At 34.7% G+C, this 102,366-nt stretch overlaps 1 protein-coding gene across 8 annotated transcripts; it reads left to right on the forward strand.

The window, feature by feature from the left end:
- Nucleotides 1-5,249: 5,249 nt before the first annotated feature.
- On the forward strand, nucleotides 5,250-63,346 carry LOC145685819 (leukocyte elastase inhibitor-like). 8 transcript variants are annotated; one of them, XM_081758395.1, is made up of 10 exons: nucleotides 5,250-5,394; nucleotides 12,555-12,635; nucleotides 13,602-13,717; nucleotides 15,162-15,344; nucleotides 16,439-16,652; nucleotides 17,181-17,401; nucleotides 19,213-19,392; nucleotides 32,432-32,570; nucleotides 41,209-41,376; nucleotides 47,026-47,132. In XM_081758395.1, the coding sequence occupies exons 2-9, from the start codon at nucleotides 12,614-12,616 to the stop codon at nucleotides 41,337-41,339; spliced, it is 1,206 nt and encodes a 401-aa protein (XP_081614521.1). In that variant the 5' UTR covers nucleotides 5,250-5,394; nucleotides 12,555-12,613; the 3' UTR covers nucleotides 41,340-41,376; nucleotides 47,026-47,132. The 8 variants fall into 8 exon arrangements, 6 of the variants coding, with proteins under 6 accessions (XP_081614521.1, XP_081614520.1, XP_081614522.1 ...); XR_014131488.1 differs by lacking the exons at nucleotides 41,209-41,376; nucleotides 47,026-47,132 and adding exons at nucleotides 43,555-43,748; nucleotides 49,726-49,836 and having other exon boundaries at nucleotides 5,251-5,394; XR_014131487.1 differs by lacking the exon at nucleotides 41,209-41,376 and adding an exon at nucleotides 43,555-43,748 and having other exon boundaries at nucleotides 5,251-5,394; nucleotides 47,026-47,160.
- The last annotated feature ends 39,020 nt before the right edge of the window (nucleotides 63,347-102,366 follow it).

Raw genomic sequence — 102,366 nt, forward strand, 5'->3', positions numbered from 1 at the left:
ACTTCCTGTAACGGTAAAACCTCCTGCAGCACTTGTGATTAATCTTGATACATCTGATTCTGCTGGTTCCCACTGGGTTGCAGTGTACATCAATAAGAAAAAACATGGATACTACTTTGATAGTCTTGCTATGGACATTCCCAAGGAAATAAAAAACTTTTTGTCGAAAAATACTAAAATGTACTTTACAAATATTCAACAATATCAACATGATAATTCTGTGTTATGTGGTTATTTTGTCTTATATTTTCTGCATCATATTATTCGCACTCAATCATTTGAAAAGTGTTTAAAATTGTTTAACAAGAAAATTTTGAAAAAGAATGATGCTATTGTTTATAAACATGTAAACAAATTTTTAAAAAGAAAACACAAATAATTTTTTTATTTTTTTTTATTATTTTTTTTTAATTTACATTTTTAATTTACAATAAATTTTTTAAACTTACACCCATGCATTTTATTTACAATTCCTCATTACAATCTTGATAATGCATTAGTTAATGCTGTTGATCTTTCATATTTCCACCAATAATTCAACTGTTGTGCATTACGATATGCACATCCTGATTTCTTTACAATACTTGTGTGAAAAGAACAATATTCATTAAATGTATTTCCACATAATTCATTTAATGAAGGACAATGTTTTGTTTCTAAATCAATGACATTATCTAATGCAAATATTCTTTTAATCCAAAGAGATTTCTCTAAACCTTTACAATAAAAGGTTGAATTCTTTGCGCATAATTGATATACAAGGTTTCGTATGCATGATACAGTATATCCAGTTTTGCTATTCCATTTCAATCCATGCAAATTTAATGTTAACCAGTCAATTTGTTTTTGACATCCTAGTGATAATAAATTATATTCAACTGGTGATTTTACCAAGCAATGGAAATTTACTGTATCATCGCATGCAGTTAAACAAAACTCACGAATAATAAATTCGTTATCAGACATTTTAAAACCTTGAATATCAATAATATACTGATTTACACATGGTGAAATTTCATTTGAATGAAAAATAAAAAATGGAATTATCTGTCCAACAAATTCTGTATTTTGTAAAAGATCACACGTTTTATGCATAAAGCATCGAAATGAGATTTCACTATGTTCTTGTTCAAACACTTCAAAGAGTTCACTAAGAGTTTTGTCAAGAGATAAATACTTCACTGCAAATGATCCAGTATTATGAAAATGTCTACATTCATGAGGAAGATGTAACTTGCATTCCACGCATTCCAATGGATTATTGTTGTGTAAGTATACTTTTATAGTTTTTAATACACAGTTCACATTAATGTTTTCACCATTACATAACACACATAAAACACTAGCACTATTTGAAGACATTTTTTCAATCTGAAATATTCGCTTTCCGTTTGTCTTTTCTTATGAAGATCTCTAGTAATTCCGGTAAATAGTCTGTATCACTTAATAAATCCACATAGGCGTCATAAAATTTTTCTCTTGTTAATAGTCCGATAATATGCGTGTTTGCGTACAAATAAAACACATCATCTTCAACACTAGGACTTGCTATAATACTCCAAGCGCGGGTTTCCAATAATTCTGGACGCGTCGTCATACAATCATGATCAAAATCATGATTAGATCCTGTCGTACAACCCTCACATATTAGTGTTTCATTAAAATTCCATTTTTCAATAGCCTTCTTTATACATTCGCGATCCACTTTTTCACTATTACAACAACAATCTAAAGCCCAAAATCGTGATGTTCTTGATAATACAATTGGAGATGCTGGCGGTGTTGGTGAAACTGTTAGCGCTGGTGAATCTATTGCATCAAAATCAAATTCTTCATCTGACGATGATTCGTATATTTCTGTTTCAGCATCAGATATTGCTTCAATATTGCTATTGCAAAGATCCTTCTTCTCATACGACTGCATGATGTATCTTTATATATTTTGTCTCTTATAACCTGTATTTAAAGTATTTTCATAACCGCAAGGTAATCACGTGTTCGGCATTCCCAACATTAAAGTTATTTTTATTAGTTTGTCCCCAATTTGTGATGTATATTTCCCACGTCCGCAATCTTCCTTTTGTTCACCTACCGCGGCGCCAAAGTTATTTCTATCAGTCTGGCGGTATTCTGTAATGTTTACCAAACGTGTCAACGGTCTTCCTTTGTATTTGAATTCAAGTTTTAGCAAGGCTCTGCAAGCACACATCATCACTCCTACCCAACCGGGTTTCAAAAAGCGCGGGAAAAGTTCAGTTCATGTCTTAAGTTCATCAGCAACAGACGTACGGAAACCACGCTTTGTATATGCACCATCATAGTGTATCATACCGTACACAAAGTTTTGCCACGTTCACAACATAGTTGCTTTTAGGAGTATGCTCTGGCATACGAACCATTAAAATAATTACGAAAAAATAAAAAATACGATCCAACAAATTGAAAAGTCACGCATGAATAAATATTTCCCTCCCATCATACAGTATTCAACTCCAATGATAAGGGTCCCGGGTTCGATTCCAGTGCGTATCACACATTATAAGTGTTCTCACCTTCTTATTTTTAACAATCATCATCTCCTTTAGCCTAACAGGTGGGACTCAAATATTTCATTTTCTTTTTTATTCTATCACATATTGTTCAACATGTTATACATGTGAACGAATAAAATATTCTCTCAAAATGACGTAATACAAAATGACGTATCAACAGATTTAATTCAAATTTCCATTATTTTTAAAAATACCCAGTATAAAGTCTCTAAAAAGAGGACACGACCTTTTACATGTCAGCACAACTAAAAACAGAAATATAACAACTTTCCAAATCCATGTCATCAACCCCTAATGACCTACCAATCCGTTTGACAACATCCATTAAGGAAACATGTTAGAACATCATTATTACGTAAAGTACCGCTAACATTTTTGCTTTTCGGGTGTAGAAGTTCGTCTCCAACTACTGGTGGCCATTACAGTTTCCGTGGTGGCCAAGTTTTTATCATATTTTTAATAATTTTTCGTGATAAAGATATATTAAATATCATGATATTTTAATGATTTTTTGTAAATATGTCGAAGTCCTAAAGGTTAATATTTGTGTGGAGTTTGGTGTCGGTGGCCATTATAGTTTCCGTGGTGGCCAATTTTTTATCATATTTTTAATAGTTTTTCGTGATAAAGATATATTAAATATCACGATATTTTAATGATTTTTTGTAAATATGCCGGCGTCCTGGAGGTTGATATTTGTGTGGAGTTTGGTGTCGGTGGTCATTATAGTTTCCGTGGTGGCCAAGTTTTTATCATATTTTCAATAGTTTTTCGTGATAAAGATATATTAAATATCACGATATTTTAATGATTTTTTGTAAATATGTCGGGGTGCTGGACGTTGATATTTGTGTGGAGTTTGGTGTCGATAGCTGTTGTAGTTTTGCCGGTGGCCTGAGAAATGTGTTGGTCAGTAAATTAGACACACCCGAAGTTTTTGATTAACCATTCCTCTGTTAGGATACACCATCTCGCTAATATATGGAATAGAAACAACTGCTAAAAACAGACAAGCAATCATAATTGGAATGAACAAGTCTATAGTTGTTAAAATTATTTGAAAATTCGTTATTAAAATGTTTTTAAATTTAGAAACTATAAAAATTTATAGTTGTACTAGCACCAATTACCCGCTTCGCTGGGTTAAATTAAGAAAAAATAGTGATAGGTTTCGTTAGTCAGTCACTTTTTATTATTAATAAAGCCCTTTTTGATATTGGTCATTTTCGATTATTTTTATATACCGCCTCCCTTCCCCATGTTGCGGGCCACGGCATCAAAAATTTCATTGTTCATCTCAGTGACCCTGGAAATTGTGAATTTGACACTGATATTGGCCATTTCACTCACTTTTATATATATTCCCTCTCCCCAAGTTGTGAGGCGAAATTTGGATTTAAACGACATCAGAAGTGTCACTGTTCATCTCAACAACCCCAGAAACTATGAATTCAAAACTAATATAGGTGATTTTCGATCATATTTAAATGTATCTTCCCTGCCCCACCTTTAAGCTACAATGTCAAAATGATATGACAAAAACCATCTCAGGTTTAAACTTCATCTAGGTTACAAATTTGATAGAAATTGGTCGGGTGGTTCAAGAGTTATTAAGTTTTATTCATTTCCATATATTTCCCCTCCTCTCATCTCTCGCTCCTAATATCTACCGTCAAAGTGATATGATAAAAAAAAACACTCCAGGCACGAACCTCATCTATGTTGAAAATTTGATCGAGATTGGTCGTTAGGTTCAAGACATATTAAGTTTCATTTATATTTTTTTAATTCCCTTCTTCCCCCTCCTCTAAGTTCTACCGTCAAAAACACTCCCAGGCCACAATCGCTTCCATGTAAAAAATTTGATCAAGATCGGTCGGTCGGTTTAAGAGATTAAAGTCACTTTCAATTTTATAATATAGATTAAATATACCTAGTTACAATAATTCGCATATATCGTAACTATTATATATAGCATTAGATAGGACAAATAATGCATAAACGGTTGGACTGTTCTTTACTTTTGTAAAAATGATTGATTCGATTCTAACCTGGAGGTGATTTAAGAACTCTGGCTCAGAAGCAAGAAATCTTTGAAATGAAATGAAATCTTTCAGTTTAACATCCCACGATTATGGCCTTTTAGATTAAAGGAGACGATGATTAAGACAAGTGAATGATGATAATAAAATTGGTGGAATGAGAAAGTTGGAGGAAACGCAAGTTACCCAAGAAAACCCAGGAATACAATGTTGTTCACCGCAACCTTACTTGATAGGGGATCGAACCAGGGATCCAAGGCACCAGAGAAGCGCTCTACCACCGAGGCACCTTGTCTCCTTACTTTGACGCAAGAAAATTTAACAAATTCCAATTTGTAATTCTATAAGGAAAAATGATTTGTTAATACAATTATTAGTTATTTCCGGGTTCACAGTGTTTATGAGAAATTTATAGCTGTAGTTAAATACATCTGAAACATACCATATAATTTACGCACGAGTAAATACTTTAGAAAAGTGTTCTACAAATTTTCCTGAAATTACTGCAGGGAACAAAGCGGAGGGTGATGTAACATATTCGATTTTCTTCTTTTGGCAATGCAAATGTCAATCATAAAACACCGTAGGGATTTCCTTATTTATGATAAGCGTTAATGATCATTGGTTTTCTCTTTATTACTAGTAAATGGCTGGTCATCCATGGCCTTGCCTCAAGGCGTCACGAGGAAATACCACCGATATTGGTGGAGTGACGCACACTATTTACGTCCGTCAAGGTCATAAAAGAAGCCTTCGCTGAACCATTTGTTCATTCCAGCCTGGAGTGGAGTACGAAACAGGTAAGCACGTCAGTATTGCATTTGTGTTAGTTGACAGGGTACTGGAACTAAATTATTATCCATCTTCATGCTGTTTTTTTCTGCATTTCTAATTAGAATTAAAAGTTTTTAACTTGTTTATTTTAAATGGGTACGTTTAAGCAAAGATTTCAAGTCATCTCAATACATTTCTTCTTCTTCTTCTTATATTTTTTTAAAGAAAAGCAAATTAGTGTTTACAAGTAATTCTTTCACTTCAGGGGCGCCGCCAGTCTTCTCAATATGGGTGTTTTAGACCTTAAACACGTGACACCTGTGGACTCTTCGTGCTTTTTTGTTTTTCTCTTCTGTAGGGAGGGAGGGAAAGCAAGAAACAAAAAGGAGAATTCTCCCTTAAGAACATTTTAATACGATTATGGCTTCTAGAGGCTGCGGTGGCTCAGCCGTAGGTTGTTCACCTCTGGTACATGGATCCCTGGTTCGATGTCAGCTCGCTTCAAGTGAACTTTGTGGTGGACAAACACCATGCGCCTGGCTTTTCTCATTGTTTTCCCGTTTCCTCCTACTTTCTTCATTGTATCATTCCATTCATTTCTCATCATCACCGTCTCCTTTAGCCTAGCTGGCATAACTGTGGAACGTAAAGCTGAAAGATTTCATTTCAAAACTGGAGAATTATGGCTTTTAATCTAGTGAAGAGTAGGTTTTCACTGGGACACGAGCTGTGGTAACATTCAACAAAGCAACTGGAGGAGGGGCACGGTGGTTCAGTGGTTGAGTGCTTACCTCTGGTGCGTGGTTCGATTCCTGGGCAAGTAAACTGTGGTGGACAACATCGTGTGCATTGATTTTCTCGGGTTCTCCAGTTTTCTCCCATATTCTCATTCCACCAATTCTTCCATTGTCATACACTTGTCCCAATCATCCGTCCACTTAACCCAAAGGGTATGATCGTAGGACATTAAGCTGTATGATTTCTTTCAACAAAACAACTAATTAGATAAATCGATCTATGCCTTACTTTAAGGTGATGGTCTTATTTGTTTGAGTTTAGCATTGAAGCTATGAGACATTAACCTACTTAGTGAAGAATCACTGCGAATCAATCTTCTTCACTCAGAGGCGTACACAAAAGTTCGTCAAGGGGAGTTCAATTTCCTAAGTTCATATATTTTTTATATGTATCTTAATATAGCAAAAGTACACATCTTCCTCAAAGGATAGGTTAAAACTCCCTTGAGCACGCCACTGCTTCCACTACAACTAACTTGTAAGAGCATTTACTAGCATTATAATTAAAAGTATTAGCAGGAGTGCCCACAGGCGGGTTTTAGGGTGCAGGTTTTGCCCATGAGTGGTTTGGCGATGTGTGCTCAAACCCAAGGAAGATGTTCACCTTTGAGTATTAGTGTATATTATAAACATTGAATAAAATTATTTTAAAGTTGAGATTCTAAATTAAAACGTCTTAGATAATTTGTTTATAAAGAGTTATTGATTTGTGAAGAACGCTTAGCTTATTTGAAGTGTGTAATATAGGGCTACCCAAGTGAATGGAAAATGGAGAGGGGTCGAGGATAGCATTGAAGAGTCCTGATATTTGATTGGACAATTCTTTATTCAGCTGAATGTGTATTGTCCAAATGAATAATAGTGACGTAGGAGGAAATTAGTTTAAACCTATTGGGGTGACCGCAGGTGCGTCATTTGCGAGAGAGCAGGAGGGGCAATTGCCCCTCCCTAAATTTGAGAAATACATATCGTATAATCAATTGTAAAGTGATATACTATTAGAAAACGTAAAATTCTTATATGAGTGCAGTTAATTTGGTTATTTATTAATTCATAAGAGCTCACCAAAATACCACTGGGAGTTCTCTCTCCACCACTGCTGGGGCCGCGGTGACTCAGTGGTAAAGCGTTCACTTCTGGTGCTTGGGGTCCCGGGTTCGATCCCAGCTCCCGCCAAGTGAACTTTGTGGTGGTCAAACACCGTGTGCGTGGGTTTCCTCGGCGTTTTCCAGTTTCCTCCCACTTTCCTCATTCCACCAGTTCATTCTTTACTCATCATCACCGTCTCCTTTAGCCTAACCGGTATAAGCGTGGGACGTAAAACTCAGATTTAATTTTTTTCTCCACCACTGCTACTTTGGGTTTCCACCATGACTCCCTTGTGTATATGTCACTAACAAGAACTATTTTTCGTTGATTAGCAAGCAGTTTCAGTTCCGTAGAAACTGGTTCTTTACAATCAAATCTCTACATTCTCGTCTAGTGCTAGCGCGGACGCCTTTGGTGCACAGGGTCCCATGTTCGTTTCCTGGTGAAAGAGCCTTCAAATTTGAATGCATTATAATCAGTAGTCGAAGTGAGACGGTATGCGGTGGTATGCCATCCCGCCTCTGGTTTTTCATTAATGAGGACATTCCGTCTCTGGTTTTTCAGTGATCAAGACAATATTTAAATAGCCGGTATGTTAAGTCAAAATCATAATAAAACATACCGCCTCTGCTTTTTTTCCACTTCGAACACTGATTATAATGGTTCGGATTCCATCTTAAACTTTAGGTCCACTTCTTATATAGACACGGTGTTGAAAGGGGCGCTAAATTTTAATCTAACTAACCTTCATGGTAAAAAATACAAAGCAACTTGGCAATAGCTATGCAGAATAAATAAAAGAAGTTAAATTTTCATAGGTGTGCCATTGGCGCCAAAAACTAAAAATGATTTGAAAACTGTTCTAGAAGCAGTTTCCCTATAAAGGAGGGGGAAGAAGTCAGATAAATGACTTGAGAGCTAAGCCTTTGACTTTTTTTCTTTTCTTCATTCAATTTTAATTTTCTGAAGTTTGAAATTCCTCCCGTAAATTTGTCTGAGCACCCATGAAATCTTTGGGCGCCTTTGCTAGACCGTGATTATTTCAGATTTCTCCCGGGGGTGGGGGATTTCAACACACTGGGGGTTAAATGTACGAAATTAATGAAAATCTGTATTGAAGACAATATGAGATATTGTCACCACCTGAAATCATCAATCTTGCTAGAGCATAAAAATCTGTATATTTTCTTTTTGTTCTGTTCAATCTGCAATAGCGAAGTGGGTCTTGAAATAGTTCAAGGCATTGTTTCAACTTGACCTATTTGTTATTAAAATACGAGCGAAGATGGAACTTCCGATAGCCAGATAGGACCCTGATTTGACATCTTGATGTGTCTTAGTATATTAATAAAATGTCTAAAAATTAAACAATGACGGTATTTAATAATAATTCTGAACTCTCTCAAGACAAGTGTTTCCGCACTCTTAATGTAAGTGCAGGATGTGGGAATAAATTTCCTTTTATAAGAGGAACTATTTCCTGAATATATGAGAGAATTTGTTATTGAAGGTCTTCTACGGGAAATTTGACATGTCACTTCTCTATTTATAAGGAATACGACATCATTTTAAAATAATTGTGGTGAAAGCGAAGTTATATTTTGATTTGTGTCGAACATACAGAACATGAATATTATAAACTGATTAAATAATGTTTCAAGGAACCGATTAGCATGGGCATAATAATGAGAGGTAAGAATAATTACAGAAAATATCTAGTTGTAGTGATCAAGTTATAAGAAAAGGACATGTTTCTCACCCAAGGCGACCAGACATCCCATTCTAGCTGGGACAGTCCCTTTTTTTCATCCGTTGTCCCATTTTTTTCTGATCCTTAAACGGGACACCTAAATCTCTCGTTTTAAGCAAAAATGATCCAGTTGTCCCGTAATTACTATTCAAAATATAAAGGGTCAATGCAAATTCTATACTCTTCCGTACCAACATTCATTGGGAAGGTTCAGTCGTGTCTGGAACTTCTGAATGTTCAAGTGGAAATTGAGTGGGAGTTCTGAGTGTTCAAGTAGTTAATTACTTGTGTAGTATGTAAACTGAAAACACTGCTGAGTCCGAAAATTGAATCTGGAAGTCAGATATTAATCCCTCTCCCTCACCGATTCGTATGTGTCCCGTTTTTGCATGTAAAAATTATGGTCACCTTGTTCTCACCCCCGTTCATTTTCTTACGATTAGTAGGAGGGTCTTCGACATTGACGGAGGTTAAGGCCCAGGACCGGCTCTGCTATATGTGCAACACGTGCATTTGCAGGGAGCGGCAACTTCCGAGGGGCGGCAAAATTTGGTATAACTATATTATTTAAAATAAATATTTCTGGTTGGGAACAGACTTCATGATGATAGTAATTATATTTCTAAGCTGACCTATTTGAGCACTACATTCATAAGTCATGTTTAGGTCACATTAATTTAACGTCACATGGACAATGATAAAGCAAATGGTCAACAAATCCCAACATGAATTGCTTAATTGTTGTCAAATACAAGAACTCATTTCTCGAACAGTAGCGAATACCTGTTCCATTTAGTCATCACAGTTTTGATATGATAATAATCTTGTCCTTATCACAAACAAGTTCCTTACTATTGAAGGTAAAAACAAGATTTAAAAAAAATTAACAGATGTAGAAGAAAATCAAGAAATGAAGATAAAAGAGCTAGCTGCACTGGAATTGTAAACTGATATATTGAGATTGAAGCTCGCTATTGAATTCCAAAAGAAGGATTACAATCTTTCTTCAGATGTGTTTGCTTTATTTTTCACTAACATAATAGACTATTATTTAAAGGAAAAAACGCACAACCAGATTGTATTTGTAGTGCTTATGCCTTTCTGAGTGCGAGTGCCCCTTCCCTCTCCTTTGTTGTTTATGATAGGGCATCATTTTCAAAATCGTTGCTTTTAAGATTTGTTCTTTCTAGAGAAGAGGGGGAGGAAATTGTTTAGGGCCGGCAAATCGCCTACGGCTCTGTTAAGGTCTCACCTATCAATCTTATTCTTTTAAAATTCATATTACTATATAGATCCACATTACTATAAAGAATGTGTAATATTCTGAGGCTTTCTATTTTTTTTAAATAAATATTTATAATAGTTTCAGTAGTAAAGAAGCTACTCAGGTCTGGAGCTGACGCGGGTGCTTGGGAGATGGGGGACAGTTGCTCTAACCCTCCCCGCTGGTCTAGTTGTTAGCGCGTGCGTCTTTGATGTACGTCATCCCGGATTCACTTCCCGGTAGAAGAGCCTTTGGAATTTTAATTGTCCCTGGTTCGATTTATGGCCAAGTATGTTTGTGGTGGACAACATTGTCTCTGTAGGTTTTATTTGGTATTCCAATTTCCTCCCAGATTCTCATTCCACCAGTTTTTCCATCTTCACTCATTTGCCTAAATCATGTCTCCCTTAGCCTAACAGACATAATCATGGGATTTTAGACTGAAAGATTTGGAATTTTAACTGTATTCGATGTTTGTGTTTCTGTCCTTAAGTTAATGGATGAAATAAGAAAATAACGGTAATTAGGGAAATTAAGTTACTGAGGAACGATTGGTTAAAAAGTTAACTTTAAAAAAGTGGTTGAGTTCTCACTTCTGCTGCGAAAGGTCTTTAGTTCGATCCCGTTCGATGAGTTTGCGATGGACTAAAGTCTTCGTACATTTTTTTCGGGGTTCTCCCTTTTCCTCCCACAATCCAATTCCTTATTAGATTCCATCATTTTTTTCGAAAAGCATTCACTTTTATTATTGGTTATTCGTCTCCATCAGATTTCAGGACACAACATTGCGAATTTAAATTAAGGATTTCACTTAACTTTTCAATACCTGGAACCAATGGCGTATGAAGTTAGTCAATGGGGAGGTTCAAGCTCCCAAGCCCATATAATGTAACATGTTTGAATATGTATCGTAATATAAAATATTTTTTGTGTAATATCTTACTCAAAGAGGGGGTGCGGTGACTACTTAAACCTCCTTGCTTACGCCACTGCCTGGAACTATTGAATGCTTAACGTGCATTTCCTGGATTGTCATGCTGATATGGATCAGACATAAGGGCAATTATCCGTGTATTTTTTATTTTATTTTCTTTTTACAGTATAGTCATTTTTTGTCCACTTTTCGTATGGCAAAGCTTCTTTGTGTGGGAAGGGAAGGTGGAACCATTTTCTGGATCTATGTGTATTTTTAAAACACTATACAATTAGTGCTTTAGTTGGAAACAATTCGTCAACTGTTTGACGAAGGGTCGTATCTCAAAATCTCACTTTTTCAGACAGACATAAATAAATGATAATTACGTAGACAGGAAAGCAGTTGAATATGTAATAACTTGTCATCTGTTCCAGGTAATAATTATGTGGAATACATAACCAATTATTGCATATTTAACTTTTTTCTACTCTGTGGAATTGCATCTCTTTCTTTGTCTGAAAAAGTAAGATTTTGAGATACGACCCTTCGTCAAACAGTTGACGAATTGTTCCGCAAAATCAATTTTAATATTTTGGAGAGCTTATCATTGCCTATACCTTTTTGGTTCCAAGATCATCTTTTTTATTCTTGTTTTTTTTCTTTTTTCCTTCTTTTTCTTCTTCTTCTTCTTCTTCTTCTTCTTCTTCTTCTTATTATTATTATTATTATTATTATTATTATTATTATTATTATTATTATTATTATTATTATTATTATTAATCTCTCCGACTGGTTTAATGGCTAGCGGATGTACTTTGGTGTACGGGGTCCCACGTTCGATTCCCAATGGGAAATCACACAAAAATAATAATTTTACAATCCTTCACTTTCATTAGACCCTAATCATTCGTCTCATTCAACCCAAGGATCATAACCGTGGGACGTTACCCTACAAAAAGAGTAATTTTAATTATATTAGTATTATTAGTTTATGTTCAAGCTACTTCGTTGTTTTACTATTGAAAATATTATCACAGTTTATTCACCGATCAGCCTTACTTTACTATAAATCTGACTAAGATGATAGATTATCGAATTACTTTTGTGGTTTGATATTGATGCATCTTTTCTTTAACTACCACTTTATAGTAACTGTAAAGTTTCTTGAGAATTATATATTGAATTCCTATTTATGATTACAGTAAACTTTTGACCCTGACTGTATATTTTTGTTTCCTTCTTTTTCAATAAAAACTTAGTTCACTAATCACTATCAGCAAACTCAGTACTAATTTAAAAGAGAATGCGTATCTAGGTAATCAATTCTTTTACGGTGAGCGATTACTCATATTTTTCTGTTTTATTTTCAGGAATTTCTTTTCTTTAAATAAATTACTTTTATAATTACTTATCTGAAGTCAGTAGCAAGATGATCCGTATTCTGTTTCTAGGTAAGCTAGTTATTTTTTTTAATAATTAAGTTTATTTTTAAGATACAAAGTAAAACTTAATGCAAGATCTAACGTAAGAATGTTTTTTTTGAATGAAATAGCCTTTAACAAAGTTTGAACATGGAGGTACTAACTGTGATGTTTTAAAATTATTTCTGAGAATTGTTTCTGTTGAACATGGTTTCTCAACCTGGGGGTCGCGAAGATAAGCGAAAGACATAAATATAATTATAATCTAATACCGGATATTACTTAAAGTGACAGCCTCATAAAATTAAAATACTCAATAACTTTTTAAACAAGTGTCTGTTTTTTTTAAAAAAAAACAAAATTAAAAATTACTTTATTTTTTTTTTATCATACGACCCAACATTAGAGGAGTTATGAAGTTTTAAAATTTTTAAACGGTCTCCATTTTGAAACAGTATGACGGATCGGATTCGATATTTGTAATATGAATAAAAACTGACCAAATATGGTATTAATAAATTTACTTTTAGGGAAGTTACTGTATTCACTATATACAAGAAATGGATTCTACTATTATAGAAATAGATGGATATCGTGAGATCTCCTCAATAGGTATATTAAAAATCCCAGACAAGCTTATTACAAACCAGAAATTATAAAGGGCTAGCTGGCAAGAGGATGTGATGAAATGGGGTTCATGATAGGAATTAGATTGAGAACCACTGCTCTAGAACATAGAACATGCTAAAAAAATTTGCATTAACACATTTAGTGTCTAGTGTATGGACCTCAAACTATACCTGGTATAAGACAGTAGAAAATTAACATTAAAATGAAGTAGGTATTATATTGTTCTTAATATTCATAAAATCTTAATGATACATTCTGATACTTGTTTGCTTCAAACATGGGTTTCAGAGGTAATATCTTGTTATTCTAAATGTGGATCTTGATTTCTTTTGACAATATTTTAATTACTTATGTTCACTCTTTCAGCTCTTTCTGTACTCATAGCACAGACAACAGTTGAATGTATACCAATTGCTCCAGAAGAAGTGGCTGCAAGACAGTTACGCGATGGTGCTAACTCTTTCGCTATTAGTTTGTTAAAGGTGAGTGAAAATTTAAACTATATATGTATGTATAATATTGTGGGTATATATATCACCCACACTGGTCTGCCGTATTGACATACTTACAAGTAAGCTTTGGCTAGATGTAAAACTTGACCTATATTCGGCACAGTTGGACTTTTTGACATCGCAAGATTAACATAAATTCATCCTTTTTAAATAATTATGATTCGTAACATGATTTTAAATTTTTCAATATGGCAGAGTAGTTTTCCAAGCTACTTTACAATTACTACTATACTTTATTTTGATTATGTGTGTCCCATTTGTATCTTCCATTATGCTGTAACTTATTGCATCATTTTGAAATATATCGACTAAATTGTTGGATTGAAAAGCAGCAGGGGTGGTAATAATCATATTTTCGTTTTTGATCTGTAATTTGGTTTCCTGTGTTTAAATTACGAACATAGAATATGTGTTTATTTGCTACTTTAAAAGGGAATTGAGAAAGATATTTACTTAGACTTTCCGTAAGACCTTTTGGAAAACAAAAACCTTCAGAATTTTTCTCATAGCTTGGCTAGAATGTGACTAGTATAGTCCGGTATAGTTCTGTATCTATTGATGCTCTTATTGAGAAAAAAAAATAATCATAGCATTTACCCTTTAAAAATTAATTAATCTAAAAACGAGATATAGTCGAAATATTGTGATATTAAAACATATAAAAAGAACCGTTCCAAATATTTTATCAAAAGTCCTTAAAACCTTCATTCAACAGCTATTCAGCTTTCGCACATCTTCATGCTATCTATAATCTCCGATATCCCCAAAATATTCAAATTCGGCATCTGCCGCTACCTGATCCTATGTTTATTATCATTTTAGACTACCCTTTATTTTCCATTTGTTTATATCCTTATGATGTACATATCTTGTGTATTGTGTAAATAATTCTTATTATAATTCAGTTTTTGTTGTTCCAACTATATTTTTTATTCATTTCTAATTATTATTAAATGAGTGAATATGAATAACGCAAAATATTATGGACTCAATAGAAATTATTCATATGCATTTGAGAAGTAATTAAGGGAGCATAGTCTCTCCGTGGAGAGCTCATCTCTAGTGCAAGAGCTCTTTCACGTAATCCCAGGTCATGTGAGTTTGTGGTGAAAAACTATAATTTTCTCGGGGTTCTCTGGTTTACTCCAATTTCTTTATTCTGCAGATTCTTTCAAGAATCTTAGCTTTCGTTAACCACTCGTCTCCTGTAGCCTAAAGAGCATATCGTGGGATATTTAAGGATTCATTTAGAAGTAATTAAGACGAAATCTCACTATATCTATGTAATAAATGGTTATTTATTTATTCATGGAAGAAACTATCAACTTTAAGTATCAACCATTAGTTTAAAATTTCGTGTTTTAAAGAATATAGAATCATATTAATGGAGCAATTAATTTATTGTTGATTGTAGGAACTATCCTCAAAGGAAAAGGGAAATATGGTAGTCTCTCCATGGAGTTTGACAACTGCTTTGCTGATGTTGAATGAAGGTGCCAGAGGAAGTTCTAGAGCTGAACTAGAAAAAACTTTTTCACTTTCAAATGACATCCAAGCAACAAGATTAGGATACACCAAAGTTCTCTCTGACATTTTGGTAAGTACCTTTATATTTTCTAATATTATTTAATCTATATTGCAAACTTAGATGCTTAAGCTTAAACAGAAATTCAATATACAGTATTCTCTTTATAAGATTAATATGTTCTCAAAGTATTCCTTATCTTCTTACGTAGTAAATTTTCGAGTTAGTGACTTTCTCCAAGAATAAGTTTTTCACTTTGGTTTCAATAACAATATTCACAGTAGTGCTATTCAGCCGGTTCTAACCGGTTCGCTAGAACTGGTTGCTAAAAGATTTCGACTTCGCAGAACAGTTTGTTATACTCAGTCATAACAGTACATATTACTCAGTTATATCCAGGACAGTAAATTTTAGTATCACAATCTTTGTTTTTTAGAAATTCTTACAGCTACAGGGTTAAACATATGATTTCTCATAAAAAAGTATAAGTATTATTTCTTAATCTCAAATACTCAAAAATCAAGAATGTGAACTGGGTTCACATGAGTGTAGTGGTCAGGGTTATTTATATTTGAAACGCATACATACCATTATCAACAATTGTCGATCCGTTACTGGATTAATCTTTCCAATACTTGCTGACAACCATTTAATCTTGGATAATTCTTTTGTAATATATTTACAGTGCATACAGTAATTTCGTCACACCACTTATTATTAGGATGCTGTATAGGTATCCACTTGTCATTTGTAGTATTCAGTAAAAGATTTGCTTTCGTCTATCTTTTGTAGTTTATTTCCTAAGCGAATTATATCTACCTATACATTTACTCCCCCCCCCTCTCTCTCTCTCTCTATATATATATATATATATATATTATATATATATATATATATATTATATATATATATATATATATTATATAGATAGATAGATCCAGGGGGCAATCGCCCCCCTCCCTAGAAGAGGAAACTTTTTTATTTTATATATAAATAAAGCCCATTCCAGAGTTTGGAGCTCTTAAAAGTAGTTCTAAGTAGCAGTATTACAACCCCCCCCCCAGAAGTCCGTCCTGGATACGCCCCTATACGGAACAGATCGTTAAAAAGTTAGAATAATACCACTTATATTCATAATCTAAAACTTTTTTTTTTTTTAATTCCAGAATAATAATTCTACAAATGTTTTGGACATTGCAAATGCATTGTTTCCTGATGATGGCTTTCGTCCTTTGGAAGAATATGTTAATGTAATTACAAGGACCTATAATGGTACAGTACAAGAAGTTAACTACGCAAATATTAACCAAGCAGTAGACACAATAAACCACTGGGGAGAAGAAAATACAAAAGGTCTCATTAAGGAAGTAGTGTCCACAGGTAAGTTATTTGTCTCTATATTACACATTCACTCATTTACTTTCCTAGTATGAAAAATGAAATCTTTGAGTTTTACGTCCCACGATTATGCCGACTAGGCTAAAGGAGACGGTGATGATGAGAAATAAATGAAATGGTGGAATGAAGTGGGAGGAAACGGGAGAACCCCGAAAAAACCCATGCACCAGAGGTGGACGCTCTACGACTGAGCCACCGCAGCCCAGCCATTATTCTAGTTTTGTAACACACACATATATAAATAAATAATATAGCTTTAGTTCCAAGATTTCCATTTGAGTATAATTTATTACCATGTTCATGTTGTTAGCATATACCTAGGTATTTTTTCACTATTATTAGAAGCACTGGAAATCCATATGTATTGTTTGTATTTATGCAACTGTGCTTTATATATATATATATATATATATATATATATATATATATATATATATATATATATATATACTGTATATTTGTTACTAAAATAAAATGTGCTTACCGAAACAAAAATGTGCTTATTTTCAGATTCAGTGTCTCCAGACACTGCCCTAGTATTGGCTAATGCTGTATACTTTAAAGGTCAGTGGAGTCATCCATTTAATTCTAGCTTTACAACTGAAGAAAATTTCTATCCAAATGGCTATCAAGGAGAGCCAGTCAAAGTTAAAATGATGAAGCAAGAACGCAAATTGAAATATGCAGATATTCCTGAAATGGAATGTCAAGCTCTGATGCTTCCTTACAATGTAAGTTTGTGACTTCTTTCTTTTTTAAAACCTGTAAATACTACGCGGAGTCTGTTAAACTCTGCTTTTCGCCGTAACTTCCCGTTCGATCTCCTTTTCCGATTGTCGCTTCCTGTACCTTCTTGGTTATATTTACTGTGTATGCAAAAATTAACATCGCGTCGTTAGTTTGTCCGCAATCTATTGTTTGGAGTCTGACACTCTGTGTAGTACTAATGTGACAAACAAACATGCGTAATACTTAAGGGTTGAGTTTCTCTAAAGAACTGTGTTCCTTTATTGCAATATTCTATGCTATTTGTTATGGTCATAGTTACACACAAGAAATGGTGTTGAAACTCGAATATTATTCCTTTCGAGTCTTTGAAAAATTTTCTTTAGAATTAATAGGACTTTTACATAAACTTTTAATTAAAGGTAATACCCATACCTGTCACCGTCATAATAAATTTTAGTTACTAAACATTTTCGTTTCTTCTCTTTATTCTACATCTATTGGTACGTCGAACAGTTTGACAATAGGAAGGGATCAAATTTAATAACTTTGTAATGTGAATTATTAGATATGGTGCTTGGTTAGATTGCAACTACGTGAGGCAACGGTTATCTCCTTATATGCCTATGATCAGTAAATTAGTTTGTAGTTTTAACTTGTTTTTAAAGCTTCATAATTATATTAAATAAATTTACAATACCGATCAGAATGCAAATTACTTAGTTCATGTAATATAATAGTCTCATCGTATACAATCGTAGTAAACCTGGTAAAGGGGAAAATGAATAATTAACATATTTACAAAGTAATTTGATGATTTACTGTGTACAAAATGGCTAAAAAACCTGAGAAATTCATGTACTTAAAGAACTGAGTTGATGCTTTACACTTCCTCATATGCTTGCATATTTTACTAAAGATCTTGATCCTTTGTACAATAAAATTACAATTTGGAATAATTATTATATATATATATTTTGTATAGTAATGTGATTGTAGAAAAGACATTTCCTGCACCCGTGTACAGAAATTAGATAAAAATCAATACTGATCTATTTTACTAACGTTAGAACATTAAGAGTCTATTAATTATCGCTCTATAGTGATACAACTGCAAGGTCTTCATAGAACACTATTTGGCATCAAAAATCTATTCAAAATGACATACCATGAATAACTTCGGGAATCATAACTTTTACAGTTTCCAATGAAACTCTTCATTTCTATTCTTTTTTTAAAAAGAAATTATTAGTATTATTACTGTATTGGTATTTTTCTTTATTTTATTAGAGACAATGAGAATTTAATTTTATTCAGCAAACTAAATTCAGCCTTCATTTATTCTTCAATATAACGTTTCAAACAAAATAGGTTTGTAAAAAAAACCGCTATAAATACAAGAATGCTAACCACACTATCAAATACAGATATGATTTATTACGTGATATACAGTGATAACATTTTTACTTTTATATGCAGGTAATTTATAGAATTAAATAACGTTTGAAGGCCTTTCTTACTCAGTATTACTTTTTTTTAAAAAAGTACGAAATTGTTAATTCCAAATTTAAAGTAAGAAACTAAAAGTTTTATTTTTAATGTAAACAAAATAATAATAATATAGTAATTATATTTAAATTTTGTTTTCTTGGATTAAGAACTTCAGAAGCTTTTACCTTCGCTCACAAAACATGATCTCTTTATTTTTAATTTTCGAAACTTGTATCTCAATTGTAAGCAAGATTTTGTGATTACATGAAGAAATCAATTTTGAAATTCAAAATTTATTTATTACTTTAATTCTTTACTGTTTTAGAATGACAAATTCTACATGTTGGTGTTGCTGCCTTACGAAAATTCTACTGTTCAGAATGTGATCTCCAAATTTACAACTATTGACAACATCTTGAATAATATGTACGAAAGAAATGTAAGAGTTTCTTTACCTCGCTTTAAAATTGAAAGCAAATGGGATCTCGTAGAGCCACTTCAAGAGGTAAGTTGATAGATTTATAAGCAGTCACGTTGCAGTTTGTAAGAATCCAATACTTACATTCTACCATATACAGAATATCACTTGTAAGGGATTGGGGAACTAATAGTACATAATATTTTTATTTTAATTATGGATTTCTTGAAAGTGTTAAATGTACATGACTCTTCTGAAGATAATGACAGAATAAAATTTCAGTAACTAAAGAAAATTGTGACCAACATAAATTGTGACAATATGATAGAATGGATTTGGGAAGTAATAGAAAATACTAGAGGTTTACTTCTAGGTAATATGTATATAACTCATATTTCGCTATTTTTTTCTCTCTACATGGAATGTTATCCAGAATCGAGAGTATGGGAAAGTCCGGATCAAAGATAGGTCTGTACATAAACAAAAGAAACTTGAAGCGGGAAAGAAAAAAAAAAAGCATGTATTACCTAAAACTATTGAAAAGGAAGATGAAATTGAGGCAATGCGGATTAGTGGGGGATCAGAATGTCCACTTCATTAGTCTACGAGTGTGATTTATTTTATATATATATATATATATATATATATATATATATATATATATATATATATATATATATATATAATATTAGGGTGGTCCAAAAACATATGAAAAAACTAAAGTTTTGAATTCACTAATGGGTCACTTGTTATTTTATTTCTACCAGTCACATGCATTCATGAGGAAAAAATCCCCAATGTAGGACTATATTTAGAGGTCGCTCAATCTTGCACAATATTTAACCACTTAACTTAAAACCACGAATATATTCGTGCAAGGGAAAAGATCTGAATGTGATTACAAATTGAAACGACGATTCCTTACGTTGCGCTCTATGCATCTGAATACATGGGTGTCCGATAGATGTGGGTAACGTTCATTTAGATAGTTTTGGCTAGTATTTTGTGTTGGAGGCCATTACTTAATAACAAAGTGATGCTTTTTCTCTCTGAAATAATGGTATTTTTTTGCAAAAAAGAATACAATAATTCGCAATTGATTGAATGGAATATTTACTTATAATGTAAATTTTTGGTCTCGAAGGGGGGGGGGGTCCGGATCGCCGGACCCCTCTTCCTTGGCTACGTGCCTGATCATAACGAAAAATTTATGAATGCAGCATTTGCGGCGATGAAAAGGCATTTATGGTATCTGTCTGAATACCTAATTCCTCTTTCACTTTTTGATCCCCGCGTGTCAGATTCAACAAAGCAAGCGATAGCCAACAATATGGTAGTCAAACCTGAAAAGAAGGAAGATATGGGAAGAGCAGATGGGAACAATTTCACGACGGCAGCTCAGCTGGAATCCTATGCTACAAGGCGCTCCACCATATTCTTCAATGTACTTCTGAACGATGGTGAAGAACAGGCAAAATCTTTCCTTCAAAAAGATTCTTCGTCTTAGATAATAAATGAAGTATACCAAAAAAATGAATACAAGTGTTGGAAACCTGGCTGTTGTAAATGATTGTGCTGAAAGAGCTGTTGCCCTTATTCAAGCTTACAACAGTTCTATAACGAAAGATGAGGCCCAGAAACAATATTTGGTTCGTATTGTTGCTCTACACAGTAAGAAAATCAAAGACTTTAAGGAGGCTACACTAAAAAAAATATTAAATTATGAACAAAAACATTTTTAGATGTGATTTAATAACGAACAGATGCAGTATGAAAGTGAATATGGAATATGATATAATTTTATTACGTTGTAACGAATATTACCTAGGTACACCTTGTCTCAAAAAGGTTGAGCGCATTCTTTATTGGTGTTTTGAGGCAATAATTTTCTAAGTCCAGCTTCGGGTATCTTCGGGAAAAAGTAAGCCAGGTTCGAACCTCCAAGCCAGCCTTTGCAATCGGGAAAAAGTTTGCAGATGTGTTTTTCTTCTTTTCAATATAATAGGACTTGTTACCAAGTGTTTAAAAAAGCAACATTGATTGAAATACTTAATGATACAATATTTCGAAATTTTTTTTTTTTTAATGTCAGCACATGCTTGTTTGTCATTTAGCTCTCCATACGTAATGGAACATTTAAAGACGTTAAAGAATCTTTCCATACGTAAAAGAATGCTCAAAGTTAAGAAATATAACATAATTATCGCCTGAGTAGACCTACTAAAATAAAAGTCAAAGTAGAATAGAAACAGCGTTTGTAATGGATATGAATGTCATAATTATCTTGAGATCCATTATACATCGCTAGAAGCAGAGTTCTGGAAGTCCTTGTGCTAGCTCATTGGTAAGCTGTCGGATTTCAAATCATAAGGTTGTGAGTTCGAATCCCGTCTAAGTTAATCTTTTTTTTTAAATTATATTTTCCGCAATGCATGAAAAATTATATAAAATAATTACATTAGAATACATAAGTTGTGTATATATAACATAATCATTGCAGAACATAGTAATTATTATGTTTAAAATATAACATCTGAGATAATTTTCACAGTAGGTCGGTATTATATATGAGGATGTAAATACAAGTTAAGAAACTCGTTCAATAGCAATAAATAAATCATGTAGTGTATTTATTTGCAGCTATTTGTCATATAGAGGGTAATTCTCAACATTCATAATACAGAATGCCATTTATGTTCTTGAAAAGGTATTCGATGCATAAACAGAAGGTATAAACAGATAATCCAAAGTCGGAACGCTCGCAAAAAAAAATTCATGAACCCCAAAGGTCACGTGAGCAGACTGGAATTGTCCTTATGAAGCATGCCACAGCAGAAAGTCTTTACATAGATTTTCAATTCAATTCCTGATATATGCTTTTGCAATGTGGAAGTGCCTTGAGTCGCCCTCTCTCGCTCGCTCGCTCGCTCACTCTCTATTTATACAGAATATAAAAGTGGATTTATGTGTGCATTTCAACATAATTCTGATATATCTAGAGCAATTTTAACTATATTTCTTACAGTCTGGAAAAAGAGTACTGTCGGGATACATATCAAAAATGCTAGAAACGGGTCGATATTAGTATCGAATCCATAGTTTCGTGGTCGCTTAGGTGAATAGTTCTACTTTCAATTCAAGTCCAATTAAGCTCCCATTAGTACCCAGGGTGGTTACGTAGCGACATAAAGATATCGAAATCATTCGATATTAGAATCGAATCGTAAGTTTTCAGCGCCGCTAACAGTGCAGCATTTCCCATTAGTCCACATTAATCCACATTTCACATTGGTCCCATTGCCTAGAGGGCAACATATTTGCAGAGAGCAAAGTTTAAAACTTGAATAATATTTTATTTTTTTCCGTATGAAAAAGTTATAAATCAAGAGCAAATATACTATTTCACGAACAATCCTCTTTTACTATTCTAATATGTTTAATAATAGCGTAAGAAATCTAATAGTAATTCAGAACATGTTTCACAGTTGTTATTTTTTGTTACATAGTTGTAGCTGTAGCATGTAGTGAGTGGAATTTAACTGTAATAAATTCACTAATTAACCATATTCGAATTAAGTTTTATTTTTAAGTTCGGGATGAAGGGGCGGAGAAATATGTAGTTATTGGGGGCACCGAGCTTTTCTACATTTTACTTTCAAGATCTCCATTTTTCTTTTGTCATTTGTTCTTAATAAAAAAGTTCAGTCACTTTTGGATTGTCATAGGATAGTAGGAGTTGGATTTTGGGATGCAGCCTGTGAGATTCTAGAGGAGCTAACTGCTTGAAAAAATATTTTTGAATCATCTGTAACATATGAAATAAGGATATGCATCATAAAAAATTGAAAGTAACTATGTCTGCGTAATCATCACGGTCAAATTGCAAAGTCAAATGAATTGACGTTTGGTATATAATCAGGCTCCAATCCCAACTGGGAAGTTATCATACGCGTGTCACTTTCATTATAATACATATCCTTAGGGGGAGTAGAAGTCCGATTTTTTGCGAAAAATTTAGTATCTCACAAGCCGTTCAACTGAGAGCTGAAATTCAGCATATAACTCTTTATTTAAAATAAAGAGAATATGTTCTGGCATTTTTTAAAATTATCTTTTATGAGCGGGGGGACGGGGGTGCACTTTCTATATATTGGAAATTGGTAGTGGGTTGATTTGTAAAAATAATCGAAAACGATTGATATTAGTTGAGAAACAGATTGAGTAATGCAAACTAAAGTTCTTTTTGAATTTTATACCCACTGCTTTCTATTTATAATTGTTGAAGCTGGTGTTTAATATATGGAGCGTTCCGAGCATAAGGCAATCAAGCCATAAAGTTAGAGAAAAATGGCCATAAAATTTGTAGTCTAAACTTAATTACATGGGCATTTTCAATTAGTACGGCGTGCTTAATTATATAGAAAATTAGTTTCTCTCTCTCTCTCTCTCTTTTTTTTTTTTTTTTTTTTTTTTTTTTACGTTGGTCTACTTTTCCTTGATTTGAAACTTTCAAACTTCACCCTATTTTCTACTAAAATGTGTCTGTAAGGCAACAAAGAAATAATTATATATGATAAATTTAAATTCATTTTAATTTGGAAGATGAGAAACACTTTGCCATTATACAATATCGTAAAGGTCAGACCCACCAGTATTGTAACAGAGAGGTGCTTGAGCCATTAACGGTAGAAATTCAAACTCCGATAAGTGATAATTTCACAGTCTTGTTTTATTACAAGTGTAACCTCTTTATTTAATGGAGAGCAGGGGCGGATCCAGGACCGACTTCTGGGAGGGGCGGTGGGTTGTCATACTGCTACTTTTAAGGGCTTCAAACTTTGGGATGGGTTTTATTTATATATGTAAAATAAGAAAGTTTCCTCTTCTGGGGGGGGCGATCGCCCCCCCTGAATCCGCCCCTGATGGAGAGGAGGACGTGGGCCATCGGTCAGAGTTGATGTCGATGGATTTTGGTGGGTCGGAGTTGGTCACAATGGTTCAGAGTGGTTCATAGTTGGTGGTGGGTCAGAGTGGATCACGATGGTTGATGGATCAGAGTGGGCCAATGGGGCATTTGGGTGGTGGGTGATAGTGGGTCATGATGGGTCGTGGATCAAATTTTCATTGACCCACACCATCTCTGGTTAAAATTGTACTAAAGATAAGAGGCACCGAAGATGCATGTCGGCTATTATGCTCAAATTTTGCGCATGGATAGTACTCCACCAGAAAGCAATAAATCTGAAACGGTTCACGGTATGACCTCCTAGAATTCGAGATGTAGGGGTTTGTCTGATTGGCTAAATTAAGGCGTCAATGATTTATCCTTCAACAACCAAGCTTTTTATGATCGTTTCCGTGAGGAAGTCAGAAGAACACGTGCCTAGTAATCGTAATATTGATAGTTTGCGTCCACCCCGGGTATTTGTTTTGTGTGTTTTTTTTTTTTTTTTTTGATTCACCTAAATATAAACAAATCACACATATAGGCATTTTGACATATTTTGGGAGAGTAATTTTGTGGTTCGTTGGCGTTTCATCGCGTCTCTGCTGCTGGTAGTAAAGTTTTCAAAATGGAACTTGGGCCACCACGGATCGTCGCTGCGGGGCCACCAATTTCTGGCGAGAGGTCAATAGTTGATCATCTGTAGTCCACCGACGCTTACAGCTTAGAGTAATGAACGATGTCTTTGCCTTGTAGAGTTCATGACTACCGACGTCGGCAGTCAACTAGCTTTTAGTATTCCTTTACTAACCATCTATTGTTCATGTTTGTACACGGTGTTGTCATAATAATAATAATAATAATAATAATAATAATAATTATTATTATTATTATTATTATTATTATTATTATTATTATTATTTATAGTAATAGTAGTATAATTGATGATAGAATAATTATTGTCTATGTATTGTCTAGGTAGGACTACACACAGGATTTGGCTCGTTTTGGTTCGACTTGACTCTAATCCGAGTCGAGTTGGAAGACATTTTTCGCGCCGAGTCCAAGAGTAGACCTCAAAGATGTCTGTTTCGAGTCGAGTCTAGTTTCAAAGAAAAATCGTTCGTGCCCATCCCTACTAATGAGAGCTTAATCGGAGTTAAGCGAAATTGAAAGTCTCACTATTTATCTAAGCGACCCCGAAAACTATGAATCTAATATCGATCATTTTCTAGCAATCTTTTATATGTATCCCCCTCCCATTCACCATAGGTAACCCGACAGCACTCTTTTTGAAACCATAAGAAATGTGGTTAAAATTACTCTAGGCCAGTGGTTCTCAATCTAATTCCTATCACGATCCCCTTTTATCACACGCTCTTGCCAACGACCCTTTTATAATATGTTTTATAATAAGCTAGTGTGGGATTTTTAACATACCTATTTCTATAATAGTAGAATCCATTTTTTTGTTTATAGTGAACAGTGCCATGGGAAATCAGCGCCCGGGGCGAGAGTATAGTACGATGTCACCGTATATATGAGTGACGTCGACAGACTAGCTACGAAGCGCCACCATGGTTGGCACGAAGCTCAATAACATTTTCAAAATAAACCCTACCTTTCCTTAATTTTGAGCACATTTTATTACGTTTTTCCTTCTATTTTACACATGTGCACATGCACTTTCCTAACATGAGTAACACACTTCCTCCGAAATTTGTGGCCCCTTTTTTCGGCGCCCGGCACTGACAGTGGATACAGTAACTGTAATATCTATATTCCCAACGACGAAGGTGCTGGTTCAAGATGGATGTTAAACTCCTTCATTGAAGAGGCCATTAACGTATCCGATCTAAGCCCACAACTTCTTGACCAAATAATAGAATGATCATGCGACAAGTCTTTGCAACTGTTTTTTTGTAACGAAGACTTGGACAAGTTCTGCCTGATGAGGAGAGAAGAATATCCTGGTCTGGGCATTGCTGCTTTAAAAGTAATAATTCCATTTGCTATATCGTACTTGTGCGAAAGTGTTTTTTTTTTTTTTTATGGTAAACATTAAAACAAAGATAAGAAATCGCTTATCAGTTGAAAATGGCTTGATAATGTTCGTCATGAAGATTGAACCGGACATTGCTGCACTAGTGAAATTACACCAATCTTAGGTGTTTCATTAGGTTTTAATTTTAATTGTATTTCAATGTGCAGATTTTGTTGCATGTGTATTTTTCTAGTATTTCTATATACAGTTCTTATTAGTTTTATATCATACCTCTTTGATTTAAATTCATTTTTAAACAACTCTACTAACTAACTAACTCTATGGCCTATGGAACCCGGAGGTTTAATGCCGCGTTCACAAAAGCTCTACACTGACTTCTATCCTTAGCTAATTGGATCCAGTTTCTACTTTGTATTCTTATCTCAGCGAGATCCATCTTAATATTGTCCTCCCATCTGCGCCTAGGTCTTCCTAATGGTCGTTTTCCGATTGATCTTCCAGTCAAGATTTTGAAAGCATTTCTACTTGCTTCCATTCTAGCTACATGACCTGCCCACCTAAGCCTTCTAGACTTGACGACCCTAACAATGTTGAGTAAACCGTATAAATTATGTAGTTCCTCGTTATGAAGTTTCCGTTCCCCATTCCCGTTCCTCTTGGGTCCGAATATTCGTCTAAGGATCTTGTTCTCAAATACTTTCAGTCTATGTTCTTCCCTCAGATTAAGCGACCATGTTTCGCAACCATACAGAACAACAGGCATGATTATCGTTTTGTATATTTTAAGCTTCAAATTTCTCGACAGAATTCGCGACGACAAGATACTTTGAACCGAATAGTAACACGAATTCTACACCCTTTGATAATGTTCAGTATATCAGAACAAAATTAAAAGTAATATTTAAAAATAATTTCTGGTATTAGATTCTAACTATATTTATATCTTCCGCCTATCTTCGCGATCCCCTAGGGGCCGCGACTTCCAGGTTGAGAAACCCTGCTCTAGGCATACATGAGTTATGTTGGAACATACATACATACACTTTTATGTGTATAAATGCAGATAAGAAAGAGTTGAGAGAAAGCGATTAAGGAATTACCGCTCTCAATCTCTTCACTTTACTTTTGCGATTCGCGAATTTCTTACGTGACAGTTTGGGGCTAGCTAGTTTTTTTTGTCTTGGACCACGATCCGATTTTCGATATGCTCTACCTAAATGCTGTAATGCGAATATTGAGAAGTTATCTGCGATGAAAGTAGCTGCAAATAAATACATTACATAACTTATTTATTGCTATTACACGATTTTTTAAATTTGTATTCAATATTCACACATAACACACCGACGTTCTGTCAATACCTCAGATGTTATATTTTAAAGATAAGAATTACTTATGTCGTGAAATGATATGAATATATATATTCAACTGATATATACAACTGATGATATGAATATATATATTCAACTGATATATACAACTGATGAATTGTAATGTAACTATTTTACATAATTTTCATGCATTGAGGAAAGTAGAATATCATAAAAGAATTTCACCTGAACGGGTATCGAACTCACGATTTTAACGCTCGGTGGTGTACCACTGAGCTAACATGACCGCTTTTCGGAAGTTGCTTCTGAAATATAACTGAGCTCATACGTAAATGCTCTTTTCCGTATGGAAATCACAATGACGAAACGAGAGTGGGAATACATAGTCTCGAAATATTGTATCATTAAGTATTTCAATGTTACTTTTTTCTACACTTAATACCATTTCAACATGTCTTATTATATTTAACAGAAGGAAAAACATATCTGTACATCGTTTCCCGATTACTAAGGTTGGCTTTGGAGGTTCGAACCAGCAGCTTTAGTTTACTGTTTTCCGAAGATACCCGAAGTTGGACTTCGAAAGAGTTTGTCTCAAAACAGCTATTATCATATCGCTCAATCTGTTTGGTATATGGTATATGTTTTTATACGTGTAAAGTCAGTATAACAATTCATTCTTTAAACAGCTTTTCGTATGTATTAATATTCCTTTTTAAAAACTGTTTTTTATATCATTATTACGGCGCACCATTTTCAGATTTCTTTCGCGAGTCGTTGACCAAGTCGTTCCCCACTAGCGTTGCCAGACTCACAGCTCGGAATTATTCCAAAACCTGATCGAACTTATGCTAGATTCGGTCAAATTATGCTAGATCCTCATAATTACTAATTCAGGAGTTTAAAAAAAAACGAAGTTGAGATACGATAACGTAACTTAAAATACACAGAGAGCAAGACTGCATGGATAGAACTCAATACTTCACGCACCAAAATTTTAACTCAGCTAAATTAATGCAGTCGTTGCCAGACTCAATGGCGTATATATCGTATAAATGAATGCAAAGTTTTTGTTTGCATATTTTGAAAGAAAATTACTTCGCAGCATAAGCGGAGTTGGGAATCGTCTGCTGGGGGGGGGGGGGGCAGATTTTTGGTCGGTCTCGGAGCTGTCATTTCAGGAATAAATATGATCATGAAGTCAGAAATAAAGATAGTGAAGTTGTCAAAAAGTTGGGGGGAGAATGGCCCCCATAGCTCCGCCCATGCCTCGGAGTTAAAGGATTAGAAAACCCTGGGTGGAGCCACAAAATAGCCCAAAGACGTTTCGAACTTACTTCGGAAAATAAGACTGCCTGTATGGTTTACCGACTGTATGAATCAATGGAAGAGGATACATTTCTGCCGTTCTTTTTCTTACCACGACCAACTTCTTTCTCATCTCCAGGTTTTACGGCTTTTTGATAAACTTGCTGAAATTGTGCTAGATTTGGGCAGGATGCTAAAAGCAAGATGCTAGATGCTAGAGAAATGCAAATTATGCTAGATCTAGCATCATTATGCTAGATCTGGCAACGCTGTTCCCCACAATAGGCGTGTCGTGCAAGTAACCAATCACACGTCAGGTACTAGCTTTTACCTATTGCTTCCTTCTCACAGCTCAGAACATTGGTAACTATGGATAGACGTACAGCAGTAATTACTTTATGGGAGTTGGAAGGTTATTCTGCAACTGCAGCTAGCAGGCGAGTAGGTGTCCCGGCCTCTACAGGAAGGCTATGGATTCGGAAATATGGCGCTACAGGTCAGACTGATAATTTACGATCTCCTGGTCGTCCGCATGTGTCAACCGAAGCCCAAGATGCGAGATTAGTAAACGAAGCCCGGTTAGAACCACTAAGGACGTCTAGACAGCTAAGGGAAGTTTCTCTCTTTCCTGGTAGTAAGCATACAGCTCTGCGAAGACTTCGTCATGCTGGGTTACGTGGCCGTGTTGCTGCCGTGAAGGAAAAACTCTCAGACGACCACAAAATTAACCGTCTCGCGTTTGCACAGGCGAATGTGGGTCTCAATTGGGAAAACGTAGTTTTCTCAGATGAATCCATATTCACAACATCAAAGGAGGGACGCCGTTTTGTGTATCGTCCGAGAGGCACCCGATATGACCATGGATATGTGGCTGCTTGCAATCGCAGTGGCCATGTATCTATTTTATGTTGGGGTTGGATTTCCAGTCGCGGAGCAGGACAGCTTCATAGAATTGAAGGACATATGGACAATGCTCAGTACTTAGACATTATCAGTAATATCATGGTGCTATCTGTACGGGTATTTCAGCCTGATGGTGTAATTCAGTTCCAGCAATACCAGTCGCCAATACATACTTCCCGTGTGATTCAGGAATGGTTCGCAGGGCACCCTGAGATTGATTTAATCGACTGGCCGCTCGTGGAGCAGACCTCAATCTCATGGAAAATATGTGGGCAGAAGTGAAGCGTACTCTAAGGGAAAGTTGGCCTGAGGCAGATCCACCAAGAACTCAGGATGACCTGTGGCATCTTGTTTCCGAAGCATGGCTGGAGGTAGGGGAAGGAGATAGATTTGTCACCCATGTAATAGATTCCATGCCCAGAAGAATGGAGCGTGTAATAAATTCAGAAGGGTCTTGGACACAATATTAATGTCCCCGCCTTAACTCCCGAAAACAGCCCTTTTCAGGGCTACCTAAACGCTTCTGAAAATATTTCTAGAAGTAAACCACTCCTTGTATCCGATTTCTGTGCAATCCTACTAACAAAAGAATGATAATTAGCTGTAGGCTTTGAACTCAAGACCTCTTTATTGGCAAGTCAGTACTCTACCAGTGAGCTAACATGAACACGCAAACCCAACCTGAAGAAACACGACTTTCAATTTCTGGTATTCGATGACAATGATGCTCATATACTTGGCAAATGTTGTATTCAACTTGGGATATTCCGCAACACACACACACACACACATAAACAAAGCGAAAGAGAGAGAGAGAGAGAGAGAGATGAATATACAAAAGCATATTCAACGTATTGGAATGAGACTCTAAGTAACGACATTCCGTTCTAAAGAGAATTTGTGTTTCTTCCCGTGACGTTAAGGGGATCGGGAAAAGTTATGTGTCTTGAAGCAGGATACGACTTTGGATACTCTGTTTATACACTTTCTATATCCGTAGGAATATATTGTATTTCACGAATGTAAATGACATGCTGTAATGAGAATATTGAGAAGTTACATCTGTATGACAAATAGATGCAAATAAATACACTACATAACTTATTTATTGCTATTAAATGATTTTCCTAACTTGTATTTACATCCTCATATATAATACCGACCTACTGTGAAAATTATCTCAGATGTTATATTTTAAACATAATAATTACTATGTTCTGCAATGATTATGTTATATATACACAACTTATGTATTCTAATGTAATTATTTTATATAATTTTTCATGCATTGCGGAAAATATAATTTTAAAAAAAGGATTAACCTAGACGGGATTCGAACTCTTAACCTTATGATTTGAAATCCGACAGCTTACCAATGAGCTAACACAATGACTTCCAGAACTATGCTTCTAGCGATGTATAACGGATCTCAAGATAATTATGACATTCATATCCATTACAAACGCTGTTTCTATTCTACTTTGACTTTTATTTTAGTACTCAGGCGATAATTATATTCTATTTCTTAACTTTGAGCATTCTTTTACATATGGAAAGATTCTTTAACGTATTTAAATGTTCCATTACGTATGGAGAGCTAAATGACAAACAAGCATGTGCTGACATTAAAAAAAAAAATTTCGAAATATTGTATCATTAAGTATTTCAATCAATGTTGCTTTTTTAAACACTTGGTAACAAGTCCTATTATATTGAAAAGAAGAAAAACACATCTGCAAACTTTTTCCCGATTGCAAAGGCTGGCTTGGAGGTTCGAACCTGGCTTACTTTTTCCCGAAGATACCCGAAGCTGGACTTAGAAATTTTTTGCCTCAAAACACCAATAAAGAATGCGCTCAACCTTTTTGAGACAAGGTGTACATTAAAAACTGTCAACTTTGAGCGAGTACTTAAACATATGATAGAGCCTTAATATTTTGCAGTTTTGTTTGTTGACGTCATAGGAATAAAGGAAGGAATGACCCAGATTAAAATTCGTAAGTTGATTTTTTGGACCACCCTAATATATATATCTGTGCACGGAAATTAACAAATAATTGGAAGATACAAATATCAAATCAAACTTCTATATATTTTCTTATCTACCTATTTATTTATTTATTTATTTATTTAATCAAGAAGTGCGTAGTATTATTTTATAAATCGTTAAGATGTATGTGCAAAATATTACAGCAGATCCTAATCGTGTAATTTTTAAGTACACAAATGGCGGCTCTTGAGGAAAGATACACAAGTAAACATTTATAGTTTAAGCAAAGAAATCTAGTTCTTGCATACAAATATTAGTACATGAGGTCAATTTTCTTTCCTTCAATTGAAGCAGTAAGTTTAATTTTTACCAATGTGATTTCCTCAGGAATCAACACCGTTAATACATTGGTTTAAGTGGAACAATGCTAGGGATCACAGTGCATGTGAGCTTGTGGTGGACTTCTGTATGTGGGGTTTAGCTGTTTACTACGTTCTCCCTCATATCCTCATTCTTTTAATTTTTCCATAGTCTTTCAGTTGTTTTTATAATTAGTTTCCTTTAACCTACAGGACATTACCGCGAGATTTTAAACTAAGAATTCCATTGCATTTGCTTAACACTATTTATCCTTTCTGCTGCAGCTTGGCGTCCGAAACGTGTTCACTGGTGCTGCTGACTTAAGTGGAATTTCCGGAGTACCTAATTTAAAGGTGTCTGATGTTATTCAGAAGGCAGTGATTGATGTCAACGAAGAAGGAACAGAAGCTGCTGCTGTTACAGGTTGGTGCTTCATTTTAATTGAAAATAATAGAGGGTGAAGGATTTTTTTAAACAACAAATTCAGCTACAATGTTCTAATTCTATAATTACTAGGTATTTGAAATGCAAGATGATTTAGATAAATATGGTTACTACAGGCTGAAGAACCCAAAAATTCTTTTTCGGTCATACATCTACCAATGGGTGATTTAGAAGAAATATGAATCAAGAGATTTTTTTTTTATCTGAATGTAGATATTGTCTGGTGTTCTTACAGTAATATGAATATTTATTCAGGACTGAATTACTGAAACCTCTACATATCACTAAATACTAGATTTGAATTTCTACGTCTGGTCACGAAGGAAAATGTTGGCGTAGAATTTCCAGGAGTAGTTTTGTTTTGTTTTCTCTTCTTTCCCTAGCATTTATTTCCAGTTGCTGTTGTCTCTTTACAGCCGCGGTGGCGTAGTCATGTTTGCAGCATGAATTCGATCCCCGTTGAAAGCGCGAAATTTTACTCTTTCTACCCTTATTACAATGCAAGTTGGAGGCTCATTCAACCTCTGTTAAATGGATACCTGGGGAAAACCTGAGGGGTTAGGCGGTCGGAGCGTTATAGTAATGTAGTACATCACTTCCAATATGTGCCAAAGTCTCGTAAGTTTAAAGTCTAACCTCCACACAGTTTTTGTTTCCGAATGGAGGGCATAGCTTTTTTTTTTTTTTTTTTTTTTTCTATTTGAGTGTACAGAATATTTTAAAAATAAACGAATCTTTCTTGGATGTTCGATTTAACGTTAAGTTGACTGGTTTCAAATTTTATGTTGCAAATAACTATTTTCATGAAATAATATGCGAGAAAGCAATTGAGAAAACTCGACTTGTGAACACTCATTTAAAGTAATTTCCAGAAAATATTAAATAAAAGTTTTTCACTTTAATGAGCAAAGCTGTCTTGTAGACACTAAATACTAATCATTACTTAGAAATTTCATTCAATAATAATATGCATCCAATTAAACTTGATTTGTCTAATTAATCTCTAACATACATTTTAAACTAAGTATACTAGTAATCAAAATCAGATATTTTTTTAAAAAAAATAATCGTGATCTTAATGTAAAATTTGTTGATTTAATTCCATAAATCTCCTAAATAACATATTTGCACATAAAGTTTGTTCAGTTTACAACACATCGGTAGTTTTCCGAAAGCATGTTATGTTGTACTTGTCCGAGAGCAAATAGAATTATCTTTACTATTGTATTTCGTTAGAACTAAATTTTGATCAATGTTATAAATATTGGACGTGAGTTTTCAATCTAAATAAAATATAAAATACTTACATTCCTTATCTTGATAGACCATAGAGCTAGCTAGCTAGTTAGTTATGGAACATGGAGGTTCAATGCCGCGTTCACAAAAGCTCCACACTGACTTCTATCCTTAGCCAACTGGATCCAGTTTCTACTTTGTATTCCTATTTATGCGAGATTCATCTTAATATTGTCATCCCATCTGCGTCTAGGTCTTCCTAATTTTCGTTTTCCGATTAGTCTTCCAGTTAAGACTTTGAATGCGTTCTTACTTTCTTCCATCATGGCTACATGACCTGCCCACCTGAGCCATTTAGACAATGTTCGGTAAACCGTATAAATTATGTAGTTCCTCGTTATGAAGTTTCCGCCATTCACCATTCCCGTTCCTCTTGGGTCCGAATATTCGTCTCAGGATCTTATTCTCAAACACTTGCAGTCTACGTTCTTCCCTCAGAGTAAGTAATCATGTTTACAACCATATAGCTCAACAGGTATGATTATAGTTTTATATATACTTTAAGCTTCAAATTCCTCGACAGAATTCGCAACAACAAGAGATTTTGAACTGAATAATAACACGAATTCCCTGCTTTTAGCCGACATTTAATTTCTTCGTGAATATGGTTTTGGTCTGTTAATATTGATTCTATATATTTGAAAGTATCCACTTTATCAAAAGTATTATTTGATATTTTTACGCATCCTTATCTTGATAACTACATTAAAATATTTAGTCCTCAAGACTTTCGATTGTCTATAAATGACCATCAATTAAAAGAAGAAACTAAAATGATAAATATAATTTTTGATTTATTAATTTATTGTAGTTTAACGTCCTCTTTCAGCACCGAGGCAATGTCCGACTAAACGTCTTACTTAAAGTAGGATCCGAACTACTTATTGTACTCATCTTTCGTGTGGAAGACCAGGGTTCGATTCCCGGAGGGAGCTCATGTAGTTCGGATTCCACGTTAATCAGTAGGTCCCATTTCATATAGCCTCGTTGCTGAAAGGGATGTTAAACTAAAAATCAACTCAACTGAATCGACCCAACCACTGCTTGGTTTTGTATAAAGGACAAGCATCATACCGGAAATCGCGCGGGTTAGTAGCTTGTCAAGGTGTGCAACGTGTAAAGATGCGTAAAATGTGAAGAAGAAAAGTAGAAATGTATTACAGGTAATGATTTTTTTTTTGTCTTCTGGTATTTTCTACACATTATCTGATGATTAAATTCGTAGATTGACAAATACAAGAATCCAAAAATATTAAAAATATATATGAACACAGTTTTTGCAAGAATTTGAACAGTGCGAGATCGTCTTGAATTACTTGAGAGGGAATATTATTACTTCAGAATACATTACACGTTTGCAAAGTATGTGCACATTGCGGTTTTCGAAGTACCTTTCTAGTTATTGATGCTCCTTACGTGACTGTTTTGTTTTACTGCGTGGTTAAGGTGTACGTGGCTTTAGGTTCAGTAACGATTGAGCTTTTGAGTTATTATTGTGAGGCAATTGCGGAGTTGCTTGATTAAATGACTTAACAAGCCATCTGGTTGGTACACAAGGCTTATATTATGTCGTCTACATCATGTGGGAACATATTATAGTTTAAATTTCTCACACACTGATGTCTGCACCATGGTTGTAATTTAATTTTCGTATATTCTGATGTATGAACTATGATTTCGGTGTCTGCACCATGGGGAAAAAATTAATTTTTGCATATTCTTCATAAACATAATTTATAAGATTTCTCGTATTTTGACGTCTCTGTGTGTGAAAAGTTGTCTCACTCTGTTTAGAGTCAGCAACCTTAAGAGCAACAGAGTAGCCAGAAAGGGTACTTTTGATGTATTCAGTTTACTTTTTTAAAAAAGATTATTTAAATTTGATAAATTCCAGCAATTAGAGTTTAGAAAATGTAATAAAATATAACGGGATTGCTGAATACGTACAACAGTTTACCATCAATCTGTAGCAAGTTTCCACTCTATGGAATACAGCTAGACAGACAACCATCGATAAGTGAATCTTGAGTTTTCGACGAATATTATTTTAAATTTTTTGTAGTGCATAGTCTATTTTTCTGTTCATATATGTGTAATTTTGAAGAAATTAGTGCACGTAATTCTTACTTTAAACAATCTCGTACCAAGATTTATCTCTAACTGCAATCTTAATAAGGTATTTTAGAAATGTTATGCTTTTATGACCATGTATTGGAGGATATTTGCTTCCCAAGAAATTCTGGTTCTTACAATTTCAAGTGGAAAGCTCAAAAAGGGAGGTTGCGAAACATGGTTGCTTACTTTGAGGGGAGAACGCATATTGAAAGTACTTGGAACCTGAGGCGAATATGCGGACATAAGAGGGACGCAAATAGGGAATGGCGGAAACTTCATACCGAGTAACTGCATGATTTACACCTTCATCTAACATTGTTAGGGTCGTTAAGTTTAGGAGGCTCAGGTGGGCAGGTTATGTCCAAAATGGAAGAAAGGGGGGAACAGTTTGAAAATCTTGACTAGAAACCCAATAGGGAAAAGACTATTGGGAAGAGCTAGGCGCAGATGAGAGGATAATATTTAACATGGATCTCGGAGAAATAGAAAGGAATAAAAAAAAAAAAATGAATCCGTAGACTAAGGACAAAAGCCAATGCAGAACTTTTGCGGATATGGCATTGAACCTCCGAGTTCTGTGGGTCATAGTTATTTAAAATAGATATAGGAAAAAAAATTAGAAAAATTCTAGCCTTTACTCATTTTGTGTTGTTCTGTTTAAACTAGAATCTTATCTAATGCAGAACAAACTTTTGATTCTGTCACTCACGTCCTTGAGCAAAGGATGTTTTCATGACGAAGGAAGGGATAACGTTACAGAAATGTTATATAGTTCTAACCTTTATTTTGTGAATTGTTTATTTTTTATCAGCAAATGTCTAACTTCTGTGTTTCTAAATACAACACTGAAATTTATGTTTAGATGATACGCAATTAATCATCACATTCATCAGTATTTTGCCATTATTGACGAAACACTTGAATCCCAAATCGATCCGCTCAACCTTTTTGTATTGTTACAAATATTATCTACTTTTATGTCGTCTACCAAATTAAATATTTTCTAACTTTTAACTTTCCTCCACATCATCTTAATTTTCTTCAAGTACAGTTTCTTCTTAATGTTCTTACCAGTTTCTCTTCTTTCTAAGTATATCCTCTACTGTACTTTACTTGTATACTTTGTGCAATACTTGCTACTTTTCTGTTGAATGCAGTTAATTTTCTATTTTCTTTATATCTACTTATATCTACTAGTTTTCTCTCTAGTACAAGATAGCCAAAAGAGTTCTTGCCATTCTAGAGCAGTGATAAGCAAAGAGCAATACAGTGGACGGTCCGTTTTAGGTTTCGAAGTAATCTCTATTAACATCCAATGCCTTTTGCCAATGTTCCTGTAGCTGCACAATACCCCAGTGATAAAACTCGGCGGTTGTGGATCCAAAGAAGTCCATGAGTGTGTTCAGCAGGTCTTTCTCATTTGCAAAGGATCTCCCACGGAGGTAGTTGTCGAGGGAATTAAACAGAGTGGTAATCTGTTGGCGTAAGGTCCGGTGAATATGGTGTATAGAATACTCTCTCCCAGCCAAATTGATGAAAGGTCTCCCGGTTCCTCTTTGCCACATGTGGCTTGACAGTGTTAAGCAGGAACAGGAATTCACCAATGCTGGCTCCTTCTACGGCATTGCACAATGCACCCTTTGCAACTGCTGAGAGTAGAAGTTAGTAGTGCTCGTCTGACCAGGTGGAAGGAGTTCTTAATGTACCACTTGTCGACAATTCTACCACACACAGAGAGAATAACCTTTCGTCGATGCAGAGGTGGTCTTCAGATGTGATGAACACGGTCATGTGGTGACAACCAATGTTTGGTTCTCTTTCGGAGTGTCCTAAAGGGCCCACTTTTCATCACTAGTGAGCAAGAGATCAAAGATGTGTGTGTTCAGGTGTCCAATGAGCTAAGACAAACAGGTTGTAACTCGTTGTTCCTTGTTTGCTGCCTACGGAGCAAACAATAATGTGTGGGGTACCCACGTGGTTAACTTACACGACTTTCCCCATGACATGTAGGTGCAGTCTGACTGTTTCAGCGGAAATCTTGGAATCTTCCTGCAAATTCATCCCACGTTAGACCACTGTCCTCCTCGATGGGTGCTTTCAGGACCTCGTCATCCAACTCGTCGTCCAATGCGAGTTTATCTGAAACGTTTACGTACAGAATTTCTGGAACCAATGCCTGTCGTTCACGGCACTCTCCTAAAATACCTGTCATATGCGGCCACTTGACGCGGCGGCTGACAGGCCGACTTTAAAGTCATCCAACAAACACATGCAAACAAGATGCTTCGATACCTCCATTTCTCTTCGACGCTGGACGAGCTATGACTGTTGTATACGCAACGTACCTGTATTACTGTAGGTTGATGGTCAGACCAACTTCCGATCACTTGACAGGCATGTGGGTTATTTCGTCTGTGAGCGCATAATTAATGGGACGTCAGAAACGGCCAGAACTTTCTTGGCTTCCTTCTATGTTTTTTCGTACTAAGAATATAATATTCCACACAAGATGTCTGTAACACAATTATGTTATGTAAGACGCTTTATTAAGTTACATATTCTTATCAAATAATCCAAACTAGAATGTGTGTAATTTTGTAAATTACTGATATGAATACATATAGGATTCTACATAGAGTTGAAATTTGGCGCTGTTCTTATTACAGGACTACAAATGCTCTTACTCAGCTATGAATTTCCACAAATTTTCAGAACTGACAAACCATTCATCAATATTATAGCAGAGACATCTACCAATCTGGGACTATTTTATACCATTGCTGTTAATCCTTGAAACACATTTTTTTTTATTGTAAATTTCCAAAATTGTATATGTAGAAAATATCAACCCACATCAGGCATTACTGATTTTCTATTGATTCTAACATCAAAAACGTTAAATAAATTATTACTCTACAATATAGTATCCTTTTCCTTTATACTACAATCATCAGAAAGATATGCATACCAACCTTTCTATTTTTCGCTAACTTCAGAAATCAGAACAAAGAAAACTTCGAAACAAATGAAATAATTTGTGTGTTTTAGGTAGCTTACGTAAATTGGTTCTCTATTATTATAATTTATTCCATTTCTGTCCTTTAGCTCTTCGAATGTTATATATGACTTTGGGATATTGTTCGCAAAGTTTAATGCTTAAGTTGAATCGAACAAAGGGAGTTGAGATCAGTACCGAATTCATGTCTTGGATACATTTTTTTCTTTTAATGTTCATCAATTTGATAATATGCATATATGAGGACTGATTCATCAATCAATATTTTCTCGTGAAATGAAGACAGCATAAAAAAATCTAAGATATCTGAAAGTATTGTAGCATGCACTTCCAAATATTATTATTAGATTTGAGATCTGCGCATAGTGGTGGATGTGAGTAAACATCCAAATTCAGTTCATCAATGACAACATTTTGAAATGGAGGTGATGGATCGAACGTAATTCAATATAGAAATTATCCGCAACAGAAATAATAATGCTATGCAGAGCTACAAGAAACAGTGAGTATGCATGCTTGTCCCCTATCTGCATGCTTACTACCAAACAATGGCGACGCGAATGGAAGCTTCCAGACGGGACAATCAACATGTCAACTTCCGATCAGCTTCGCACTGGACGTCCTATGTCCAAAGACAAAGATGCATCTATGATGGTGATTGAACAGTATTTAAGTGAAGACAGACAGTGAACAATAATAGTGAAATTAACCTAGTACAGAAATTTCTACGCTGACTGTGCATCGCATGGAATTACAGAATACATTTACAAATGTATTTTAAAGCATAGTTACCATGACTTATGAGCCAATCCTCGAATATATTTCAAAATTTCATTGATTTTTTATCTATTGGTTTAAAAGTTGCATGGTCGTTTCAAGATAAATGACCCATACTGTATTATTTTTGGCAATCTCTATTCGTGTATAGCAATCTGTAGCCACGTTTTTCATACCTCCAGAACGGGTTGAATTATCAAACTCTTGTTAGCAGCATTATGAGCCTTACCTGTACTTCATTAAAAGCCATTTTTGTTATTGGATGTGATACTTATGAAAGTACTTTTCCAAAATAAAACCTTCTGAAGAAAGTCAAATTTTCATTCTCTTGTAACTTTGTTCCTACTTGTTAGAAATAAGTTATCTTGTGGTAATTTGCTATTCTACTCTAAAGTACTTCCGATGTGCATTGATTCGTCCTGCGTTATTACTGTCGTAGAGACAAAAATTTTGTTTCTCGGTATTTGTGATGATGTAGCATCCTTTAGTTTGAAACTCTAAATAATAATTATAATATTGTAAGTTCTGTTTCACATGGAGATTTGAAATGTGAAATAACCTGCTGTAGCGCTACTCTCTCTCTACTTATGTTGGGTTGGCAACACTGTCAATCTGGTGGTATTGTGTGAGGTATGTCAAACAATTTTCTCCTATCAATATGCATCGTACAAAATTTGTGTTTTTTAATCAACAAGCTTAAAAGTTACAAGATGGTATCACGATAAAGTTTTACACGGTAGAGCCTGTCTATCACAGGTGTGCTATCGAAAATATGTGAAATATATTTCGATCCTACCCCACAACCTCCTGACGGAGGAAACTTTCCCTTTGCTTACGGAAAAGAAGTGAATGACCTTAGCTGTGTTATCAATTTGTCATTCAGTCGCTTGATCTTGACGACTGAAGATCATAGGCTACTTAGAATGGCTAACAAGATAGAGGACAGCGAAGTCCGTGAAATAATTCATTCTGGCAACGCTGCCGCCTGAAACAATTGAAAGATCTCGGCCGCAGCAAACATACATCGACAGTAGCGCCAGAAGGGGCATAGTTCAAATAGAAAGGCTCTAACGACCTCTACTGGTTTTCATCATGGCACTCATCTGGACACACTAGTTTTTCATTGTTCTTTAATTTCTTGTTACTTTCCTCAGTACTTCAACCCCATGTTATCTGATGAAGACTTTGACGAAAGTGCCCATAATTTATATTGGAGCTATATTTCCCAACAATGGTTCTCACGGCATTTGTAACAAAGAAACTCAGAGTATGCTTTCAAATAAGAAATTCTTAGCTACTCAGATAGACTATTACATTATTTAACATTAGAAACATAAAATCAAAACTTGAAGACCAAAAACTTGAATTGTTAATATCTATTGATAATTTAATTGTGTAAAATTTTATTTGCAGGAATCGAAGTGGCATTCTTCAGTTATATCAGGCCGGAATATTTCACAGTTGATAAACCTTTTATCATTACTATCATAGAGAAATCCACAAACATACCACTGTTTTACAGCATTTTTGAAAATCCTCAATAACACTATTTTCCAGTTTTGTTTAAACTATTCAAACAACGTATGTATATTATATATTTTTTTTTTTCATTTCATATTATGCTACGAGCATGAATGACATTTGACATTCTTTTCTTTTGATTTTGTTTTTCTTTCTTCATTCAAATGATTCTCTTCTGATCTTTAGCTAAATGTTAAACATTTTTCTATTTTCTTATTAAAGGTGACAATTTCGGATCTGTATTCGATGTGCATCTTCTATAAGTCTACTAAACTGTATTGCATGTCATGGTACTCGCATGATTTTTTTTTTTTTTTCATATTTACTTTCTAACGAATTACTCCAACTTTTAGAACATTTATATATTCTATATTGCACTGAAACGATGTGTTTTTCATTGATGAGGATTTATATTTGCCGCTCTGTAAACTCTTATTGCACCGACCTGATATTTCGGACTCAGTACTAGTACTACTCCTTGGTCAAGAAAAGTAGAATCTGTTCTAAAGGCGATAATTCAGATTGTTACTACAGCAAAATAACAGAAGATTTTAGACCAGTAATGAAAAGTTGTCTTAAGTGTATTTGTATGTTTTTTTCATTCGCCTATTAGGTACGTTGTGGTATGTGGAACAGTGTATGAGTCACCCATATTCACCACTTTAATTCATTTTCTTCAAGTGAAACAAGGGTTGTATTCAATGGTTAATGTAAAGTTTCTAGATTAGTATTAATCAACTAAGTTGACATATATATTTCTATTCCTTTATGTTTTGCGGTAAAATACGTGGAATTATCATTAGAGAAAACTAACATTTCTTTTCTTCAAGCAATTAAATCGTTCAGTTCCTCGAACTGTTTAATTTACAACTACTTTCAATTTGAAGGTATATCAACAAGTGAAGAGTCTGTCCAATTGAAGAGTTACTCTTCGACAAGTGAAGAGTAATCTATAATCACTTGCTCTTTCGAATGAGTTAAAAAAAAATTTGAACACGAACTTTTTAAAGTATGTACGATACTTCTGCTCTCTAGATGACGTTTGTGTGTTAAAAAAACAATAAAAAAACAATTAAATAGTGACTTAATAAAATAGATTATGCAGAAAATGGTGTACTCGTATAGAAGCTTAAAAAGTTCATTTGTATCTTTCAAGTATTTTCCATAAATCTTAGTCTTTCAATGCGAAGAACAGAGGCTCTGGTAGTCCATACAAATATAAAACGAATAGGTACTTTCTTTCTTTCTTTCCTCATAGTGCAAACTAATATTTATGATGTAGATGGTTCTCAAACCGGTGTAAATTTTTATTACCCCACTTTAGTATATCTACCATGTTCATGATAATTGAATGTTAATTGAATTTTAGTGTAAAAAGGATTTGGCGTCTCTGGCTGATGCCATTAATTTTTTTCTATAATAATTTCCATTCTAATTATTAATATTGCTTTTACTTACATTTACTTTTGTAGGAAAAAGTACTCGCATGAAAGCTTCTTTCCCATACCCCCCTCAAAAAAGTCAACATTTATTTTATACTATTTTTTAACCTTTACTTATATAGTCAACTTAATTAAAAATGTTTTTTTTTTAATAAAAGTTATTTTGGTCACTCTAGATTCCTCGTTTAGCCATCTTAGGTAAATGGGCTAAAACCTACCTTCGATCAGATTACTTAGACACGAATTACAGAATCCTAACCTAAAATATTTTTAAAATATTTATTTAAAAAAAAAAGAAAGAAAGAAAGAAAGAATTTTAGGAATTATCCCAAAAAATGAATCAACAGAATGCGATTTTGGCCAAGAATTTTAGGAATGATCCAAACCAATGCATCAAAAGATTGCGCTCTTGGCCAATAATTAGTTTTGGATCAAAGGCCACAAAATTTTTGAACGGCCCCTAAATCGAGTTTTCTTATTTTTGACGGAATAATCACATCATGTTGAGTTAAGTGATAGTTTGGGTTTGGCTACATTATATGTAGTTTTCCATATATAAGACCTACAAGAAAATTTTTGAGAGAAATATATATTGGACCTTTTGATCAAAAAATAAAATAAAATAAAAATTAAAAAAGTAAAATATTCGTTAGAGAATTTTGAAAAACTGTGGAGATAGATAAGAGGACTGGAAGACGATATGGGTAAAAAAGTTCAGGGATGTCGAGCAACCTTACCATGCTCACATGCAGGCTAGAACAAACATTAAAGTTTTCTGATGTTTTTTTTATTTCAGCAATTCTATTCATCAGAAGACCAATGGCTCAGCTTATTCCACAGCAGTTTCAAGCTGATCGACCATTTATCAACATTATAGCGCATGAAGAAACCAATGTGATATTATTTTCAAGTATTACTATCTCTCCTCAATAACTGCGTTTATCCATAACTTTACAGCTCTTGATGGCACAAGATTGAACCTAACTAAAGGTTAATCAACAAAGTTATAATTGTTTACAAGAGACGCTATAGAATATTTTAATTGGTCTTTGGGTTGAAGTGAATTTAGTGCAAAATTACAAGTTTTGAGTATGTAATACCAGGGGAAGTCAGAGTAAAGGAACTTACATAGAAAAGGGGCATTTATTGTAATGATAGAAAACTGAAACACATTATTTTTCTACATAATCTTCCTGCACTTCAACATACTTTCCCCAACGTTTAAGTTTTTTGATTCAGTCTAAAAAAAAAGTTTTTCGGTTGCACCTGTAACCAATTTTGCACCGCATCAATGACTTCTGCATTGGTTGCAAATCTTCTTCCCCTGTCGTGTAAGATGGAATACGCTGAACCATGTCTGATATGTAAAGCATTGGCGATTTCGTCCACTGTAATTCGTCTGTTTTCCATCACCATACCCTCAACAATTTCAAATTGTCTTGTTGTTGACGTCGAAACCTGCCCGATCTTTCCTCGTCACATGAAATTCTTCCTTGTTTGAAACGCGCTAACCATTCCTAGATCTTGCTTCGCGATAAACAGCTGTCACCATACTGTGCTTGCATTCGACGAATAATTCCTGCAGGTTTAACATCTTCCGCAAACAAAAAGCGAATCACTGCTCTCATTTCCTCCTTGGTGCAGATCGACAATGGAGCTGCCATGTTTAACAGCCTGCTACACTCCAACGACTAACGAGGGAATAAGAGTGACACGTTACATAGAAGTGTTGCAGACAACACTAATTCACCACTGGGTACTAACAGTGTTACAAACTCTAGTGCGAGAAATTGCAGAAGTCTTTTTACTTCTTGACTTCTTCTCGTATTATTTCATAGTAATAAATTATGAAAGAAAGAAAAAAAAATATCGCATCAATCCATAATGATGAATAACAAGTCTGAAACGATGTTACCGAAGTATTTGTTTGTCAAGAAATGGAAGAGAAAGTTTTTCCGAAAACTATTTTAATTTGAGAGTAAACGATCCATGTTAATATCCGAGTTGTCATAACGCCTCAATGGAAGAACTTACAAGAAAAAAGAGTGGTAAAGAAAGTTTTTCTTCAGAATCAGCTACCATTTCGTTTGCCGAAAACAAGCGTCTGTATCTGAGTCCTTACTCTTTTAAGATGTATTCCCCTTTTGTCCAAAACCAAAGAACGGGCCAAAGAATAGAGCACTTAAGATTGCAATATTGAAACATACAGTGAAGCTGGCCAAAAACTATTTTGGGACCACGAAATGTGGTTCTACAGTTGCTGGTACAGGACATCTGATTGAGTAAACAATTGTGAAGAGAAATGTAATGAGTAAAGAGGAAAATTTTTGAATTTGAAATGATAAAAGATAATGTGATTTAATTTTTGTATCAATAATTCCTTTGTATTCATTTTCCCTTTCCAAAATTTATCATTCTAGTAGCTATACGGTTAGCGTACGCGCATTTGGCGTGGAAGAACCAGGTTCGATTCCTGGTGGGAGCTCATGTGGGTTTCACGTTAAACTAGGTTCACGTCTTCTATAGCCTCGATGAATTACAAATCAATCATTCAAATCTATCCATGCATGAAACAATCTATGTTGGCGCAGGAAGGAGGTAGCTCCAAATTTCATCCTGTTGTGTTTCGAAAATTATTGTTGTTTGTTATTAGTGCAGAATAAGTAATAACTCAAATATATTTTAACTCAAGACTGATTTTTTTTTTTTTTTTTAATTTTGACATTTTGCAACATTTGATTTTCTTCTTTTTGTATAAGTCCATAAATTATATCTGGTTTCTAATTTGGCAGTTTTCAGGAACCAGCAATGTTGCTAGTGGGATTAATGGATAGTCTATAAATCTTAAGTAGATTTTTTATTGTCTTTAAAAAATTTTAAAAAAAATATCTTATACCGTATTTAAAAAAATATTTATAACATGGTTCTGTAATAATTTGTGGTTGACATGATCACTATAGCTCCTGGTAGTTGAAGGTATTCTTGAATCAGAAATAATCCAAAAAGAGTCAATCCTTCTTAATACATAATGTTATGTAAACGTAATTATAGAATTACTAATAATTGAATACTCCATTGGCTTATTGAAAATATCGGCAAGTATCTAAAAAAATACACATTTTATAAAAATATTTAATTAGTTGTTCACAAACGATGTACAGAATGATAGTGGTTTCATTGTATGTATATATTACAGCTAGAAATAGTGGACCAACTTAATTTTTATTTGATGATGTTTCTTTTTCCGTAAAATAAATATTTTTAGAGGTATTCACCGCAAGTAAATCATCTTGTGCATGGAGATTTAATTGAATACAGAGGTTCACATACTTATTTTAGTTTTTTTTTTTTAAAGAAAAAATCAATTATAACCTATTACACATAGGTTATATTGGTATGAATTTTCTACGTATTGTAGCTTCCTTATAGTTATCTAAGTACCTGAAGTAGAGGAGTGAAATGTACGATTCCCAGAAAAAATGGAAAAGAATGGCCAACATATTTTTTTCTTAATTACTTGATAAAGAATCTATCAGTTTTAACGTAGCTTTCTTTGACGTAGAAAATTTATCTATACAGTACTCTAATTACCAGTTCATTCAAAAATTATTGACAAATGAAAATCCATTATATTTACCCATTTTGGTGGTAACTGTACAAGAATTACGAAAGCACCGTGTAGAAATATTTTTTTACTTCTTTTAGTTATATTACCTTTCAGGTAATCTATAGAATTATTTATCAGAAACAAACCCTTATTTGCTTTCAGAGGAATAAGGAAAAATGCCTGTATTACATATACAGAAATATGAGCAATTTCCATATAATATTGGTGTCCATGTTGTAAATTAGTTCAAAATTTTTCGATCTCATTAATTTTTAGGGTGGTCGACTATGCATCATTATAATATATCCTGATACCAATTTGACATTGTTTTGAAGTATAGGTAGTTATTTAATTTCTTTAATTATTCAGCAAAAGATGTTGAGTTCATACATCATTGAAAAAGCAGATAATAATTCAGAAGCAAAAAATATGGCAACTTTTTGTAAATATAAAATCTTAAAACAAACTTACTTTCAAGAGCTAGATTTGATTTTATTTTCTGTGACTGGTGCTGCTACTGTGACTAATATGCAAATGAAAACTAAATCTTAATGAAAACGTAGTTCTTGATTAGAATTAATTAAAAATTAAGTAGATATGTAATAAATAATAAAAATAATTTTTACTAAATTTCTATTTTTCTTATGTTTTCTTTTGCAGTTACAAATGTAATACTAAAAGTAAGCCTTATTCGAAACCAGAGCTTAAAATTTGATCGTCCATTTGTAGCCTACATAGCAGAAAAGGAATCGGACCTAATTCTATTTGCCAGTACATTTGTTCTACCTAAATATTGATATTCCTTTTGTATAGCCACATAAATTGTCTGTGATTATATTTTACCAAATGTGAGAAGAAAATGACTGATAAAGTGCCATGTATTATATTTTTTTTTAAAAAAGAAATAAAACATGTATCACAATCCCATAAGATCCAAACTTAGATCAGTTATTCAATACGGAAACCCTTACACTTCAAGATGTATATTTTCTATTATAAGACGTAATTTCGAGTATTTCTATTGAGGAGAATCTGTGCTGAGCACAAGATGAAGACAAAGTGAATGATGGAAGAATTGGTGGAATGAGAAAGTAGGAAGAAGTGGGAGTACCCTGAGAAAACCCACGGACACGATGTTGTCCACCACAAAGCTAACTTGGCGGAGGATCGAATCAGAGACCCTATTCACAAGAAGTAAACGCTCTACCACTGCGCCACCGTATCCCACAAGATAAAGATCAAAAGTTACGAATATAGTAATATGGCTGTCACGCGAAATGTTTATTCCTATTAGCACTTGTGAGCACAATTGCTTTTAGTTGCACTTGCTGAAATAATTTTCCTTCAGTTTCTGAAGATTTGTTCATTTTAAAACTAAAATAGCGCATGTTAAGATTTATTGACTTGCAAATAGTAATGTAATACACTTATAAACTATTGCTACATAAAAAATTGTAGCACTTTTTTAGGTTCTCCTCGAGAACCCCGAGAAAACCCACGATCACGGTGTTTGTCCACACGGCGAGCTGGGATCGAACCAGGGACCCCAAGCACCGGAGGTGAATGCTCTACCATTGAGTCATCGCGCTCAGGTGTATAGAAGAAAATATATGTTCTTATAATATATGTTTCTTATATATGTTAAGAAGAAATATGTGTGTTTAAGAAGAAATCTATATGTTCTTATATATGTTAAGGAGAGAGAGAGAGAGGGAGAGAGGTAACGCTACGGGAAGTGTGTTCTTATATCAAGTGAAAGAAACTGTTCTAAGAACTTCTTCTTTCAGTTTTTAAAATGACCTGGCGTTTCATAGTACCAGGCATTCATAATAAAATGCCTGTTATTTCTGAGAATATGTTTATAACAGTTCGATAGATCAGAATCACTTTAAAAAATTAACAGAAGACACCAATATTAGATGTACTTTAAAATTGTAACAGATGTAATTACTGTAGTCCTCATGCCGAGTACTGTTGCATTTAACGTTTGTATTTAACGTTTCTAGGAGAATGTACAATATAGTATGTTTTGAGTAAGATCGCAGTTAATATAGTGAAAAAAAAAATCGTTGGGACAAAATAAACACCACCAGGGTAAAAAAAAAGGTACATGTAACATTAAATAGTTGATATACCATGCAACTAATTATTATTATTATTATTATTATTATTATTATTATTATTATTATTATTATTATTATTATTTGTTTAATATTTGGGAACTACTAAAATTTTAGCAACAGCACATTTTGGTGTCATGGAAGAAGCGAAAAAGGAAATGACAAAAATGTGAAGACAATGATTTATAATAAATAAAACTTTTATTGGAAATATTTATTGTGGATTTTAGAGTGTCTTTATCATTACTTAACCACAAAACTCACCGAAACCTAATCCACTTCCGGAAAATTGGTGGAAATAAGAAGTAGTAGGAAACAGAGAACTCATGGCTAACACATGTATTGTCCCCTACAAATTCGTATAGTGTGGAATCGAACCAGGGTTTCCTGACACTAGATATGAGGGCTCTATTGATAGCCATCATGAGCCCCCTGTGAACCATGTGGAAACTTGACACTTGCTGGAAAAGTTGGAAGATGATGGCAGTCTCGATCACAGAAAATTCAATAAGCAGAGAACCCTGGAGAAATAATTACTACTTTGATAATGGTGGTAAAACTTTTCTCTAAGTTTTACCTATTACTTTCTGAGCATTTAGAATTGAGATGATTAATTAACGAACATTTTGGTATAACTCAAAGATCATTTTACATAGAAAAGATTAACAAATTTTAGCAACAGAAAAAAAACTACTTTTTAAAAAATTCAACTTGTCTTATATTAAGGACAGTATCTCAGCACTCACTTGGTGGGTCTATTATTATTATAAATAATTATTCAGAAAATATTATTGTTAACTACAATATGTCTGGTTCTTAGTGAACTACAATATATTTACATGATGCAGTTCGTAAATTTGAGGGAATATACTTATAATTTGACAACACGTCGTTAATTTCGACAAAAAGAATAACTTCTATTTAGAGCTATTGCTCAGATTAATAAATACTTATTATATACATGTATGCTTGGAATTTTAGCTGAAAAAGAAAGTGTAAGAAATTAATTTTAGATCTTCTTTAAAGGTAGTCTTTCATACTATAATGTATTTAATCTTATAATTAGGAGAAACTCGACGACTTTAGTTTTCTTTCCTTAAGAAAATTGTTCTTTGTAAGAATTAGAAGAATTCTCTGTACATTATATATAGAGTTCATATTCGAACGTTAGAAAGTTTGCTTTATGATACTATTAGTCATGCTAGAAAGTTGCTAACATTTCTCGATGTTCTGATTTCAGTAATTCTCTTCACGAAATCCGGTGCTAGAACTGCACGCTTTCAAACTGATAGACCATTTATCAACATTATAGCCCATGCGGATACCAATCTAATGTTGTTTCTAAGTATAGGCGCATCTCCTTAAATTACTGCTGTAGTCTACAGTTTAACAGCAAAATAAGTTTTTGATAATTGTCAAAGAATGTAATAATAATTATTTGTGATAAATAGAACCTACCTCGCAACTGATATTTTGTCAATTTGTGTGTGTGTGTGTTTTATTGAAATTAAATAATGTAAATATTTACAATATTATTAAAGGAATTAAAATCAACATTAGAAGCGTTTTGTTCCTACATTTGAAGAGTAAAAATATATTTGTACTCTATTTTAGAGTTAGAGAGAATAGAAAAAGAATTTTTGTCTGAAGCATTACCCGACTCCTATTAAGAAGTGTAAACATAATTTTATCTGTGTCCCTCGACAAGAACTAGAGTTGTTATTTCTAATCAACCTTTCATTAGTTTTTGGGGTTAACTTAATGAAACTGAAAATGAAATAAAATCTTTGTTTTACGCCCCACGTTTATGCCGGCTAGGCTAAAGGAGACGGCGATGATGGAGAATGAATGAAATGGTGGAATTAAGAAAGCGGGAGGAAATGGAAGAACCCCGAGAAAAGCCACGCAGACGGTGTTTGCAGTGCAAAGTTCAATTGGCACGATCTGGAATCGAAGGACCCCGTGCATCAGAGCTGAACTTAATGAAATTGATATCTAAAGTTTGCCGAATATGAGAGAGTGATAGAATTTTTTTTTTATCACATGTAGAGAAAAAACATCGTTTGGTAATCCAATAACGACATAATTTGTATTACTTAAAGTAGAAATAGATACTGTGGAAATTTCTTGAATAATTAATTTGCTAAAATATGCGAGTTGACTATATTCTAATATTTTGACAGTATTATTTCCGATAGTAATATCGGAAAAATTTTAATTGATGTGTGTAAGTGAATATGTGGGTAATGTGGCCATCGTTGCTCAGTTGTAGTAGCGTTACATCCCTAAACCTGTCTCTCACTCCATTCCTTCACTCAAGATCTCTTAAGTTCCAGTAGTCCAGATATTCTTGTAGTACAGGGAAACAAATTTGACAACCACACTACCTCTACTGTATTGCCTTAGTGACCGTTTTGCTCTGATGAGCAAGTGATCTAAAACCTGCTTTCGGATAGAACTTCTGCATACATAAACATAGATAAATATTTAACATATTTTCATTTCTGAAAAAGGCTATTAAGAGCCTGACATACTAAAAATAATACAAAATTTACTATTTTTTTTGTTTGGTTTTCATAAGTGAATGGAGACAACGAAATACAACTTATGACAATCATAGGTAATATTATTCTAAAACAGAAAATATGAACATGAAGAATTTTCAGTGTTGCCAGAATAACATTTCCTCCGAAATCTAAGTTGAGACAGCTACTATAGGAACGAACACACCTGCATTTGATTACTTATCATATTTTGGTATCCTGTGAACTACTTTTTAAATAACATTATTATTTAATTTTAATAACTGTATGTTAAAACTATTTTGTTTATTACAAACTAAATACAACTATTATTTCAATATTGCTGAACTCGGAACACGATGTTCTATGAAGGATAAAGAATTATTCGAGAAAGAAAAATTGAAAGGGAAGGATGAAATAAGTAAATTTCAGTATAACATACCCTTATACTATATTGATGCCCCCCCCCCCCGACAACATCTATACTCTTTCCTCTTTGTCACCCATTGTGTGTACTGGGGGTGACACATGAAATTCTTTCACATATAAAATTTCGTGCTACTGTATCGAGCTGTTTAAAAGAAGCATGTTATGCTACTCGTAGTTTAGAAAGTCATTTTTCCCTTGTTAGGGTCATTATTATTTCCAATTTCTCAAAATACGCAAAAAAAAAAAAAAAAAAAAAAAAAAGATATGACCATTTTGCAATCTATTTTTTGTATTTATGAAATATTTCTTAGTGATGTAATTTTTAGCGTTATTGATATGTTCCTTATTGTTTAAAATTAAGTCTTGAAATAAATCATGACATCGTAAGTTTACATGATAAATTTGGCAACAACAAAAGACAATCACTAAAACTAGATTCTTAAATCTGATATGATAGTATAAGAATTTAGGTATTATTGAATAGTTGAAGTAACCTCACTGTGAGCTGCGGTCTTTATCAATTAAAATTGTCAACCACAATATGTCTTAACGTGAAGACACATATATTTACACATATAACTCATGTAGACAATAAAACCTATAGTAAATTAAGTCATACTTCCGTGAACTATAAGTTTATTTCTTCTCTAAGATATATTAAATAGATTTACAAGGGGCTACGGGTTTGATTTCAGGTAGCAGAGACTAGAAAGTTGGAACATTACGGTGGTTCGGTATACACCTTAAACAGTAAGTTCGGATTCCATGTCTCATATAGACTCGGTGCTGAAAGAGACGTTAAACACCAATTCAACTAACTACTTCATTATATCCGTAGACTAGGGTTTAATATGAAAATAGTTGTACAAAATCCCAAATTCTTAGCTTCAACGGTTTTGAATATCTGGAGATGGTAAGTCAGTGACTAAGTTCGCGGGCGTAAAAGTTTGAATAAACCTTGATACAGGAAAGTAAGTTAGTCACTATCTAAGTTGATCACGGTTATCAAAAATAGTTTAATTAAATTACGAAAAATAGTTTAATTTTCGGTAATTTAACAGGTAGTTCCCAAAATTTTATAAATAGCTAACACTGTATATAAAGTAAAATATTTACTCGATATAGTTATTTCTGTTGCATTTTATTTACCACTAATTATAATGTAAAATTTTATTTTATTTCTATTCATACTGTTAAATTCTAAAAATTCTAATTATTTTTATATGCCCAACTACTCTTTTCAAAGAAATTCAAATAAAAGCGACTATATATATATAAAAAATATGTAACTCAAACACAAATTTGAAACATAATGTTCTTAGAACGGATCTAGAAATTAAAAAAAAAAAAAAAAACTTTCATATTTATTTTTATGATTCTCACAAGGTTTTCTTTTTTTACATTAATTGAAAAATAAAAGACCTATATCTGTCAGAAATTGACAGTGTATCTGATCTTTTATGTTATATTAACAATATCAAATATTGTGGAAATAATTCACAATTATTCGCAAATGATGTTTGATCTAAAATTCAGAAAAGTTATTCGTAACTTCCAAAAATTACTGTGATTATGAAATACTAATATATTTATTTTAAATATTACTAGCATCATCATCTCTTGTTCTTTTGGTTCAGTATAATGGTGTATACTAATAACGAGTCAGCATTTATTGTTTCTCGCATTTATAGTTTTTATATACAGTGTGTGGTAATAAAATAGTGTTGGGAATTTCGTTGGGAATTTTTTCGTAATAATGTTGGTAACAGTTGTCATTTGCTCCAGCAAATTACACAACCTGAAGGAAAATGTATCAATGGAGCGACGCTCAGTCCTGTCGTAACTGTTGAGAGTATTAACAAAAATGTAACTATTTCGCCACTGCTAGACAAATATTGGCGTTATGAACCTGTTTTATCTGAACAAGCGGTCGGATTACGTGGAAGGATCTTAATGATGCTGGAAGTATTTGAGAAAAAAAAAAACTACATATATATCTACAAGTATTCAAACAAAAGAGATATAAGAGGAAGTGCAAAATATTGCAGATCAAATTCAAAATATTTTGTGAGATTAATTTCTTCAACAATGAGAATCTCTGGTCATCGTGTACATAGTCTTATGGAACGATTTAATGTTACAACTGCATAAAAACCAAAGCTGTTAAAAATAGAAATGAAAAACAAATGAATATGTTGTTATTTAGAGAATGAAGCTTCCTTATGAGTATATTTATTATAGGTGAATAAATGGTACAAGGTCGTCTTAATAGTTCTGTGAGTAAGTAAAACTGCCATTAGTAATCATAAGTTAGGCGACCAGAGTTACGTATAATATAATATATGAAGTGTGTGATATTGAAAAAAAAATTGCCCTTATTTTCGCAAGAAGAAACAAAAAAGAACCAGCATGATTAACATTTCATAGAACACATGCCTAGAACTTGCACTTACATGATTTTCTTTAGAAATTTTTGTTCCAGCAAGTTCGTGCTACTTTTCATCTGAGATTGGACCAATTTATATGAGATTGGACCAAATTTATAGTAGTCAAATCATTTCCGGGAATAGTTACATTTTATTGTCTCCCAGTCATCAAACTTATTTTGATTACTTCGGGCAATAATGGTATATAGTCGATCTGCATACCATCTCTAACCTCAAAAACATTTTCTTATAAAAATTAAAAACACTTATCAATATTGGAACATGCAATGTACGACTCTGTTCCATACTGAAAAAATGACTGAGTGTGAACATTGAAATGATGGTTAACCGAATGACAATTAGAAAATGAACGTGTCTGTGTATTCTTTCGAAATGACAATGTAAAAGAGTGCAATGGATGTGTTGAGGATTTTCCTCCAATTAATCATCATCATCATTGGTATTCTACCATTTATTGGTAGGCCAATGATCACAATCCAAATAAAAGCAAGTATCATTTTGTTGCATTGAAAAAACCGCTTTTATTGCCACATGCTGTGCATAAATCTTCTTTCTCTGTATGCATTTTCAAAAAAATTTCATGCTTTGCTAGTTATTTGTTGGTGTTTGGTTCCGTATCTTAAACGTATAAAGAATAGACCATCAATATTCCAATTCAAGTGTAAATTCTATTAAAATCATTCGCAAACTAAGAATGTAAACAACAAGTGATAGAAGAATGTCGGTTGCTTGAATAAGTCTAAGAAATGACAGATGCCTTTCGTTATAGTATTGCAGTAAGAGGTTAATTTTTCGAACTATTTTTTTTCTTTTTTCAACAATCTAACGTGTACTAGATATCTTTATAAACAAGTGTGGTTAATTATATCAATGAAAGAGGAAACAACCGATTTTTTAACACATAAGATCCTCTATAGATGTGAATTTTATAACATACAAAGAGTGAAAAAGTGTCTGTGTGGACGAAGACTCGAACTCGGGATCGAACTTCGAGTCCCGGTTCAGCCAGCCACTTTTTCACTTTGTGAATGTTATAGAATTCACATCTACAGAAGATCTAATGTGTTAAAAATCGGTTGTTTCCTTTTTCATTGATATATATATATATATATATGAAATCAAAACAACCATAAGGTACTCGATATATGGACTCAGAAATTGCCCGAGCACAGCAGGAGTCTATGGTACAATCCACGTGATCCAACTGGAGAGCACGACCTCGAGAGTGAGTGAGTGAGTGGCTGTTCTGGGAAGTGGACTGGTTGGCATACTGGTTAATGTATCGTCATGGTATTCCGGAGGTTCCAGGTTCGAGACCTGGTCCAGTCGATCACTTTTTCACTCTTTGTATGTTAAATGTGGTTCTGTTATCCTGCAAACTTTTCACTAGAGTTTCATCAAACTTATTAGACACGATCATATTTCCCATCACATATTGTATCAAAAATTTATCAAACTAAAGTATGAACAGGGACTGTGCCAAATTATATGCAATTTTTGGGTGACGTAAAACATTTAATACCACTGTTTTAAAATAAAATATGTTCTTTTCCCAACCAACAATTCTTCGAAGAAATCAAAGAAAATGCAATGTACGACAGAGTTGTGGATTAAATTATGATGGACATACACAATACAAAATTTTTCAATAAATATGAGATAATCAGTAGTGAGAAAGAAGTTTAGGTTGTGAGATTTGAAGCAATAATTTAGTAAATGAAAAAAGAAAATTTAAATACTGATATGATCATAATTTAGGTTGTTAATTATCAGTTGTAAGAAGATATAGCCTTGTTGCGAAATTTATTGTGTAAACATAATTCTTGTGTTTAGTTTGCGTCTACAATGAATGAATGAGGTAGAATATTAATAAACACTGGATTGGAATAGCCTGTCCCTTGTAAATAACAATTGAATGAACAAACATTAGGGAATGAACAAGGAAAAAATATATTTTGATCATTTTTACATCTCAAGGACATTCATCTAACTTATTCAAGTATTTCAAAAAGTATTTTCGTTTTACAATTATTTACAATTACATTTTTATTATCACCTATGGTGCGAACGGCCCTGGATTCGATTTGCAGTGGGGACACTTTGTCGAAAAGGTGTAACATCTTTTCAAGGCCGGCCTTCCTAAGTAAGTTCTTCCTGATGTTTTCTCATTCAAATCAAGCAAACGGAAGGATGATACCTCATAAACTCCCACCACTCCCTTCCCCCAATTGTGTGCTCAAGAGGGGCGTCATTCCTCATATGTGATGATCTTAAGACCACAGATGCTGCTAATGCCCAGAAATATGTATAAATAAATAAATAAACTAAATGCTTTTTACCACGAGACAGTATAACACATCGTAAGATATTGTTCCAGACTATTAACAGAAAGTGCTGGTTCCGAATAAATGATGTGAAAGTCAGTACATGTAATAGTCCAAAGGACTAAGACTCGGGCTACATTGCAGATGAGCAGAACTGCAATTCCTTCTAGATCATCTTCTATTTGTTGCACAGTTATTATGTTGGAGATGAAGGTTTCATCTATTGACTACAGCGTAATGTTTCTCGCATAATGAGTCACGCACTCCTTTCAGCTGTCAATAAAGACCAGAGTTAGTTCGATTCTCTGAAACTATAATAGTGTGGACTTCAATTCATTAAATACTAACTAGAAACATTTCTTCGAATCATCCCTGGTTTTCAACAGTTGCTGCCATTTCTACGATAATTCATTTTTTTTTCTGGATCTAGGCATTAACTCAATTCTTATGACTAATATGCGCTTGAAAATCTGCAAATCTAAAGAATTTTCAAAAGAAGATATGTAAGTTTCCATTAGCAGGTTTTCTTGTTCTGTGTTGAGAATAAGGACATAATGCTAGGCATGCATTCTTAGATGGCCCAAGATTATCTGCAAGTTTTCGAATTCTGATTCCATTCTATTTCATGTTTTTAAACCACCAAAATCAACAATTCACAGCTTACCTTTTTTAAGTATTAGTTTTTAAGAGATAAATCGTCAGCCTCGAAGTGTTTGAAACGATTCTAGGTCGTATGGTCTAATACTGCTTCCTACCTTTTATTTCACTAATTTTGCCAGGTGCTTCCGTTGCTTTGAGGTCCAGCTTGAAATAATGCCGCAAATAAAATTTCATTAGGTGTATGTGCCATTCACACAACCCACACAAAGTGAAAGCTAAGCAATATTGAGCAATATATGCATTTATGATAATACATTGCTTACATTAATAAACTTATACATTTTTGTTGAGAGGCATCTACAAAACTATAATATATTTCATAATTTCAATAGGCCTGTAGGATTTACTGCTTTTAATATTAGAATCATGGGTTTGCGAAAAATTACTTAATTTCGTTTTAAGATACTATATTTTGTTTTACTAACTTTGCCACCACTCCAGTCTATTCTTTCTATGTTTATAATTCTGCTTCCTGCTTCCTATCATTTGTGTTGTCCTCCTGTACTTTACAGGTGTCTTTGCAGTGCTACTATCTTTCGAAATCCCAGCGACATTTATAACGGACAAACCGTTCTTAAGCTTCATTGTGGATTCATCGAGTGATGTGGTGATGTTTGCAAGGAAGGTTGCCAACCCTTTGGAAGCGTAGAGACTTAGTGGATACTTAATAATTTCCTTTCTTCGGGAAGTTTGCTTTTCTTGTTTTGATTTTATACATTTCATATTACATCAAAATTAAACTGTATATGTTAATAAGATATTCTCTTATATTTATAAGTCATTATTTTCTTCGGTAAAAATTATCATGAGGTTGAATGTTAGAAGTAATCATTATCACAACTGTACAAAGATTTTAGTTTCCATAGATTTCTGAGAAATTTAGTGTTTTAGTACTTTTTTGGCTGTGAAGTTGCAATTTTATAGGTGCATTTTATACGAAATGTAAAGAAATTAAGATGAGCAGTTACAATGAAGCGATTTGATTTTCTATATGTTTTGAAAATCTTGTATTTTAAATGATTTTAAAATATTTCGTCCAACTAAAGACAGTTTATTTCATAATATTAATATAAATGAATGAATCCCAACTAACAACTGAAAATAACCAACTACATAAATAACTTAACCTGATGACTATGTAATTTAAAACATAAATAGTGAATGATGGATGTTTTTTTCCAGAATCTATTACAAAATATTTAATGTATTTCTTTCAAATTAGAACTCCGTAGAAAATGTAGTTGAAATGATAAATAAGAATCATTATATTAATTATTACTTTTTTATCTGTATGCAGTGTTCGAAGTAGGGAAAAAGCAAAGGTGGTACGTTTTTTTACGATTTTGATCGACATACCGGCTATCTAAATGTTGAAATACAGTGAGTGTATGTTGCCTAAAAGATTGCGTTTCTATTTACATAAAGACTGAAGACCATTGGAGAGATGATTTGTAGTTACAGAGAGGGGAGAGGGCGTGGAGAGACTGATTTCTCACCAACTTTCTTAAAAAAAAAAAATCTTATACGTATTATAAGATATTATAGAGAATTATGTTGTATGTTGTAAAGAATTATACACGAAAATGCCCCACAACAGAGTTTTTGTATTAACAATTTCCTGCAAGAAAACTCCCTGACTCTCCACTCTACTGAGGGGTATTCCAAACCCCCAGAAGATCCGCCCCCTCTCAGCAAACAACCCTTACATCCACCCATGCTCAAAATAGGACATTTGTATGCATTAAGGCAAGAAGACACACGCACACATAAGAAAGAAACAATGCAACATGGCACATCAAAATATAAACGAGATGAACTTCTTGGAAGACATCTCATTTTAAAAACAAAAGATAGGAAAAAGATAACAAAAATGTCGGTGTTGTCAACTTAGAAATTATTTCTACATAAGAAATAAAATCTTTTCACCTGCAAAACTATTCGTCAATTACTGTCTATAAAAATGGATTTAGTAAAGCTATTTAGCATGTACTCTCTGGTAACAGCATGTCTTGATCACCTAAAAACCAGAGGCAGTATATCTTCATCACTGAAAAATCAGAGGCACTATGGCATACCACCGCATACTGTCTCACTTCGAGCACTGTACTATGAAATACAAATATTCATAAAGTACATGTATATTTTACATGTGTTCTCTGTTGAAATTGTTTGATTTCTTTTGCAGCACTCGAGACGTACCTACTTTTGTGTAGAGTATTGTATTTTACATTACTTAATTACGTTTATAATGGTAGTTTCTAATACGCAGTTGGACACAAATCCAAAATTAACAAAATAATACATTTGCTAAGAAAAATAATCATTTATTTTTTTATCTCTCATTGTAATAATGAATTTCTAGTTGTGATTTAAAAAGAGTACCCTGATATGTTTTAGTCATTTTGTACGAAAATAATATTATTAGCAAGTAATCCCTAGTCATTTTACATTTATTTCCTTGTGTTTTTTATTAAATAAAGAAAACAATAAATATTATTTTATAAATGTACGGTTGTTTTACTTAAGTGTGCACTGCGAAGCAGTTAACTTTGATTAATCGTAACTTATTAAAACAGGAAATTGAAGTATTTCAAATGGTTTATTTAGACATGAAACAAGAACAATGTACAAAATGCGAGAAATATCATCATGATAATTTTTTTTAGAAAGCCTGAACATTTTATATTTTAATATTTAAAATTTATTTAACAATCATCGGATACAGCTCAGATGCCATTTTATATTGGATGTCTAACAACAATAACAATGGAAAGAATTTGGGAAGGTATCGGCTAAGGCCTGTTTAGTAGGTACCATCCCAGCATTTCCCTGATAGAACAGAAAAAACCTGGAAAAGCCCAGTCAGGATGGTTGGCAGCGAGAATCGAAGCCACGACCTTTCGAATGCGAAGCCAATGCTCTACCACTTGAGCTACTTCGCTCATGTTCGTTTAATCATTGGTTACTGACGACAGAAGTCACGATAATAAATAATATGCATTGTATGAAGAGAAACTAACTATTTATGACTTCAATATTTCCTTGTATAAATATATTGTACTAGTAAATTTAAGAGAAAAAATTAGTCTGTCCCAAATAGTTCCTTCTTGCTATCGGTTTTCAGTTAATTTACAGCAGCAAAAAACCAGAATTGTTTCATGTAAATATTGTAAAAGCTAAAATTACTATCTATAATTTTTTAGTACCAGTAGTTACCTCCTTGGCGTAGTCATATCAGAAATGAAATTCTATCTTTCAAACGTACAATCGTCAGAAAGAAATTTGCAACAAAGAAATGAAGGAGAGAAATAAAACAATGTTGATCGGATTACTCTAGCATTTCTAACAAGTAAGGTAGATGAAGGAATATATTTAAAAAGAGACCATTCCATCATAAATATTATACTTTCCAATGTGTGTTTCTTATCTATAATTTTAAGTTTAGAAAGTCATATTTATGTGATAGCATAAATTTCATAATTACCCTTTGGATTAAGGGAGATTCTGGTAAGTACAAATAAATGATGAGAAGAATAAATTAAATGAAATGATGATAGAATGCTAAAGTGTTTCAAGAGGAAAGAGAAAAAATGCTCTTTAACATATTTATATGACCTGAAATTAAATTCAAGACTCTGCCATATGAAATCCGCTTACTAACTTGACTTCAATACTGGTACATTTTACTTGTAGAATATTACAGGGTTTTCACATTCTGGAATATCAGGGAATGTCAAGAAAAGTGAGGGAAATCATGACTTTTGAGTAAAATGTAATGGTAAGTCAGGGAACATAAATGTGCAAGACTGAGTACTGTGTGTTGGAAATAAGTCACTATAGTGCTGAGTAAATCTGTCAACATTAACTATATACGTAACACTTAAGGCACGTCTTCATCCACGACTGTGCAATGCTTCCTATCTTGAATTAGCAGAGTATCCGCGTAATGTCCAAGAAACAAGAATATTCTGATGTATGGCATGTGAAAATATGTTTAATTTTATCCCATGGCAATGCCTCAGTGGAGGGCGGATTCTGTCAATAAGACACTTATTAAAAAAACAACTCAAAGATTCTCTGGTAGCACAGAGGCGGATATATTGTGCAGTTATGTACTATGGAGGTGTATAATCTGTTCCTGTTGATCGAGGAATGCTTCTTTCAGTTCGTTCAGCTCGAAGACTCTATGATGAATACCTTAAACAGAAACGAATCAAAGTACAAAGGAAAGTAAAATCAAAGGCGAAAAAATAAAATTAAGTGCTGAAGTTAAGAAATTGGAAGCAAAGAAGAAATAAATGGAATTATGTTACAAACAAAAACAAGACGCTCTCGTAGAACAAATTCAATAACTGAAAGCAAAACAAAATTGTGTTTAAAAATTTAATGTGAGGATTAACAGTGTCTCAGAGTTGGCAATATTAGGACTGATAATATTAGGTGTCAGGGAAAGTTGGCGATATATTCTTGACTGTTCAAGGAAAAAAAGTTGTGGTGCTATACATATATTATGATATATTTAAATGTTAAATTTTGTGTAAATAACAATTACTCATATTGAACGTAAGAAATATGTAAATGGTAATTAAAGGAATGTGTTTGATGGCTATGGGAAAGGAGGAGGCCGTTAAAAAGTGTATGATAAAACTTACCCCATATCTTCCCATTTATATACAAGAATTAGTGTCAATCGATCTTAACTTTTTTGTGGGAGCCTTGTATTATAACTGCAGCGATGAGGTAAAAGTATAACACTGCTATTATAACAAAAACACTACTCTAAACAAACTACATCACTAGTAACTATTTATTTAGTATTTTAGTTAAGCAATTTGGAACTAATATTACCCAGTCACATTTTCTTCTTCAAATTTACACTTTCTATTCAATCTAAGCTTGCACCAAAATTTCATGGTACTTGAGGGATTTGATTTATCCACTAGATTTACAAAGATAGCTCATTTTTTGTTTCGTGAAGATAGTCAATTATTAATAAATTAAAATTGCACTAGAATGTGTAGTATATTGGTTTATAAGTTTATATTTTTCTGTTCATTCCTTAGTTCATATATTTTTACGTTTTTGTACTAACTTCTAGTGCACATATACCATAGTTTTGTTATAGAAATTGAAGTAAAATTCCTTAGTTTCAATTTAGTTATTTTCTTTGTTATTTTTGTATTGTAATATGGAGAAACGCTTTGTTTTTGTTTAAGTGTACATGTAATTCATTTATTTTTCTGAAATAATATATTCATGATGATCTGACGTTTTGTTCAGGGATAATGATTACATTTTTTCGTTCCTCGCTTTATTTCTAAACTTTTTGGAATGTACTCTGCTCTCGGTCTCCTTGATTCAAAAATTATATAGTATGTGGTGGTGATAGGTTTTAAATGGTATAACTAAGTAACCAATTTTATGGCCTACGGAACTTGGAGGTTCAATGCCGCGTTCACAAAAGCTCTCCACTGACTTCTATCCTTAGCCAACTAAATCCACTTTCTACTTTGTATTCCTATTTCTGAGAGATCCATCTTAATATTGTCTTCCCATCTGCACCTAGGTCTTCCTAATGCTCGTTTTCCGATTAGTCTTTCAGTTAAGACTTTGTAAGCGTTCCTACTTTCTTCTATTTTTGGCTACATAATCTGTCCACCTCAGCTTCCTAGATTTGATGACTCTAATAATGTTTGGTAAACGGTATAAATTATGTAGTTCCTCATTATGAAGTTTGTCATTCTCTATTCCTGTTCTTGAGTCCGAATATTCGTCTCACGATCTTGTTCTCAAATACTTTGTCTACGTTCTTCCCTCAGAGTAAGCAATCATGTTTCACAACCATACAGAACAACAGGCATGACTATCGTTTTCTGTATTTTAAATGGTATAACAAGTAAACAGTTTAATTGTTGACAAATAAGTGTTATTTTGGACTTTTAACTGTGTTAAAGTTGTTTTATAAGTGAACTGCTTATGATCAAGAACGTTTGCGTTATTCATGAACATGCATATCTTAAACATGACCAGACAAGTGATGATACTAAATAAATTCGTTTCTCTTTTTTTCCAGCGATATTTGCCGTTGTAACAAGTGTGCTGATAGAACCACCTACTCCATCTTTTACTGCAGATCGTCCATTCCTCAATTTCATCGTAGAGAAAGAGAGTGGAATTAACCTGTTCTCCAGTATTATCACAGCTCCTTAGATGAAAAGGATATTTTATTCCATTATTATGTATTATTAAGTATTTGCCATTCGGCAGGCTCTGAGGCTAATCAGATTTTATTATTATGTTAGGTTTGGGGCTGGAAATGTTTGTTCCACGTTTCTCGATCTTCAGCTTCCTTTTTTAACTCCCAATATTTTTCTTTTGTTTTTCAAATCATCGATCATTTATGGTTATCAGAATGTAGTGTAATGTCATTAATGATGTAGTTTAATTATTAAATAAGATCAAAACAAGCAACACTGTATTTATTGATATTTTCATTCCACAAGGTTTCACAGTAAGGAAGCATACTGTAGTACAGCAAGCGAGTTCTTTAATCCAGCACATCTTAGACTATGACCGTGTCGGATTAGTGATTTTGACGGATTATCAAACATCAACATAATTTTATCGGGAAAATAAAAAAAAATATTACTCTAGATCAGTAATCGCCAACCTTATGGAGCTTCTGAGCTACCATACCATTACTAAATCCTACTGTGAGCTACCATACCATTACTAAATCCTACTGTGAGCTACCATACCATTACTAAATCCTACTGTGAGCTACCGTACCATTACTAAATCCTACTGTGAGCTACCGTACCATTACTAAATCCTACTGTGAGCTACCGTACCATTACTAAATCCTACTGTGAGCTACCGTACCATTACTAAATCCTACTGTGAGCTAACAACCAATTGTTTATTGCCTATATACTTACATTTCTAGTATATATGAAGTCAGATTACCTAAGTGAGCAATTGTCTAATATACGCACGAAAATCATAACGTGCACAACCCCACGCGTATATAGTCAACTGTGAGCTGAGACTGACAATGACAGTTGCGCGGGAGAAACAAGCAGTTGTTGTTGTCATTGCCCCCTGTCGTTAGCATCAGCTCGGTGGAGGAATCAAGGATAACGGGATCTACCGAAAATGTAGCCGCGAGCTACCAGTAGCCCGCGATCGACGATTTGGCGATCACTGCTCTAGACAAAGACACGAACGGTTAAAACATGGTTTTATGTATTTCTGAATCCATGTAAATAATATAAATACCCTACTGTGCAAAGTATTTCGTCATCCTAGCAACTGCTTTCAATAAAGTACGAAATTAAATTGAAACACTGAATATTTATTTAATTGAATATTCTTGCAGCTCGACTGGTGCCGGATTATAGAATGTGCCAAACCATAAAATGCCAGATTAAATAGCGCTTACTAAAGCTTACTGTGATGTATTTGTACAGTCACGAACATTAATAAATGGAGGTTGGAGCCATAAGAAATAATGGCTTTAGCCTCCATTTATTAATGTTCGTGATTGTACACACTGTTAAGTGAAAATTAGAACAATGATTTCAACAGATGTCAAAAGATTTTTTCATGATACAATTTTTTCTTTATATTATTATTATTATTGTTTTTACCAGCGATAGTAATTAAAGTAGTGTTCCAACAACAACAATAAAACTTTAGATATATTAAGAGCAGCGTGCAAATTGAAGGTGTATGCCAAAAATCTAGCCTTACTGGAGAAAGAAATCTTCATCCCTGCAGGAATAACTATTTACCCCAAAGTAAAACGGCATTTTTATTTGAGTGAAACCGGTTTATGAAACATCTTGCTTCTCAATATTTTTTACTCATTAAAAATAACTTATTTTTTCTTGAAATATTTGCCTATTCGAGCGGAAAAGAGATTCTTTTGGCAGTAGCAAGTTAGAGACTCGAAGGGGTGGTGGAGTTTTACCAAATGTTTAGGTCTACAATTCCTGGAAAAGATCCTTGTATGCCTTATGTGTCGGTATCAAAATATTCACTCAAACGACGATGATTTAGTTTCATCCAGAAGCATCTACTGTATGTAAAGGGTGCGGCAGAAATAGTTAGACGATGTAAAATGAACATAGAAAACGTAACCCGATAAATAACGTGCTCATTGTTGTTTAGTTTTGTAAAGTGGTTCAAAGCATTGTATATGCATGTAGGTTTGTTCGACTGTTCGGTGCGCATGCGCAGTATTGGAAGAATTATGTAAGCTTTCCGTCAGTAGCCATGGAGCGTTGGTCTAACGAACATCGCACTTTTGCAGTGGAGTGTTTCTTCAAGAACAAAGACTCTGCAACAATTATGGAGCGTAAGTTTCGGAGTCATTTTAACATTGGCAGAAATGGACAAGTACCGACACGACAAACTATTCTTAATTGGGTGAAAAAATTCCGAGCTTCGTCTTCTGCAAGATCAAAGAAATCCCCAGGTCGTCGACGTTCAGTGAGAACACAGGCAACATAGAGAGGGTTCGAGAAACATTAATTAGAAGTCCAAGGCGTTCAGCTCGTCGGCATGCTGTGTCACTTGGCATGTCAGATAGAAGTGTGTGGCGAATATTACACCAGGACCTGCACTTCCACCCATTCAAAATTCAGATGATTTACAAGTTTCTCCCTGAGGATTTTAATGCTTGCGTACAATTCTGCAATACGCTGTTGCAAATGATTAATGAGAACCCAAACTTTATGCAGAGGTTAATCATGTCCGACGAGGCTCATTTTCACATTGATGGGTGTGTAAATAAGCAGAATTTCCGTTACTGGGCACCCAGAAATCCAAGGTTGTTGGATGAAGTGCCCCTTCAAGTAACAGTGTGGTGTGGTGTTTATTCTGATGGGATTATTGGACCCTATTTCTTTCAACGACGAGGATGGTAACACTGTAACTGTCACGTGTGCTCGATATGTGGACATTCTTGAAAACTTTTTACTCCCAGAACTGCGACGGCGTCGCCTTAGACAGATGTGGTTCCAACAAGACGGGGCCACGTCACACACGGCAATTGTATCGATCAACATTCTTGGGAAGGATGTTTCCAGGACGGGTTGTCTCTCGTCGCGGCAATGTTCATTGGCCTGCACGCTGGACCGACCTATCGACATGTGACTTCTTCCTATGGGGTTACTTGAAGCAACAAGTGTATGCAACTAAACCTGCAACATTACAGGATTTGCGTGAATCCTTTCAACATGCAATCCACCAAACCCCGTTGGACATAGTTCAACGAGCTGAGTGTGTTGTGAGTCGACGTGGAGAGATCTGTTTGAATAACCATGGTGCACACCTCACTGACATAATTTTCAAGACGTAGTTACCATATGTAATGCTTTTGTATATACATTCCAGACATGTAAAACTTTTGTTCATAAAAGGGCATTAAAATATTTAATTTGCAAAAAAACATCGTCTAACTATTTCTGCCGCACCATATATTTATGATACGAATATAATCTATATATTATTAACATGAAAGAGACTATATTTGTGACTTCATATCTCTTGCACCACCAAACCGATCTGGATCAAATTTGCCACATAGATGAGGCTCGGGCCTGAGATGATCGTTCCACTTTGACGGTATAATATAGGGAAGGGGAAGTGGATATATATATATATATATATATATATATATATATATATATATATATATATATATATATATATATATATATATATATATATATATATATATATATATATATATACACTGTGTGTTCATTTATTATGTAGCCAAAATTCACTGGTGAAATCTTCACACCTAAGCAATAAAAAATGTCCATATGAACATAGGGCAAAAAACGCGTTGTTTCAAAGTTACGGTATGCCGAAATCGAAAAAAAAAAATAACTTTGAGGCTGCCTAGCTCGAAAACTATGAGATATCAAAGGCGATTAAAGAAATACTAGAGGAACTAGTAAGCCGTCTATCTAAATAATCATGTTTCAGAGTTGAGTTGTACCGGCGCATATGATTTTAGAGAGAGGGGAGGAAGAGTGGAACCTATACCGCAGCTCCCTTTACAAAATATGTTGTTCCGATACGTCTCAACTCTGAAACATGGTTATTTAGATAGACAGCGCACTAGTTCCTCTAATATGTCTTTAACCGCCGTTGATATCTCTTATAGTTTTGGAGCTAGTCGGACTCAAAGTTACAATTTTCTTGATTACGGCATCCCATAACTGAAACAACGCGTTTTTTGCCCTATGTTCATATGGCCATTTTTTATTGTTTAGGTGTAAGAATTTCACCAGTGGATTTTGGCTACATAATAAATGAACACCCTGTATATATATATATATATATATATATATATATAACCAGTGGCGTATTTAGGGGGCTTCCGGGCTTAAGTCCCCCCCGAAATTTTACTTACTATAGTAAAGTATATGAAATATCTTGCAGAATTTTCACATTTTCAGGCAAAACTCCCCCCCCCCGAAAGTTAGCAAAGCCCTCCCCGAAACAAAATCGTAAATACGCCACTGTATAACTTAACTCTAGAATCCGCGACCGATCATGATCAAATATACTACATAGATGAGGTTTGAGCGTGGGATGGTTTTTATTATTTCACTTCGGCGGTGCAACTTAGGGAAGGCAGAAGGGGAAGATACTTAAAAATAATCGAAACTGACCGATATCCATGTCGGAACCATAGTTTTCAGGGTCGCTGAGATGAACAGTGACACTTCCGATGCTGTTTAAATCTAAATTCAACTCTGTATGTGAGCTCCTTCGTAGCTAAGCGGTTAGCGTACGTGCCTTTGGCGTGGGAGATCCAGGTTCGATTTCCGGCCGGAACTCATGTGGTTCGGATTCCATGTTAATCAGTAGGTTCCATCTCATATAGTCTAGTTGCTGAGAGGGATGTTAAACTCAGTGTACTCAATCAAATCAATTCTTAATGTCCACATTCTCCTCGTGTGAAGAATTGGTATTCTGCTAGTCTATTATATAAAAGCGGATGTAATAGTAAGTTTGTCTGATAGCATTATGCAATAACCACTGAACCAATTGATATTTCCAATAACCACTGAAATGATATTGACATAATTATCAACCTTAGGTCCTTCCAAGGATTATATGGTATTAAATTCATTGAAATGCATACCCTAAGAGGGAAGCGGGGAAGAAGTCATGATTTGCGCAAAAAATTGAGTATTTCGTGAGCTCGTGTAGTTAGGAAGATGAAACTTGGGATATAAACTCCTCATTAGAAATAACGGATCCATGTCCCAGTGTTTTAACATAGATATAAAATGTGTTGTATCTATGTTCAGTTCAGGCATAACTTAAATATAGTTTTATTGATTTTGATGATACCTTTTTTCTTTCTTTGAAAGAGCATACTTTTCCGGTAGTTCCACAGAAATTTCATCAGGTTATAATGATAGTCCTTGGGGTTAGACCATAAAACACTTCAACAACTTCAGTGTGAAAAAAAGTAATCAATATTTGTGTGCGCTCACCAATAAGTTCGAGATAGATGCACTGATCTTGATTATTCTGTTTTTGTTTGAAAGAGTATTCCTGGTAACCCCATATAAACATCAAAAGGATATAATTAGTCTTCAGAGCTAGATTATAAAACTCTTTAATGTCTGACAGTGCTCATAGTATTGCTGGTAATCCCATATAAACATCAAAAGGATATAATTAGTCTTCAGAGCTAGATTATAAATCTCTTTAATGTCTGATAGTGCTCATAGTATTGCTAGTAATCCCATATAAACATCAAAAGGATATAATTAGTCTTCAGAGCTAGATTATAAATCTCTTTAATGTCTGATAGTGCTCATAGTATTGCTGGTAATCCCATATAAACATCAAAAGGATATAATTAGTCTTCAGAGCTAGATTATAAAACTCTTTAATGTCTGATAGTGCTCATAGTATTGCTGGTAATCCCATATAAACATCAAAAGGATATAATTAGTCTTCAGAGCTAGATTATAAAACTCTTTAATGCCTGATAGTGCTCATAGTATTGCTGGTAATCCCATATAAACATCAAAAGGATATAATTAGTCTTCAGAGCTAGATTATAAACCTCTTTAATGTCTGACAGTGCTATTACCATAATTGTGTGTATGATCATGCATAACTTCGAAAAATATAAGGGAAGTCTTTGTAGTTAGACCATCAAACTTCTCAACAGATGGCTTTATATAATTATCATATGCATGTTTCGTAGGCTGAAACACTTTATGGGAAGTGAGTTCTATTTTAATTTCAATATCTAACTTAACTATTAGGGAACAAAAATGTTGAAAAGAAATAAAATTGGAAGAGTAATAATATAGTACAAAAACGCACTAAAAACCAGAAAATATTAATGAAAAAAAAAAACAATACTTACGGACTTCAATCAAAGCGCTAGAAAGTAGAAAATAATAAGAGAACCAAGAAACAGAAAATAATTCTTTACTATTATCTATAAAAATTTTGAAGTTTGCGCCAAGCCAAACAAATTATTCTCTCATAAAACTATTATCGAAACTAATTTTACATTAGGTATTAATTTGTTTGGTTTGGGACAGACTTAATTTTTTAAATATAAATAGGCCTACTAGTAATGAATTACTTTTTGCTTTTAAGCGCTTTTTTATTATAATTTTCTACCTTTTAGCGTCTTTATTTTATATATATATATATTTGCGTTTATGCTGAAGTCGGTTAATATTGTATTTAAAAAAGATTTTTATAAATTGCACTATGTCAGATTTTCAAACATTTCAAATCTACATATAACACAGAAAGCTATGAGTTGAGTTGATTTTGAGTTTAACGTCCCGTTCAGCAGTGAGGTTATATGAGACGTAGACGTACTGATTAACGTGGAATCCGAACCATATGAGCTCCCAACGGGAATCGAACCCGGGTCTCCCCCGCCAAAGGCATATACTCTACCAGCTTAGCCACGCAGGAGTTCTACATAGAAAGTTATAATGCGATATTTATTATTCAGTGTTGCAAAGTCATAAGAAACAGAAAATTTAATCTTTTTTTTTCGAAAGGTTTCATTTCGAAGAAGTAAGTATCACATCTAACCACGTATTGTTTTCAAAAGATAAAGATCATAAGGCCGTTTACAGCAGTTTGATATGTCAAACCATTCCGAAGATATGAAAACATGTGTAGAGAATGCTATTCTTCTTAAAATGACTTTTTTTTTGTGGCGAACTTATGAATGTTGCTCCCTTTTGCTTCTATAACATTACAACAAGAGATATAGGTAGTTGTAAATACAATAAGTTCTTGCAATTGCAATATTTTATTCTTATTGCAAACTTCACCATTGATTATCATATCTCGAGAATGGTTTGAGATATCAAGTTAATGTAAATGAAATTATTATCTTTACGTCCATTGAAAATCTTCTAGGTGATTAGATATGATACTTATGTACGCACTTTTCTCAAGTTTCGAAAGAAGTAAAACTGTCAATTGGTTATAACTTTGTATCTATTTAAGGAAATGTGTCACATCATGATCACACAGTACTTTGGATGTGAATTGCCCCATTCGAGTCACTTCTAAAGGAATCAAAAATTCGTATCTTTGTGGTACTGTATTCTTGTTAGTCTTTGACACTGACTAATAAATATGTAATTTTATATTTTTAAATATATATTAGAATTATATAAGAATGTGTGATATGTGTACATTGTGAAAGAACGACTAACAATAACTGGAAGCCAGTGATGCTAATCCGTGAGAAAAAATTCATATTGTGATATTTTTTGCCACTGATTTCTCGAAATGGGATAAAGGAAATTTTCGTAAAAAAAAAAAAAAAAAAAAAAAAAGGCAGGATTTAAGGTATTTTTCGTATATCTATTCCATTGACGCCAACAAATGTCTATGGGGGAGTAGACAAATGAGGTTTCAATAAAATTAAAATTAATGCTGATTGTCAGATGTTGTTACTATAAAATTCATGTTAGTGTTAAAGTGATTTATGAAGTGACTTGTGAAACTCAAAAACCAAGCGACAAGGAACGTTAATTGTACTCTGATATGAAAGAAAAAGGAAAACGAAAGAAAGTGTAGAATTAACGGAAGAAGGTAAAACAAGAAACATCAACTTCCAAAGCGTTCCATACAAAACGACTGAAGAATCAAGTTTATCTAGTTTCCTTACGTTCAGCAGATAATAACACAAAAGGGTGATGGAAATCCTAAACTCAACAAAATGTCCTTATTTTCATCAGCATTTTTGAATTGCCTCTTTCAATTAAGGGAAATCCATGTTCATGACTGTTTGACAAACGTAGACGACCGGAATTTTCTGGATCATTCACTCATATATTGAGGCAAATGACTGATATACATTCATATATTGAAGCAAATGACTGATATACAGTCATATATTGAAGCAAATGACTGATATACACTCATATATTGAAGCAAATGATTGATATATAATAATTTCACTGTTCATGTTTTCTAAGTTTAGAAAATTTTGTTATTAGTATAGAGTGGGAAATTCAAGCGCAAAATGGTAATTTCTGCCTCTGGATATGGGATTTTATAAGTTGGCAACACTGCTGGAAGCGTTACAAATACTATGGATATGTGGAGAAACTACGATGTAGAAGAAATAAAGCAATGAAGATCCTAAGTTAGAAAGCGAAAAGTAATTATATTTAAAAGGGAGGAAACTAATATATACATTTTTTATAAAGAAAAAATAAATTGTTAGTCTCTGCTTTCCTTAATAACACAGTTCAATAACATTTTATTTTCAGGTGCTTGAAAATGTGGGTCTTATGTAATTTGGTATGCTAAATCCGAATATGACGTAAGAAATTGTGTGTCAGGGATAGTTGTCGAATTAATGTTGAACATCAATAAGGCGCCTGGGACGACCGACCTACATTTGTTCGTTTGTCTGTCTCCCACGTTACAGTACGAACTTTTCAGACTTTTAATTTAACATTTTGAGGATATCTCGCGAGATACACGAAATTTGCTGTGTAGATTTTTGTGCTGATCCGACGGAAAATTGCAAACTGGCATCCAGTTGTCCTCCAGGTCTCGTTCTCCAATCATTTACAATCAATCTTATCTTAATGACTTAGTCCGTGACCTGAGTTTATCTAAATACAAAGCAGAACTTCTAACATCAGGGCTGCAGGAACACAATCTACTGCAAGCAGGTAGAAATAAAACCAGCTTCAGACATAAAAGAGGAGCATTCCTTCAATTTTTCACCTCCAATGAACAATTGTCCTTCTGCAATGACATAAACGGTTTAATGGCAACTCTAACCATTCACTATGACCCAAAGGACTGACTACTCTTTATCGGTGCATGCAAGACTAGTTTGAAAGGGATGCTTGTCCATAGTGGCAATACTCTTCCTTCAATTCTAGTAACATATGCTTCGATGGGGAAAGAATCATATGATCTACACAGTATGTTACTTTCCATCCAATATAATATTTATAATTGGAAGATTTGTTGTGACTTAAAGGTTGTTACAATTATTTCGGGAATGGAACAAGGGAACACCAAATGTGCTTGCTTTCTTTGTGAATGGGATAGTCGTGAACGAGATGCTCATAACGTAAGAAAGGAATGGCCTGAAATTAAGTGGATGGTTCGAAAAATTTTGCAGCGCCAAAATCTAGTTGCTCTCGAAGATATCCTCATTCCTCCAATTTATATTAAATTAAGACTGTTTAAGCAATTGGTGAAGGTGATGGATAAAAGTTCTAAGGGTTTTTGAATATCTGTTCCCCAAATTTCCCAAGTTATCTCCAGCGAAGATAAAGGAAGGTTTGTTTGTGAGTCTACGAATCCGTGAACTAATACGTGACCTTGTGTTCGAAGCAAGATTATCGGACAAAGAAAATTGTGAATGAACTGGTTTCAAGAACTTCTATACCTCGCATGGAACTTCCTGGAACGTGCATGAAACTCCCTGATCAAAAAATCGGCACAGAATTATAGAAACTGAGGAACAGAAATGTTTAACACGTATCAATCCTTACAGTGCAATATGTCCGTGAAAGTACACTTTATTCACTCTCATCTGAATTACTTCCCAGCTAATTGCAGTGACTTTTTGGATGAATATGGTGAAGGATATACAAGGACTTACAAAACATTAGACAAACGTTACGCAGGAAAGTGGGCGCTTTCACTTCTGGCTGACTATTGCTGGACAACTGCCAGGACTGTATTGTAAACATACCGCACACAAACGGCTATTATAAGTCACTTCCTGCATTACAGTTACAGTTATTTTCACTTTGAAATCAGCAAACAACATAGCTGCATTGTTTTCATGGTGATTATATGTGTTTATAGTGCTTTGTGTATTAATTTCATATGAAATAAATCAATTGTATTTTGTACTACCAGACGTAATATAACTTCTACTACAGTACAGATAGTAAAACATATTTCCAAAACTATCCCTGACAGAACAAAACAAATTGCAGATTCGCATTTAGAAGATCCGTTGACATAAATATTAACTATTACAACCCCAGAAAAAAGAAAAAAAGTTGAATTTTGTCGAACAGTGTTAATAGAAGCAATAGAACAAGTAATCAATGAAACTATTTTTGTCAGTTCTGAGTAAGAAAAGTAGCTTTAAAATGAAATATGTTTTTATTGAGTGCTCTTAGAAGTAGAATGAATTATTTTGCAGCTTTTGCACAATGTACACATGAGAAAGAAAGTATTTGACAATTGACAAATTTTCTTTTGTCAATAACTCGGCAACAAATGAATTAATTTAGATCTTTTTGTTGCTATCCTAAGAATAGTTATAACTTGATAACCTGCCAAAATCGGTACTCTAATAGGTTATTTTTTGATGAGTTATTAGGAAAAGAAATTTTGTCAACTGAAGAATACTCTCTTTCGTGGCTGTAGGCCCTACTTGGATCCATTTATTAAAAAAAAAAAAAAAAAAAAAAAAAAAAAAAAAAAAAAATACGAGCACAAGATGCGCACCCAGGAATTTTTGTTGGGACGAGTCCAAGGTTTTTGGGGGAGGAGGCGGTCCAATAGTACAAGCCACTATGTCTGTGTAGTATTGAATGGACACTATTTTGTACCCAAAAAGACAATAAAGTTGTAAAATACTTCCACCTATATTTTTAGGAGAAAAAACGGTAGGACTAGTTTGTTTGTATAAGGGAAAGAGTATAGATGAAGTGTAAGATCAAATTTTCATGTTATATCAATACCAGTATAGTTTTATTGAGAAAGTGTACAAATGTATGTTGAGTTAGGGGGAGGTCCGGACCCGATGCCCCCGTGGATGCACCACTGCCGAGCACTATGATTAAATATAACACTAATTAATCTTGATTGATTGATTGATTTGCATATTCATCCTTTATTAGCAACGAGACTATGTAGAACGAGACCCACAGCTCAAATAGGGATCTGACCCACTGTTAGTGTTCGATGCTGTTACCGAGACTCGAATTCGAGACCTTGTTTACGAAATTTCCGTGTTCTAGCCACCAGATTTGAGAGGATGTCAAATAATCCCCGAAAGACGCATGACTAGAGAAAATAATTGGTAGACAGTAAACAGGAATCGTAGAAAGGAAGTTTCAATATCGGCCGGTAGATTTCAGCCGCTGGAGGATGTGTAATTACTGCCATCTAACGCCGAAATATGTAACTACTTCTATCTTTGTTTCAATAGTAGACAATGAGATATGGGTAGCTACCGTTTCAGTCACCGTTATCCATTAAGATTTCAACGGATCGACTCCATTAAGGGATTCCGCGAACATAATAATACTAGCTATCTAATTACAACGAAAAAGAATTCTGCTTAAGAGTTATAAGGCCGTATTCAGACTCGTTTCCGCGTGTGATTAGCGTCATACTAAGGGCCTGACTACTGCATGAAACATGTGTTAGACGAACTCTTTAGTATTTCACTAGTCACACGTCAGAACGACTCTGAATACGACCGATAGTGTTTAGTAACGGACAGACGTATTAACGTTAAATAATATAAGTCCTACCTGCGTGATCTTAACAAAAGCAGGGTTCGCCACTGACTTTCTACGCTTGTCTTCGTTTCACATCGCCTCACCTTGAAACCACTGCTTAACTACTCGGTCAACCTCGAGATCTCACCGCTGCGCTGTTGTAATGACTGGCGCTCACCTTGGGTGAACAGGATTCAGAATGCGACTCCTGGCGGGAAAGCATTGAAATTTGAACTTATTACAGTTGTTGCGATTCCAACTTCAACAGCAGGTCCACGTCTCATACCTCTAGTTCACCGTTTGAACTTTACCAATATGCAACTTCTGAACGTTCCTAATCATAAGGCGAAGGCGAATACACTGTTGTTCAGTGCTTTCTTTGTAATTTTATTAGAAATCGTAATATTGCTGAAATTTATGATTTTTTCTTAGTTGAAAAATTTTGTAAACTATCACCATGAAAGAGCTATTTTTACTTACAATATAGACTATGTCTCTTTATCAGCCATTGTGTATCAGTAACTTCCGTTTATAACTCAAATAAGATTCTCTTTCCTGTCAAGTACGCAAAATCGAACATTATTTAAATATTTCGGTATTCCTTGGAAATTAAGAGTATGGATTTGATTTAAATACAGTGTTCGAAGTGGAAGAAAAGCAGAGGTGGTATGTCTTATTACAGTTCTGACTCGACATACCAGCTAACTAAATATTGAAATACAGTGAGAATATGTTGCCTAAAATATTGCATTTCTCCTCCTCCATAGTTACGGGGAAAAGGAATATGGAGAGGGCTTGCTCCCCGCCCCCAGCTTTCTAGAAAAAATACAAAAAATATATTCCCTTAGGTTATACTATAGAGAATTATCCACGAAAATGCTCAAAAACCGAGTTCCACATGAACATTTTTTAAACAGTATCTCTCAGGACAACTCCTGAACCCTCGCAGACCCACGGAAGGAAATTTGGCCTCCCATTGTGCTCTAGGAAGATAATCACGAAATGCAGCGAAATTCATGTCATAAGGATTAACTTCCTGATAAATGAATTTACTGGAGAAGCATGTAAGAGAGTTGCTTTTTAATATTTACTAAAAACTCCATATTGAACATAAACCAATCGCCACAAAGATCTAAATATTAGGGGTACATTCACGCACCCAATCACCGCACACGTATTCACAGTGTTATCTAATTATTAGAAATACACTAAAATACTTTTTAATAAAAACATATTTTTTTTTATTGAATGACCTATATTTTTCTCTCGTAAATATCGGACTCAGTTGTATTTCTTTATCATTGTAGGCAGAAAAAATGTTTCGATGAACTCATATTCCTTTCAGTCATGGGACCCTTATCTGCAACCAACACAACCAGCACGAGTTTTTGCGTAGGAGCAAGGGGTGAATTTCTTTGTAGACACCTCGTTTTAGAAACAAAAGATAAGAAAAAGCAAAAATGTCTGTGTTGGCAACGTAGAAGTTATTTGTAAACAAGAAATTAAATTTTTAACGTGCAAAGCTATTCGTCAATTACCGGTACTCTGCATAAAAATGGAATTATTAAAGGTATATTAGCATCCACTTTCCAGTGACGGTATGTCTTGATCACCGGGAAACCAGAGACGGTGTGTCTTCATCACTAAAAAACCAGAGGCAGTATGGCATACCACCGCATACCATCTCACTTCGACCACTGATTAAATATCTTGAGAACGATAGGCACAAAATGCTAATCATGGACTTTATGCAAGAAACCTTAAGAAAATCTTGATATTATGAGAAAGCTGAAAGCTGAATCACACGAAAATGGTTGAAGAGAACTGGAGAAACTTTTTCTTAGGTGGGAAAAATAGAAATAAACAGAGGCAGGAAGAGAAAAATCTAGAATTGCGAACGTTTTGGGGGTTTTCTCTAAAAATAAATCTGTCTTTAATTTGTTATTACATTCTACCAACACAGCATTAGGTTTCAAGAGATACATTCAACTCTGAACTGAAGACGTTAATTGGAAGCATGGGTGCCCACAGCGGGGGTAAGGGGACCATTATTCTTCCCTGGAATTTCAAAAGAAGCTCGGTTCTTTGTAATACATGTCAAAACATAGTAGATTTTCCTACTCAGCCACTACAGTGTTTAACTGTAATGAAGTTATGCAATGGGCGTCAATAGAAGTTCTTTAACATGAAGTATTATGTGCTCAAGGTATGCATACTCGTGAGTTCGTTAATATGTTGAATTTTGTCTTCCTTTGGAAAAGTTCTCCCGGCGTTTCAGGTTGGATCATCATGATCATCATCATTATAGGTATTCTGCTATTATTGGAAGTCACTTTATGCAACTGAGAAGCTTCCGTGCTCCATGGTCTTCCGCTAACCTCTTCCTCTTCAGTACGATTTTTCTGTTTTCATATCATCCATTAATTGTAGTCTCCTTCGTCCCCTCCCTTTCTTTCCTGCCACCGTATCCTCTAGCACTTCCCTCATGATACAGTTCCTTCTTAACCAATGTCCCAACTAGTTCCTCTTTCTCTTCTTAATAATATTTAAAATTTTCCTTTTCTCCTCCACCATTTCTAATACTCTCTTTCATTCGTTTTCCGCTCAACGCAGCTAACTAGCTCAATTCTTCTCTACACACACATTTCGAAAGCTTCCAGTCTTTTATCATTATTTTTGCGTAATGTCCATGTTTCTGGCTCATACAGTACAATACTCCACACGAAGCATTTTATGAGTCTTTTCCTCAACTCTTTATTCAAGGTCCCACAAAATGGTATTTTCTTTCTCCTAAAGGCTTCTTTCGCTATTCTTATCCTTGTTTTTATTTCACTTTCACACTTCGTATCATCACAAATAATACTACCCAGTTATCGAAATCTATTTTCTCCCTTTCTACTTCTATATTTCACAGCGATTTCTTCATTCTAATTGCCATGGCTTTTGTCTTTCTAACATTTATTTTCATTCCATATTCTTCACAGCCCTTCCTCAAGTTTTTTAATATCTTATTCAGATTCTGCAACAAACTCCATATTTCAGATTGGAATTTTTTAAAACTAAACTTTAAGAGTTATGGATAATTTTAGGTAATATATCTCTTTAACGATTAGCCACGATACCATAATGCACGTTGTTGTTTGTAATATAGTGCTAAGTTTCAGCAGCGTGGCTACATGAGACTTTGACGATCCACCACAATTCGGTACCGTATATTACAATGTTCTTCTATCGGAAATTGAACCCGAGATCTCGTTTGCCAAAGGTGTGCGCGCTACCCGTTTAGGCAAACGAGGAGGACTATCATCTTTCTATTGTCAAAATTAAATGCTTGGTGTGGGTAAATTCTATACTAATATCAGTTCCATCTTAATAGGAGGCATGTTTTTGTGCCTGATTTTTTTTTTTAAATTATCGGATCTGTCCAGCATCGAGTCCATACGAGATTAAATCCACAATTTTAAGCTGGAATCCGAACCACCGTTATTATTATTATTATTATGCATGAAGACCTCTTAATTTATGGCAAGCGATCTGCCGACGATGGCAGAATACTTATCATAATGAAGATGATTCGTCTGTTCGTTATTCAAGTATTCTATGGCGAGGGAAAGTCTGGTTCGATTTCTTCGTGGAAGCTCATGTGGTTTGGACCCTACGTTCAACCGTAGATCCACGTCTCATATAGCCTCAGTGCTGATACTGCAAATCAATCAATTAGGTATTATTCAAATAATTACAGAAAATAGCTAATTTATTCTAATAAGTTATTCCATTAAATATTCTAATGATCATTTTGTTGTATATTCGAAAAGGGAATGAGTCAAGTTTCTTTACTATTTTTTCTTTTTTTTCTTTCTTTTTTTGTCTTTGCGTGTTCTTGGACTTGATTTCCAGATAAAAACACATTTTCTTCGAATCTCACGTAAAAATGTAGATCAACGTCTGACATAGTCTAGAGTTGTTGAAAAAAAGACACTAAAATTCTGCAACATCAATAAACGAGACTATTAATTTTAAGACTCCAAAAGCGCAATAAAATTCTGAGGGAGTTTCTTTTCTACGCTATAGACTTGTTTTAAACTCAAATCTATACATTACAAATAATTAGGGGAGAGGTGGGCAATGGCGATCACCTAAGAAAAATGGATTGTTACGCAGTCTCATTTGCAAAATATATTGAAACAAATTTTTAAATATATACTCCAATCCTTCTACAAGAAGTGTGTAAAACAAAAAGAGGATCATTCTTTCAGTTCGGGAACACGATAGAAAAAAACACAAATTGCTACTTTGGTCGCCATACCCATCACATGTTGGTAATGGCGATCACAGTACCAGCTTAATAAACACCCATAGTTCCATACACAGTTCATGTCTATTTTGGCTAAACTATGCCTTTGAAAGACTAAGAAACGTCAGCTGAATGTTTTATTGACTTTTTTTTTTCAAACACATGTCACAGATATATCCACGTGATGAGTCCACTAGTGATGAGCAAATGCAAGACCAAGACCAAGACCGGGGTGGTCTTGGTCTTGGTCTTGGTCTTGCACATCCAGTCTTGGTCTTGGTCTTGCACTGGAAACCTTAGTCTTGGTCTTGGTCTTGTTCTTGCACTGGAAACCTTAGTCTTGGTCTTGGTCTTGTTCTTGCACACCCAGTCTTGGTCTTGGTCTTGGTCTTGCATGCAAGAGTCTTGCAAGTCTTGCATTTAAGAAATCTCAAGCTTTTCCTAGGTAAATTTTACTATGGATATAAGGGATAATAAACTCTACAATGCGCCAATAGTGACGGAAATATAATACGTGTTTCTAAATGTAATATAATTTAACTTTGTGTAAGTATCATGATAGTGTACAACATAGGTGATTACCTTCCCACGCTTCACTACTTGTAAGATATGCCTAAATCACAACGTTTCGTAATCTGTTTATATTTTTTAACAGATCCAACACTCCACTGGTTCCCAAACTAGGGATGCTATTCCTGAGACGCATGAAAGAAAATCAAGATGGCACAGTTTATTGATATACCATGAATTGCAAAATTATTTTTCACTCTAAAGGCGTCAGATTTTTCTTTTCAACCACGATTAGCTAATCCTTGTATTAATCAAACTTCCAATGAAATATTGAGGTTTTGTTTTACAGATTCCAATATGTACTCTATGGGCAGAAACATTGACATTACGAAAAAGTGATTTAAAAATTGCAGGCTTTCGATACATGGGCATGGAGAAAAAAAAGGAGAGAATTAGCTGTGTTGAACGGACAACGAATGAGAAGGTGTTAAAAAGAATTTAGCAGTCAACTATCTATGTCTTTTGTGTAAATTCAATCTATATAAATATTTTGACCTGTATTGGAAATACAAAATAACGGCATCAAACTCCAAGTTATTTGAAGTTCCACTTGTGAATATGGATTACTAGCATCAATTACCCACTTCGTTGGGTTAAACTTTAGAAAAATAATAATATATTTCGTTAGTCAGTCGCTTTTTACTATTAGTAAAGCGCTCTGTGATATCGGTCATTTTCGATTATTTTTATATTTCCTTCCTCCTCCCCAAGTTACGAGGCTGAGTTTGGTCGTAAGCTGTATCGGAAGTGTCAGTATTCAACTCAGCGAACTGAAAAACTATGGCTTCGACAATAATATTTGTCATTTTCGATCGTTTTTATATATCTTCTCTTCCTTCCGCTAAGCTACGGGGCTGAACTTGAATTTAAATAGCATCGGAAGTGTCACTGTTTATCTCAGCGATCCCTAAAATTATAGACTCCTTAAAATCGGTCATTTTCGATTATTTTTAAATATCTTTCATTCCCCTCCCCTAAACTGCACCGTCAAAGTGATATGACAGAAACCACCTCAGGCCCGATCCTCATCTATGTTGAAAATGAGACCGAGTTCGGTCGGGTGGTTCAAGAGTTATTAAATTATTTTTGTACATTTTCCATCCCCACCTCCTACCCTAAGTTCTACCGTCAAAGTGATTTGATAAAAAAAAAAAAAGTCAGAACCTCAACTATGTTGAAAATTTGATTGAGATCGATGGGCTGGTTCAAGAGTGATGAAGTCACAAAGACAGCACTTATATTTTTATTTTTTACATATTTTATATATATATATATATATATATATATATATATATATATATTCCTCCTCCACCTCCCCTACGTTGCATCATCAAAAGTAAACTGATAAAAATCGCTCCAGTCCTGAACTTCATCTATATTGAAAATTTGATCAAGATCGGTTGGGTGTTTCAAAAGTTAAGTTTTATTTATTTTATATATATATATTCCTCCCTTCCTCCTCCCCTAGGTTCTACCATCAAGGTGAAGCAAATTCTTTAAAAAAAAAAAAAAAAAAAACTTTCCAGGATCGAACTTCATACATGTTAAAAGTTTGATTGAGATCGGTTTAAGAGTTATTGTCACAAACTTAGTCATCGTTATTTTTATTTATATTGACTTTTGTACATCTCTCCCTCCTCGTCCTCCCCTACATTGCTCCGTGGAAGTGAACTGACAGATAATATTCCAGGCTTGAACCTCATCTATGTTGTAAATTTGATCGAGATTGGTCGTTTGGTTCAAGAGTTATTAAGTTTTATTTATTATTTTATAACTCCCCCTTTCCCCTCCCCTAAGTTTTACTGACAAAGTGAAATAACGAAAACACTCCCAGGCCCAAACCTCATCTATATTGAAAATTGATCGAGATCGGTCGGTTGGTTCAAGAGATTAGGAGTCACAAAAATAGTCAGTTTCAGTTTTATAATATAAATTTATTGTTGTAGTATAATGTTATATCGTTTAATCCCCGATGTGCCGTATACCTAAGGAGGCTAAAAGTTATATTAATAAACAATTATTCAATGTATAAGCATCCACCCATGAAATCAAACTTGCGGTCACATGCACTAAGTCTTTGTCAATGTCATGAAAATGTTATTTCGATATTAGTTTTAAGAGCACGCATTGAAAATTTCCAACGGATGCTTGAGTGTCGGAGCCAAGGCCATACCCATGTAGTCGAGACCTATGGTGTACGAAATTACCTATGTTCAATAATACATATCTCTTTAGTTTTGGAAAAAGAACACCACTAATATGCTTTGAAATGAAATGAAGTATCTAGTTTAACGTCCCACGATTGTGCACCAAGGCGTTAAACACAGGCGTTAAACAAGGGAGACAGTGATGATGAGAAATGACTGAAATGGTGGAACGAAGAAATTATGAGGAAACGAAAAAATACCTAGAAAATCCACGCACACGGTGTTTGTCCACCAAAAAAGCTCACATGGTGCGAGATGACACCGTTATGGCTTGAAAACGAGTAATATCTACAGAAAACGCGAACAACCGATTCAGAAAACGACATACTGATCGACTCACACGGATTGCATAAACTACTGGGAACACATTCACTCCAGCAGCATTTTTACTGAAGCCAAAACATCCATCTCCTTCTTTTTTACATTATATAAAAAATTCAAGTAGTGGCGGTACTTGTGCAAGACTCTTGCGCAAGAGTCTTGGTCTTGGTCTTGGTCTTGCAGGTATGGTCTTGGTCTTGGTCTTGGTCTTGCACCCCTTGGTTTTGGTCTTGGTCTTGCATCGGGATACCTGGTCTTGGTCTTGGTCTTGGTCTTGGTCTTGCATGCAAGACTCTTGCAAAAACTGCAAGACCAAGACTCTTGCGCTCATCACTAGAGTCCACAGCAGTACAATCAGCATGCACCCACGATCCACAAAGGTTACATCATCACCAAAGCTCGTCGTCACGCTCAAATTAATCATAATCACATAAAGTTCATTTTGCTGATCGACTGGTAGATAATCATCACTGTTGTCTTCGCAATTGTTAGCACTCCCTAAGCCATCTTGCTCTGACATTGCGTTGACAATGGTTTCACTTGACATTAGAAATAGTGGATCCATGTTCGTCAATCTGATGATCCTCGGAACAATGGAATTGAAAGTCTTCATCTGTGAAGATAGTGATGGGATCGAAAGGCCAAATTCCGGTAACTTTGAACCCAGATGTGATTTTGGCTAGACTCGTAACAAGCATAAGCCCTACACAACAGCCATCGGAAAATTTCAAGTTCAATACGTTGGCCCTTGTGTCTCTTAATTTCTAGATCACATTTTGACTAGGAATTCTTCAAAGTACTGAACTCCACTTCGCCTTGTCAGTTTTTCTTTTATGGTTTCCAACCATCTGCAATTACAAAAGAAAGAAAGGGTTTTAAATATAGAGCAACAATAAAAAGAACAGAAGTTAATAGTGAAATCACACAAGATGAGCGATAGGCCTAATTTGATGATAATTAGAGTGAAAATGAACATTTTCCCGTTTTACATGCTAAATAAACTGGAATTACTATTGACTACTATATTCGATTTTCAGTAATTATCAATTCCAAGTAAATTCTGTGTTTCAAAGTTTCAGTTTTGGTCTCAAATAGGCGTATTACCTATCTTTCGTCTAGCCTTCTTTATAATTTTTGGCTGGAGAAGTATTCTAAAAGTTTGTTGGGAATGGCGATCACTATGATGGTAAACCGATCACGTTGATCGTCATTCCCAACATTGCGCCATTTTGAAAATCGATCTAGTTATACTGTAAAACGTAATTTATTTGAAATATAATTATGTGCCACGCATTAGACATAAACATAACTTTTTATGAAACTTAGTAATTCAAGATCTTACTACTTAAAATTGTACTTACCGTAAGTTGAAATATGTAGATCCTTACAAGAAAATCGACAAAAACAAGTTTTAGCACGCTGTAGACTTCAGTCTTCTCTGACAACTTCCTCGACAATACACCAGAAACCTTGCTACAAAAGGCAGATGGCAGCACTAATTTGGCTTCTCCTCCTGTCACGCAAGAGGTCAAAGTGGGCTGATCGCCATTCCCAACTGATCGTCATTCCCTTCCTCTCCCCTATAGTTATGATAATATGCATATAAAATGTCTTTTTTTTTCTCTTGGATAAGATTAATATTAATTTTCTTGCTTTTGTATAGGAATTAATCTCCCTCGTGGCTACCGGTTAGAGTACGCACCTTTGCTGTCGGAGACATGGATTCGATTCCCTGCAGGTAGTCCCGCGTAACGTAGTCGCTAACGCTCTAAGCTTCGGTGCGAGCGGTCCCGGGTTCGATTCCCGTTGGGGGCATTCGGTCGAAAAAGTTTAGAAAGCTTTTTCAGGACAGCCATTCTGAATGAGGTTTTCCTTCCTTCCCCGATCCTTTCTTCCTTCCCTTTCCCCGGATAGTGTATTCCTCACACGTGACAAACTAAATGGCCATTGATGCCGAAAGCCAAGAAGTCTAAATCCTAAATCCTAAATCGATTGCCGGCAGGAGTTCATGTAGGTCTACGTCTTATATAGCCTCACTGCTGAAAGGGACGCTAAATCAAAATCAACTCAACTATATACAGTAAGTGTAAAAAATATTGTATTCATACAGGCAATATTTTTTTAAAGAATGAGATTTTTGTCCCGCTTCCATGGTTTGTAGATCCAACTCACTGGGTGATTAAGAAAAGATGTTCCGAAAGGAAGACTTTGGGGAAATATAAAAACAAATGCTATTCCAACACTGGTTTACAGAGACAAAAAGGAAAAGGTATGATAACCCATGCGCAGAAAGTATTCATACAGTACCACAATCTCACAGGAATAACTCACTCTCCGTGTACAGAAACGAATGACGGACATGTAAAGGCATTCTAGTTTGCTCTACATTCCCGTGCAATGCATTCAAGTTTACAACGTTGTCGCGGAGTTTGGGAGTGCGGTAGTATGGGGCATAAAGGTCGTGAAATTACAGAAAAGGAACGAAGAATTATAATTCCTCTGCATAACTAGTGTAAATCACTTTCTGAAATTGCAAGCATTGTTGGTAGGCCTAGAGGGACTATTCAAAATATTACTGATAGAGTAGGACAGAGAAAAACGTTGAAAATGCACATAGAACAGGTCGCCCAGTGCAATTAAATACGCATTGTCAGTCATTGATGGTTCGAAAAATAAATAAATTAATTAATTAATAAATTATTATTATTATTATTATTAATAATAATAATAATAATAATAATAATAATAATAATAATAATAATAATAATAATAATAATAATAATAATAATAATAAAACATCCGCGTCTGAGTGTGCCAGAGCTTGCAGGTGAGCTTTATAATGAGCTTAAAGTGCATGTCTCACATTCTACCATTTCCAATTACTTGAGAAAGCGTGGCTTTTAGTCGGGTAGCCCGAATAAAATATTTTGTGAGTGAAATCAATAAAAGAAAAAGGTTGACATTTGTCAAAGCACACTGAAATATACCACAAAAATTCTGAAACCGTATCATATTTACGGATGAAAACAAATTCAACATATGATGGACAAACCTTGGTCTGAAGGCGAAAGGATACAGAGTTTCAAAAACAAAACCTGAAATCCACAGTGAAACATGGTGATGGTTCTATTGTGGTTTAGGGATGTATGATTGCCTCTGGCACGGGCGTCTTTGGTGGAGGTACGAGGGGAACGCGTCCCCCCAATATTTTGAAGTACAAAATATTCAATATTTTATTCTAATTTAATTTATTTACTAACAACAGAATATCATATAAATAATAATAATAATTATATTTATTGGGAAAATAATATTCAGCCTGTGAAACGATTGTAATCGAGTTCTTGATATACCTTAGGGGGTCTGTGACAGAGTTGGTGTGGGTCAATGAAAACTTGACCCACGACCCACTGACCCACCACCTACCGTGACCCACGACCCACTGACTCACCACCCACAATGACCCACTCTGACCCACGACCCACCACCCACCGTGACCCACTCTGACCCACCATCCACGGTGACCTACTCTGACCCACCACCCACCATGAACCACTCTCATTCACTTTGACCTACTCTGACTCACCAAAATCCATCGTCATCAACTCTGAACACGATCCACGGCCTCTTCTGAACTGACTAAAGAGTTTACACTTGTAATAAAACAAGATTGTGAAATTGTCACTAATCGGAGTTTGAATTTCTAGTCAATCGCTCAAGCACCACTCTGTTACAATAACGGTGGATCTGACCTTACGATATAAAATGGTAAAGTGTTTGTCAGTGAGGAAATTGAAACAGTTCGAGGTGGGGGAAATTAGTGTGTGCCTAAAATATACTTGTACTAAGAGAGTATTCTTTCAAGTGTTAATTTCTGAACGCATTCCAAAAGAAACTTCTATTCGCAGGAAAATACCCCTGTACAATATGGAAAAGGTTATGGTTTCCCAGTTCACAGTATTTTTCTCACAAAAAACTTGAAAAATCAGTTGTTCATAGGGTATAAAGGTGCTCGGGTACCCTCTGTGAGAGCATCTCCATAAAGTATGCTCATATTGTAATTTGTGTAATCACTAAAACACCGCGTTAAATTTAAGTTACAAATATGCATAATTGCAATTATTATGAATATTTATTCAAAGTAGTTTACCTAAAGCAAAGAAGAGACTTACTAAAAATTAGGTAAAAAGTTGAATAACACAAATAAGCCATTAGTAATACAAGTATACATTTTCCGTAACTCGTAATTTTCCACCTTAAAACAAATCTGAAATTTAATTTATTTCCTGTTGGTAACTTTTTGGCGGTAAATCATCCGCAGTGGAATGATGTCCATCCTTCAGCCAAGAAATAACTATAGTACTCGCGCCGAGTCGTGAAGCTTGACCTAGATCTACCGATTTCACCAGCCAATAGAACGCGAGGTTGTGTTCCAGACGTCAACCCCCACCCACGAAATTTTGTCAGTGTCTTCTCTCGCGCTACACGGAAAACATCTCAGAAGAGTACAGAGTTGTCGGATTGGCGTCAAGTTCCGTTTTGTTAATTCTTTTTTGTTGCGTCATATTTTCGTTGTTACTATTTATGCTATTGTTGCCATTTTAGAATAGTTGTTACAGTAGTTATTGTTGTGTATTGTTATTATTGGCAATTTTGAAATGCCTTTTTTATATACTCGTTTACTATGTCTTCAAAGTTTGGCAACATTGTTGATGAATTTCAGCTGTTAGACGTTTCAACAGGTGTGCGCTCGGGAAGCGGCTCCACGAATTGTACCGAAGTTTTCCGATGTGTTGGAGCTCAAGCAAAATATTTCTATGATTGGTTTAGAGCCCAAGCTTCACGACTCAGCGCGAGCAGTATAGCCAGTGTTGGGTAAGTTACTTGTAAAAATGTAACGCGTTACAAGTTACTTTACTTTCTCTTAAAATGTAACGCGTTAGTAACGCGTTACTTGCCCCAAAAAAGTAACTGTTACTTTACTTCGAAAGTAACGCGTTACTAACGCGTTACTTTTAGGTCCGAAACTTTAAAAATGTGAAGAAAATATGACATCAATTTTCCATACTACTATTACTACCGCTATTATTATTATTATTATTATTATTATTATTATTATTATTATTATTATTATTATTATTATTATTATTATTATTATTATTGCACGTTCTGAATCGCTTTATGTAAATGCAAGGACAAATTTTTACTTGATATATGAACATTTCAATATAATGTAACATTGATAAAATGCGATACTGCGTTACTCGTAGGGATGGACACGTGCTAGTTTTCTTTGAAACTCGATTCGACTAGAAACAGACATCTTTGAGCTTGAACGGAGAACTAGGCTTGAAAAATTTCCTCCAACTCGACTCGAATTGGGGTCGAGTTTCGAGTCGACTCGAGCCAAATCCGGTGTGTAGTTTCGAGTACTTCTTCAAGTATATTACATAGACAGTATAATTATTATCAATGACACTACTACTACTACAACTTATATTATTAATTAATTCATTAATTAATTATAACAACACTGTATATAAAAATGAAAGATGGGCGGTTTGTATTTGAATACTGAAAAACTAGTTGATTACCAACCTCGGTAGTCGTGAAGTCTAGGAGTCAAGGACATTGTTCACGAGCTTCTGAATTTGGGTTGAGGGTCTAGGTTGAGTATTCGGGCTCGAGCCAAACACTGTTAAACGTTATAAGGCACTGGCCAAATATCTTCAAAACTGCTCGGCCCGAGATTAGAATTGTCAACGACTCGAGCCAACAGCTCACCCAACCGACTCGGCTAGAGTCCTCGGCTTAGTTGAGCCGAACCGAGCAAATGGCTCATCCCTACAAGCCAGCTCGAGCCAATGGTTCACCCCAAGTGAGCCGGCTCGAGCCATCTTCTCAGTTGAGTCGAGCCGAGCTGAGCTTGTTATAAAAAAGCTCTTGTGGTCTCGCTATCGAGACGAGACGAGATGCGAGCAGTGTTCCTTCTCGTGAGCAACAATAAAAGTATTCCATATTAGTGTTTATCTTACATTTCTAATGGCTTTCGTTTTCCAGTGTAATCAGGCCATGATTTCAAGACGACTTAAAACGAACGAGCCATTTATCAAACTCGACGGGAAAAACTGAATCGGCTCGGAACTCGACTCGAGGATATTACTCTTGATTTGACTCGAAATTCGACTTGACTCGACTTGACTTGAAACTGATCTGAAAGAACTCCAATATTACATACCATCGGCAAACTATTTTCTAGTAATAAAGTAGGCCTGCTCATCAGAACACAGTTTATTCATATTAACCTCTGACTGTAAATCGTTAATTATGGCACCCTAGTTGTTGATAAATATTTTCCGCCGGGGCACTTCAGACACTTTAATTTTAAATACTGTCCACCATCATCCTCAGCTCTTAAGAAAACGTATTCTTTAAAATGTTCGAACAGTAAAATATTTTCGTTCTCCATCTTTATAAAAACAACACCAATCAAAGTAAAATACACTACCAGTATCATTGCACTCCTAGTTCACTCACTGAATGTATTGATTTGGAGCTGTCAAAATCTACGACTAAACCTTCCATGTGCTTGTAATCACTACACGTGATTTCCCTAAGGCTGTCCTCATCTTCAAAAAACAGCAAGTGGCACTACGAACTTATCTGTTCTCTGTGTGTCTGTGACTGTCGGTCCTGACATACGTAGTTCATACTTGATTGTTTCATTCTGAGAAATTCACTTACAGGAAAGAAACATTTGTTTCCGAAAAAAATATACATATATTGTAGTTACTCATCCGAAATGTAACGCGGAAAAAGTAACGCAAACTAGGTACGTTACTTAAAAATTTGTAACGCGTTACCGTTGCAGTTACTTTGGAAAAGATGTAACGCGTTACTAGGAAACGTTACTTAAAAAGTAACGCGTTACAAGTAACGCGTTACTTGCGTTACTTTACTTCCCAACACTGAGTATAGCTCGCCTACTTTGAGCTTGTCTAGCGGTGGGCCATTAACATTGATGAGCAACAAGTTAGACAATGTTTGAGCACTTAGTGTATTTCTAATATTAGTCATCTGTAAATTCATAAGGGGAAATCCCCGTTCGCACTCTGTCGTAGAAATTGATAATATTTCTACTCGATTTCTGCAACTTCTCATCGACAATCTACTTGTTAGACTTAAGTCTGATAACGATTTTTCTTGGTCATGTTTGAAATACTCAGCAAGAAGTATCATTTCTCTATCACCATACAACATCTTTTCCATATCGACCATGTCAGTTGGCAATGTCGACCCATGTAGAACAGAAACTTCATCTACCACGCCTTTGATAGGGAATCTTGTGAATAAATTATCAATTAAAGCCTGATAAACTGATGATTTCTTATTTGTTTATAAATTTAATTTTTATAATTACACATGAAGGTTTGATACCAAGTTCCTTCCCCCGTCTAGAAAGCGAAAGGGAACGAAGTTCCTGGAAAGTGTTCAGAGTTGAATGGGAATTTCCCTCCTTCTTCAACTTCAATTACCACACTGCTGTTTGCCATGTGCCAAATTACAAGGAATTTCAATTAAATTATCATAGTATAATTATTTCCTGTTGAATTTATCGATACTTTTCAGCGGAAAAAAGGATGAAATTTCAAAGTTCTAAATCAAGGTAAGTAGACCAACGTAAAGGGAGAAAAAGTGTAAAATTTTCCATACAATTATGCGTACAATCCAAACTTCAAATTTCGGTGTAATTAAGCTTACAGTACAAATTTTATGGCTATTTTTCTCACAACTTTATGGGTTGATTGCCTTGTGCTGTAAGCGCTCCATATAATAAACATAAGCTTCAGCAATTATTATAGCAGAAAGCAATGGATATATGAAGCCAAGCACTGTATTTTTTGTTTCTAATTTTTTTTCTTAAATAACATCGATCGTTTTCGATCATTTTTACAAACCAACTCACTACCAATTTTCCATATATAGAAAGTGCCCCCCCCACACACACACATAAAGGAGAATTTTAAAAAATGTAGGACACACTCTGTTTATTTTCAATAAAGAGTTAATACACTGAATTTCATCTCCGTAAGTTTAACGGCTTGCGAGATATTCATTTTTTTCCCCGCAAAAATTCGGATCCTCACTACCTCCTTAGGATATGCATTATAATAAAAGCAATATAACATCCCAATTTGGATTAAGGCCTAACTATATACCAAAAGTAATTTCATTTGACTTTGCAATTTGACCGTGATGATCAGGCACACATAGTTACATTCAATTTTTTTATATAATAATTTATATATTACAGTGATTCAAAAATGTATTTTTGTCAGTAGTTAGCTCTAAAAACTCACAGGTTTCGAAAGCCAAATAGTAGTGTAAGTCCTATTGCTATTATTACTATTAAAAATATTAATATTTCAAAAGTGCCTGAAGTTCTTTTTTCACTTGGTTAGATATACTCACCTCAGGTAAGTAGACAGAAACAAGTGGAAAAGAAAGGGAAATGAAGGTCTTGAAAGTAAAACGGAGACAAACTTACCAGTCCTCCGAAGATATTGTCTACAATGCAGTGAGCAGAGAGGGTCGGTAGATCATGCTGAGTCGGTGGGTCGCAGTGGGTCATGGTGGGTGGTGGATCACAGTGGGTCACGGTGGTTGGTGGGTCATGGTGGGTGGTGGGTCGCAGTGGGTCACGGTGGGTGGTGGGTCACAGTGGGTCACATGCTGTTGACCCACGACCCACTGACCCACCCAGAAAACTTGACCCAGTTGACCCACTGACCCACGGACCCACTCCATCTCTGGTCTGTGAAAGTAAGCAGAAAGGTAACAAATGGAATCGAAGTTAATAAATGGGTTGGGCTTACCATTTAAATCACTTTCTTTGATGCCCCCCCAATTTTACATGCCAGAGACGCCAGTGGCCTCTGGTGTAGGGTCTTTGCATTTTATAGATGGTACAATGAACAATCATCAGTAAATTGACATTTTAAAATCGAATCTCCATTCATCTGCTCAACAAATAGGCATTAGACATAATTTCATATTCATGCAGGACAATGATCCAAAGCATTCCGCTTTAAACACATGCCTTTGGATCTTGTGCAATGCACCAAAGTAGATGCCGACCTCTCTCCAATACCCCAACATTAGTCCGATTGAGCATCTACTTTGACCACCTTGACAAACAGGTTAGAAAAAGACCGATTTCAAATAAACAAGACTTGCAAAATGCTCTGTAAGAGGAATGACAGAAAACTCCATCAAAGACCAAGGATTTGGTAGCGGCAATGCCAAAGCGTATTAAAGCTATCATAATAGTAACAGCAAAAGGATATCCTACGAACTACTAAAATGGTCCAATATGACGAAAACAGACACTAAATGAAATGTATGAATACTTTTTGTTGATTGACATTTCTTCCTTTTCAATACCTTTTTTTTTGAATTTCCTGCACGAATATTAGCTTTTTTTTTTTTTTGCTACAGTTCGAATTTGTTTTATATCAGTGTATTTTTGTGTTATGTTTCCTACACTTGAAGAAATAAAATACAAATTTTCAGTTCAACTGGTGTTTGTTCACTGTGATGTGTTACATGTTATCATTTTCCGAGATGTATGAGTACTTTCTTCATTCACTGTAAGCAGTTTCGTAGATTAGCTTCTTTTTCCAGCACTAAGCTATATAAGATGTTGACTTAAAAAAGTTTTAAGGTGAAATCCGAATACCGTAATGCTTTTTAAATGTCAAGGTTCTCCCCCTGGAAATCGAATCTTGGATCTCGTTTAATACAGGTATTATCTGTCAGGAAAGTAAATGTACACCTATTTTTTGAGTCTGGCATTCCTGCTCTCCATCCGTGGAGAGTATGAGAATTAAATTAATCAAATGTTTACTGAGGGGCAAAAAGAAAAGTTTAATCTAAATAAGACATTGCAGAGGGACACAAGCTGTGAATACGAATAGTGCATAGTGTAAATAAAGGACGACACCGAAAGAGAAAGCCAGAAACAGCTGTTAAACTTAGAAAAAAGAGTAAAAATTTTTGAAGTGGGAACATAAAACACAAATACAACAAATACGCCGACAACTAATTGTTCACCATGCCACGATCTTGGTGTAGTGGTTAAGGTGCTGGCTTACAAATGCAAAGGTCGCCAGTTCGAATCTTCGGTGAGGACATTTTTAAAAATTTTTGTTAATAATACATGCAGCTCATGAGAGATGGTAAAAGAGGTTGTATTTAGTCTTTCGTAGCAATTATTATTGGTAATGTATAGTACTGATGATACTTTTTGTCTTTGCGTATTGCTTTTATTCTTTTCTTCATTTCAAAAGAGAAGAATATCCGAACAAATGCCACCAAAATTCCTCATATTTTGAATGTAAACGCCATTTGCAATTAGTAAAGAATAAAAATTGAACGTTCCGATCTAGCTGAAAAAGTAAAAAGACAAACATGGAAGTGGAGTGTTCGAATCCATACTCATGGGTATTAAAAATACAATTTCTACATGTCTTACACCTCCAACCCCGTTTCTACGTTAGTAAGTAGGAGATTTGTGTTTAGGTTAGGCTGGTCAATACGTTTTGCAGGTGCGAGAAGGGAGCAAAACACTTTTTCTCTCTCCCTCTGTGTGTCTATTTATCTATCTATCTGTATATATATAACGCTATTTGTGAATGCCATAACCACCCTAATTTTCAGCGGATTGAGACGAAACTTGGCACAAACATTAATTGTTGAAATATCTTGATGAGTTCGTTAACCAGAATAATCAGACGAAAATGTTCAAAATGGTGGCCCTTCAAACTCTTAAAAAGTTCCAAGGGAACCAAATTTCGCCCATAAATAGGTATTTAGACAGTGCGAATAACTTTTCTTCTTTTGCTGAAATATTTGTGTGCAGAAACTTATTGAAATATTGGACCCGATTAATCGCATAAAGCATGTTCACGCACTTTCGCTACGGTCAGGCTTTTTTTTTTTTTTTTTTTTTTTTTTTTTGCAGGAGAGGGTTATTTTCGTATCGGAACAAGATAATTGTTAGTGATGATATGAAATTACACATTGAAAGTGAAGTAACTTGTGAAACGTATTATTTGAAAGAATAATATAATAAATTTGCTTTCCCCTAACACAGAGAACTGTAAATCATGTATTTCGAGTTCGGGGGCGCGAAGGGCGAGGAGTGTTACTTGATTTGCTTTTTAGTAACACATTGCATTGCAAATAAAGGTAGGCAACATTAGTGGTAAGTAAAATAATAATAATAATAATAATAATAATAATAATAATAATAATATTAATAATAATAATAATAATAATAATAATAATAATAATAATAATATTAATAATAATAATAATAATAATAATAATAATAATAATAATAATAATAATAATTAATAATAATAATAATAACATTAATAATAATAATAGGTGTTGTTTGTGGCAAGGCAATATCTTCCTCAATTCTTCTTCAAACGTAATAATTGTAACGCCATATCTCCCTTACAAACAAAATATTAGCAATTTATATCGAGAGAACGGGAAATTGTAGAGTGATGGGAGCAACGTTGGACAGTATGCACTCATAGTAATCAGAAAAATAAGCGATTTCAATGCAAAATGAACGAAGAGTCATTGTCATGGGTAGTCATGGAGCCACGGCAGAGCCCTCTTTAGGCAAAATGTCGATAACTTATTTCGAGAGAATAGGAGGTGATACTGAGATGGGACCAACGTTGGACACCGTGGACCCATAAGGCGCATCGAAAAAATTAGGGGGGCGGGCGCCAGCCAGCCTTACTTATTTCCACATAATAATATAAAATTATATTGTCGAAATACACACACGAGTTAGCTAGTAATATTTCATATTATTATTATTATTATTATCGACAGCGTCTTTTCATTACGTGTGCATGTTTGACATGAAGCCAAAGAGAAGATCCATCATTCGTAGAAAGAATAAGAGTAGTCAGTTACTTTAACTGTGAACGATAGCGAAAAATACGAAAAGAGTGATAACCTGTAGCCAGGGGCGGATCCAGGGGGGAGATCGGGGCGATAGCCCCCCCAAAAGAGGGAACTTTTTTCATTTTATATATATATATATATATATAAAACCCATCTCAAAATTTGGAGCCCTCAAAAGTAACAGTATGACAACCCACCGCCCCCCCCCCAGAAGTCGGTCCTGGATCCGCCCCTGCCTGTAGCGAAAAGAAACAATACTTTCTCTCAAATGGATAAAAAATCAAGCCGAGATAGATTCGAACTCGCATGGATGGCGCGAACAGCCAGTTCATTGTCCACTTTTTTTTTTTTTTAACTGACTCACCGAACGTGTTTTAGTAACTTACTTATTGCTAATTTTACTTGCTTCACTCGTTTAACTTGCTTTTTCTAATAACTTATAACGACAGGGACACGAACACAGAAACATCGAGGACAGTTAAAAAACATAGATGCTCTCCCGCCGGGAATCGAACCCGGGACACCATACACCAAAGGCGCACGTGCTAGCCACTAGACCAGCGGGAAGGGCACTGCTCACTCTCTGTGTCGTTAGGAATTACGACCACTGTATTGCCAGCTATCACTTTTGTGGGTTGTATACTATGATCACATGTTTCTTCTTTGCTGGAAGAGTTAAACCTACATTCTTTGTAATACATGAGGTATTTAGACCTACATGCTCTTCATATAATGTAATAAAAGGGTCATGCTGGAAAGAGAAAAAAGAACATTCCTTGGACAAAACGGAAACTATTGGCATCAGAAATATTTATCTACGAGGCATGCGCAGTAGTATATTTCAGAATAGTTACTGTTTAGTTCAGTAAACGAAGAAAGGGGTATAAAAAAGCAAATATGTCGCGTCAACGAGATCGACCAGAGTTGACAGAGGCGGAGCGGATTGATAATTGGTTCTTTATTCTGTAGTAGATCGTATCACAACTTTACGGGAGAGCAGAGAAAGACTTACTAACGCTGTCATATAGTAAGCTTTAGTAACACGATCATACAGACAAAATGGATGTAACTGTGAGTACTACAACTTGGATTTAACGAAAGCCGTTTAGATATTCAGTGGTTTGCAGGGTTATATAAGACACAATACAATTCTTCATACCTCAGCTTCCAGTAACTAGATACATGCAATTTCTGGATAGATACTGAAACTGATGTCGGATTTTAATACATGACGTATTGCAGGATACAAAATGCTTTGCATTACTTGTTTGTTTGTAGACAGCTACTAGCTTAGTGTTCTGAAAGGTTGTATATAAACTAGGGATAGTCAATTCCGGAATTTTTACTTTTCGGACTCCCGAAAGTAAAACCGGACAAATTCCGGAATTCGGAAAATTTCGATTTTGGAATAATTCCGGAATTCGGAAAAATCCGGAATTTAAAATTTTCTGATTTCGTTTACATTCCGGAATTCGGAAAAATCCGATTTTTTCGAAATCCGGAGTTTTTCTCGATTCCGGTATTTTCTAAATTCCGGATTGTTTCCGAGTTCCGAAATTATTCTGAATTCCGGAGTGTAACTGAATTTCATAATTTTCCGAAATCCGGAAAGTGAAAGTTCCGCTTCCGAAAAATGAATTTATTTTGGTTAATATGAATTGTGGCGGAAATAAGTCTTTGACCAGGTAATGGTGACTGCTTTGAAAGAAATAGAGAGTATGAGAATTCAATCTGTCATATTTGTAGTTTCGTGTGGAGAAAAAACAAACTTGTGAACCAACGGTTTAAGAAAAACTCAAGTTATTAATGTAAACTTTTCCGACATCATAAAAGAAATACGAAAGACATTTTGAATCGAAGAAATATAACATACCAGTTTGCAAGCGGAGACAAAGAAACCTAACGTAACCAGACTAAAAACGAATTATTTACTGCGTAGCGATCGCGGTTCAGTGGTCAAGGTGCTTGTGCTAATGCACCTTGTAATTATTTATTTATTTATTTATTTATTTTTTTTTTTGCTTTAGGATTTTTTATGGCGATTGATCAGCGATAACATATGTTTTATTATATTCAGATATTTGAATACTCGTATGTTTCAATATTTGAACTATCAAATCTTCAGGAATAATAATAATAATAAACTAATAATAATTATTATTATCTCGTAGAAGATTAAAAGCTAGGAGCTAATTATCGCTCAGGTCATACCATTGCAAGTAGAAACGTGACATTTGGAAAGAATATTTCGGTTTGGTTTAATGTTGCTCACGAGAAGAGGAGTTTCTCATCTCGTTTCTAAAACAAATAAAATAACATCAGAATTAACATTTTATATTCGAGACGGGTCAAGACTAACTCAAAATTTTCGTCTCTGTTTGGAGATGAGAATCGAGACGAGACGAAAAGTATTATAAACACATCCCGTCTTGTCTCGATTCTCGAAATAGTGTATGTCCATTCTTTAAGTAACAATTGCTCTGTAGACTGAATCTCATAGGCTATTTCGTTACATTATATTTCAGAGCTCATTGAATTATGCTCTGTGTAGGTATTTTGTATCAAAGCTTTTATATTTACCTCTGCATATCCTAAAAATTAGTTTATTATATGCCTTACTGTTGCGTGATATTCAGTTATATTTATTACAGTTATTTTCCTTAAAACATACAGTAGAATACTTTCTACATGAAAGTTCAATGGAACGTTGTAGTTTAAAATGTTGGTGGTTGCAGAGGTGTGTCTTGAAGCAGTAGCGTAGCCAGGATGTGTGTTTGGGGGGAGGCCAAGTGCTGTTATAGGCACATTACAAACAAAAATATATAAACATAAAAATATATAAAAAATTACAAACATCAAAGTACCAAAGTACATTGTCGGACCTCTTTGGGGGGGGGGGCTGCCCCTCCGGGCCCCCCTTCCCTACGCCACTGTCTTGAAGGTACGGAACCCTTTCCCCGAAATCTCTACTTTTAAGTAAGTTTTGCCAAATTTCAACGGCAAGTTTTAAACTTTTATTATTATTATTATTATTATTATTATTATTATTATTATTATTATTATTATTATTATTATTATTATATCAACACCGTGTATAATTTTTAAAAGATATACGGTTTGTATCTGAATAGTAAAAGCTAATTGACTGTCGATCTCGGTCGTCGAGAAGTCTTCAGGAGGGAAGGACATCGGCCACGTTCTGGGTTTGAGTTCCGAAGGGGCAAGTTTTCGGGCTCGAGCCAAAAATTGTTAAAAGTTATAGGCTTCAGCCAAACATGTTCAAAACAGCTGGGACCGGGTTTAGGCTTCTCAACGGCTCGAGCGGCTCGGCTTACAGCTCATTCACTATCGAACCGAACCGAGCCGATTTGAGCCATCGGCTTAGTCGAGCTGAATCCTAACGTGCCGATGGACTAATTTCAACTTAGCTGGCTTGAACCGGTTCACATGAGCCGAGTAGGGGACCCCATGGGCTCAAAAATTCGACAGTGCCGGTCTCAGCCTTGATTTTAAGAACAACAGTATATACTTATATTGGTGATTACGACATTTGAGGATGTCTCGTAATAATAAAAAAAAACTTGTCTTCTCTTTATCTAGACGAGACGAGATACACAAAAATTGCCCCACGAGATGCACTCAAATTACGAGACGAGACGCACCCCTGTCGTGAGCAACACTAAAAAGTATTCCACATTAGTGCTTACATTTCTCATGGCTTTCGCTTTCCAGTCTAATCAGGCCATTATTTAAAGAAAAGTTAAAACGAGCTGAACGAGCGAGCGAGCCATTATCAAATTATCAACTCGAAACTCGCCCTGGAAAACAGCTTGACCTTGACCGCTACGCGGTAAACGATTCGTCTTTAGTCTGGTTACGTTAGGTTTCTTTGTCTACGCTTGCAAACTTGTATGTTATATTTCTTCGATTCAAAATGTCTTTCGTATTTCTTTTATGATGTCGGAAAAGTTTACATTAATAACTTGAGTTTTTCTTAAACCGTTGGTTCTCAAGTTTGTTTTTTCTCCACACGAAACTACAAATATGACAGATTGAATTCTCATACTCTCTATTTCTTTCAAAGCAGTCGCCATTACCTGGTCAAAGACTTATTTCCGCCACGATTCATATTAACCAAAATAAATTCATTTTTCGGAAGCGGAATTTTCACTTTCCGGATTTCGGAAAATTATGGAATTCAGTTAAACTCCATAATTCAGAAGAATTTCGGAACTCGGGAAGAATCCGGAATTGAGAAAACTACGGATTTCAAAAAATATCCGGATTGTTCCGAATTCCGGAATGTAAACGAAATCGGAAATTTCTAAATTCCGGATTTTTCCGAATTCCGGAATTATTCCAAAATCGGAATTTTCCGAATTCCGGAATTTGTCCGATTTTACTTTCGGGAGTCCGAAAAGTAATAATTCCGGAATTGACTATCCCTAGTTTATACACAACCTTTCAGAACACTAAGCTAGTAGCTGTCTACAAACAAACAAGTAATGCAAAGCATTTTGTATCCTGCAATACGTCATGTATTAAAATCCGACATCAGTTTCAGTATCTATCCAGAAATTGCATGTATCTAGTTACTGGAAGCTGAGGTATGAAGAATTGTATTGTGTCTTATATAACCCTGCAAACCACTGAATATCTAAACGGCTTTCGTTAAATCCAAGTTGTAGTACTCACAGTTACATCCATTTTGTCTGTATGATCGTGTTACTAAAGCTTACTATATGACAGCGTTAGTAAGTCTTTCTCTGCTCTCCCGTAAAGTTGTGATACGATCTACTACAGAATAAAGAACCAATTATCAATCCGCTCCGCCTCTGTCAACTCTGGTCGATCTCGTTGACGCGACATATTTGCTTTTTTATACCCCTTTCTTCGTTTACTGAACTAAACAGTAACTATTCTGAAATATACTACTGCGCATGCCTCGTAAATAAATATTTCTGATGCCAATAGTTTCCGTTTTGTCCAAGGAATGTTCTTTTTTCTCTTTCCAGCATGACCCTTTTATTACATTATATGAAGAGCATGTAGGTCTAAATACCTCATGTATTACAAAGAATGTAGGTTTAACTCTTCCAGCAAAGAAGAAACATGTGATCATAGTATACAACCCACAAAAGTGATAGCTGGCAATACAGTGGTCGTAATTCCTAACGACACAGAGAGTGAGCAGTGCCCTCCCCGCTGGTCTAGTGGCTAGCACGTGCGCCTTTGGTGTATGGTGTCCCGGGTTCGATTCCCGGCGGGAGAGCATCTATGATTTTTAACTGTCCTCGATGTTTCTGTGTTCGTGTCCCTGTCGTTATAAGTTATTAGAAAAAGCAAGTTAAACGAGTGAAGCAAGTAAAATTAGCAATAAGTAAGTTACTAAAACACGTTCGGTGAGTCAGTTAAAAAAAAAAAAAAAGTGGACAATGAACTGGCTGTTCGCGCCATCCATGCGAGTTCGAATCTATCTCGGCTTGATTTTTTATCCATTTGAGAGAAAGTATTGTTTCTTTTCGCTACAGGCAGGGGCGGATCCAGGACCGACTTCTGGGGGGGGGGCGGTGGGTTGTCATACTGTTACTTTTGAGGGCTCCAAATTTTGAGATGGGTTTTATATATATATATATATAAAATGAAAAAAGTTCCCTCTTTTGGGGGGGCTATCGCCCCGATCTCCCCCCTGGATCCGCCCCTGGCTACAGGTTATCACTCTTTTCGTATTTTTCGCTGTCGTTCACAGTTAAAGTAACTGACTACTCTTATTCTTTCTACGAATGATGGATCTTGTCTTTGGCTTCATGTCAAACATGCACACGTAATAAAAAGACGCTGTCGATAATAATAATAATAATAATAATAATAATAATAATAATAATAATATGAAATATTACTAGCTAACTCGTGTGTGTATTTCGACAATATAATTTTATATTATTATGTGGAAATAAGTAAGGCTGGCTGGCGCCCGCCCCCCTAATTTTTTCGATGCGCCTTATGGGTCCACGGTGTCCAACGTTGGTCCCATCTCAGTATCACCTCCTATTCTCTCGAGATAAGTTATTGACATTTTGCCTAAAGAGGGCTCTGCCGTGGCTCCATGACTACCCATGACAATGACTCTTCGTTCATTTTGCATTGAAATCGCTTATTTTTCTGATTACTATGAGTGCATACTGTCCAACGTTGCTCCCATCACTCTACAATTTCCCGTTCTCTTGATATAAATTGCTAATATTTTGTTTGTAAGGGAGATATGGCGTTACAATTATGACGTTTGAAGAAGAATTGAGGAAGATATTGCCTTGCCACAAACAACACCTATTATTATTATTAATGTTATTATTATTATTATTATTATTATTATTATTATTATTATTATTATTATTATTATTATTATTATTATTATTATTATTATTTTACTTACCACTAATGTTGCCTACCTTTATTTGCAATGCAATGTGTTACTAAAAAGCAAATCAAGTAACACTCCTCGCCCTTCGCGCCCCCGAACTCGAAATACATGATTTACAGTTCTCTGTGTTAGGGGAAAGCACATTTATTATATTATTCTTTCAAATAATACGTTTCACAAGTTACTTCACTTTCAATGTGTAATTTCATATCATCACTAACAATCATCTTGTTCCGATACGAAAATAACCCTCTCCTGCAAAAAAAAAAAAAAAAAAAAAGCCTGACCGTAGCGAAAGTGCGTGAACATGCTTTATGCGATTAATCGGGTCCAATATTTCAATAAGTCTCTGCACATAAATATTTCAGTAAAAGAGGAAAATTTATTCAAACTTTCTAAATACCTATTTATGGGCGAAATTTGGTTCCCTTGGAAATTTTTGAGAGTTTGAAGGGCCGCCATTTTGAACATTTTTATCTGATTATTCTGGTTAACGAACTCATCAAGATATTTCAACAATTAATGTTTGTGCCAAGTTTCGTCTCAATCCGCTGAAAATTAGGGTGGTTATGGCATTCACAAATAGCGTTATATATATACAGATAGATAGATAAATAGACACACAGAGGGAGAGAGAAAAAGTGTTTTGCTCCCTTCTCGCACCTGTGGTGCGTCAGAGCTAAACCGGGCCCCGTTGCAAAACGTATTGACCAGCCTGACCTAAACACAAACCTCTTACTTGCTAACGTAGAAACGTGGTCGGGAGGTGTAAGGCATGTAGAAATTGTATTTTTAATAACCATGAGTATGGTCTACTTCCATGTTTTTCTTTTTACTTTTTGCAGCTACATTGGAACGTTCAATTTTTATTCTTTACTAATTGCAAATGGCGTTTACATTCAAAATATGAGGAATTTTGGTGGCATTTGTTCGGATGTTCTTCTCTTTTGAAATGAAGAAAAGAATAAAAGCAATACGCAAAGACAAAAAGTATCATCAGTAATATACATTGCCAATAATAATTGCTACGAAAGACTAAATACGACCTCTTTTTACCATCTCTCATGAGCTGCATGTATTATTAACAAAAATTTTTAAAAATGTCCTCACCGAAGATTCGAACTGGCGACCTTTGCATTTGTAAGCCCGCACCTTAACCACTACACCAAGATCATGGCATGGTGACCGTTTAGTAGTCGGCGTATTTGTTGTATTTGTGTTTTATGTTCCCACTTCAAAAATTTTTACTCTTTTTTCTAAGTTTAACAGCTGTTTCTGGCTTTCTCTTTCGGTGTCGTCCTTTATTTACACTATGCACTATTCGTATTCACAGCTTGTGTCCCTCTGCAATGTCTTATTTAGATTAAACTTTTCTTTTTGTCCCTCAGTAAACATTTGATTGATTTAATTCTCATACTCTCCACGGATGGAGAGCAGGAATGCCAGACTCGAAAAATAGGTGTACATTTACTTTCCTGACAGATAATACATGCGCTAGCCACTGCCATGCTTCGAGTTTAACGAAAGGAAAATTTGACAAAATTCGAATCTACAAGCCCACAGGGAAAAAGTATTTTGTTAACACAATAATTAGTATCTTCCGGGTTTCCAGCGCTAAGGAGGAGTTTATAGCTGTACTGATATGCATTTAAAACACACCATTCAC

Source organism: Thermobia domestica, chromosome 5 (genome assembly GCF_964235325.1).
Source record: "Thermobia domestica chromosome 5, izTheDome1.hap1.1, whole genome shotgun sequence".
Classification (NCBI taxonomy): Eukaryota; Metazoa; Arthropoda; class Insecta; order Zygentoma; family Lepismatidae; genus Thermobia; species Thermobia domestica.

Coding starts and splice junctions, on each gene's coding strand:
- LOC145685819 (XM_081758394.1), top strand. CDS start 12,614: ATGATCCGTATTCTGTTTCTAG. Junction 16,653..17,180: donor TAAGGAAGTAGTGTCCACAG/GTAAGTTATTTG, acceptor GCTTATTTTCAG/ATTCAGTGTCTCCAGACACT. Junction 19,393..32,431: donor TCGTAGAGCCACTTCAAGAG/GTAAGTTGATAG, acceptor TTTCTGCTGCAG/CTTGGCGTCCGAAACGTGTT.